Consider the following 144,179-nt stretch of genomic DNA (forward strand, 5'->3'; position numbering starts at 1 on the left):
GATCTTGGCTGTTCTAAGTAGTGCTGCAGTGAACATGAGAAGGTGTATATGTCTTCTCACATTAGTGTTTTCTTTGTTTTTTTTTTTTCAGATAAATACCTATAAGCATAATTGCTGTATCATATGGTTGTTCTATTTTAATTATTTGAGGAACCTCCATGCTATTTCCCACAGTGGCTGTAGCAGTGTACACTCCTCCCAACATTGCCTGCAAGTTCTCTTTTCTCCACATCCTCACCAACACGTGTTGTCATTTTGATACTAGCCATTCTGAGAGGTGTGAGGTGATGTCTCATTTGGGTTTCGATTTGCATCCCTGGTGGTTAGCAGTATTGAGCATCTTTTCATGTCCTGGTTGGTCATCTGCATGTCTTTTTTTTTGGAAAAATGTCTATATAAGTCTCCTTCCAGTTTTTGAATCAACCTTTTTTCTTTTGCTATTGAATTGTATGAGTTCTTTGTTTTTTCCCATTCAATAGGTTGCCTTTTTGTCTTGTTGATGGTTTCTTTTGCTGTGTAAAAACTTTTTAGTTTAATGTAGTCCCACTTATTTATGTTTTCTTTTGTTGTCCTTGCCTGAGGAGATAGATCCAAAAAATATTGCTAAGACCAATGTCAAAGAGGTTACTCCCTATGTTTTTCTCTAGGAGTTTTATTGTTTCAGGTCTTTAAGTCTTTAATCTATTTGGAGTTAGTTTTTTTGTCTCATGTAAGATACTGGTACAGTTTAATTCTTTGGCATGTGGTTGTCCAGCTTTCCAACACCATTAAAAACACCGTCCATTCCCCATTATATATTCTTAATTCTTTTGTCATAAATTGACCATATATGCATATGTGTATTTCTGAGGTCTCTATTCTGTTCCATTGACATATGGGTCTTTATGCCCCTACTTTACTATTTTGATTAATACGGCTTTGCAATATAGTTTGAAATCTGGGAGTGTGATGCCTCCAATGTTGTTGTTCTTTGTTAAGACTGCTTTAACTATTTGGGGTTTTCTGTGGTCCGATACAAATTATGGAACTGTACTAGTTCATGCAGGCGCACTAATCCATGGATTATTTTGGATAGCATGGACATTTTAACTCTTCCAACCCATGAACGTAATATTTCTTTATATTTGTGTCATCCTCTTTTATCAATTTATTATAGATTTCAAAGTACAGGTCTTTCACCTCCATGGTTAAATTTATTCTTAGCTATTTTATTCTTTTTGATACAATTGTAAATGTGATTGTTTTTTTAATTTCTCTTTTTGTTCATTATTAGTGTACAGAAATGTGACACATTACTGAATTTGTTTATCAGTTTTAATATTTTGGGGGTGGAGGCTTTAGGGTTTTCTACATACAGTATCATGCCATATGCAAATGGTGACCGTTTTACTTCTTCCCTTCCAATTTGGATGCATTTTATTCCCTTTTCTTGTTTAACTGCTGTGGCTAAGGCTTTTAATACATAAAAGTGGCAAGAATGGGCATCCTTGTGTTATTGATCTTAGAGGGAAAGCTTTCAGCTTTTCATAGGTGAGTATGATGTTTACTATGGATTTCTCACATATGGCCTTTATTTTGTTTAGGTACATTCCCTCTAAACCCATTTTGTTGAGAGTTTTTATCAAATAGATTTTGAATTTTATCAAGTTTTTCTTCTGCATCTATCGAGATAATTGTATGATTTATATTCTTCATCATATTTATGTGGTTTATCATATTGATTTCTGGATGTTGAACCATGTTTGTATCTCTGCTATAAACCCAACTTAATCATGTTGTGATCTCTTCCATGTATTGTTCAATTTGGTTTACTAGTAGTCTGTTGAGGAGTTTTTCATCTGTATTCATGAGGATATTAGCATATAGTTTTTTTTTTTTTTTGGTTTGTGTAGTATATCTGATTTAGTATCAGGGTAATGCTGTCCTCATAGAATGAGTTTGGAGGCAGTACTTTCTCTTCTCTTTTTGGGATAGAGAATGGTAGGTATTAACTTTACTTTAAATGTTTGGTGGAATTCACCTGTGAAGTTGTGTGTCCTTGACTTTTGTTTGTTGGGGATTTTTTGATTACAGATTCAACTTCATTACTAGTAACGGGTATGCTCAGATTTCTATTTCTTTCTCATTCAGTCTTAGAAGATAATACTTTTTTAGGAATTTATTTCTTCTAGGTTTTTGAATTTATCAATGCATAATTATAGTAGTTTTTATGTTCCTTTGTATTTCTCCATTATCAATTATAAGTTTTATTTCTGATTTTGAGTCTAATCTTTTTTTCCCCTACTAAGCCCTGGTAAATGTCACCAATTTTGTTTGTATTTTCAAAGAACCAACTCTTAATTAATTTTTTTAACTCTATTATTTCCTTCTTTCTACTAAGTTTGGGCTTTGTTCTTTTCTAGTACCTTTTGGTATAAGAAAATGACTGACCTTCCTCTTAAAACTGTTTTTGGATGTAAATTTTAAAAAATAAAAAATTTAAAAAATAATAAAAATAAATGCTATCAAAAAAACCTGTTTTTGCTTCACCCTCTAGATTTTGGAGCGCTGTGTTTGCATTTTCATTTGTTTCAAGGTATTTTATTTTTCCTTTTATTTCTTCATTGACCTATTGTTTGTGTAGTGGCATATTGTTTAGTCTTCATGTGTTTGTGCTTTTTCCAGTTTTATTTCTTTTCTCCTGTGTAGGATTTAATGGTTGGGGTGTTTGATGTGGAGCTTAAATCTCTCACTGCTTATGCAAAAGTTCTATACTATTGAGATCCTTTCTGACCATGGACTGCCATGCCTTGATGTGGTCTTTTTCCTTAGTGAGACCATGTGTCTGCCTCTTCTACACCTGTCTATGCTGTCCCTTATTGTGGGGGCTCTGTTCCCCAGTTTTTAGGTTCCCATTAGTGGGAATTATTCCAAATGTAGTGTAGATTGTTGTGTCTATGGAAGGTGAATTCAGGATCTTCCTACAGCAACATCTTGAAGGGCACTTCAAAACTCTATATTTTTAAAAGGTCTTAACAGTGTTAAATTGTTCAAACCAAGCAACATGAGGTTTTTTTAATTAAATTGTTTAACTCAGTTAATGTGTAATGTTAAAAACAAGATGAAAGACCCCAAAATAGAGACACTTACCAAGCCCATGTCACTAAACAGGGTCTTGATTCAATTATGTTTCAGCTGTCTCAAAATGGAACCTTAAAACAGTCCGTCATGAATTGCCTGATCAACACTAGTTAGATAACCTGCCTGATGGACCCCTACATCCAATATAGGGAAAGGTAACTTGTAATAACATCTCACTTTTTGCCTAGTATAACCTCCTTGTTCCTGCTCCCATCTGCCTATAAAAATCTTTTATTTTACATAGCTTTTCAGAGATCCTATCTTCTAGATTATATGCAACACTAATCATGAATTGTTGAATAAAGCTAGTAAGATCTTTAAAATTTAGTCAGTTGAATTTTGTCGTTTGTTTTTTGGCAGTGATAGGATCCAAAGGAGACTTCTGATGGATTTGGGAATACAATGATAAAAGGTTCAAAGGGACCAGTGCCTATGTTTGAGTATTTTGTTGTTGTTGTTGCCATTTTGAGGGCCATGGGTAAGTTCTTTTCAGATCCAGGCTCTGCTCTTCTTGTGTTGAGCTCCCAGTCTAACTGGCTTTCCAGTCTAGGGGTAATAGGTCAATCTAGACTAATGGGAGTCTTTAATAGAGCACTAGTTCTTAGCCCTTAGTTAGTCCACAGGTCCAGTCCAGGGATTACTGAGTCACCTTGAGCTGGCAGACAGGTCCCCCTAGAATGCAAGTCCTTAACCCTTGGTTAGTCTGCAATCACAATCTGTTGGAGTCTTCTGGTTAAGTCTGTAGTTCTTTGGGAACTGCTGGTGGTATGCACAAAAGGCATTCTCTTGACCAATTCATAGTACCATCTCTGGTTCCTGCTGGTGTCCATAGTTGTGTTTATGTCATGTGCACATTAGCAGGAACCCACAGCAACCAGGTAAAGGATTAATAAATCTATTCTTAACAGGAATCTCAGGAGTCAAAGCTAACAAAAACAGCAACAACAAAACTGATAGGCATGGGTCAAGCACTTAAAACCTTTTAGAGTACTCCTAATTCTCAGATACCTGTGGCACCACACAATCCCCAATCCAGTGGTACACTTCTCTTAAGTATTAATTTGACTCCTAGAGACTCAAGGCTTTGGCTAAAGAAGTAGCTAAATTTCAGAGAATAGAGTACACCACCTTCTGGCTCAAGTGCTTACTTTATATCTAAGTACTATGACCCTAGAAGCTATAAGTACCTGTGAAAATAGCAAAATATTACTAAGTCTAGAATTACAATGGTCATTATGGGGAGTGTTCCAGCGAACAAGTGCACTTGAAAGCAAGGGCTCCCAAATCAAACAAACCGAACGGAATACCTACTTTTAAAAATTTTAAGGTTTATTCATTTTTTTTTAAATTTTTTTAACGTTTATTTATTTTTGAGACAAAGAGAGACAGAGCATGAACGGGGGAGGGGCAGAGAGAGACGGAGACACAGAATCAGAAGCAGGCTCCAGGCTCTGAGCCATCAGCCCAGAGCCTGACGCGGGGCTCGAACTCACCGACTGTGAGATCGTGACCTGAGCTGAAGTCGGAGGCTTAACCGACTGAGCCACCCAGGCGCCCCAGGTTTATTCATTTTTGAGACACAGAGCATGAGTAGTGGAGGGGCAGAGAGAGAGGGAAACACAGAATCCGAAGCAGGCTCCAGGCTCCCAGCTGTCAGCACAGAGAATGACGTGGGGCTCGAACACACGAACCATGAGATCATGACCTGAGCCGAAGTTGAGTATCCAATCGACTGAGCCACCCAGGCACCCCTAGAATACCTATTTTAATTGTCAGGCAGAAATCTCCAAAAGGCTTCAAGATTCTCTACTAATCCTCTGAATTTCCTTTCTACTTTGAAGAGATTAAAAGAGTATGAACAAAAAGATGACCAAGTTCTTAAAACACCCCTATCTCTATCCTCAAAGTAGAGCCCCCATATGGACTGTCCCAAGGTTGATGGGACTCTGAGGGATTCTCCGGTAAACTTCTATCCATTATTACCTTAAAAATCCAAGTAGAAACTAAACATTAATAGGAAACCATGCAACAGGTTTGAGCCCCATTTACTCTGGAGGCTGCAGATAGGATCCTGGGAAAAATCACAGAAACCAATGAAGATGAGAATTCTTACCAGAATCATCTCTTCCAAGGAAGGTAAAATTTCATGTACATTCCTTTCCAAATCCAGATCAGTTGGTTACTTATCTTTTTCCTCCTAAGGATAACAATTGCTGTCTTTTGTTTTGTGTCCTGAGTGATCAAGTTTTGGGGTGATGGGGTAGGTGTTCATGAAGTCCAGAGCCGAAGGCCAAGAAAGAATTCTTGAAGATGTCTTTGAGCAAAAAAGGTGATTTATTAAATATGGTGACAGGACCCATGGGCAGGAAGAAATGCACTAGAGTCATGACAGGTAACTCATTACATACCCTCAGTTTGGGAGGGGGTCACGGATAGAGTAAGTCTCTGAAGGAATTTTGGAAGCAAGGCTTTCAGCACCTTGAGGGGCTAGCTGTTGCTAGGGAAATGCTATTTATTACCATTTAATACAACCTCAGTCATGAGACCCTTCCAATATACATCAGGGGCCATAAGCTTGGAGTATGATTACTAGCATATATCTTTGGGCAGTTGAGATAAAGGAAGTAGATTTAAGGATCATCAAGGTTGGGATCATGTTAAGGTAAGGTTCTCTTTTGCCCCCAGCAAAGTGTCATCCTTGAGGCAGCTGAGCTTCTAGGAGGAGGACACTCTGCTGGTCTCAAGGACTTGTCAACAGACTATAGGCAGTAGGGGAATTTAATTTTTCATTTGCTTTAGTTTCCCACATGGCCGTGGCAAGCACGTAAACCCCTTTCCTATGTTCTTGGGTAGCCAGGAGTGTCAGAGGAACATCACACATATCCCACCTAGAGGGAAGGGGTTGTGCCAGCCCATATTTTGCCATCAGCTTGCCCCATGCTCCCTCATCACTGACAACTTGGTTTGACAACTGTCAGATGTGGGAGGATCCCCCTAAAATATGGCTGAATAGAAATGTGAGTTGCACTTCTTTTGCAGGTAGGGTCCTATTGACTGTTATCAACTCTCAGGAAATTTGTCTAAGTGGCTATCTTTTGGCTATTTGGGGGGATACCTGTTGGATTCATGGGGTCATTCAATACTGCTAGAAATATTTACTATTTGTCCCAGCTGAAACCTGACAAGATATATGAAAGGACTTTTTTAAGGTAGATTTATGGTCAGAAGTTGGCCAAACTAGGAGCTGATATTCAGAGCCTGATAGCTCTTTTTCAGGCTTTTACAAAGCTAAAATGAAACTATGTACCCACAGGGGAAGAAAAACAGTCCAAATACCAGCAACTCTAAATCTGTAACATAGAAATCTTTGAGTTCCATCTTTATTGAAGATATTCTCCCTGATAAAATGGAACAAAATGAAGATAACGTAGTTGGATGTGTGGGCAAGTCCCTTAATGTCATTCAGGTTGTAACCCAATTCTTAAGGAATTAACAATAACGGCTCTTGTGTTATAAATTGAGTGTTTACAAAAACAGAAATGCATCCCTAGAAGTAATTCAAAGGCCATCTATCCTTTTTACTAATCCCCAAACCTCCCCTATTCAACTCTAAGGGGCTGTAGATGTTGTAAAAGATCTGAATTTAGGGAACAAAAACCCTTCTCTGTATAACTTGCATTCTCTTCTTTCTCTGTGCTTTTTATGTGATGTAAAGTGTGTATTAGATTTACTCTAGGAACCAAGGTAATTCTTACCAGAAAGAATAAAAAAAAACTAATTGAAAACTAGGCCTATGAAAATCTTAAAATTATTTGCCACAAATATTAGTGAAAAATTTAAGCCATTCTAGCAGGTAACCTTATCTCATCTGTCAGAAACAACGTGGATCCAGCTGTTCCTTAACAAACTAGTGAGTTTTGCATTTTAATACTAGTCTTATTGGTACAATTTTAAAATAAAAGCTGTAAGATCTGTTTATGTCTGTCCATTTGTTTATATATGTCTATGTATGTTACAGATGTGTGATTTTTTTCCACCTCTGGATAGTAATGCCACAAGTAATTTGTAAGAACCTCTATTTAACTGATCTAAAAACAAACCAGTGGTATATAAATTAAGTATACTCTCAGAAACAAAACTAACCCAAATGTTTTTAAAGTCCATTTGATCTATGATAATCTGTAGTAGATAAAAGCTAATTTAAGTTTGTTGGTTTAATTAAAACAGTCATTTCTTTAGAGCTACCATATTAGATATAATATGGGCATACAGTTTTTATTCATCCTAGGTTTACTAAAAGTCCAATAAGCTCATGTTTTCTCTCTTAAAGAATTTGTCAGCAAGAAAGATGAGATGATACCTGTTCCATGTCTCACAAAATTTTTATAAGTAATCTAAACTTAGTTGTTAAGAACAGGTAAGTAGGTGTAATATGTTAGATGTAAAAATGTAAATAGATATTATTTCATAATGATCTGTGATCCTGTTAATCAAATATTGAAATGTTTTGACATTTTTCCAAAATCAACACCTAAATAGAGCCTTTTTGACCTGAAACAAACTTTCCTATTTCCCAAAGTGCTTCAAAATCTCAAAGGATTTATCTCCCACTTGGTAAGATATGAACCTAACTGGTTTATTCCATATGTTAAATTACTTGGGAAGCATTATCAATAAAAAGTAATGCTAAATCTTTCAGGTTATATTTGTATGGATGGATTTTACTAATAGAAGTGTTTTACAGATTACATGAAAGTCATAGAAATCTGATAATGTCAAGTATAATGTTATCAGTCATAATTCATTTATCTTAGAATTTTATTTATCACAGGAATAACCAAATTTCCTTGTTAATTCCATTATAATGAACTCCCATCAGATCTGTAATCATTAGCATTTTTAAGTTTTTCTTGGCATTTACATAACATTATTTTATTCTGATGCTTTTGCAAAAGTTGGATTCATAGATGGGATCCTACCAGGTACTCTTGACCAATGACACCACTGCCAAATTACAAGGTGTCAAACCTCAGGTGCATACTTCACAACTGATGCAGTTTCTGTCTGACATCTGGTCCTGTGCAAAGATGGAGACTTCAAAATTAAATTGGCTTTGAAAAGGAGTAGCCAATGTCAAGGTATGCTGCTTTCTCAGAGAAGTCTGACCAATAGTGTTTCTTCCTGTACTTCCCTCTCCCATCATCCTCTTCTTAATTTCTATATTATGAAGGTCTTTATGATGATTTTGTCCAACTTTTGCCTTGCATTGTCCGGCAAAGATAATGCTATTGTTCACATATTTCAGGTCATTGCAAACCTGAATCCCACCTCAAAACAACTGGTAGGTTTGCCACCATGCTGGTTATCCTATACTTCTACCTATCACAAACTTTTCCCTGATTTCTAATGGCCTAGTTTCTCTGGAATTCAGCCCCCTCTCCTTTATGTCAGACCCCCTAACCCTGGGGGCCCACTTCCCTATCTTTGGTTAACTTGGCATCTAAGGGACACAAGGTAAGGGTAACCAGAATAAAACTGCTGGTGATCTACAGACCCTTAAATTGTACAGGCCTCCATGGCTGTTACTTTTCCAGCCCTAAGCCACAGACACAAATGGGAAATACAGGGATGCATTCATAATTCAAAATTAGCTACTTTGGCAAATCCCTACTTCTCTAACTATCATTGAGGCTATGATGAGAAATCTCTCCCAAATTCTTGAAGATATTGTAAAATCTGATGCTAAAGCAGTAGCTTCCCAACAACAAAATCCCTAGTCTCTCTGCCCAAAATTGTTCTGGATACTAAGGTAGCCCTTGGTTATTTTTTAATTGAGTAAGGAGGTATGTGTGCTATGGCCAACACCACTTGTGGCACTTGGATTGACCTCTCTGGGGCAGTTGAGACTCAGCTACATAAAGACCACTCAAAAAACAGCTGGATTGAAAAAGTGAGTACTTTAATGAGGCTTTCTTTGATTTACTTGATTCTGATTGGTTTGTATCTTAGAGACCATGGCTCTGAAGTACACTCCAGACACTGGGAATTACCCTACCTATAATAATCCTAGTAGCTGCACAGGTGTGCTGTATTCTTTCAAAAGCCTTAAATGCATGTTTACGGCCTTAACCACCAGCCAAAAGATCTCCTGAAAACTAGAATATCGGAAAGGGAATGAAGAAAATGACCAACTAAAAGAATTTGAACCAAACATCATAACCTGAAAATAGCTCAAAGAGATTCAGCAATAAACTGCAGGAACTCCACAGCAGTGGCTTATATTTTGATTTCATTCTGAGAGTCTGATCAAAAGTGTGGGGAGGGATTGTTAAAAACAAGACAACAGGACCCAAATCAAGTCACTTACGTGAAGCACTATGTAACCATATGAAGACTTAGTTTTGGCTCTCCAAGAAATGGAATCTTAATCAGGACCTGCCTGATCAGCATCAGTTAGGTAATCAGCCCCATAGATGCCAGCCATTCCCTGAAGGAAAGTAAGCTTGCAGTAACCAAGTGGCTTTTTTTCCTAGTGTAACTTCCTTGTTCCTGCTCCCATCTGCCTATAAAACTCATTTTGTACAGCTCCTCAGGGCTCCTTTCCATCTGCTAGATTGAGTGCTGCTTGATTTGTGAATCACTGAATAAAGTCAGTAAGATTTTTAAAATTTGCTAATAATCCATGGTGGAAAAGTACTGTTCGTTGATAAGGGGTCATGTTAGGAACACAGACCTCTGATATTCTAAGTTTAATGAAAATTTTAGAATAACTAGAAAAAATATGACTGTAAAAAGTAATCTAGTCTCCTGTAAATCATTGTGATTTGGAGAAACATCCCAACAATACTCCAAAAGTAATGACTGTTCATTATGATGCATTCAAGTAATAAAGATTATGAAAATTTGTTTGGAATTCTCTACTTTCAAAAGGAAGGACAGATATTTTTTAAGTTTCTATCAGATAGGCCCTTTTAAAATTAGATCTTTGGGGCGCCTGGGTGGCGCAGTCGGTTAAGCGTCCGACTTCAGCCAGGTCACGATCTTGCGGTCCGGGAGTTCGAGCCCCACGTCGGGCTCTGGGCTGATGGCTCAGAGCCTGGAGCCTGTTTCCGATTCTGTGTCTCCCTCTCTCTCTGCCCCTCCCCCATTCATGCTCTGTCTCTCTCTGTCCCAAAAATAAGTAAACGTTGAAAAAAAAATTTTTTTTAATTAGATCTTAAAGACAACTATTTTAAAAGTTCATTTTCTAAATTATATTACACATTATATAAAAAATACACTAGTATAATAAAGTGTTTATTATTCTCAAAAAGTTAAGGGTTTTAGGTGTATTACTTCCTTGGGGACAGACTATTCAACTTCCATAATTAAAAACAACTCCAACTCTGAGGTCTGTGTATTATAGAAAAATTGATTCATAATTATAAGTGAAATTTGTATATTAAACAATTTTTCCAAAGAAGTGACTACTGTTGTAAACTCCTTGTTTACTTAAACAATTAAATTAGCATTTAATTAGAAAAGTTGTAGGCTATTAAAGACCAAAGTTATAGACACACTGCATTCATTTTTCAGCAATTAATTGATAACTTGCTTACTATGGGTTATCTAACAATTAACTAGGGAAATATTTCTAGGAAATAGAAAGCATTAATGCAAATGTGTTCTTGATTTATTCTTTTCAAATCCATTTACCACATTATCCAGTCTGGCATAAGCAGAAAACCCCTAGGAAAGATTAATATTCAAAAACACCTCTAAGCCTTCTGGTGTTGGAAGCCCTAATTGTTTTGGCAACATAAATTGTTAAAGGAATTTTTAAAGACATTTTTCAGCCATCACAAGCATCAGAGTTAAAACAAGGAGAATAAACAGTTTTCTAGATGTTGATCTATAAGTCGTAGACTGGCAGCTTTCAGTACTTTCTCAACCTGTGTGACTGTTGATGTACTAATGCTTGTATACCCATGACAGTGGCCAGGACCCTGCATGGTTATAGGTATCATATCTAAATACCACCTCTACCACCAAGAAAGCATACTGCAAGTGACTGTGAGAGACACCATTAACCTTGACTTCTATTTCATATTTTAAAAGTCATTTATAAATTTTTAATTTGACCTTTTAATGGTGTGACCCAAAGTGGGTCACTGTACTGTATCATTACACCATGATTAGGAATTGCTAAAGTAGAACTTACCTTTGTAACTCCTTTGAGGTTGATCAACGATGTCTATACCTTCAACTAAAATTTTAAAGCTTATCCAATTGTCCAGGTGTTTTGTCATCAATATGACATTTGACTATTGTTCTACCAATAGTGGGGGGCAGGAAACATTGGCATAAATAAAATATCTATATCGGGGTTAACTTTATCAATCATTGTTATTTGGGGCAGGGTAGTTTTTTCTTGTGCAGGGCTCTCTCATGCGTTGTAGGTTATTTGGCCAGCATGGTTTCTACCCACTAGATACCAATGGCAGCCCTTGAGTATGACAACCAAAATGTCTTCAGACATTGCCAAACATCCCCTACCTGAGAAGCACTATCAGGATCATCAAACAAGTATGCACTGCTTAGATGCACTTTGTGCGATTATGTAGGCAAAGCCCTGGGAGCCAGTTTTTCACACTGACTTCCTCTTACTTAACAAATCATGTACTTATGTAATCAGTTCTGGCCATACTCAAGTTTTTCTTTGAAAGAAAAGGGAATCTTCATACATGAAAAATCACCTGAAGGAGGCATATTTTTCTCTTTCTCGGGGATAGCCAAATCAGGTATTTGACAAAGAAATTTATAGGTTGCTAAAAATTTGTAGCTCATTTTTTTAGAGGCAAATTCAATCTATTTGTCCGAATGAGGTGGCATTAATCACCAGGGAAATGTTTTTACATATGTAAGATATCCTTATTCTGGGTTTGTGAAATATACAACAGTCTCAAGTGTTCTGCAGGAAAACGAGTTTGGTGTTGACTCATAGTTCATCTGTTTATGATACTGTCTTCATCTGGGCAGACAGTAGAGAGAAATTACATGAGTTCTATTAAGGCTTAAACACTACCCATCTATCCCAATAGAACAGTCACAAAAAAAGATAATTTTTCTCAGTATCACCATTACCTCCAGTCTGTGTGAAATTATTACCTCCATCTACAGAAAACCAATGGACCATTTTAACTATTTATTCCACTCAAGTTGTCAAACTAAAACAGAGTGAAAATGCCAATAATTTACAGCTAGGCCTTAACACGCTTCTAGCATATCACAGATGGAAACCTAAACACATACTAGACAGCTTTCCTCAATAAGAGAAAAATAGCCGGACCAGGGTAGGCCAAAATCTATGTGGACAAGCCCTCACCAAAAGAAGATTTGACAATACTAATCTTTTATTTGTGCACCCTGAAGAGTCTAGCACTGGGTCTGGCACTGAAAGAGTATAGGCAACAAAATGTTAATTATAGAAATGGATCAATAATAACTAATTATGTTTTCATCAGATAAAACTGTGACTCTAATTGCACAGCAAGGTGACTTGGAAAAACACATCTTTAATTTTTTTAGTCTCAAAATTCTAAATAAATTGACATTTATCAAAATAACCATGTGCGTCATAAGGTATAAAAATGTAAGAAGAAACACAGGTGAGACAAACTAGAGAATGATTCAAAATACTTTAAAAACATACCTTAAATATCTTTTAATAAAAACAATTTAAATGTAACAGGCTTGTAAAACACTTGTAAAATACAAAAATAGATGTTAAGGAATTCTCTTCTCATAATTTCATTTCCCAGATATAATACAGTTTAATATACTAGCTTACTTTACATAGAACTTGTTGCAGTCAGATCACATAATCCAAAAAATGTATCTTACTCTTTAACAATATATTATGAACACTGCTAATGTCTTAAATGTTCACACACATTCTTTTTAAGAGTTGTTAAGATTTCACTGCAATGCTTGTACTGAGAAGGGCAGAACTCTATCCCTAGTACTGACTAGTTAGGGTGTTTCAGTATTTTATAGTTTAAAAATATAATTGTTAACTATGACCTTATTTAGAAATAAAGCCATTGCCGATGTAATAAGATGAGGTCAAACTAGAGTAGCATGGGCCCTCACACCAGTATGACTGGTGTCCTTATAAAAAGGGAGAAAACTGGATGCAGAGACACATGGAGTAAAGATCATGTAAGTAGATACAGGAAGACAGCTATCCACAAGCTAGGAAAGAAGCCTGGAACAGACTCTTCCCTCCCAGCCTCAGAAGGAATCAGCCTTACTGACCCCTTGATTTTGGACTTGTAGCCTCTTTGTGGACTCTAGAAAACTAATACCCCAACCAACACAGCAGAAAAATTCTCCCTACCCAAAATTCCCTCTCCCTAGCCAGTCCAACTATACCTTGACTAACACTTAAAACAGTTTTATCAAGACTTTTTAATCTTTTACTGCCTTTCATTTCCTGTTCAGTGTATATCCATCTCTGTTTCCTTTCTTCCAGCTCTTAGTCTTTGTAGAGGGCAATTTTTTAGCTTACATTCCAGTGTTAATGACAATTAATAACAATAGCTACTAATGGATGGTTTCTGTGTTCAGGCTTCATGCTAAATTAAACTCTTTAATTATCTCCCTTATTGCCATGTTAATGGACTCATGGACATGAAGTAGCATCTCTATCTTCCTTTTGTTTTGTTTTCTCATAGAGGTGGTGTCCTGTGCATGTTAGGCATCCATTATATGTTGACAATTTTTGCTAACCCGGCATAAACCTTGAAAAATGGTTGTGTCCCGATGCAGACTTATAACTAACTGTCCCGTAACGACTGTAGTTTTCACAAAAGCAGCTCAGAATTGGCATTTGGTTGGCATTTATTCCAGAAATTGCAATTTTCTCTGAATTGAATTCAATTGGAATTTCTCTTAAATTTTCCTAGTATTTCAATTCATTGAATAAATTCCCCCTGCCCTCTCCATGAGCTCTAAGCAGTCTAACTTAACTGTTCAGATGGTCGGAAAGCCAAATAGGATGCAAATAGAGGCAAGGATAATTATGGTGAAATGTGAGGGCAGAGCAAGAAGCAGATGTTGGGGGCTGAGGAGAGAGGCTGGTGTCTGCCAGGGTGGCAAGGAGTGGAGTATGGGGAAGGTGCCTGGGCAGTGAGTGCAGCAAATGGGGCTGGGTTGGGCAGACCTGAGGGACAGGACTGACAGAGCAGGGTCTGGGAAGAGGGGCAGTGGGGAAGAGTTTGTGGCAAGGCCAGAAAGGGAAGTTAATCAGAGGAGAACAGGCTGACAGCAGCCTTGGATTTTTGTCATTTAGGTTACAGCTGCTGGCTAATGCAGGGCTTGTTTGGGGGAGACAGCTGTCAAAGCCTGATGTTAGCAAACCTCCTGCATAAGCACTATGCAAACACAGCCAGAGTCGAGTCTGACAGGGAGCACAAAGTTGGTTTTTTCTTTCTTTTCTGTTTTGCTCATAATAATCTATTTCTTAGTATCTTGGATTTCACTCTTTGAATTCTGTAAGGGACCACCTAAGAAATGTGTGCTTTCAGATTTGTAGAGTGGGAAAGATGCAAAAGGCCTAAAGAACTCCAGTGTTTTCAATAGAGTGAAGTTCTGAAGGGGGTGGGAACAGGCATTTATTAATTCATGCCAAGGTGTTCTCCATCTAGAGTGTCTGGCCTCAGTTCAGTTTATGCTTTATAAGATTCCGCACCCAATTCTGATGCATAGTGTTATTCCCAAACCACCAATCAATTCTAAGACACTAGCTGAGTGTCCTACAATTCAACTCAAATGTGACACCATCTACCCAGAGATAGCATCGGATTCCACATGTTAAAAGCTCAGTCCCCTAAGACTGCCCCCCCTTCAGATGCCAGTCTCAAGTCCAGGTAATCACCTATACTTCTGATCAACTGGCTGTAGATCAGAGATTCCCACAACTCCCTTCTCTGGTTTGGTTAATTTGCAAGAATAGCTTACATAACTCAGGAAACTCATTTTCTCACTAGATTACTAGGTTATGACAAAGGATGCTAAAGGGTAAGAATCGACAGCTAGACAGATCTATAAGAAGTTTCCAATAAAGGAGCTTCTGTCCTCTGTGGAGTTGGGGGCCCAGCACATTGACAAGTGAAAGCATTTTGGTTCCCCAACCTGGCCACTCTCCAAACTTCCTCCTTTTGGTTTTGTATGGAATCTTCATTACTTAGGCATGATTGATTGGATCACTGGCCATTGGTGATTGATTCAACCTATAGCTCTCTCCCCTCCCTGGAAATCAAGGGATAGGACTGAAAGTTCCAACCCTTTAATGGTGGTTGGTTCACCTGAAAACCAGCCCCCCTCCTTAGTTGCTTTCAAAAATATACCTCATTGATATAACAAAAGACATTTGTGGCTCTTTTCACTTAGGAAATTCTAAGGGTTTTGGTAGGGTTGTGCCACAAATGGGGATGATGACCAAATACATATATATTTTTTAATTTTTAGAGAGAGAGGGACCCCCAGAGTGTGTGGGAGAGGAGCAGAGGGAGAGTGAGATAGAATCTTAAGCAGGCTCCATCCAGCCCCAGTGCAGAGCCCAACCCTGGGCTTGATCCCACAACCCTTGGATCATGACCTGAGCTAAAATCAGGAGTGAGACGCTCAACTAACTGAGCCACCCAGGTGCCCCTAAATATATATTTCTTAATATCATACTCTTTCAATATCATATTCTTTGAGCCCGTAACATTTAATGTTGCTCTCTGGTTTCACTTTTCCTTCTAGAATAATTACTAAGGTGTTTTTCCAAGGGTGATATGGATGTTTGATGCCTTCATAGACACCTTGTCTACTGCAAAAGGCCCAGTGTCCTGTTATGTACAGTATAAAATGCTTTTCTTCTAAATTCATGAGGCTCAGTATTGAATTTGGTTAAACTGCAGCTGACAGCAGGAGCCATAATCCTATGTGTATTTCTTCTGGGAGTGCATTAATTATATTCACAACTGTCTAGCAGTAAAAGATTATGTGCTTGCATTTCTCTAGTCTGAAGCTCACTTGTCTTATATTCTGGCACTGCTCCCTGTGCTTGCCCCTGCCACAAGGCACCTCCCCTTCCATACTCAATCAAAAACCAAACATCTGCAAAACATCAGCCAAATTTATTTACCTAGCAGATATCTGTCTTGCATCCCTTCAGTTCATTCAACAAAGATTTTCTGCTAACCTAGGTATATAGAAAAAAATATTATGAACAGCTGTTTCTGGCAGATCATTCATCTAAATCATTCTTTCAATCACAATGCACTGAAGGATTTTTTTTTTTTTTGTACCAGGTGCTCTGCTAGATGCTAGTAATATGGTAAGGAACAAAAACACTTTGAATGGCACTTACTGGGATGAGACTATCATCTAGGGATAACAGCTATAGACTTGAGGGTTCCCTCAGTAGGACAGGGAGAAAGAGGATAAAATAGGCAGAGAGGGAAAGATTAAGACCTGAGGTCCCTGGGTAGGGAAAAACACTTATTTTGGCATAATACTGGGAGTGTCTGACCACAGCAAAGCCCCTTGAGTTTAAGGTTCCTCTTAATAATGTAACAGACACCACCTACTCCCCCCCTCAGTTTCCCCTCAAGAATCTGACAAAAGACCTAACAAAATAGTAGACCATAAAAGTATGACCCACAAGGAACAGTGTGGACATAGACGACTCTTCACACACAGTGGAAATGAGCCAATCAAAAAGGAATGACTAGGCATTTAGAGTTACCTAACCAGTAAGGATAGAACCTGAGAGGAAACAGAGAGAAGGAACAGGGCTGACCAAAACCCCATAAAACAGAGTCCCTTGCCTATAGTCCATGGGCATTCATTTCTGAAGGACCCTGTCAAAAGAGCTTTCATAATATTCTTACATTCTGATCTTATACCCGAATAAACGTTTGCCTGCTGCTCATCCACCTCTTCCTTCTTCGAAGTGGCGAGACAACAACCCTGGGTATTGAGGTAAAAATAATCCTGCAACACCAGGATTTCTGTCAGTTAAACTACTACATCAACACCCCAAGGCAGGACTTCCAAAGCCACTCACGCTTTATCAACAAGTCTCTGGGGAGCCTTGTAATTTCCACTGGAAGTGCCAGCACTGGTATATCTAAAGTCTGGGGCTAGGTTTTCCCAGTCAATGTCTCGTATATGCAGTGTGATCTGCTGGTATGTTGTGTGCAATCAAATCCAGCCCCACTGAATTTCCTAATTACTCAAGAGCTATAAAATCCTTTTCCTTTAAAAAAATTGTTTTTAGTGATTATTTTTAAGAGAGTGCATGCATGTGTGTGAGAGCAGGGGAGGGGCAGAGAGAGGGAGACAGAGGATCTGAAGCAGGTTCCACACTGACAGCCGAGAGCCTGGCATGGCATGGGGCTCCAGTTCACAGCCTGAGCCAAAGTCTGAGGTTTAACCAACTGAGCCACACAGGTGCCCCTGCACAATCCTTTTCCTATCAGACAAGGAATATATTCACAAAGGCTTATTTTCCCAAAGAATGTGTATGTGATCAAGGTTGTAGTTCAAAACTTATACTTTGGTTTAACACTTGATAATTCTGTGGTCTTTGCAGGAAAGCTTGTGTGGTCTTAATACCACTGGGTATTACTGGGAAGGTGTGCTCATTTGACTGTTTAGTTCTATGTAGCTGTGGGGCTGGCTTTTCACCAGGGATTGATGAAATCCTTCTTCCTGTCAATCCCATTGGGTGTCAGAGCCAAGGGAAGAACAGGCACTCCTTCTCTCGTAGCCCTCCCTTCCTCTCACACTGGCACAGTCTCTTCTGTGTGTAAGGCACTGGGGATAGAAAACAGGGTAAGACCCAGCTTTGCCTACTCTAGTGGGAGGACCCGGAAGAATGTACCTCATTTTCACCTAACATAAAAATTCAGAAAATTACAAATAATAGCAAAGCCCTGATACTAGGACTTCAGGATGGGATGGGCTTAGTGATAGGAAAACGTGGGCAGGTAAATGTCTAGCTGTTATTTGATGATATAAAACAAATTTTTGATTTTTTTTTAATATTTATTTCTTGGGAGACAGAGAGACAGAGTGCAAGGAGGGAGGGGCAGAGAGAGAGAGAGAGAGAATCTGAAGCAGGCTCCAGGCTCTGAGCTGTCAGCACAGAGCCTGACACGGGGCTTGAACCCACGAAGTGCGAGATCGTGACCTGGGCCGAAGTCTGAAGCCTAACCGACTGAGCCACCCAGGCACCCCTAAAACACATTTTTATACTTGCTGTGAAAATAAAGCCAGATTTGAAACAGACATTAAAACAAAGAAATAAAGTGGTAGAGGGTCACGAAGGAAGTCTATTAAGGTCTAGTGTTCTGGTGAACACAAAGGAGGGAGTGATATGCTCTCAAAGAGAGACTTCTTAGAAGACACTTGAGCTGAATACTGGGAGATTAGTTGTAGACAAAAGAGTAATTTTAAGCAAAAGGGACAGCATGAAAAGAGACCAAGAGAAGGCATTTAGGAATGAGGCACCGTGATATGTTAATATAACTCCATGTTGTTTATTGACATTGATGATAGATAGAGGACAGGTTTTGGGAAAGATGATGGAGGCAGGACTGAGATCATGGAGTATTTTGTATATGATTACACACAGGAAGCTTGTGTCAAACATATACAAATAACAAATCTTATTTTCCATCAAGCCTTTACTAATAATTTAAAAAAATATAATAGTAGGAGGGCCCTTGTTGTGATGAGCACTGGGTGTTGTATGGAAGTGTTGAATCACTAAATTGTATACCTGAAATTAATATTATAGTGTATGTTAATTGGAGTTTAAATAAAAACTAAAAAACATACAATTAATCATGATTAACATGTAATAAAGAGAAGTATAAGATTGTCAACACAGCTTCTCAGACCTTTCTTGCTGAGTTAGGATGTACTCTGGTCCAGTGAAATAGATGAGGCCATTAGGTAATGTATGTGGCTACATTATTTACATGAAAAGAAGCTGTTTTATAGTCACAATTTCAATATTTTACCACATAGTTACAAAGTTTACATGATATTTTCTAGAAACCCATGTTCCATAAATCCATAGTATTCTAGGTTTACCATAAGCATTCCTAATCAGATTTGGTACATCTTGCTAAAAGCATTCCACCAGCTTCTTCCACTAGGAAATAACATTATTATACTTGCCATGGGGTCTATTATTATGTTTTCAGAAGATTTAGCCTCACTACCTTCTCTCCTTCCTGGGTAATTACCTGCCCAACCTCCCCACCCAGGAAAGGGAGAGAATGTGTCTCAGTATGCATTTACACTAAAAGCTGGTGTTGTTTATAACGGAGTCCTAAGACCATCTGAATCACCTGGGTCACCACATAAAATGCATACACCTGAGCATTGACCAGGACCTAAGGAATGAGATCTCTAAAGCTGGGACCAAGATTTACATTTTAAAGACACTCACAGAAGATTCAAGAGGCATAGAAAGATCCTGAACTAAACTCTTCCCACAGACATACTGAATCTACAAGCACATATGGAACAACATGCTCTGGGGAAAAAAAAAAGAACAAAAAAATATAAAAACACAAGTAAACCAACACAAAAACAAAAACAGCCACAAACACACAGTCAAGTGGGTAGGAGAGGCTGGGTCTCATCATAGATCACCTCCCAGCTGTGTGACCCATAAGTGGGAGGGAACTCATAATCCAAAGCCTCTTCCTATGAAGGTTTTCAGCCCCACACTGAGCATTCCAACTTTTGAGATCTGCACCTGATTCACCCCAGGGACTCACTTACCCCAAGGACCACCACAAAGGCAGCCAATTGAGAGACACTCAGATTTTATGTGAAAGAGGCTTATTTGCATATCTTAAACAGTCAATCAAAGGGCCAGGCATCTAACTTAACATCTATCTAGAGGCCTGTTGAAATACTCTCTGGGGTTGGAGGCTGGTGCGTGCCATCTTTGCATTCATTTTTCTTTTCTTTTTTCAAAGCCCTAGATCTATTTTTTTCTTCCAGCTGGGCATCATCTTTATACTCCCTCTGCTTTTCTCCTTTATTTTTCTTCTTTCCAAGGAACACTATCTTTACACTTCCCCTCTACCTTGCTCAAGCCAGCAGGCTTCCATCTGCAATGCACTCTCCCACAGCTGCAATTCAGAGCACCAGTATCTACTGGAAAGAAACTTTTGCACACATTTACTTCCTGCTTTTATGACTGGTGCCCCTTTTTTTGTAGGTGCCATCCAAGGGATGACCCTTGATCACCTGGCACTTCAGGCCAGAGTAGCTTGCATTCTGGGGCCTATGGAACCAAAACAGTTCTGAGCAGACTACCACTCCCAGGGCACTGCACAGACAGTGGACTGAAACACAAATTCAGTCTTTCAAAAGGTGTATTTGCTTGTCCAGGAGCAGTGGACTGAGGGCAGGCTTCTAGTCTGGCAGACATCTAGGGGTCTACAGAGGAGCTATCAGGGAATGGAGGCTGGTAGACAAAGTCTTTGTGCTCTTCCTCTGCCTCACCAGTATCTCCTAGAAAAGAGCTTATATCCTTGGTTGTCTGCAGGTCCAATTTTTAAACTGCCACAACAGAATACCTCCAGATCACTTGACCATATTAGCCAGTGGGAATTATGCTCACAGGTCTCGTAGTACTGTAACCAATACTTTCTTAAGCAGCTACCACCCTCAGGACACAGTAAGATGCAACAGACCCAGCGCTCAATTTTTCTGTAAAAGAAGACAATAGTTTACCATCAAAGCTATTGCCTGAGGGCAAAGCTTCTAATTATACACATCTAAGGGCTGACTATGATTCTTTCAAGGAACCTGAGAGGGTGAATTCTATCTTTGTGCTCTCCTTCTAGGACAACAGGACACCAGTATCTCTTGGAGGCAAGCTCTTATACCTATCTGGAACCCCAATTTTACTGACAGCCACCCAGGAGATACCTCCAGATTGCCTGTCTCTGAGGGCCAGCAGGAATACCCTTGTAGTCCCACAGGACTGGAGATATTTGTATACTTTAAAAATGCTGTCTGAGGTCTGGCTTCTTACACGTCTCAATGTAGGTGCTGACTGACATCCTCCCCTGTGAGACATGGACAGGTCTCAGCATACCCTCAACTATTGGGACTCACTAAAAATAAAATACATTGTTTAGAAAATCACAAGGGTGAGAGACTACCAAAAGCTAGGTCGGGCTGAATGATAAGGTTCATCTTCTACCCAAGCCCACTCCTTTTAAGATTGGGAGAGCTGGCTGCTTCATCTAGCATAGAAACTCACATAGAGAGCAAACAAAATGAAAAAATAGAGGAATGTATTCTGAATGAAATTATAAGCTAAAACATGGGGATGGGAGGAGGAAAACTATGAACAGAAGAATGATTTAACAAAGAGTTCACAGTAATACTCATAGATGATCATCAAACTGGGAAAACTTTATGAATGCTGTGATAACTTCAGCAAAGAGAAAATATAAGAGAGTACCACACATAAGTCATAGAGCTAAATAATATAGTGACTCAACTAAAAAACTAGAGGGATTCTATAGCAGACTAAATAAAGCAGAGGAAAGGAGCAGTAAATTCATAGGTAGGGCAGTGGAACTTACCCAAACAAACAAAAAGAGAATGAAAAAAAAAATGAAGATATTAGAGACTTATGAAACGACATCAAACAGAGTAATATTTACATTATAGGGGGCCCAGGGAAAGAGAAAGCAATAGAGACAGAAAATGTATTTGATCAAATAACAGCTGAAAACTTTCCTAACCTGGATGACGAAGTATGCATCTAGTTCCAGGAAGCACAGTGATTTCCAAATAGAAAGGGACCAAAAGAAGCCCACCAAGACAAATTATAATTAAAATTTTTAAAAGTTAAAGACAAAGAATATTAAAAGCAGCAAGAAAGAAAAAACAAAACATGTTACACATAAGGAAATTCCGGTAAGACTATCACCATTTTTCTTTCTTTTATTTCTTTTCTTTTTTTAGAAGAAATGTTGCAAACCAGAAGGGAGTGAGTGGTACAATATATTCAAAGTGATGAAAGAAAAATAATAAAATTCTCAAAGAGTACTCTACCTGCCAAATTTATTATTCACAATTTAAGGACACATAAGAAGTTTCCCAGGCAAATAAAAACTAAAGTAGTTTATCATAACCAGACTTACACAAAATATTAAAACGAGTTTTTTAAGATTTAAAGGTGTTAATTAGTAAAAAGAAAACATGTGAAACTACAAACTTCACGTAGGTAATAGATTAATCATGTAAAAAGCTAGTACAGGTTAAATGACAGAAATAGTAAAATTAACTGTCACTACAATAATGACTTAATGGATATACAAGCTAAAAAGATGTAAGATGTGACATCAAAAATATCAACTTAAAATAGACTGTATAAAATATAAGTTGTTAAATGTAAGACTCTTTGTAATCTTAAAGCAAAAACCTATAGTAGATATAAAAAAGGATAAAAAGAAAGGCATTTAAGTTTGCCAATAAATAAAACCATCAAACCACAGAGGATGAGACTAAGAGAAGTAGATAGGTACACAGAAGAACCACAAAACAGAAAACAATTAACAAAATGGCATTAAGTACCTAGTTATCAATAATTATTTTAAATGTAAAAGGACTAAATTCTCTAATCAAAAGACACAGAGTAGCTGAAAGGAGTTTTAAAAAAAGACTCATTCATACATTGCCTCCAAGAGTCACTTTAGTTGTAAGAACACACAGAGACTGAAAATAAACTGATAGCAGATGATATTCCATGCAAATGGAAACTAAAAGAAAGTGTGGGCATAGTTATATTGGACAAAATAGACTTCATTTTTTTTAAGTTTATTTATTTTAAGAGAGAGAGAAACAGATCACACAAGCAGGGGAAGGGTAGACAAGGAGAGAGAAAGAGAGAATCTCAAGTAGGCTCTGAGCTGTCAGCACAGAGCCTGATGTGGTGCTTGAACTCATGAACTGTCAGATCATGACCTGAGCCAAACTCAAGAGCCAGACACTTAAATGACTGAGCCACCCAGGTGCCCACGAAAAAAACAGACTCAAAACAAAGGCTATAATAATAGACATCATAAGATGATAAAGGGGTCAATCCAACAAGAGGATATATGTTTTCAAATATACATGCAGTCAGTGTAAGAACACTTAAATATATAAAGCTAATATTAACAGACCTAAAGGGAGGAATAGACAACAATCCAATAATATTAAGGGATTTTAATACCCCACTTCCATCAATGGATATTATCCATACAGAAATCAATAAGGAACATCAGCCTTAAACAATACTTTAGACCCAGTGGACTTAACAGATATATACATAACATTGATCTAAAGGCAATAGAATATATGTCCCTCTCAAATGTCCCTTCAGTATTCTCCAGGATAGATAATATGTTAGGCCACAATACAAGCCACAACAAATTAAAAGACTGAAATCATTCTAAGCATCATTTCTTACAACACTGGTATGAAATTAGAAATTAATTCTAAGAAAACTGGAAAATTCACAACTATGTGAAGATTAAACAACATGCTATTTAAAAAAGTGGGTCAAAAAATCATGACAAAAACAAAAACAAAAAACCTGAGACACATGAAAATATAAATACAACATACCAAAACTTACGGGATATGGCAAACGCAGTTCTAAGAGGAAAGTTCAGAGCAATAAATGCCTACATCAAGAAACAAGAAAATCTCAAATTAACAACTTAGCTTCACATCTCAAGGAAGTAGGAAAAAGAGGACAAATATACCCTAAAGTTAACAGAAGGAAGGAAATAATAAAGAACAGAGTGGAAATACAAAGAACTTCAGAGACAATACAAAATATCAATGAAACTAGGAGCTGGTTCTTGGAAAAGAAATAAAATTATTAAATAAATAAATTTAGAAATGAAACAAGAGTCATTACAACTGACAATACAGAAATACAAAGGACCACAAGAGACTACTGTGAACAACTATACACCAAGTAGACTACTTAGGAAACATGAATGAATTCCTAAAAATGTACAATCTACCAAGAATGAATCATTTGAAAAAATAGAAAATCTGAACGTATCGATTATTAGTAAAGATGTTGCATCAGTAATCAAAAACATACCATCAAACAAAACTCTGGGATTAGAAAGCTTCACTGGTCATTTCTGTTGAACATTCAAAGGATCCATAATAATCCTTCTCTAACTCCCTCCCACCCCCAAAAAAGGATGAGGAAACATTTCCAAACTCATTTTATGAGGTCAGAATGGCCCTGACACCAAAAACATACAAAGATGCCATAGCCAAAGAAAACTACAGGGCAATATCTCTGATGAACATAGATGCCAAAATCTTCAAGAAAATATTAGCACACCAAATTCAGCAACACATTCAAAGACTCATATGCCATCTCAAGTAAGATTTATTCCAGGGATATAATAATGGTTCAACATACGCAAATCAATAAATATGATATAACCCATTAACAAAATGAAAGATAAAAATCATATCTCAGATGCAGAAAAAGCTTGTGACAAAATTCAACATCTGTTCATGATAAAGACTCTCAACAAAGTGGGTAGAGACAGAATATATTTTAAATAACAAAGGCCAGGGGCACCTGGGTGCTTCAGTCGGTTAAGTGTCTGACTTCGGCTCAGGTCATGATCTCGTGGTTTGTGAGTTCAAGCCCCATGATGGGCTCTGTGCTAACAGCTCAGAGCCTGGACCCTGCTTCCGATTCTATGTCTCCCTCTTCCCCTCTGCTCCTGCCCCACTCACACTTTGCCCCTCTCTTTCTCTCTCAAAAATAAATAAACATTAAAAATTTTAATAATAAATAAATAGATAAGTAACAAAGGCCATAAGCTTACATCATACTCAATGATAAAAAGCTGAAAGCTTTTCCTCTAAGAAAAAAAGTAAGAATGTCCACTTTCATCAGTTTTATTCAACATACTATCAGAAGTCATAGCCAGAGGAATTAGTCAAGAAAAAGAAGTAAAATGTATCCAACTTGGAAAGGAAGAAGTAAAATTATCACAATTCACAGATGACATAATACTATATTTACAAAACTATAAAGACTGCACTAAAAATATGTTAACAAATTCAGTAAAATTGCAGACTACAAAAATCTGTTGCATTTCCATACACTAATAATAAACTATCAGAAAGAGAAATTATAAAATAATCCCATTTACAATGCACCAAAAATAATAAGATACCTAGCAACAGGTTTTTTTGTTTTTCCATTTTAGGGCTAAACTTTAATATAATGTGAAAGTTTGAACTCTTACACTTGAAAGAAACAAAACTTAAGAATTGCCAATTGATTTGAAATGGTTTTATGGAGTTTAGGAATATGTTTATCCAGAGGTAAAACACCTATACACTGAAAAGTGTAAGATGATGATTGAAGAAACCAAACAAGACACAAATAAATAGAAAGATACTCCATACTCATGGATTGGAAGAATTAATATTGTTAAAAAGCCCATACTACTCAAAGCAATCAAAGATTCAGTACAATCCCTATTAATTTTCCAATGTCATTTTTTACTGAAATAGAACAATCTTAAAATTCGTATGGAACTACAAAAGACCCCAAATATCCAAATCAATTCTGAAAAAGAACAAAGTTGGAGGTATCATGGTCCTTGACTTCAAACTATAATACAAAGCTATAGTTATCAAAACAGTATGATATTGGCATAAAAATAGACACACAAAGATCAATGGAACTGAATATAGAACCCAGAAATAAACTGACACATATATGGCCAATTAATTTATGACAAAGGAGGCAAGAATATACAATAAGAAAAGGATAAGTATCTTTTATAAATGGTGTCATGAAAATTGGATAGCCACATGCAGAAAAGTGAAACTGGATCACTATCTTAGACCATGTACAAAGAAGAACTCAAAATGGTAAAAACTTTATTGTAAAACCTGAAACCATAAAACTCCTAGAAGAAAACATAGGTGGTAAACAACTTGGCATTGGCCTTTGCAATGGTATTTTGGGTTTGACACCAAAAACAAAGGCAACAGAAGCACCTGGGTGTCTCAGTTGGTTAAGTGTCAAACTCTTGATTTCGGCTCAGGGCATGATCTCACAGATCATAAGCTGAAGCCCCATGTTGGGCTCTCTGTTGACAGTGTGGAGCATGCTTGTGATTCCCTCTCTCTCTGCCCCTCCCAGCTCATGTTTGCTTGCTCTCTCTCTCTCTCAAAATAAATAAATAAACATTAAAAAAAGTAAAGGCAACAAAAACAAAAATAAACAAGTGAGATCACCCCAAATTAAAAAGCTTCTTCACAGCAACCAAATATGAAACCAACAAAATGAAAATACAGTGTACTGAATGGGAGACAATATTTGCAAATAATATATCTAATAAGAGGTCAATATCCAAAATAGATAAAGAACTCATACAAATCATACAACAAAAAAAATTCAATCTAAAAATGGGCAAAGGATCTGAGTAGCATTTTCCCAAAGATGATATACAGATTGTCAATAGGTACATGAAAAATTGCTCAACATAGTAATTATCTGGTAAATGCAAATCAAAACAATGAGGTATCACCTCACACCTGTTGAAATGACTAGGCCAAAAAGACAAGAAATAACAAGTGTTGACAAGTATGTGGGTAAAAGGGAACACTTGACTGTTAGTGACAATGTAAATTGGTGAAGCCAGTACAGAAAAGAGTATAAAAGCACCTCAAAAAAATTGAAACAGAAATACTGTACAACAATTGTACTTCTTGGTATTTGCCTGAGGAAAACAAAAACTCTAACTTGAAAAGATCTCTGTATCCCCATATTTGATGCAGCATTATTTATAATAGCCAAGTTATGGAAACAGCCTAAGTTTCCATCAAATGATGAATAAAGAAAATGTGGTATATATGTATGTATATATACACATATACAAAATGGAATTTTATTCAGCCATAAAAAAGAATGGTACCCATGCCATTTGTGACAACATGGATGAACCTTGTGGACATTATGCTAAGTGAAGTAAGTCATACAGGAAAATAAACTATATGAATCCACATCTATGTGGAATATATATATATATATATATATATATATATATATATAAAACCAAGCTCATAGATACAGACAACAGATTGGTGGTTGCCAGAGGCAGTAGATAGGGTGTGGGTAAAAGGGTTAGAGGTGGTCAAATGGTATAAAATTCTGGTTATAAAATAAGTAAGTCATGGGAATGTAATATATAGCATGGTGATAGTAGTTACTAATACTCTATTTCATATTTTAAAGTTGGTAAGGGAATATATTTTAGAAGTTCTCATCATAAGGAAAAACTGTAACTATATATGCTGATAGATGGTAAATGAGAATTACTGAGGTGGACATTTTGCAATATATACAAATATATAATCATTATTTTATACACCTGAAACTACCCTAAGGTTATATGACAATTATAACTCAATAAAAAAATAAGCTCACAAGATGATTCTTACACAAGCTAACCATTTGATATTTTATTAATACATATTGGAGATGTTTTAAGTGAGTTTCAAGATTTTAACTGGGGGAAATTTTGAGATTTCCAGTTGGTTAAACTAAACAAAGCTAGTACTGAAAATTGAGAAACCAATCTGGGAGATAAGGGATATAATGTCTAGGGCTTGGTGTCTGCCTAAGACTACTGGAGTGAAAAGTATTTTCTTATTCTAGTCAGAGCTGCAAAAATTCCATTGGCTTTGAAGAAATTAACTTTTCAGGAATACCCATTCATTACTAGCATTCTGTCATTATTCTTCATGACTAACTGAAATGTATTGTGATATGAAACTCTATCCTTTTATCCTAATAAAACGATTGAAATATTCTAAATATATATATTGCTTTAAAGCTAAAATTCAAATGTTTTAGAGCGAATATTTAAAAAATACTCTTGTGAAATTATCTCTATATTTAGAAATAAACCCATGTTTCTTGGGTAAGAGAGTATAGAAGTGTTGCTTAAGTGAAATAGGCATTAAGCACTAATATTTAGTCCAGTGTTTTAGTATGGTAGCACTGACAGAAATTAAAACTGAAGTGATGATAAAAATAATTGCCATCTACAATGTATTCTGACAAATTCATGAACTGTATAGCTAGCCAGCCACAAATCAAATTCCAGATCTACCATATTCTCATTGTATGACATTAGGCAATTTAACCTTTCTATAACCATCAGTTTCTACCTATGTAAACTGGGATTAGTAATAAAACTTCTCTTTAAATGTTGAGAAATTAAAATGAGATCATCCATGCAATGCAGGAAAACCATAGAAGTGTTGAGCATGTAGTAAGCATTCAACAGTAGTAATTTCTCTTATTGGAGTCATTGCATATGTATGTGTAAGACATGTGATTTCAACCTACACACATTATTTTTTCTCTTCTGTAGTAGACAAAATGTTTCTTTTCTTAACCCATTGCCCCTTTCCTATTTCATGTTTTCTTGGTAGGGCTATGAATCAAGTTACCTCTTCTTTAAGTATGTGCATGACCCATACAAATTCACTTATGACCTCCCTTAGGTTGAATCTTAAGAAGAGAATATTTGGGGGCACCTGGGTGGCTCAGTCAGTTGAGCATACAACTCTTGATTTGGGCTCAGGTCATGATCCCAGGGTCATGGGATTGAGCACTGTGGCAGGCTCCACAGTTGACGTGGAGCCTGCTTAGAAGTCTTTCTCTCCCTCTGCCCCTCTCTCCCACTCATACTTTCTCTCTAAAATAAAAAAGAAAGGAAAAGAAAAAGAAAAAAATGTTTGAAAAATAAAACATTTAGGGTAATCCATGAAAAACTTTTCCATAGTTTCTCTTACCATGTTTCTTGATAGTGGCTTCATTTCTATCCTTCCTCAGATTTGATGAGCTACTCAGTTTACTTTAACACATTCATTTTCATTTTAAGTAGAACTTATTTCTGATACTTATAACCAAAAGACCCTCAATGATGTATCAATATTATTGTTTCAGATGTGTATCAGTTGACTCTATATAGTTTATAGATATTTTGTGTTTTCATTTGTGCACTTTTTCTCCCTACTCTTTCATTTAATGTTATTATATAAATTTATTCTAATAATATAAAAATATTTTGCAAGTATCATTTTTATTTGGTACCTGCTCTTCTGCCATACAGTTCTGCACTTTTTCCCTCTTTTCACATCTCAGCTATTACCAGTTTTTGCTTTTATGAATAAAATAAAGGGATGTTGGATGACTAATTTCAGAGCTACATCAACTTCACCAACTTTGAATCTTCTGTTTTGGCCAAATCAGGCCAGGGTGAATAAAACTGGAAATTCCTCAACCTCACACTAGACACTGCCATATGCCCTGAATATCAGACTTTCTCATATCCCCTTCAGCCTTCCCAGTAAGCTACCAACCACATTTTTCATTTGTTTGGGGGTCTATCTCAAGAATATAGACAGATTTTTAAAATTTTTTCAACATTTATTTTTTTGAGAGAGAGAAAAAGAGAAGAGAAAGCATAAGCAGGGGAGGGGCAGAGAGAGAGAGGGAGACACAGAATCCAAAATAGGCTCCAGGGTCTGAGCTGTCAGAAGAGAGCCCAGTGCAGGGCTTGAACCCACAAGCCATGAGATCATGACCTGAGCTGAAGTCAGACACTTAACCAAATGAGCCAACCAGGCACCCCAAGAATATAAACAGGTTTTTAAAAATCTTTTTATAATTTACAATTATATATACATTTCAATAGACAAGTGTTGAATGTTTAAATGTCCTAACACCTGTTGGAAATAATCTATACAATTTTGAAAACAATTTATACTGTGACCACCACAGAAAATATTTCAGTGGTATTCTTTGGTTGCACCAACTGTGCTTATACTTCTAAAGCTGGATTTGTACCATAGAGCCCAAATACAGAACTAAAGAAGCTGAATCAGTCTTGTGAAAAGGTTGCACTAAAATATATTTCAGTAAACAATGATGACAAACAAAAGTTATCTTGTAATCATCCTAAATAGATCTATGACTATGTCTTCCTTTTGCTTCAGAATTACCAAGTTTTTATGCTTTGGAATCCTCTGGTCCTTCTGAAACCTGAACCCACAGAAATTATTACTTTTTTTTTATAGACATTCAGGGTTCTAGGTGGTTTTCTATTCACATAAAATTACAGAAATTGTTCGAGTTCCTGTGGTATTCCATTTTTGGAAAAGGCATTTTTATGTGCAAGAAGAGAACATGATTTGATGTCAGTATTGTTTGAAGTTTTTTAATAAGTTCTAGAAATATTAATAGTACATTTTGTTAACCCAATTATAGCAGTCTCTTGGAACATAATTCTGGTAATTAGTATATTTACATTTACTGGGCATCATAAATTCATTTCAGTATTAAGTGAAATTCAAATTAACTTTGTTATTTTCCCTTTGAAAAATAGTAATAATTTTATCTTTTTGGATAGTATAACAGGATCAAGCGAATCCAATTTGATTTAGTGATTAGATTTCCCCCAAACCAGGTCTACTTTTCTTAGCATGTGTTAGCCCCCTGACTTTTCCTTTTTATAAACTGGTATTTTTCATTGTTTCTAGGAATGTCACACCATGTACATGTTTGCTTACTGTCACCAATTTCAGCATAACATCAATGACCTGATTTGTCAGTTTGTTATTTTAACACATCTCTTCAATCACTGTTACGGAGTATCGAATCCCTCATACATTTAAAAAATGTGTTCCTAAGTGTTTTGTTCACAAAACCCCTTAAGACTCCTAAAAATTGAGGACCCTAAAAAGATTTTGTTTGTTCATATGAGTTATATCTATTGATATTTACCAATTTAAAAATTAAACATGAAAAGAAATTGAATTATTTATTCCCTAATTCGTGAAACCAGTTACATCTTAACATTAATAGCATAGTTACATGAAAAATAAAACTATATTCTAAAGCAAACAACTAGTGAAAAAAGTGGCATATTTTTATATTTTTTTAATCTTAGCTGGACTCATATCTATTTCTGTCTTCAGTTTGTTTCAATATGTTGTTTTGGTTGAAGTAAATGAAGAAAATCTGGCCTCATACTACATGGGTAGTTAGACAAGGGAAAAGAGTATGCCCTTCAGAGGTAATTGTGGATAATCATTTTAGATACTACAACAAATTATGACAAATGGTAGTTTCTTGAAGATTAATTGCAATGTGGAATTTGAAATCATATCAGTGCACTGAAATCCTATCAATGCTCTATTTCATTAATATTGCCTTTGATCTTTCTTGTATTTTGCATGGATCTTTTATCCACAAATAATGTTTTTAACATCATGCATTGATCTCAGAAGATATTGGTTTAATTCTGTTAAGTATATTGTTAAAGACAAAAATATTTTGTGACTTGGTAAAATGTTAAGGTAGAATTTAATCAGGATGATTGAAGTCGGTTTCAAAACTATTACAATAGGGGAGAGAGATCAGTCTCAATTCTGAATACAGCCAAAACAGCTGCAGATTTGTAGCCAATAAGCATAGTGAGGGAGTCAATGGATGAAAAATTAGTAACAGAAGACATCAAAGGTAGGGAGGTTTCTGCTTAATCAACTTAAAAGAACTTTTGCTGAAGTCAGGTCAAGGACTTATGCATCAAAGGTGGGGATAACACTTGATTAGATGTTGAGGTCAATCAAATATCGAGGGATTCTTGATAAACTGACTCAGCATGATTTTTGCCAAACTGAACCAGGAGACTGCAACAAGAATGGGGGCCATGACTGAGGCCTAGCTGAGAAGAGGGCTAAGAGATACCCGACTAATGATGGTTAAGGAGTATTTGTCAATATACAAAATACTGACACATTTCATTATACATTTTCAGAAAATTACTATTGTTGCTATCACAACTACACTCATCAGAAAAGTCTTTAAGTATTAGAAAACTGTGAAGCTGACAGTGGTGAAATTTTCCAATATTCTAACTTGCACTTTAAAGTTGAAATTCTATAACTGGCAATGAATAGTATTATTATTTCTTTCCTTGAGGTGATAAGTTATGTTTTTAGAAAATGTCTTCCAAATACCCAATGCTGAATAATCATAGTTTTTCTGTCTGTTGTTCAAGTAAAAATGGAATTTCATGAGAAAAGTGCTAGTTCAGCTGGCAACCCAAAAAATTGTGCAAGAGCTCCATTTTTGAGACAACCATCACATCTCGGTATGCAGAAGACTTTTTGTGTATGTCCAGGGGTGTCATATAAATGTTAAAAAAAGACCTGTACTCAAGGGTCAAGATTTAACAATTCTTACTACTTCATCAGGACAATCATAAATAAAACTGGATTTTTTTAAGTTGTAAATGCATTTTGATGAAGAATACAATGAATTGGTTCCACTAGTTTGATTTATGCTAAGGTGCCAGCAGTTTCACCCACCATTGATTTTGCTCTAATTAATGCAAATGTTAGCCAGTGAAAAAAAGCAACTATTGTCTTAATATTATTAGGACAATAGTTTTGATCTTGTGGACCCCCTGAAACGATATTAGAGACTGCTAGAATCTGCAAACCATATTTTGAGAACTGCTGATTTAGATTATAAAAGTTTGTGAACTGATTTGTATCATACCACCATATGCTAATCTTTAATCTTCTAATTTACTAGGGAGTGGTTCCCTAGGTTGAGGTTTTACTGTTTTAAGCTCATTAAAATGTTTTTGAATGTGTGTGTGTGTGTGTGTGTGTGTGTGTGAGAGAGAGAGAGAGAGAGAGAGAGAGAGAGAGAGAGAGAAGAGACACTAAAATCAAGTGCAAGAGAGAGAGAGAGAGAGTAAGAGAATATTTTTTAAAAATGTGGCTAATGAAGTGGGGTCCAATTCCTTTTTGGGGGCCTCATTCAGACATGCTATTTGTGTTTTGCTAGCCTTGCTCTGGAAGAAAGTTAAGGCTGAGACAAAGGCTTTCAGGCAGGTAATTTAAGTCAGGAATATGATCATCTGGGAATATGATCCTCAGGAGAGAAGGAAAAGCCAATAATATCCATTTTTTATTTTTTTGAGATGACTCCCCACTGCTCCTTTGTAAGAGATGAGTACTCAGTCTTTCCACAACCTTCTGAAGATCTTTCAAATAATCTATCCAGGAGAAGAAAGGAGAAATTTTTATCCACTGAATCCAGTGCTTTATGGCTCAAGAATAACTATATAGGCATTTACTGTATCTCATACTACTTTGTGTTTCACATGGATAACTTCAGAGTGGTATCTACCTGAATCCCAGGTTCTAGCACTAAAAAAATCAGGGGGCAGGAAGAGAGAGGTATAAGGAGAAAGCTCAAAGCCACTTAGTGGCCAGAGTCAGACATGAAACTGACATGAAGGGGTGCAAGAGGTGTTCATTATGCTGCTTTCATTTGACTTGCATGACCACAGGTCCATAGAATCACTTATTAGGATCACTATTAGGATCACCTGATGAGGCCTCTATCCCCATATACTTGGCACACCTGTCAGAACTAGGGAGCTGAAGTGGAACCTTGGGAAATAATTAATGTGAACTACTTGGCACAGAGTAAACAGTCAATGTGAGTCATGTGGGAAGTTGCACATGCCTGACATTAGAGATACCTGAACATACAGACAAAACTACTCTGACATAAATATTATAAACTTGAAAGAGGTTTAAATTTGTTTGGCTATTTATATTGTGATTTGTGATTTTGTGATTCATATGGAACAATATGTATTTGATCTTCTCTCTGTTCCTGGTACAGAGCTCCTGGAACCCTTGAAATTTCCTGTGTGGGGGGTGGGGATCCAAGGGAAGATGGCGGCATAGGTGGGTGCTGGGCTCACCTCTTCCTAAGAAGAGGTGACCACTTAGATTCCACCCACACCTGCCTAAATAACCCAGAAAACCACCAGAAGACTAGCAGAATGGACTCTCTGGAGTCAAGTGTAGACAAGAGGCCCACAGAAGAGGGTAGGAAGGGCAGAGAGGTGGTGTGTGCTACATGGACTGGCAGGAGGGGGCCAGGGTGGTAGAGGGGCAGCCCTGGCAAGGCAGAGCCCCTGAAGTCTGGCTTACAAAAGCTGAGGGGCTGGACTCCATGAGTTCTGGAAGCCAGAAGGACTTAACATCTGGAATGTTAAAGGTCAACAGCTCTGCTCAGAGAGCTGAAGGGCGAGAGGACACCAGGAGGGAGAGTTGTTGAGCCCCAGAAGACAGAGCTCAGCTTGGCGGGGAACAAATGCACTGGCAAGTGCCATCTCCCTCTCCCATCCCCTCTCCCATCCCCCTGTGGATCCATCCCTCCAACAGATCTGCCTCCCTCCCGGTGCTGCAGGGCCCCTCCCGCAGGGGACCACCAACGGGAAAGCGAACTAAGCCTACCCCTCCAACCCCTGTGCACCTTGCAGATCCACCCCAGCTAATACACCAGATCCCATCAAAGCAGCACCACAAGCCTGGCAGTGTGCAAGTAGCCTGGACAGGGGCCACACCACTCCACAGTGAGTCCTGTCCCTGGGAGAGGGGAAGATAAGGTACACACCAGTCTGACTCTGGCTCCAGTGGTGGGCTGGGGACAGACATCTGGTCTGACTGCAGGACCCACCCACCAATGCAAGTTACTCCAGACAGCACAGGGGAAGTGCCCTACAGTTCTGCGCGACCCCAGAGACTACCCAAAATGATGACACGGAAGAACTCTGCTCAAAAGAAACTCCAGGAAGTAGCAACAGCTAACGAATTGATCAAAAATGATTTAAGCAATATAACAGAACAAGATTTAGAATAATAGTCATAAAATTAATCACTGGGCTTGAAAAAAAGTATAGAGGACAGTAGAGAATCTATTGCTACAGAGATCAAGGGACTAAGAAATAGTCATGAGGAACTAAAAAATGCTATAAATGAGGTACAGAATAAAATGGAGGTGACCACAGCTCAGACTGAAGAGGCAGAGGAGAGAATAGATGACTTAGAAGATAAAATTATGGAAAAAGAGGAAGCTAAGCAAGAGAGAGATTAAAAAATCCAGGAGTATGAGGGGATAATTAGAGAACTAAGTGATGCAATCAAACGGAACAATATCTGTATAATAGGAATTCCAGAAGATGAAGAGAGAGAGAAAGGGGCTGAAGGTGTACTTGAACAAATCATAGTTGAGAACTTCCCTGATCTGGGGAAGAACAAAGGCATTGAAATCCAAGAGGCACAGAGAACTCCCTTCAGATGTAACTTGAATCAAACTTCTGTATGACATGTCATAGTGAAACTGGCAAAATGCAAGGATAAAGAGAAAATTCTGAAAGCACCTAGAGAAAAACATGCTCTAACTTATAAAGGGAGACCCATAAGACTAGTAGCAGACCTATCTATTGAAACTTAGCAAGCCAGAAAGGAATGGCAGGAAATATTCAATGTGTGAACAGAAAAAATATGCAGCCAAGAATCCTTTATCCAGCAAGTCTGTCATTCAGAATAGAAGGAGAGATAAAGGTCTTCCCAAACAAACAAAAACTGAAGGAATGCATCACCACTAAACCAGCCCTTACAAGAGATCCTAAGAGGGATTCTGTGAGTGAAATGTTTCAAGGACCACAAAGTACCAGAGACATCACTATAATCATGAAACCTACAGATATCATTATGAATCTAAACCCATATCTTTCTATAATAACACTGAAAATGGACTAAATGCTCCAACCAAAAGACATATGGTATCAGAATGGATAAAAAAAAAACAAGACCCATCTATTTCCTGTCTACAAGAGACTCATTTTAGACCTGAGGACACCTTCAGATTGAGAGTGAGGGGATGGAGAACTATCTATCATGCTACTGGAAGTCAAAAGAAAGCTGGAGTAGCCATACTTACATCAGACAAACTAGACTTTAAATTAAAGGCTGTAACAAGAGATGAAGAAGGGCATTATATAATAATAATTACAGGTCTATCCATCACGAAGAGCTAACAATTATAAATGTCTATGTGCCGAATACAGGAGCCCCCAACCATATAAAACAATCACAAACATAAGCAATCTTATTGATAAGAATGTGGTAATTGCAGTGGACTTTAATACTCCATACAACAATGGATAGATCATCTAGACACAGAATCAATAAAGAAACAAGGGCCCTGAATGATACATTGGATCAGATGGACTTGACAGATCTAGTTAGAACTCTGCATCCCAAAGCAACAAAATATACTTTCTTCTTGAGTGCACATGGAACATTCTCCAAGACAGATCACATACTGGGTCACAAAACATGTCTTCATAAATAAAAAGAATTGAGATCATACCATGCACATTTTCAGACCACAATGCTATGAAACTTGAAATCAACCACAGGAAAAAGTCTGGAAACCTCCAAAAGCATGGAGGTTGAAGAACACCCTACTGAAGAAAGAATGGGTCAACCAGGCAAGTAGAGAAGAAATTAAAAAAATATGGAAACAAATGAAAATGAAAATACAATCCAAATGTCTTGTGATGTAGCCAAGGAAGCCCTGAGAGGAAAATACATTGCAATCCAGGCCTATCTCAAGAAACAAGAAAAATCCCAAACACAAAATCTAACAGCACACCTAAAGGAAATACAAGCAGAATAGCAAAGACACCCAAACCCAGCAGAGGAAGAGAAATAATAAAGACCAGAGCAGAAATAAACAATATAGAATCTAAAAAAAAAAACTGTAGAGCAGATTAATGAAACCATGAGTTGGTTTTTTGAAAAAATAAAATTGATAAACCTCTAGCCTGGCTTCTCAAAAAGAAAAGGGAGATGACCCAAATAGATAAAATAATGAATTAAAATGGAATTATTACAACCAGTCCCTCAGAAATACAAGCAATTATCAGGGAATATGATGAAAAACTGTAAGCCAACAAACTGAACAACCTGGAAGAAATGGACAAATTTCTAAGTACCCATACACTTCCAAAACTCAAACAAGAAGAAATAGAAAACTTGAATAGACCCATAACCAACAATGAAATTGAATCAGTTATCAAATCTCCCAACAAATAAGAGTCTGGGACAAGATGGCTTCCCTGGGGAATTCTACCAGACATTTAAAGCAGAGATAATACCTATCCTTCTCAAGCTGTTCCAAAAAATAGAAAGGGAAGGAAAACTTCCAGACTCATTCTATGAAGCCAGCATTACTTTGATTCCTAAACCAGACAGAGACCCAGCGAAAAAAACAGAACTACAGGCCAATATCCCTGATGAATATGGATGCAAAAATTTGCAACAAGATACTAGCAAGTCGAATTCAACAGCCTATAAAAAGAATTATTCACCATGGTCAAGTGGGATTCATTCCTGGGATGCAGGGCTGGTTCAACATTTGCAAATCAATCCATGTGATCCATCACATTAATAAAAGAAAAGATAAGAACGATATGATCCTGTCAATCAATGCAGAAAAAATATTTGACAAAATTCAGCATCCTTTCTTAATAAAAACCCTCGAGAAAGTTGGGATAGAAGGAACATACTTAAACATCAGAAAAGTCATTTATGAAAAGCCCACAGCTAATATCATCCTCAATGGGGAAAAACTGAGAGCTTTCCCCCTGAGATCAGGAACATGCCAGGGATGTCCACTCTCATAGCTGTTGTTTAACATATCGTTGGAAGTTCTAGCATCAGCAATCAGACAACAAAAGGACATCAAAGGCATAAAAATTGGCAAAGATGAAGTCAAGCTTTCACTTTTTGCAGATGACATGATATACAAGGAAAACCCAATATACTCCACCAAAAGTCTGCTAGAACTGATACATGAATTCAGCAAAGTCGCAGGATAAAAAATCAATGTACAGAAATCAGTTGCATTCTTATACACTAACAATGAAGCAACACAAAGACAAATAAAGAAACTGATCCCATTCACAATTGCACCAAGAAGCATAAAATACCTAGGAATAAACCTAACCAAAGATGTAAAATATCTGTATGTGAAAACTATAGAAAGCTTATGAAGGAAATTGAAGATATAAAGAAATGGAAAAACATTCCATGCTCATGGATTGGAAGAATAAATATTGTCAAAATGTCAATACTACCCAAAGCTATCTACACATTCATTACAATCCCAATCAAAATTGCACCAGCATTCCTCTTGAAGCTAGAACAAGCAATCCTAAAATTTGCATGGAACCACAAAAGACCCCAAATAGCCAAAGTAATTTTGAAGAAGACCATAGCAGGAGGCATCACAAACCCATACTTTAGGCAATACTACAAAGCTGTACTCATCAAGACAGCATGGTATTGGCACAAAAACAGACACATAGACCAATGGAATATAATAGAAACCCCAGAATTAGACCCACAAAAGTATGGCCAACTAATCTTTGACAAAGCAGGAAAGAATATCCAATGGAAAAAAGACAGTTTCTTTAACAAATGGTAGTGGGAGAGCTGGACAGCAACTTGCAGAAGAATGAAACTAGACCACTTTCTCACACCATTCACAAAATAAACTCAAAATGGATAAAGGACCTGAATGTGAGACAGGAAACCATCAAAACCTTAGAGGAGAAAGCAGGAAAAAACCTCTCTGACCTCAGCTGCAGCATTTTCTTACTTGACTCCTCCCCAAAGGCAAGGGAATTAAAAACAAAAATGGACTATTGGGACCTCATGAAGATAACAGGCTTCTGCACTGCAAAGGAAACAATCAGCAAAACTAAAAGGCAACCAATGGAATGGGAAAAGATATTCACAAATGACATTTCAGACAAAGGGCTAGTATACAGAATTTATAAATAACTCACTAAACTCTACACCAGAAAAACAAATAATCCAGTGAAGAAATGGGCAGAAAACATGAATAGATGATTCTCTAAAGAATACATCCAGATGGCCAACAGACTCATGAAAAGATGCTCAGCTTCGCTCCTCATCAGGGAAATACAAATCAAAACCACAGTCAGATTCCACCTCACTCCAGCCAGAGTGGCCAAAATGAACAAATCAGGAGACTATAGATGCTCGCGAGGATGTGGAGAAACGGGAACCCTCTTGCACCGTTGGTGGGAATGCAAACTGGTGCAGCCGCTCTGGAAAACAGTGTGGAGGTTCCTCAAAAAATTAAAAATAGATCTACCCTATGACCCAGCAATAGCACTGCTAGGAATTGACCCAAGGGATACAGGAGTGCTGATGCATAGGGGCACTTGTACCCCAATGTTTAGAGCAGCACTCTCAACAATAGCCAAATTATGGAAAGAGCCTAAATGTCCAGCCACTGATGAATGGATAAAGAAATTGTGGTTTATATACACAATGGAATACTACGTGGCAATGAGAAAGAATGAAATTTGGTCTTTGGCAACAACGTGGATGGATCTGGAGAGTGTTATGCTAAGTGAAATAAGTCATACAGAGAAAAACAGATACCATATGTTTTCACTCTTACGTGGATCCTGAGAAACTTAAGTGAAGACCATGGGGGAGGGGAAGAAAAAAAAAAGGTTAGAGAGGGAGGGGGCCAAAACATAAGAGACTCAAAAACTGAGAACAAACTGAGGGTTGATGGGAGGTTGGAGGGAGGGGAGGGTGGATTATGGGTATTGAGGAGGGTACCTGTTGGGATGAGCACTGAGTGTTGTATGGAAACCAATCTGACAATAAATTTCATATTAAAAAAAAAGAAATTTCCTGTGATGAAAAACATAAAGAGATCTTGTATTATGTTAATAAAGTGACTTTAATAAAGCACTTAAGTGGAACCAATAATGTGATTATAGGTTTGGAACTTTCACTCCCAACACCTCCTCCTGGGAGAGGAAAGGGACTAGAGATTGAGGTCAACTGTCAATGGCTAGTGATTTAATTAACATGTCTATGTAATGAAGCCTCCATAAAACCTACAAGGATGGTGTTCATAGATCTTCCAGGTTGGTGAGATTCTGGGATAATGGCACAGTTGGAAAGGGAATGAAGCTCTGCACCTCTTTCCCCATACCTTGCCCTATGCATCTCTTCCATATGACTGTTCCTGGTTATATCCTTTTATAAAAAACTGATAACACAATGAGTAAAACGTTTGAAATCTGTGAGCCCCTCTAGCAAATTATTCAAGCCAATGAAACCCTTGATTTAGAGCCAGTTGGTCAGAAGCCCAGGTGACAACCTGGATTTATGACTGGTGTCTTAAGTGTGATGGGACAGTCTTATAGGGACTGAGCTCTTAAACTGTGAGATATGGCACTGTCTCCAGGTAGACAGGATCAGAATTGAGTTAAATTGGAGAACTGCTTGGTATGGGTAAAAACAAATAAACAGAAAAAAAACAAAAACACTGGAATTGGTGTGAGAATCACACTATACAAAAATAGACAACACTACCAAAGCAATGAGCAGAAACTGTCATGCTTTCTATCATTTGGATGGGTTCATAAGGCTCTTATTTTCTAAACACAAATAGACATGGCAGCTAACACTTATGATACTTTGGGCTTGGTGTATCCACCACTGATAACTGTATGCTGCTGAGTTATCTCCAATTTACACTGATGTCACTCTTCAGCTTTAACAGCTCAACTTCCTAATTTAACATACTTAAGAATGACCATGCTCTTTGAAAGAGTCCTGGCTTAGGAGTTTAAGAAATTATTCCTAGATGAGTGTATATATTTATGTATGATGAAGAATTATTTTAATGTAACTCATAATCACAACAATTTGGAAACAACCCTAAATGCTCCAAAATATAGGACATTTTTTAGGTAATTTATGGTAAATGGTATCATGAGATAATTTGCAGACATTAAAATGTTGTTTTGGGAGATAAGGAAATCCTCATAATCTAAGTACCTTATAAAAATGAAAGATAGAAAATTTCATATTCAAGGTAGCAATTGTGTTGCTTACCTCAGACAGATAGCTTTATGGATATTTTGCTTTGAAACTATTTTTGCCAGTATTTTCCTTTTTTATTGTGAGTACATGATATATTGTCAGAAAAAAAGAAGTTGGTAACATATTGGAAGAAAAAGCTAAAAAGAGTGAACAGTTGACTAGCCAGTGTGATTGAGAGATCAAAAACAATTCAAGAGGCATTAAATATTTAGCATATCAGCCTACTTTTCATTGACTTCTGTCACCCATGTCAAGCTTAGACTTTGTTAGTAATTTTTCTTCTACCATAGCGCATTGTAGTAGAGCTAATCAAAGCCGTTTATACCCTGAATTTCTTAGAAGGCTGCCTGTCTTGGTTTCTGCCAGTTTGGGGCAGGCTACATTACCATTTCTACACTTTGAGACTCCAGTAGCTATTTCCACGCACGTAATGGTCAAGAGGAAATTCTGGAAGAATTGGCTTTATGGCAAAAGATTTCCTTGGGCCCATCTGCTGTTGCTGCTGCAGCCAAAGGTCCCAGTGGGATACAGGATATATTACATAAGGCTAAAATAAAGCTTGTAGGGGTAGTCATCAATGCCGAATTAATTTGATCTAATTTTTCCCCTATATTCATACTCTGCTCTGTGAAGTAATGCTCTGCCATCATGCTCCTTTAATAGCTACAAAGATATATGGCTCAATCCATTGCTAAAAATAACTCTTTCCAGTTATTTGTATATTCGAAATACAGAATATAGCTTAAACATTTATTTACTCTTTAAGTCTGGATTCTATCCATCACATGCCTGCCTCTGTAGGAACACCTACATATCCTTCTTGCTTGACTCCTTTTCCTCTTTCCTTTATTATCCTTTTTCCTTTAGACCTGGCTTCTTAATTCTACTTCCATCTCTTATAAATAAGCTAGAAAGCTCCATACTTGCAGTTGCCCCAATAAAATCAATTTGTTTTAGAGCTACACATATCTGGAGTGGTTCTGTAACATAAATTTTTCTCTTGCTACAATTGTTCTAGAGTATTTCTCTGGAGTATAGTGAGGAAAAATTAGTACAATCGTATACAGCACAGTTGTTTTTGAGACTTGAAAACAGCATTCCACTAAACAATCCTAAAATTCGTATGGAATGATAAAAAGACCCTAAATAGTTAAAACAATATTGAAAAAGCAGAACAAAGCTGGAGGCATTACACTCTTTGATTTTAAACTATACTACAAAGATCTAGTAATCAAAACAGAATACTGGAATAAAAACAGACACATGGATCAATGGAACAGAATAAAGCTCAGAAACAAACCCAAGCATATATGGTCAATTAATTTATAACAAAGAAGCCAAGAATATACAATGAGGAAGGGACAGTCTCCTCAATAAATGCTACTGGGAAAACTGGACAACCATATGAAAAGAATAAACCTGGACCACTGTCTTATATCATACAGAAAAATTAACTCAAAATATGTTAAAAACTTAAACCTGAGAGCTGAAATTATAAAATTCTTTAAAAAAAAAGTCAGTAATTCCCTTCACATCATTCTTGGCAATGATTTTTTTGGGGGGTGTGGGGGGGAAGGATCTGACCCGGGAAACAAAAATAACTAAGTGGGATTACATCCAACTAAAATTTTTCTGCAAAACAAAGGAAACCATCAACAAAATGGAAGGGCAATTTAATGGATGGGAGAAAGTATTTATAAACCATATATTTGATGAGGGGTTAATATTGAAGTGCATAAAGAGCTCATGCAACTCAGTAGTCAAAAAAAAAAAAAAAGAAAAAAAAAACCAACAATCTGACTTAAAAATGGCCAAATATAAGAATATACATTTCCCCCCAAAAATACATACAGGTACATGAAAAGATACTCAGTATCAGTAATAAGCAGGGAAATGTAAGTCAAAACACCTGTGAGCTATCATCTCACACCTGTTAGAACAGCTATCATCAAAAATACAAGAAATAAGTGTTGGCAAGTATGTAGAGCAAAGGGAACCCTTGTGCACTGTTGTTGAGAACATAAATTAGTGCAGCCACTGTGGAAATGAGTATGGAGTTTCCTCAAAAAACTAAAAATAGAACTACCATATAATCCGGCAAGTCCATTGCTGGGTATTTATATGAATAAAATGAAAACTCAAACTTGAAAAGATATACACACTCCCATATTCATTGCAGCATTATTTACAATAGCCAAGATACAGAAACAAGAAAGTGTCCATCAGTGGATGAATAAGATATGATATACATATACAATGGGATATTATTCAACCATAAAAAAGAATGAAATCCTGGGGTGCCTGGGTGGCTCAGTAGGTTAAGCACCTGACTTTTGATTTCAACTCAGGTCATGATCTCATGGTTCATGAATTCAAGCCCCATATGGGGCTCTGAACTCATGGTTGGGAGTCTGCTTGGGTTTATTCTCTCTCTCCCTCTCTCTCTGTCCCTCCCCTGCTCACTCCCTCTCTCTCAAAATAAATAAACTTAAAGAAGAAACAGTGAAATCTTGCCATCTGCAACAACATGGCTGGAATTTTAGGGCAGCATGCTAAGTAAAATAATTCAGAGACAAATACTATATGATCTCAATAATATGTGCTCTCTAAAAATAAATAAATAAACAAGCAAAAAGCCAAGATCATAGAAAAGAAGAACAGATTGGTGGTTTCCAGGGTTGGGGGTTAGATGAAATAGTGAAGTGTATCAAAATGTACAAACTTCTAATTATAAAATAAATAAATAATGTATGATATACAGCATGGTATACCAATGGTAAAACAGGGTATTAACAATCATTAATAATATCGTATTTCATATTCAAAAGTTGCCAAGACAGATGCTAAAGTTTCTCAAAAAACAAAAAATAATTTCACTTAATATGGCATCTTGGCTCCTACAATCCCTCACTATTTAATTAAACCATAATTAATGTTGCTTAAAAAAGCATAAGCAGAATTTCTTATTAATTTGCAATGCTGGACATTTCTCCACAAATGCTGTGGACTGTTTTTCAAAAAACAAGCTTTCTATGAAAATTTGGGGTTGAAGAAAAAAAACATACAGGCTTTTATGTATAAGTTGAGGGGCCATTTTTGAAACCAAACTTATGATGGAGATCTTATGTATACATATATTTTTTTACATTCTCCAAATGATAAAGATACAATATAAATAAAGAGAAAGCAGCAGCATCTGAAATTAGCAATAATGGTGATTTCTGTTAAAACCTTTGAATATTTTCCTCCTATGAAGGTTCAGGACATGTGGGATAATTATCCCTCAGGTATTAAAATAGTTTTAACTCATGGTGCCCAGGACAGTTTTAAGCTCCTCAAATCCAACCAGAACTTGGGGACTTTTCAAGGCAGCTGGTCAGTTTAAAGAATACTGTGTAAGGTACTTTCAAACCACATCAAAAATATGTTCATCACAGTTGTGTAATTGTACAGCTACCCAGTGGTTCTTACCATTCCCTAGCACCTAAATTGCTAAAGAAAGTAAATCAGTTCTTGGGACACTTCCTAGTTCTCCAACACTCAAACACATCCTAGGCCTTGCCAAAGACATCAACTATTATTAGAGAAACCCTTTTTTAAACCTTCACATTTGTATTCCTAGATGCAATATATTGAAGATTCCAGACAAAACAGGTAAGTTTTTATGCAGAAAGCATAAAAAATGTAATAACCAAAATGTGCTGGGATGCAAAATAGTGGATTCTCACAATAGTCTTATGAGGCAGTCTGGTACCAATTGTATTTGGTGAAGAAACTGAGACTCAGAGAAATTAAATAACTTGCCCAAATTCACTTACACTAAATCTATACCACCAGAAACTTCTGATGAGAAAAAGTAGATTTCAACTACTTCATTACTTGTCCCTAAAGGCTAATATAATTTTATAAATTCAGAAGTCAGAAGCCTATGTTTGTTGAGATATACATCTTATTGACTTCTCACAGTCTCGTTGGATACATCCCCATGATAGGATAAAGAAGATTCCATGACGGAAAAGTCATAATTACAAAGAAATGTTACAATGAGTTGAGACAAGCCGCCTTGAAATTTCTATGTAGAGCTGCGCGTTTTGCCCTTTATATATAAACAGAAAAAACTAAATCTTTCTCTTCTGTGTATCCACACATCACAATGAAAGACAATGTTCATATGTTCATAACCTGCCTCGTATCCCACTCCAGCTGAAATTTTCTGCTCTTAAAGATTCTCAGATTATGGGGGTGTTCTCAATTTGCTATCACTGGGTTTGTGTACCTCTCTATCAAACTGGAGACTTATGTGGGTATGTTAGATATTAACAAAAATGTTCTCTATTTCCAAATTGGACAAACACCACAGTTGTTTTTTTGACCAGTATAAAACAGCTGTGGTTGGTGAACTGTGGTTTCAGTTTGTCATACACAGCTAGTTATGCTTCCTGCCTTATATAACTATGGCAAATATATCAGGAAGAGTTGACTTCACTGTAACATCTCAACTATGGAAGAGATTTTTCCTTCCGTGGGGTATTATTTTCTCACTCTCTTAACATCTGAACACTGGATTAAATGTAAAACCAACTCTCACTAAAAAGGAGGCAGAATTTAAGAATGATAATTTTTGTAGAAAGTCAGACATTAAATTTAATCCTTACTTTGTTACTCAAAACTTCCATGACCTTGGAAAATTACAGAACTTCCCTGAGCTTCCGTTTCCTTATCTACTGAAAAGAGACTCGGGGGCCCAATTTGAAATGCAAAATATAACACCTAATTTATGTGGATGCTTGTGAAGATTAATTCATATGTTTGTAGATGACACAGTAGATATCTGGCTTAGTAAATTTTTAAAAACCTGATTACATTCTCCCCTAGTGAGGGAGAACTTGATGATAGGACTATATATCATTTCTCTATATGCCCCTGCTGCCTATTATCAGCACTGACACATAAGAGTATCCTCATAAGTATATTTTCCATGAATGGTACCAGGCCTTTGCCTAAGATCTCACCTTTTAGCTCTTATAAATCCTTTTTCCAAGGGAGCTGGGATGAGGGCAGAAAGATCTTGTTTACCACTCAGTACCATATGCTAAATATTCCCATTATTTAAGTCACATCTTGGAATAACAGCCTAAGAGATTATTGGAATTCATGTTCTAAATATGCATCTAGGGGCACCTGGGTGGCTCCATCAGTTAAGCGTCCAACTTTGGCTCAGTACATGACCTCACAGTTTGTGAGTTTGAGCCCCACATGGGGCTCTCTGTTGTCAGCACAGAGCCCGCTTCAGATCCTCTGTCTCCCTCTGTCTGTGCTTCTCTCTCTCTCTCTCTCTCTCAATCTCTCTCTCTCTCTCTCTCTCTCTCAAAAATAAACAAACATTAAGAAAAATAAATATGCATCTCATTCCCTGTGGTGGAGGAAGACTGGGGGAAAACTGCTTGACAAGCAGTTGAAATTCTACATCCCTTCTCTATGTGCTAAAATTACAACTGCTATTAGTGGGTGTCAAACACATGAGATGTGCTTCTCAAGAGAGCAGACCCCACGATTCCTTCAAACATCAATGGTAGTGACATGACAGATCATAAAGTTACCTTCAGTCTTTTTAAATACATGTGACAGTCACATTTATACCAAATGATTTCAACAAGATTAATGTTATTCAAGTCAGCACCTAGAAATTAATCACTTCACCATTATTTTAGTGTTAACAAGACACTTTAAAGGAATCATTTGACAAAGACTATTCACACTAACATGAGAGGAGCACAGATGTCAAAAGCTAATTAGGAGTGGACAAATTATACAAAGGAGTAAGACCTAAGTCTTAGAAACAGACTCCTTGCTTTCGGAAATCTCTCTTTAGGTTACTTTATCTGGGTTGTGGCCTCTCCTCACCTCTCTAAAACCAGCCAGAAAGTCATCCACCTTGATACTCCTGTCTTAGAAAGGTAGTTTTAGAACCCAAATAAAAATTATCATCATCATTACTGATAAAGTTTACTGAACAATTGCCACATTATCGGAATTACGCTTAAAACATTATACAGGAATAGTATTCTCCCCATTTTAAGCTAAAGAAAATAGAGAACATGACAATCAGAGAGAAAAAATAATTTTTTCAAGGCCAATTGATTTAAGCAGCAACTGGTTGTTTTTTCAAAAAAAATTTTTGTTTGTTTATTTTGAAAGAGACAGAGAGAGAGAGAGAGAGAGAAGGTAAGCAGGGGAGGGGTAGAGAGTGAGGGAGGGGAGAGAATCCCAAGCAGGCTCTGCCACTCAACACAGAGCCCAATGCAGGGCTTGATATCACAACTGTGAGATCATGACCTGAGCCAATATTAGGAGTCTGATGCTTAACCAACTGAGCCACCCAGCCACCCCAACTTGTTGTTTGTTTGTTTGTTTTGTTTTTTTACACATCAAAACTTTAACCTCAGTGCTGTTTCAGGATTATTTCTTTCCATTATGAAATGTTTCTTCTTCAGAGAAAAACTCAAGTTTCCAAGACATAGAATCTGAAGAGACACAGAATCCGAAGCAGGCTCCAGGCTCCAAGCTCTCATCACAGAGCCCAACACAGGGCTCAAACCAGCGAACAGTGAGATCATGATCTGAACCAAAGCTGGACACTTAACTGACCGAGCCACCCAGGCACCCCTCAGTTTGTTTATTCTAATCTACACTGTTTGGTGTCTGCCTTACATATATATATGGTTCAGGGGTTAGCTGGAGATTTGGGGAGGGAATCTGGGGATTCCTCTATCTTCTTTCCACGACCCCCTACCCCAACTTTCCAGAGATTATGGAGTTCACAAACTATCTCTCTCTCTGGTTCTTTAGACAAGGAACACTGGGTTCTCAGAAATTTAGATACTCTCTATGGCTCTGTGCACTACCATCATTTAAAGAGATAAAGAGAAGGAGAGGGGGAGAGAGAGTGGGGGTGGAGAGAGAGAAAGAGAGAGAGAGAGAGAGAGAGAGAGAGAGAGAGAGAGATGGGTGGAGAATTAAGGAGGGAAGGAGGGAGAGAGAAACTTACTGAGTGCTATTCCCTTTCAGGTTTTGACTCCATCCTAAAATCTGCCTATTTTTGTCTACTCTTAGTGGCTTTAGGAAAGTGTCTTTTGTATTTTGTCCAGAGTTTACAGTTGTTGTCCATGGGAGGTTTAGTTTGATAGACACTTACTTGGCTATACCAGAGGAATTTTCTTTTGAGAATATGAACAAGTTAGAAATTTTCCCTTAATAAACATAAATGATCATATGCAAACATATACACACACTCACAGATATGCAATGTACCAAGCAATTTTTGAGAGTTAATGCATCTCTGAAACCTATACCTATGGTAAATCTCAGGACAAAAATCCTTGATCCCAGTGCATGGTACTGAGATTACAAAATTGAGTCAGATTTAGGCATTACCCTTGCAGAGCCCTTGTTCTAGAGCAGGGATAAGTAAACTTTTTTCTTAAAGGGAAAAACAGTAAAAATAATAGGCTTATGGACCAGCCACATAATCTCTGTCAAAACTTCTCAACTCTGCCATTATAAAGCCAATGCAGTCACAGACAATATATGAATGATTAGTGGAGCTACTATAATTTTCCAATGGAAAAGTAAGGGACAGACCCATCGGTTGCACCTTGCTGACCTTTGTTCTAGAAGAGAGAGAGAGAGAGAATAAAGAGGAAAGTAGTAAGGGATTGGAGAATGGTTGAAGAGAAATTTCAAATAATGAAGCAGGAGAAACTATGATTGCCCGGGGAAGATGCTGACAGTGTGGCTTTGTTTAAAAAGTCAAAGAAAATAGCACAAACCTCATAAAATCGATTTCAACTCTTTACAGCAAAGATACAAACATCAAACAACAAACAACCAATCCTATCCCTGGTATGTGTGAGTCATCTCTTCATCAGTTCCACAAAACTCCAACAGCAAATCTAGCTTCCAATTAGTGGTCTCATCAGCTTATCACTGTTTTCTAGCTATTTACAGTCTTTGTTCTCTCCAGGAATGTGAATGTATGTGGTGGGGCATCGGTTATTTATTTATTTGCTTATGTGGCCCTATATTGAGTGTGATTATTATTACATAGAACTCACTAAATATAGACATCTGAACGGATAAGGTGGAAGAAATTCATTGAAATCAGTATAAAACAGAGTAACAGTAGCCTTTTAAGACAGGTGTACAAAATGCATTGGTGTTCACAGAGGTAAAAAAAAAAATACGATCATGTCTAAATGAAAAGATTAGTAAAAATTCCACAGGGGAAAGAATATATAAGTTATGTCTTGAAGGACAGACAAATTTTTTTTTAATCCAACCATTGAAAACATTGTTTTTATTGTTTTTTTTTTCTTTGTAACCTTTAAAATGATACATGTTTTCATGGGTAAGAAGACTCTTCAGCCCTCTCTCCCTAATCCAAAAATGCTTTTATTCCTTTGTTGACTTCTTCCCTCACTTCTCTTTAGGAGGAGAGAATACTAATTTGATGTACACTCATGTATTAGTAGACAGAGTCACTGTGTGGGGGCAAAATCACTCACATTTTCCTATCTAAGTAGGAGCATAGCAACCTATTTTAGCCAAACCTAAATTCCTGTTGGGCTTTTGACTCTTATATTTGCAACCATTCAGGAAGTGGTAATATTTCCAGATATTAAGATAGGCATATGACAAAGCAACAGAGTCTATTTACCACTTGTATTAAATTTAATATTCCTAATCCAGCTTTTTCTGATGCCTCTACATGGTGGCCTAAGTTTTGGTCTATGAGTCTATAAATAATAATAAATACTATCTTGTTTCCCATGTAGTTACTGTTTTTCAGGTGGAAATCTTCCCCAGTTTGTCATAATACAGACCTGCAATCAGCCAATAGCAACTGATTAGAATTAGCTTGGAGACAAAGCCTATTTTCCACACTTGATCTGTGGCCATTCTGCCTAGAAGCACATATGCTCATTACCTTTATTTGGGATAAGTGGATATATATTTGTATCATTCAACTATGGGTTTTCTACTAGATCTACTCTGAAGTTGTTAGGGGTCACCGAGAAGCACTATTAAACAAATGTGTGGGAAGATGCAGTAGGAAAATTAAAACCATAAGAAAATTGTCAGGGATCATAAAGGCTAAATTCAAACTAAAACATACTCTCAATTTACTAAAAGTTCCTTGAGAAATCACTGGTTTTATGTATGTGATTATCTTTGGAAAATATTGGCAATCACCTATTCCCTAACAGCAAATAAAGTTGTATAAAGCACAGAATCTTCTTAAAAAGTGGTCAAAGAGGTTTGGATTTTCTTGAATGCCTGGTGACTAGAGAAGTAAGTATATCAGCAAAGATGCAGAGTATTGAGAAATCAACCACTTACCTTTGGATGAGACAACTAAGATTTTCAAGGAAACTGGGGAAAACATCAGCTTGTTATGACTAAAATTCAAATATTCCTGAACTTTTAGCAGTCTTGGTATTTAGCTACTAGGTGTTTTAAGACCTTATATCACAGTTACTGAAGATCAATGTTACTTCTCTCCTCTGGTCCATAAATGGTATGTATATATGTATGTATGTATGTATATAATTTTTTTTTTCATCAGTTGCTCAAACTGCGGTCCATGAATTCTTTGCACCAGGATCATCACCTAGGATATTTGTTAAAAACACAGATATCTACTCACCATCCTAAACCTCATGAATAAAATTGCCAAAGTGGGGGCACAATGCATGAGAATCTTACATTTTTAGCAAGCTTAACAATTTAAAACTTAGTTATGCTGGGCACAGCTGTTTAGGCCTGAGTTCAAATTTAATGTCAGTTTTGTTGCCCTACATATTCTTGACAAAACACTGGAATACAGGCTACTGTATTAGACCAAAGCAAAGACTCTTGGTGCTGCAACTAATTAGAATCTTTCAAAAAATTAGCACAAGTTTCTTCTTCCTCTTGTTTTATCTTTTTAAGTGGGTTCATTTTTCAAAGTTCTTCAAAAGAAAAAAGAGTAAAGAGAAGTAAAATAAACATCTAATAAAGATCCAGAAAATTTAAGTTTTTTTCCTTTTTCTACCCAAAGTCATGTATTGTTAGAAAAAAAAAACTAAGGTTTTGTTTTGTCTAAATGTAGCATAGGTCTCTTGTATAGCATGCTTGTTTTAATGTCAATTCATAGCCAAATTGAAGCCTCAAGCAAGCAGGGACTGCAGAAACGTACAGCACAATCTGCAGGAAAATGACAGTTTAAAAAATTTAAATGTCTCACACAAAGCCATCCATCAATAACACTGTAGTGATATCATTGCTCAATGCAATGTCCATATGAATATGTTGAAGTGAATATTCTTACAGGCCTTAAACTCTCATTTGACTCTGCCTTGGCAGAATAAAATAGGATTTTACAATATCTGATATAAATGCATTTAGATTCTGATGACATATTTTTGAATATGACTGTCAAAGAATCAAATCAGGTTGCAGAAAGTGACTTTATGTTGATTATCTATAAAGGCAAATTAAAGTGAAGAGAAGTGGCAATGTTGTGAATAATTCAGGAAAGTGAGGGAAAAATATAGTTTGAGATCTGAATTATTTATTCAGGCTTTCTAGGTTGATCCAATCCATCATGGTCACTATTCAATTTTACTGTTCCTATGTAGCTGTAGGCTGTGGTGTGTCCCTTCTGGTGTGATTCTAGTACATTCACAGCAAGGGGTCTGAATGGTTTTCCCCAATCTTCTCGATTGTATGCAATGGTAATTATGGTCGTAGTAAACATTTATTGAACATTTATGTGCCAATCACAGCTCTAATTACTGATCATTTATCCTTTAAAACACCTCATAATATGAGGTAGATATTAATATTTCCATTTTATAGATGAAGGAACAAGACTCAGCTTAAATATCTTTGTACACCTGGCAAGCAGCAGATCCTGAAGCCAAAATGCCTAATTCTAATTCTTGCTTTTATCAACTATACTATACTGAGAGCTTTAAAAAACAAGTCTGATTCAAAGACCACCTTGGTGTTGCTTTTAGTTCCCCTTGTATTGCTTGGTTAATAGCAGCCAGAGTAGAAGAGGAAAAGGTAGATATGAAACACACAGGACTGGATGTGGGATCCAGCTTCCTGAGAGGCTGCAGAAGAATCAGCTTTAGCAGCCTGCAAGTATATATGAGGGATGACCACGATGCTCAATGCAAAGTGGGAAGTTGAAGGGACTACACAGGTTGATGTCCCCTCTTTTCTCTCTCCCCCACAGATTAAGATATGATTTTCTTTTCAGTCCTTCTGGAGAGGGTATGTGGCAAACATCGTCTGCTGGTTGTCCTCTTGGTCTGTTAGGAGCTTTCTGTCAAGTGTTCCCTGGCATAGAGCTCTGCATGTCATATTACTTTGCTCTTTCCTTGCCTTGCCTCTTTTTTTTTTTAACATTTATTTATTTTTGAGACAGAGAGAGACAGAGCATGAACGGGGGGAGGGCCAGAGAGAGAGGGAGACACAGAATCTGAAGCAGGCTCCAGGCTCTGAGCTGTCAGCACAGAGCCTGATGCGGGGCTCGAACTCACGGACCGTGAGATCGTGACCTGAGCGAAGTCGGACGCTCAACCGACTGAGCCACCCAGGCGCCCCGCCTTGCCTCTTTTTATTCTTACCTTCACTGTCCTGGGCTTACACCTTCCAAATAAAATGTCAGAACCTTAATGGGGTGCCTCAGTGTCTTCTTAGCAGTCCTGAGCTAAAACAACGGTTAATAAATACACGTCTTACATGTGCCAGACCCCATTCACAGTATTTCAGATATACTAATTTAATCCTGACAACAAACCAGTGAGGTATTATTATCATCCCCATTTCCATTTTACAGTTAAGAAAATTAGGATATAGAAAGGTTAAATCTTTCTAGGGAACAGAAAAACAATGTTTTCTGAATGTTTTTTGCACATGAATACATAAGTGAATAAATGGAAACTTGCTCAAGAGAATGAAATAATCAGAAAAATTCCACTTCTAAAATTCATGGGGTGCTGCCGCTTCTATTATCATGTTGTTTGGTGGAGGAAAAAAGGTTTCAGCCCTGGATGTAGCAAAACGCATTGCATAGAGTAGATACTCAACATTTACTTGTTAAAATAATGCATATTTCCTGAGTCCAGGTATTTAACAACATACATAAAGTATTTCTTTAAACATGCAAAGAACTAGAAGAGATTGAGTAACATTGCTGTTGTATGGTTCCAGGAGCTCAGATTATGAGGAAAGACAACGGTGGGGAAATGAACTTGGGAGATGCCTTGCCACACCTTTGCTTTATGTCAAATATAGCTAAATTCCTGGAATTCAAAGTTCCTTAGGGTTGCAAGACCAACAATAAAGAAATAATAAAAGATACTGCCATGAAAACCAATATGTTGTCCAGAAAAACAAACAGCCAAGAAGAAACCATCTTTTTTTGTGCCCTATGAATTTTCCTTAGCACGAGTTGATCTTTTGTCAATGATCTTTTTTTTCCTATTTGATATGACTGTGCGGTGCAGTGGCCCCTATTCAAGTATTGATGAAAGCTTTGAGAGAATTGTGGAAAGCTTAAAGATTTGATGAGGACTGGAAACAAGTGACTTGGAAATGCAAGTGATACAATATTGTCAACTATTAACCCAAAGACCTTTTATTTTTTTTTTAATTTTTTAACGTTTATTTATTTTTGAGACAGAGAGAGATAGAGCAGGAATGGGGTGGGTCAGAGAGAGAGGGAGACACAGAATCTGAAACAGGTTCCAGGCTCTGAGCTGTCAGTACAGAGCCTGACGCGGGGCTCGAACCCATGAACTGAGAGATCGTGACCTGAGCTGAAGTTGGACACTTAGCCAACTGAGCCACCCAGGCACCCCAAGACCTGAGTTTTCTAATATGGTTGGCATCTCAGATTTTCTCGGGTATTTCTGCACTTTTTCTTTTTTTCCCAGTTACTGCACATTTTTAAAGGAGCAAACTAATTTATAAATGAATCGATATTGTGTGAACAATGGAATACCACCCACAATTTAGAATGAAATTTAAATTTAGCTTTTATTTTACTATATTCTAGATGATTTCTTAAGAATTCTTTACAACCTAAACGCCAAGTTTTTAAAGCATATTATTTTCCATTGGACTGTTATCAAGCATCTAACCAACAAACCACTTCTATACTTACGTGTAAGGGAAGCTATGGGTGTGTTCATTTCACCTTTGGGGAATTCTCACATATACTGTTAGGTGCCAGGCGAATCTTACAATTGTAGAGCTAGAATATGAATGTTGACAGGAGTGATCTGTAAGTCTTTGCTTAAATAGAACAAACCTCTTCACCCTTTTTGGTACCTTTTAGAAATTCCTTTCCTACTGATGAGGTTTCAAAGCAGTTCTATCTCTCTACACTGGCTCCTACAATATTGCCCAAGGGACCAATATGAAGTTTATCTGGGTAAATGTAATGTCCCATAGCTCTGGTAACTGATATGGAACTTGGCATACACCCAAAGCCAAAAGCAATCATAGTCCTCCTTAATATTTTTCTGCTTAAGCTAACAGGAAAGGTAGATTATTTTTATAACCATTTATCCATCCTTAGATTTAGTAATTCATTATCACAAAAAAGTTCAGATCTCCCATTTGTTTGGGCCATTAATCTTACTCATATCTTTCTATGTACTTGAAAATTTTATCCAAGTTTCAAATTAATTAGCATTAAGGGACTCAAAATATTTTATCATTTTGTAATGCCTACAGTATCTGTTGTTATCTCTCCTTTTTCAATTCTAATGTCACTCAATCACACCTTCTTTCTTTTGTCTCCAGATTGATTTTGGCAGAGATTTGTTAACTTTAACTCTTTGCAAAGAACCATAGTTTGGTTTCGTTGAGAATATTGTACCATTACTTTATGTACCATTAATTTCTGCTCTTCATATTTTTAAAAAATTTCTACTTTGAGATCAACTAGTTTGTTTTTTGTAATGTTTTAAATGAATGCTTAATATATTTATATATAGGCTTTTTTGTTTTCTATAGTACTTGAAGCTACAGATTTCTCTTTAAGCACAACTTGAGCTACATGACATTAGTTTTTATATGCCATTATCATTCATTAACTTTTTTTCTAATTTCAATTATGATTGCTTATTTGACTCATTATTTAGAAGCATGCTTAATTTCTAAACATATTAAGTTTCCAAGTTTTCTTTTTATTACTGATTATATGATGGTTAGAATTATAATTGTTTTTTTTTTAGATTTGTTGATATTTGCTTTATTACTGCTATGAGACTAGGGTGTATGTGTGTGTGAGTGTGCATGGTTCTGTGTTAATGAATTGTTTAGTGTCCTATATGTATGTCAATAAAACAAGTGATTTAATTGAGTTGTTCAAATCTTCTATATCCATCATCCAGTTTTTTTTCTTCTGTTTTATTTTTAATTTTTTTTCCCTTTTTGGCTTGCTTGTACTACTAGTTACTAATAGAAATGTTAACAATCTCCCACTGTGGTGGTAGATTTATATAGTTCACTTATTAACTTTTTATCTTAAAATAATTATACATTTAGATATACAATCTAAACCAAGGAAACTGACTTTGGTGCAAAGTGTGCACATAGACTTATGTCATTTAATCACATGTGTAGATCCTGTAACATTGATTCTGTTGCAATCAAAATACAAAACAATTTTATAATAATTAAGATCTCTCTCATGGCATGGCCTTTTATAGTCACATCTATCCCTAACCTCTGCCAACCTCTAAGCCATTTTCGATCTATATAATTTTGCCATTTTGAGAATGTTATAGAACTTGAATATTATTTTTTTTTTACAGTTCCATTTTTTATTTTTATTTTTATTTTTTTTCTGAAATTTATTGACAAATTGGTTTCCATACAACACCCAGTGCTCATCCCAAAAGGTGCCCTTCTCAATACCCATCACCCACCCTCTCCTCCCTCCCACCCCCTATCAACCCTCAGTTTGTTCTCAGTTTTTAACAGTCTCTTATGCTTTGGCTCTCTCCCATTCTAACCTCTTTTTTTTTCTTTTTCCTTCCCCTCCCCCATGGGTTCCTGTTAAGTTTCTCAGGATCCACATAAGAGTGAAACCATATTAAAGTACCCAACTTTACGAGTGGCTTTTAAAACTCAACATAATGCCCTTAGACCCATCCAAATTGGGTGTATTAACAGTTTGTTGTTTTTCATTGCTGAGTAGCATTCTATGGTGTAGACACATCACATTTTGTTTAACCAAAACACCTATTCAGAAGCACGTTTCTGGGACCCCTGGGTGGCTCAGTCGGTTAAATGTCCAACTTCAGCTCAGGTCATGATCTCATGGTTTGTGGGTATGAGTGCCACATCAGGCTCTGTGCTGACAGTTGGGAGCCTGGAGCCTGCTTTCAATTCTGTGTCTTCCTCTCTCTTTCTCTGCCCCTTGCCCACTTGCGCTGTATGTCTCTATCTTCTTCTCAAAAATAAATAAATATTTTTGAAAAAGAAGCACACTTCCAAATTTGGCTGTTACAAAGAGAGATGTTATAAATATTTGTGTAGAAGTTTTTCTGTGGACATGCATTTCATTTCCTTCTGGATAAACACCCAGCAGCACAATTACTAGGTCATATGGTAAATAAATGTTTAGTTTTTAAAGAAACTCTCCAGCTATTTTCCAGAGTGGCCATGCCATTTTACACTTCATTCCACACAATGGATGACAGATCTAGTTTCTCAGCACCCTCATTAGCATTTGACACTGTCCATGTTTTTTAAGCTGTTCTAATAGGATTGAGCAAGATATTGCCTCATGGTCTTCAAGTGCATTTCCCTGATGTACAGTGATGTTGAACACCTTTTCATGTACTTATCTGCCATCTGAATATTCTCTTCTGTGAAACTTCTCTTCGTGTTTAATTGTTTGTGATCTAAATAGAGTGTATTATTTTTTACTATTGGGTTTTGAAAATTTTTTGTATATTCTAGATGAGCCATTTGTCAAATATGTGGATTACAAATATTTTCTCCCAGTCTGTAACTTCTCTTTACCTTAATAGGATCTTTCACAGAACATTATGTTTTTATTTTGATAAAATCCATTTTACTATTTTTTTAGTAGCAGTTTTTATTTTATTTTATTTATTTATTTTATTAACTTTATGGAACATATTTTTGTTCTTATATCTAAGAACTCTTCATCAAACTCTAGGTCCCAGCAATTTTATTTATTGTTTTCCTCTAAAATTTTTATAATTTTAAGTTTTATATTTATATTTTATTTATATTTTATATCTATAATCCAGCTTAATTACCTTTTACATAAAATGTGAGTTTTAGATGAAAACTCACTTTTGCCTATAGATATTCAATTTCTTGAGTACTAACTGTTGAAAAGAGTTACCTTCCTATATTTAATTGCTTTTGCATCTTTGTGAACAGTTGGCTGTACTTGTGTTGGTCTATTTCTGTGTTTTTGTTTGATAATACTATCAATTTTTTAAAATTTATCTTGAAGTTATATTGATAGTTAATACATATTTTATGTCTTCCTCTGTATGGGGAGAAGAGTTAAGGTGGCAGAGGAGAGGGGAGAACCTAAGCTTGCCTTCTCCTTCAAACACAGCTAGATAAATATCAAAACATTCTGAATAGCCAAGAAATCAATCTGAGGGCTAGGAGAACAAAACTGTCAGTCTGTAAGTAGAATCGTGGAGGGTAGGAGGTATGGAAAATTGATCTGGAAGAGATAAAAACTAGTTGCTGCAGGTGCTGCAGAGGGGAGGAAGCCCTGCTTAGGGAGACTACCACAAGGTATTAAAAGAGCAGAGTGCAAAATCTGAAGTTTTTGAAGCCTGCCACCACTAGAGTTGCCCCTGGCTTAGCAGTGCTCCTATGGTGAAGGAGGACAGAGACCCAGGAGTAGATAGTGTGGTCTGAGGATCCCCTGGGTTGCATAGGGAGAAACAGTTACCCTATTTGGAGTGCATTTAGGACTGGTGGCACGGCTTCTCTGGGGATAGAAGAAAGTGTGGTACCAGTATGTTGCACTGCTCCCAGGCACAGAAGCAGGGATTCCAGCTGAGGGTAGTGAGTCTTGGTGCTGCCTTTATGCTCTGCTTTGGCATATACTCCCAGCTTCTGCTCAGTTGTGCAACTGCTTTCCTCGGACAGCTTTGCAAAAGTGTGGTGATACTTTACCCCAGAGGATCAGGCAGGGCCATGCCCTGCCCCACTCCGCTCCAGTGCCTAAAATTTGGAATTCAGAAATCCAGCCATGCACCTGAAATAAAACAGCTAGAACACAGGGTAAAGGCAGAGATCCGACAGAAGCCAGGGGCACAAGAGGAGTGATTATTTGCTCTTTTGTGAGGTCTTCCTCAAGAGCTGGGGTGGGGGGAGTCCTCCACTTGCTCCCAGGACTCCTTGCTCCCTGCCCCCCCACCCCCGACAGCCCATCAGCACTGACTGACCGCAATGAAATTTACAGGACCACCAAGTGGAAACCAGAGCTTCTGACACCAAGCCAAGATGCCCTGCCCTCTTCAGGTGCATCTCTATCAGGGCAAGCCAGCTGGAAAATCACCACAACAGGCCCTTTCCCCAGAAGACCAGCACAAACATCTCAAACATATCAAGTCTGCTGAACACAGAGTGCGGCAAAACTTCAGCTCTAGGGGAAATAGGATCTAGCTTCCTTTGTCTTTTCTTTTTTTTTCTTCAATTTTTAATTTATTTTTTAATTGTGTGTGTGTGTATCTTTTTACTTTTATTTTTTTGGACCTAGTCACTTCTAAGAACAGACCAAAACACACCTAGGATAAAGATTTTTTTTTCTGGACAATATGACTAGATGGAGGAATTCACCCCAAAAGAAAGAACAGGAAGTAGAAGTAATGGCCAGGGATTTAATCAATACAGATAGAAGATGTCTTATCTAGAATTTAAAACAACAATTATACGGATACTAGCTGGGATTGAAAACCATATTGAAGACATGGAGAATCCCTTACTACAGAGATCAAAGACCTAAAATCTACTCCAGCCAAAATTAAAAATGGTATAACTGAGATGCAAACCTGAATGGATGTCATAACAGTGTGAATAAATGAATCAGAGAAATGAATCAGTGATATAAAAGATAAAATCATGGAAAATAACAAAGCTGAAAAGAAGAGGGAAACATGTCTAATAAGAAGTTGATGTAGCTGAGGTTATAAAGGTTGTTGCCTGATTTCTCCTCTAGGGTTTTGATGGTTACCTATGTTAACATTTAGGTCTTTCATCCTTTTTGAGTTTATCTTGGGGTACAGTGTAAGAAAGTTGTCCAGGTTCATTCTTCTGCATCTTGCTGTCCATTTTTCTCAACATCATTGCTGAACAGACTGTTTTTTTTTCCATTAGATATTCTTTCTTTCTTTGTCAAAGATTAGTTGGTCATACATTTGTGGGTCCATTTCTGGGTTCTCTATTCTGTTCCATTGATCTATGTGTCTGTTTTTGTGCCAGTACCACACTCTCTTGATGATTCCAGCTTTGTAATACAGCTTAAAGTTTGGAATTGTGATGCTTCTGACTTTGGTTTTGTTTTTCAACATCACTTTGGCTATTCGGGGTCCTTTCTGGTTCCATACAAATTTTAGGATTGTTTGTTCTAGCACTGTGAAGAATGTTGGTGTTATCTTGATGGGGACTGCATTGAATATGTAGATTGCTTTGGGTAGTATTGACATTTTAACAATATTTGTTCTTCCAACCCATGAGCATAGAATGTTTTTCCATTTCTGTGTGTTTACTTCAGTTTCTTTCACAATATATCGTCTTCAGTATATAGATCTTTTACATCTTTGGTTACATTTATTCCTAAGTAGTTTATGCTTTCAGTGCAATTGTATATGAGATCTATTTTTTGATTTTTCTTTCGGCTGCTTCATTACAGGTGTATAGAAATGCAACTGATTTCTGTATGTTGATTATTACTAGACATGTCTCTGAAGGCAAGGGAAACAAAAGGAAAAAGGAACTATTGGGACCCCATCAGAATAAAAAGCTTCTGCACAGCAAAAGAAGCAATCAACAAAACTAAAAGGCAACCTAGGGAATGGGATAAGATAGTTGCAAATGACCTATCTGATAAAGGGTTAGTATCCAAAATCTATAAATAACTTACCAAACTCAACACCCAAAAAACAAATAATCCAGTGAAGAAATGGGAAAAAGACATGAACAGACACTTTTCCAAAGAAGACATCCTGAAGGCTAACAGACACACGAAAAGATCCTCAACATCACTCATCATCAGGGAAATATAAATCAAAACCACTATGAGAAACCACCTCACACCTCTCAGAATGACTAAAATTAACAACTAAGGAAACAAAAGATGCTGGTTAAGATATAAAGAAAGGGGAACACTTTTACATTGTTGGTGGGGATGCAAACTGTTACATCCACTCTGGAGAACAAAATGTAGATTTCTCAAAAAATTAAAAATAGAGCTACCCTAAGACCCAGCAATTACACTACTAGGTACTTATCCAAAAGATCCAAATATGCTGATTTGAAGAGGCACATGCACCCCAATGTTTGTAGCAGTGCTATCAACAATAGCCAAATTATGGAAAGAGTCCAAATGGCCATTGACTGATGAATGGATAAAGAATATGTGGTGTGTACACACACACACACACACACACACACACACACACACACACACACACAGTGGAACATTACTCAGCAATCAAAAAGAAGGAAATCTTGCCATTTGCAACAACATGGATAGAACAAGAAGGTAATATGCTAAGCAAAATACATCAGTCAGAGGAAGACAAATACCCTAAGATTTCACTCATATGTGTAATTTAAGAAACAAAACAGATGAACCTAGGGGAAGGGAATGAAAAATAAGATAAAAACAGAGAGGATGGCAAACCATAAGAGACTCTTAAGTACAGAGAACAAACTAAGGGTTGCTGGAGGGGAGGTTGGTGGGAGAATGGGCTAAATGGGTTACGGATACTAAGGAGGGCACTTGTTGGGAGCAGCACTGGGTGTTATATGTAAGTAATGAGTCACTAAATTCTACTCCTGAAACCATATTACACTATATCTTAACTAACTTGGATTTAAATAAAATTTAATAAATAAGTACCTAAAGAAAGAAAGAAAGAAAGAAAGAAAGAAAGAAAGAAAGAAAGAAGTAGGAAAAAAAGTAAGAGGGAAAGAAAGGTATTAGATCACAAAGCTATACTTAGGAAATACAGTGACTTCTTGAAACCTAATAACGTATGTATCATAATAGTCCCAGAAGATGAAGAGAGAAAAAAAGGGAGAAGGTTTATCTGAGTAAATTATAGCAGAAAACTTCCCCAACCTGGGGAAGGACAAAGACATCAAAATCCAAGAACAGAGAACTCTCATTCAATGCAACAAAAGTCTGCTACCGCCTAGACATATCATAGACAAATTCACAAAAGACAAAGACAAGGAAAGAATTAGAAAAGCAGCAATGGGAAAAAAAAAGCCCTTAACCTATAAAGGAAGACAGATCAGGTTAACAGCAGATCTATTCAGAGTAACTTGGCAGACCAGAAGGAAATGGCAAAATATATTCAATGTGCTGCATGGGAAAAATATGTAGCCACAAAAACTTTATCCATCAAGCCTGTCATTCAGAATGGAAATAGAGATAAAGAATTTCCCAAACAAAAACTCAAGGAATTTATGACCACTAAACCAGCCTTGCAAGAAACTTTAAGGGGGCCTCTAAGTGGGGAAAAAAGACCAAAATCGACAAAGACTAGAAAGGAACAGAGAGCATCACCAGAAACAGGAGCTTTACAGGTAACACAAGGGCACTAAAATCATGTCTTTTAATAATCACTTTGAATGGAAATGGAATAAATGCTCCAATCAAAAAACATAGGGTATGTGAATGGATAAAACAACAACAACAAAAACAAAACAAAACAAAACCAAGACCCATATATATGCTGCTCACAAGAAACTCCTTTTAGACCTAGGACATCTGTATATTGAAAGTGAAGGGATGGAGAACCATATATAATGCTAATGGATGTCAAAAGAAATCCAGAATAGTGATACTTTATCAGAAAAACTGGATTTTAAAACAAAGGCTGTACCAAGAGATGAAGAAGGGCATTATATCATAAATAAGGGGTCTATCCATCAACAAGATCTAATAATTGTAAATATTTATGCCCCCAAATTAAGCACCCAAACATATAAACCAATAACTAACATAATGAAACTCACTGATGATAATAGGGACTTTAACACACAACTTATAGCAATGGACAGATCATCTAAGTAGAAATCAAAAGGAAACAATGGCTTTAAATGACACACTGGACAAGATGAACTTAACAGATATATTCAGAACATTTCATCCTAAAGCAACAGAATACACATTCTTTCAGAGTACACATATAACATTTTCCAGAATAGATCACATATTGGGTCACAAACCAGCCCTCAACAAATATAAAAAGACTGGAATTATTCCATGCATATTTTCCAACCACAATGCTATGAAACTTGAAGTCACCCACAAGAAAAAATACAAGGATACAAAAAAAAAGACTACAAATAGATGGAGGTTAAAGAACATCCTACTAAAGAATGAATGGGTTAACCAGAAAACTAAACAGGAAATTAAAAAAAGCACATGGAGGCAAATGAAAATGAAAACACAACAGCCCAAAATCTTTGGGATGCAAGAAAGGCAGTCCTAAGAGGTAAGAACACAGCAATACAGGCCTACTCAAGAAGTAAGAAAAGTCTCAAATATACAATCTAACCTTACACCTACAGGAGCTAGAAAAGGAACAGCAAATAAAGCCTAAAGCCAGCAGAAGAAGGGAAATAATAAATATTAGAGCAGAAATAAACAATACATAAACAAGCTAACTAACAAAAAAAAGTAGAACAAATCAACGAAAGTAAGAGCTGGTTCTTTGAAAAAATTAATACAATTGATCAATGCCTATCCAGACTATCAAAAAGACAAAGAAACCAAATAAATAAAATCATGAATGAAAGAAGATATCACAACCATCACCACAGAAACACAAATAATCATGAGAGAATATTATGAAACATATGCCAATAAATTGGGAAATTTGCAAAAAATGTACAAATTCCTAGAAACACATAAAGTACCAAAACTGAAACATGAATAAAAAGAAAACTTGAACAGACCCATAACCAACAAAGAAATTGAATCTGTTATCAAAAGTATCCCAAATAACAAAAGTCCAGGGCCAGATGGATTCCTAGAGGAATTCTAGCAGACATTTAAAGAATAGTTAATACCGATTCTACTCAAATTTTCCCCAAAAAACAGAAATGTAAGGAAAACTTTCAAACTCCTTCTACAAGGCTAGCATTAACTTGATTCCAAATCCAGACAAAGACCCCACTGAAAAGAAGAGTTACAGGCCAATATTCCTGATGAAATAGGATGCAAAAATTCTCAACAAGATACTAGCAAACTGAATCTAATAGTATATTAAAAGAATTATTCACCACGATCAAGTGGGATTTACTCCTGGGCTGCAGGGCTTGTTCAATATTTGCAAATCAACCAACATGATACATCACATTAATAAGAGAAAGTATAAAAATTGTACAGTCATCTCAATAGATGAATTTTGTCAAATGCTTTTTCTGCAACATCCATTCTTGATAAAAACCTTCAACATAGTAGGCATAGACAAAATATACCTCAACATCATCAAGGCCATACATGAAAGACCCATAGCTAATATCATCCTCAATGGGAAAAACTAAGAGCCTTTCCCCAAAAGTCAGGAATGAGACAATGATGTCCACTCACCATTACTTTTAAACATAGTACTGGAAGTCTTAGTATCAGCAATCAGAAAACAAAAAGAAATAAAAGCCATATAAATCAGCAAGAAAGAACTCAAACTTTCACTATTCACAGATGGCATGATATTCTATGTAGAAAACCTCAAAGACTCCTGCAACAAATTGCTAGCACTAATACAGGAATTCAGCAAGGTCAATGTGCAGAAATCTGTTGCGTTTCTATATACCAATAATGAAAGAACAGAAACAGAAATCAAGGCATCAGTGCCATTTGCAATGCATCAAAAACCCTAAGATACCTAGGAATAAGCCTAACCAAAGAGGCAAGAGATCTGTACTCTGAAAACTATAGGATTCTTATAAAAGAAATTGAAAAGGACACAAAGAAAAGGAAAAACATTCTATGCCACTGGATCAGAAGAAGAAACACTGTTAAAATATTTAGATGACCCAAAGAAATCTACACATTTAATGCAACCCCTATCAAAATACCACCAGCTGGGAATGAAAGCTGGTACAGCCACTCTGGAAAACAGTATGGAGGTTCCTCAAAAAACTGAAAATAGAACTACCTTACAACCCAGCAATTGCACTACTAGGAATTTATCCATGGGATACAGGTATGCTGTTTTGAAGGGACACATGCACCCCATGTTTATAGCAGCACTATCAACAATAGCCAAAGTATGGAAAGAGCCCAAATGTCCATAGATGGATGAGTGAACAAAGAAGATGTGGTATATATATATATATATATATATATATATATATATATATATACACACACACACACACACACACAATAGAGTATTACTTGGCAATCAAAAAGAATGAAATCTTGCTATTTGCAACTACATGGATGGAACTGGAGGGTATTATGCTAAGTGAAATCAGTCAGTCAGAGAAAGACAAAAATCATATGACTTCACTCACATGAGGACTTTAAGAGACAAAACAGAGGAACATAAAGGAAGGGAAAAAATAATATGAAAACAGGGAGGGGGACAAAACAGAAGAGACTCAAATATGGAGAACAAACTTAGGGTTACTGGAGGGGTTGTGGGAGGGGGGATGGGATAAATGGGTAAGGTGCATTAAGGAATCTACTCCTGAAATCATTGTTTCACTATATGCTAACTAATTTGGATGTAAATTTTTAAAAACAAAAAATAAAATTATAAAAAAATAAAATAAATAAACATTAAAGAAATTTTAAAAATCCAAATGGACTATAATTGGTTATAGAAGATACTGTGTTATGAAATAAGGTTAAAATCAAAGTAAAAAAAAGTTAGCCTTACAGAGGTCATGAGGGCTGGGCTAGGACCTGAATAATGAATGGAGTTTCATAGAGAATGGAGGATGAGGAGACCCTTGGGTGAAGGTGAAAAATGATGGGCAAAAGACTCAGGAACATGCCAGCTACTATTTTTATGAATATTCCAATGAGAAGAAAAGAACAAGATTAAAGGGCCAGAAATCCAAGAAGTGTCAGGTCTGGAACATGTGTCAGTCATATAAGAAAAATCAACCATTCTTAGTTCTGTTTCTAGGGGAAAGTATCCTATACGTGGGGTCATTATGAAGGAGGGGGCTAATTGGAAAGCCTTTTCATTGGACTTCATGGCAAGACATTTTATATCCAGCAAAACCAACACTTCTGACTCTCTTTGGAAGCTTTTGAAATGACTCAGTGACTTTTCTCAAGGCTATGTGTTTTCAGGGTATGAGAATCATACTCATAGGAAAGCATATTTTCAACTCTTTCTGAGACTCCCACAGAGGCTCAGCCTTAATCACAAGGAGAAAATGATTACCTATGCATTGTGACTTCAGAGGCAGCAGAATGGAAAGAGAACAGAACACAGAATATCTGAGCATTTAAAACTAGCACTGTGAATAAACTGCTTAAGTTTTCTGGAAAAAAAATACCACCAGAATTTTTCACAGAGCTATAAAAAACAATCCTAAAATTTGTATGGAACTACAAAAGCCCCTGAATAGCCAAAGAAATCCTGAAAAAGAGAAGAAAACTCGGAGGCATCATAATGCTAGACTTCAACCTATATTACAAAGCTGTAGTTACCCAGACAGTATCATACTGGCACAAAAACAGACACATAGATCAGTGGAAAAGAAGACAAAACCCAGAAATGGACCCATAAGTATATGGTCAGTTAATCTTTGACAAAGTAGAAAAGAATATCGAATGGAAAAAAGACAGTCTCTTTGACAAATGGTGATGGGAAATATGGACAGCAACATGAAGAAGAATGAAATTGGACCACTTTCTTATACCACACACAAAAACAAATTCAAAATGGGTGAAAGACCTAAATGTGAGACCTGTAAACCATCAAAATTGTAGAGGAGAACACAGGCAGCAACCTCTTTAACCTGGGCTGGAGCAATGTCTTACTAGATATGTCACCAAAGGCAAGGGAACAAAAACAAAAGCAACTATGAACTACTGAAACTTCATCAAGACAAAAAGCTTCATCAAGATAAAAAGGAACCAATCAACAAAATTAAAAGGCAGTCTACAAAACTGGAGAAGATATTTTAAAATGACATATACTAGTAACTAGTATACTAGTTAGCAAACTCAACCCCCAAAACACAAATAATTCAGTTAAGAAATGGTGGAAGACATTTTTTCCAAAGAAGACATGAGATGGCCAACAAATAAATGAAAAGACGCTCAACATCACTCTTCATCAGGGAAATACAAATCACAATCATGATGAGATACAACCTCACACTTCTCAGAATGGCTAAAATCAAGAACATGGCAAACAACAGATGTTGGCAAGGATGCAGAGAAAGGGGAACCCTGTTGCAGTGCTGGTGGGAATGCAAACTGTTGTAGCTACTCTGAAAACAGTATGGATGTCCCTTAAATGGTTAAAAATAGAACTACCCTATGATCCAGCAATTGCATAACTAGGTATTTACCCAAACAATACAAAAAATACAGATTCAGAGGGGTGCATGCACCCAATGTTTATAGCAGCATTATCAATAAGAGTGAAACTATGGAAAGAGCCCAAATGTCATCGAATGATGAATGGATAAAGAAGATGTTACATCTATCTATCTATCTATCTATCTATCTATCTATCTATATAAATGAAATAGTACTCAGCCACCAAAAACAATGAAATCTTGCCATTTGCAATGACGTGGATGGAGCTAGAGTACATTATGCAGAGCAAAATAAATCAGTCAGAGAAAGGCTAATACCATATGACTTCACTCATATGTGGAATTTAATAAACAAAACAGATGAACATATGGGGGAAGGAAAGAAAAAAGAAAGAAAAATCATAATAGACTCTTAGAGAAGAAAGTGAAGGTTGATGGAGGGAGGATGGTGGAGGATGGGCTAAATGGGTGATGGGTATTAGGAGGGCACTTGTTATGATGAGTGTTGTTGTATGTAAGTGATGAATCACTGAATTCTATTTCTGAAATCAATAATGCATTTTGTTTTATAACTAGAATTTAAATAAAAATTTGAAAAGAAAAATCATACATACTCTTTTCCTCTCTGATGCTTTTTTGCCTTAAAATCAATTTCCTTTTATATTGATATAGATATTTCAACTTTCAAAATTTTACATTTTTCAATAAATATTCCATTCTTTTATGTAATTTGAAACTTTCTCTTTTGTAATATTTTAGATTTCCTTCTTACAAACACAGATGGCTAGAATTTTTATTAATTCACTTTGGCAGTTTGTGCCTTTTATTTTTTTAATGTTTATTTACTTTTGAGAGAGTGTGAGCAGGAGAGGAGCGGGGAGGGGGGACAGAGGATCAGAAGTGGGCTCTATGCTGACAGCAGTGTGCTCAAGCTCCTGATGTGGAGCTTGAACCTGAGTCATAAAATCATGACTGAAGCTGAAGTCATATGCTCAATCAACTAAGCCACCCAGATGCCCTGACAACTTGTGTCTTATTAACTAAAGCACTTAATACATTTAAAACAACTAGTATTGGGGGATTTTTTTCTATCTTATTTTGTTTTTTTCAACTAGTACACTATTCTATTATTTGCATTTATTATCTATTCTTTTCTTATTTGATATTTACATGAAGTTTTTGGAAGTTAACTCTAATGTATTTTATTATATGACTCTGGCATCTTAACAACTTAACCTTAATTATGAAAACTAATCAATACCTTTGCCCTTCAAACACAAAGCTTTTTAAACACTAATCACAATAACTCTCACTCTCAATTTATACACTACTGTTGCCTATTTGTTCTTACTGTTTTCATCTTATAAAATTTTGTTATACACCATCAATGTTTGTTTAGATTGACCTGCATATTACAACATTTATTATTCATGATTATTTCTTATATTTTATACCTTTCATCTGGAATCCTTTTCCTTCCGCTCATACTATATTTTTTCTGAATACAAGTCCACTTGTGGCAAACTATGTCTGTATCCATTTCAAAAGGTCTTGATTTCACTTTTGTTTTGAAAGTTATTTTTTATTAGAAATTCTACCCATAGCAATTAGGCATGAAAAATAAATGCATCCAAATTAAAAAGTAAAAAGCAAAACTGTCACTATTTGCACATGACATAGTATTAGATACAGAAAATCCTTAAGATCCCATTAAAAAACTGTTAGAATTAATAACCAAATTAAGTAAAGTTATAGGATACAAAATTGATGCACAAAAATTAGTGGTGTTTCTGTACAATAAACTATTAGAAAGATAAATCAAGAAAACAATCCCATTTATAAATGCATCAAAATAAAATATCTAGGAATAAATTCAATCAAGGAGGTGAGAGAACAATACAGAAATTGAAGACATATATAAACAGAAAGATACTCAATGCTCATTCACTGAAAAAATTAATATTGTTATGTGTCCATACTACCCAAAGCATCCTACAGATTCCATCAAAATTCCTATGGCATATTTCACAGAAATAGAAAAATAACCCTAATATTTGTATGCAACCATAAAGACTGAATATCTAAAGCAATTTTAAGAAGAATAAAGCTGGAGGCATCACACTCCCTGATATCAAATTATACTAACAAACTAGAGGAGGAGAAGAAGGAGGAGGAGGAGGAAATAATATTAATAATAAAAGTATTGTTTTGGCATAAAGACAGACACACAGATCAAGAAACAGAATAGAGAGCCCAGAAACAAACCCATATATACATGGACAAATTAATTTATGAAAAATCAGCCAAGAATATAAAATGAGGAAGGGACAATCTATTCAATAAATGGTAATGGGGAAATTGGAGAGCCACATGTGCAACAGTAAAACTGGACCACTATCTTAACCCATACAGAAAAATTAACTCAAAATGGTTTAAAGTCATGAATGTAAAATGTGAAACATTAAAACTCCTAGAAGAAAATGTAGATGGTAATTTTTTTGATATTGGCATTAGAGATTATTATTTTTTAATTTGACTCTCAAAGCAAGAAACCACAAGCAAAAATAAACAAATGGGACTACATCATACCAAAAAGTTTCTGCAAGTCATTTGAAATCATCCGCAAAATAAAAAGGCAACCTATTGAACAGGAGGAAATATTTGTACATCATATATCTGCCAAGGAAATAAATATATAAAGACCTCATATAACTCAATAGCAAAAATATAAACAACTTAATATAAAAAATTGGTGGATATCTGAATAGACTTTTTTTTTTCAAAGATGACCAACAGGCACATGAAAAGGTATCCAATATTATTAATCCTCAGGAAATGCAAATCAAAACCACAATGAGATATCACTTCACACTGTCACAATGGCTATTATCAAAAGAATATTAAATAAGTGTTGGGGAGGATGTGGAGAAAAGGGGGCCTTTGGGTCCTGTTGGTAGGAATGTAAATTGGCATACCATTATGGAAAATAGTATGAGGTTTCCTCAAACAATTAACAAGAGTGTTCCAATTCAGGATGGCAAAGTAAGGGAATCCTGTAATCTCTTCCTCACTTGAACATACCATATCTGCAGCTACATATGGAACAATTTCCTCTAAAAAAGCCTCTAAAAAAGACAGGCTGAGTGATTCATACACATTACTTGAATGAGAGCAGGCACACATCAAAGTGATAGAAAATACTGGGACACAATCTTGCCATAATCCCCACTTCTACATGGCACGGTGCCCCAAAGTCAGGAGGGAACGCAAATGCCAGAGCTTCTCCCTGAGGAGTGAAGAGTTTGACCTGTCATGCACCTAAGAGACAAACCCCCAAAACTTCTGGCCTTGAAAACAAATGGGTCCCATGTCCATGAGACCCACAAGGCTTAAACAATCTGAGAAATAGCTCTTAAAGGGCTTTTGTGCTTGGATTCATCCAGCCTGGGGCCTAGCCCAGAAGCGGCCATCTAGATGCACTCAGATTTTGTGTGGGACAACCTAATTTGTGAGTCCTGGGGCTTTGACAAGAGGGGCATTCTTCACCATCACCCTCATCTAGGTGCACTGAAATCCTCTTCTTTGGGACACTGACAGGACTTGACATTGCCTAACTACTGGGAGTCATTAAAAATAGCATAGTATTCTTGGACAATCACAAATGTTTGAGAGAAACCCAAAAGCTAGGGCAAGCTTGAACAATAAGGTTAATCTCTATGAAAGGCTCCTCCTTCAACACCAGCAGAGGTAGCTATTTTATTTAATGTACAGAAACCAACACAGAGTCAAGCAAAATGAATAAACCAAGAAATATATTCTGAGAAGAAGAATAAAATAAAACCTCAAGAAAACACCTTAATGCAATGGAAATAAGTAATTTACCTGATGGTTATAAAGTTGCTCACCAAGCTCAGGATAAGAAAGGATGAGAGGCGCCTCGGTGGCTTGGTCGGTTAAGCATCCGACTTCAGCTCAGGTCATAATCTCACGGTCTGTGAGTTTGAGCCCCGCGTCGGGCTCTGTGCTGACAGCTCAGAGCCTGGAGCCTGTTTCAGATTCTGTGTCTCCCTCTCTCTCTGCTTCTCCCTTGTTCATGCTCTGTCTCTCTCTGCCTCAAAAATAAATAAACGTTAAAAAAAAAGAAAGGATGAACACAGTAAAAACTTCAACAAAGAGAGATAATGTAAGAGTAGAAGCTATGTAGTGGTCACATAGGTGAAGAATACAGTAACTGAATTGAAAAATACATTAGAGGGGTTCAAGAGCAGACTAAACAAAGTAGAAAAAAGGATCAGTGAATGCAAAGAAAGGGCAGTGGAATTCACTCAATTAGAGCAGAAGAAAAAAAAAGTATGATAAAGAAAGTAAAGGTGGACTAAGAGACTTATGGGATAACATCAAGTGTACTAACATTCACATTATAAGGGCCCAGAAGGAGAAGAGAGAAGAAAAGGAGCAGACTGTAACTTATTTACAGAAATAATGACTGACAAAGTCAGTTGAAAGTTTCAAATAAGTTGAATCCACAGATACCCACAGCAACATGTATTTGAAATGTCAAAAGTTAAAGGAAAAAAATCTTTAAAATAGCAACAGTAAAACAACTTGCTACATGCAAGGAAGCCTCCTTAAGGCTATCTGCAGAGTTTTCAGCAGAAACTTGGTAGGCCAGAAAGGAACGTCATGATTACTCATTCAGAACACATTCAGAATTGAACAAGAGAGAGTTTTCCAGATAAGCAAAACCTATGAGAGTTCATCAACACTAGTGACTCTACAAGAAATGTTAAAAGGACTTCTTTAAGCTGACAAAAAAGAGGTACTCACTATTAACAGGAAAACACCAAAGTATAAATCTCACTGGTAGAAGTAAACATTTAATCACTGATAAAGCTAGCATCAAAGTTAAAAGACAAAAGTAGTAAAAATAACATAACTATGAAATTAGTTAAGGGATATGCAAGATAAAAAGATGTAAAATTTGACATCAAAAACAAACTGGGGTGGGGGAGAGCAGAAATGTGAAATGTAGAGCTTTTGAATGTGTTTACACTTTTGTTGGAATTAACTTAAAACAGACTGTTATAAACATAAGATGTTAAATGTAAACCTCACAGTCATCACAAAGCATAACCTAGAGTATATACACAAAATATAAAGACAAAGGAATGTAAGTATTAAAGATGGTTGTCAAACCACAAAGAAAGACAGCAAGAAATGATGGAACAGACAGAAAATATTTAACAAAATGGCAATCAGCATATATCAATAATAACTTTAAATTTGAACGAATTAAATTTTCCCATGAAAACACATGGAGTAGTTGAGTGGATTAAAAGAAAAAGATCTGTCTATGTGGTGCCTAAAAGAGACTCACTTCAGATGTAACAAGACACACAGACAGAAAGTGAAGGGATGGAAAAAGATACTCCATGTAAATGGAACCAAAAGATGCTGAAGTAGCTATACATATAACAGAAAAAATAGACTTAAAACAAAGACTGTAATAAGAGACAAAGAAAGCCGTTATAATATGATAAAGTGCCCATCTAACAAGAGGATATAACATTTATAAATATTTATGCACCCAACTTAGGAGCAAATAAATATATATGTCAACACACCTCAAGTGAGAAATAGACAGCAATATATTAATAGTAGGGGACTTTAATATCCCACTTATGTCAATAGATAGATTATACAAACAAAAAACCAATAAGGAAACATCAGTCTTAAATTACATGTTAAACCAGATGGACTTAACACATAAATACAAAACATTCCATTCAAAAGCAACAGAAGAGACATTCTTTCAAGTATACCTGGAACATTCTACAGGATAAATCATATGTTAGGCTACAAAACAAGCCTTTTAAACTGCAGAAGACTGAAATCCTATCAGGAGTTTCTTACAGCCTCACTGGTATGAAACATCAATTACACAAAATTATGCATCAATTTAAAAAAATGTAAAAAGCACAAATATGTGGAGATTAAACAACATGCTACTAAACAAATATGTGGTGAGTAAACAACATGCTATTGAACAGCCAATAGGAAAATAATAACCAAAAGATAAAAAAATTTTGGAAATTCATGGAAAATTAACTTTGGAAAATTAATTCATGGAAAAATGGAAGTACATTCTAAAAGTTATGTGATACAATAAGAGCAGTTTTAATATAGATATTCATAGTGATAAATGCGAATCTGAAGAAACAACAAACATCTCAAGCTAACCTCACACTCAAGGAACTAGGAAAAAAAACAGCAAATAAAGCCCAACTTCAGTCATAGGGGAAAAAATAACAAAATCAAACCAGAAATAAATGAAATAGAAATTAAGAAAACAGTAGAGAAGATCAATGAAGCTAGGTCTCATTGTTTGGAAGATAAAGTTGACAAACCTTAGGTAGGCTCACCAAGAAAAAAAGCAGAGATGACTCAAAATCCAAAATGAAAGAAGAGACATTACAACTGATACCACAAAAATACAAAGAATCATTAGCCTACTTTGAACAATTATATGTCAACAAAGTTGACAACCTAGAATAAATGGATAAATTCCTAAAAATATACAACCTACCTAGAGTGAATCACGATAAACAGAAAATCTGAGCATGCCAATTGTTAGTAAGGAGGTTGAATCAATAATCAAAAAATTCATAATAGGCAAAAGTCCTGAACTTTTTTCCAGGCTTCACTGAGGAGTTCTATACCAGGCATTGAAAGAACACCATTCTTTCTCAACTCTTACAAAAGAGCGAACATTTTACAAGGCCAGCATTACCATGATACCAAAACCAAAGAAGGAGCCCTAAGAGATGAAAATTATGAGCCAATATCCCTCATGAATATAGATGTAAAAATCCCCAACATTTTTGGGGGGCCAAATTCAACAACACATTAAAAGGATCATACCCTGTGATCAAGTATTTGATCACACCCTGTGTGTGGTTCAGTACACACAATTCAGTCTACTTGATACACCATTTTCACAAAATGAGAGATAAAAATTATGATTATCCCAACAGATACAGAAAAAGCATTTGACAAAATTCAGTCCTTTTATGTTAAGAACTCTCAACACAGTGGGTGTAAAGGCAATGTACCTCAACATTATAAAGACTATGTGTGATCAGCCTACAATAAACATGACATTCAGTGACCAAGCTCAAAGTATTTTTCCCCCTAAGATCAAGAATAAGAAAAAATATGTGTACTCTTGGCACTTTTATTAAACACAGTATTTGAAGCCCCAACCAGAACAACTAGGTGGAAAACAAACAGAAAAGAAATAAAAGACATTCAAATTGGAAAGGAAGATGTTCAACTATCATTATTTGCACATGACATGATACTAAAGATTCCTTCAAATATCTGTTGGAAATAAACAAATTCAGTAAACTTACAAGATGCAAAAACAAATCTCTTGCATTTCTTTATACTAATAATGACAAAAAGAGAAGTTAGGAAAACCATCAATTTACAGTTGCATCAAAAGAGAATTTCTTGGAATAAATTTAATTAACCCAGTAAGTGAAAGACCTATAAACTGAAAACTACAAAAAATTAATGAAATAAATTGAAGACACAAATAAATGGAAGACATTCCATCCTCATAAACTAGAAGAATACTGCTAAAATATCCATACTACTCCAATTAGTCTATAGGTCCAATGTGATCCTTATCAAAATTCCAATGGCATTTTTTAAATAAAGAGAGCAAATAATCCTAAAGTTTGTACAGAGCCACAGAAAATTCCAAACAGTCAAATCAAACTTGAAAAAGAAGAGTAAACGTGGAGGCATCATGCTCTCTTATTTCAAAAAATATAAGAAAGTTGGTAATATAGAGTATGGTATTGGCTTAAAAAACATACAGATCAATAAACAGAATAGAGAGCCCATAAATACACCCACACATGTACAGTCAATTATTTATGGAAAGCATATCCAAGGATATATAATAAGGAATGGACAGTCTCTTCAATAAATGGTGTTGGAAAAATTGGACAGCCACATGCCAAAGAATGAAACTGAACCACCATACAAAAAAATTAACTCCAAGTGGTTTAAAGACGTGAATGTAAAACTTGAAACATAAAAATCTTAGAAGAAAACACAGGTGGCAAGCTCTGTAACATTGGTCATGGAGATGATTTTTTTGATCTAACCCCAAAAGCAGGGAAAACAAAATAAAAAATAAACAAGTGGGACTGTATCAAACTAAAAAGCTTCTGTACAACACATGAAACCATACATTAAGTGAAAAGACAACCTACTGGAAGGGAGGAAATATTTGCAATCATATACAATTGTCTCTGACTTATGATGGTTGCAGCTATCCAAAGGAAACAAAAACTCTAACTTAAAAAGATATCTGTACTCACATGTTCACAGTAGCATTATTTACAACAGCCAAGACATGGAAGCAACCTGTATCCACTGATGGATAATGGAGAGGACAGAATGAAATCTTGCCTTTTGCAATAACATCGGTAGACCTTTAGGGCATTATGTTAAGTGAAATAAGTCAGACAGAGAAAGGTAAATACTAAATTGTATCATATATGAATCAAAACAAATCAAAACAAATATTTAAACAAACAAAAAAGCAACCCAAGCTCATGGTTGAACAGATTGGTGTTTACTAAAGTCAGGGCTTGGAGATGGGTGAAATTAGTAAAGGCATTTAATAAGTCATAGAGATACAATGGACAGAATGGGGACTGTAGCTAATAATATTGAATTGCACATTTAAAAGTTGTTAGAGATATATTTCACTCCTGGCTTCTTCTGTTGCTTTAAGATGTCAGTTGTCAGTTCAATTGTCATTCGTTTGTAAGAAATGTCTTTCCCTTTATTTTAGGTTCTTCTCTCTGTCTTTGTGTCCTAAGTATTCAGTATGATGTGTACAGAAGTGGATTCTGTTTTTTATTATTTCTTTCACTTTTCTTATTGTGGAATCAAATTGTCTTCTATTTGTTATGAAAAGTTATTTGCTGTCATTTCTTCAAATACTGTGTTCTCAGGGTGCCTGAGTGGCTTAGTCAGTTAAATGTCCAACTCTTGATTTTGGTTCAGGCCCTGATCCCAGGGTTATGGGATCAAGCCCTGCATTGGGCTCCACACTGGGCATGGAGACTGCTTAAGATTCTCTCTTTCTGTCTCTCCCCCCAATTCATGCTCTCTCTCTGGCTCTCTAAAATGAAAAAAATATATATATTTTCTCATCATTCTACTTTTGGAACCCTGGTTAAATGTAATTGATGTATCTCTATTCCAGTTTTGGTCCTACTTTCAATTGTTATTTCTTCTATCACTGCAAGTTTTATCTGGTTCTTTTCTTTCCCTCATAACTGCTTAGTCTTTCTGAGGTCTCTTGTTCTCACATTTTTAATTTCCTTTTTCATTCAGCATGTTCATCATTTTCTTTTATAATCTACATTTTATAATGCTAATATACATTTTCTTTAGTGGTCTATTTCTGCTGGCTTTTGCTCTGGCACCACATTTTCTTCACAGTGTGTAATTTTCCTAACTTTGTGAGAATTTTGAGGCCTTATTTATTTATTTATTTATTTATTTTCCAGTATATGAAATTTATTGTCAAATTGGTTTCCATACAACACACAATGCTCATCCCAAAAGGTGCCCTCCTCAATACCCATCACCCACCCTCCCTTCCCTCCCACCCTCCATCAACCCTCAGTTTGTTCTCAGTTTTTAACAGTCTCTTATGCTTTGGCTCTCTCCCACTCTAACCTCTTTTTTTTTTTTCTCCTTCCCCTCCCCCATGGGTCTCTGTTAAGTTCCTCAGGATCCACATAAGAGTGAAAACATATGGTATCTGTCTTTCTCTGTATGGCTTATTTCACTTAGCATCACACTCTCCAGTTCCATCCACGTTGCTACAAAGGGCCATATTTCATTCTTTCTCATTGCCACATAGTACTCCATTGTGTATATAAACCACAATTTCTTTATCCATTCATCAGTTGATGGATATTTAGGCTCTTTCCATAATTTGGCTATTGTTGAGAGTGCTGCTATAAACATTGGGGTACAAGTGCCCCTATGCATCAGCACTCCTGTATCCCTTGGGTAAATTCCTAGCAGTGCTATTGCTGGGTCATAGGGTAGGTCTATTTTTAATTTTTTGAGGAAACTCCACACTGTTTTACACAGTTTGAGGCCTCATATAAAAGTGAATTCTCCCAGAAAGAATTTGCATTTATTTATCCCAGATGTGTGGGTGGCACCAGTATCCCAGGGAAACTTTAAAACAGAGTTTTAGTCTTGAGGTTTTTAGGATCAAGGAAGAGGTACAAATTGGGCTTTAAACTCACTTAAGTCTAATCTGATGGTATAAACTTTCAGAGTGGATTCTTTTTCTCCTATACTATGTACTACATTTTAATATGGGCAGTTTTCTTTGCAGACCCCCACAGAGCTATGTTTACTTTCAATTTACCCTAAAATGACTTTCAGCTCAATACAATAGGTTCCTATTAAACTCTCTTTTTCTCTGGCTACTTGCTTGGGGCTTGTTCTATCCTGTGTGACCTGAGAGGCTGGGACAACTGTAGCTCAGGTTCACCAAATTCACCAAATTCTGTCAAGTTTAAGGCCAACTTCAGTCTGCTTTTATTTAGCTTTTGGTCTTTTAGATCTTTCTTACTCTGTTTCATCTTACTCATACCTTTAAGCAGATTTATTTAAAATATTTTATTCACATACTACACAGAAACGAAACAACCCAAATATCTATCAACAGAGGAAGGGATAAATTGTATTGCATTCATGCAATATATTACACTACAGCAATAAAAAATGTATCTAGGAGGGAGGGAGCCAAGATGGTGGAACAGCATGGAAGTTTTTGTGTGTCTTGCTTCCATGAAATACAGCCAGACCAACACTAAACCATCCTGTACACCTAGAAAACTGACCTGAGCCACAGAATTCAGCAGGTATGCACACAAAGAGGTGAACTTGGGGAGAGAGAAGCTGTGGAGGTAAGGGAGCCACTTTTGCATGTGTAGAGAGGAGGGAGATGGTGGCAGATGGGAAAAGCACCCTTCCCCAAAAGCAGCTGGACAGAAAGTTGAAAATTGGAAACAGCAGCAGGGACTAAACTAAAAAAGGACAAAGGACAAAGGAGAGGGTTAAATTCCATTAAGACTGTAAACAAGGGGAGCGCAAAGTCTCCAACTCCGCAGCTTGATACCTGGCAGTGCTCTGGTGGGAACGGTGAATCCCCAGGAACAAAGTAGGGTCTGGGAGGTTCTTGGGCCACATGGCAAAAAGTGGTTCCACTGCTGGAAGGACATTTTGTAGAAACTGTGAGGCCACCTGGTCCCAGCAGACACCAGAGAATGGCCACATTCGCTGGTGCTGGAACAAGGTCATTAGGGTGAAGCCTGGTGCCACATGTGTATTGCGACTTTCCATAATCTCTGAAAAGCTGCTGCTACACTATCTTGCAAACTTTTCTGGGGCAGGATGGCACCTGGCCACAGTCTCTGGGCATCGGCAGCAGCACGGACTTGTGAAATTTCCTGGGTGCGGCCAGCATTTGGCCATTGTATGGTGAGAGCCTTCACAGAGGGATGGAATGGGTCAAAGCTGCAGTCCCTCACAAGTAAGGAGCCAGGGAAAATAGCCACATCTGAGACAAAACTTGGGAAAGAGTTACTACTTGGGGCTTGGTCACAGACAGTGTAAAAGTAGGGAGTGGATGAAAGCACAAGACAAAGGATGGGTGCGTGATTGCTGATTGTGGAGAAGAGAACCGATATTAGACACTGGGTAGCTGGGTGACACCATTTTCACTGCTCCCACACATGCACATATGCACCTACCAGCAGCCACAACAATCCACCCCAGTAGGCTAGCAATGCCATCTAGTGGAGAATGGAGCCGTTACACTAAGCCCTGTACAACTGGGCCAACCTTGCTCTTCAAGAACAGAAGTCTCACCACCTGCTTATTTTATGCACTATAAAGCGCTTCATAGTCTGACATCTAGGGGAAAACGAAGTAATTTCAGTCATATTTCAGTCTGTTAGCAGGTCCATCTAATTTTCTTTTCTTCTTTTCCTTTTTCATTTCTTTTTTTTTCTTGAATACAGAAAGAAAAAATTCAATGTTATTTTTAATTTTTGTTAAAAATATTTTTCTTTACTTTCTTTCTACTGTATTCTTTACTTTTGTGTAAATTTTTTCAAATTTTATTTTACTCCCATCATCTCATTTTAGTCTACTTCGGTGTGTTCATTTTTTCAAATTTTCAAATGATTTCTTTTTTTTCTTTTTCTTTTCTTCCCCTTTGTTTCTCTAATCTATCAAGCCACTTTCAATACCCAGACCAAAACACACCTAGGATCTAGCAGGATTTATTAGATTTTTTTGTGTGTTTTTAATTTTTTAATTTTAATAATTTTAAATTTTAATATTTTTTAATTTTAATCTTTTTCTACCTCATTAATTCATTTTCTCCCTACAAAATGACAAAACAAAGGAATTCACCACAAAAGAAAGAGCACGAAGAAACAACAGCCAGGGACTTAACCAACACAGATCCAAACAAGATGTCTGAACCAGAATTTAGAATCACAATAAGAAGAATACTAGCTGGAGTCGAAAATAGATTATAATCCCTTTCTGTAGAGATAAAAGAAGTAAAAAATAGAATGAAATTAAAATGTTATAACTGAGCTGCAATCACTGATGGATGCAGCGGCAGCAAGGATGGATGAAGCAGAACAGAGAATCAGCGATATAAAGGAAAAACTTATAGACAATAATGAAGCAGAAAAAAAGAGGGACACTAAGGCAAAAGAGCACAATTTAAAAATTAGAGAAATCAGTGACTCATTAAAAAGGAACAACATCAGAATTATAGGGGTCCCAGAAGAGGAAGAGACAGAAATAAGGGTAGAAGTGTTATGTGAGCAAATCATATCAGAAAACTTTCCTAACCTGAGGAAAGACATGGACATCAAAATCCAGGAAGCACAGAGGACCCCCATTAGATTCAACAAAAACCGACTATCAACAAGTCATATCATAGTCAAATTCACAAAATACTCAGGCAAGGAGAAAATCATGAAAGCAGCAAGGGGGAAAACGTCTCTAACCTACAAGGGAAGACAGATCAAGTCTGCAGCAGACCTATCCACAGAAACTTGGCAGGCCAGAAAGGAGTGGCAGGATATATTCAATGTGCTGAATCAGAAAAATATGCAGCCAAGAATACTTTATCCAGCAAGGCTGTCATTCAAAATAGAAGGAGATATAACAGGTTTCCCAGACAAACAAGAACCAAAGGAGTTTGTGACCACTAAACCAGCTCTGCAAGACATTTTAAGGGGGACTTTCTGAGGGGAGAAAAGATGAAAAAAAAATATATATATATATACACATACATATATATATATTGAAATTTTCATTATATATAATGAAAAAATGAACACACCGAAGTAGACTAAAATGAGATGATGGGAGTAAAATAAAATTTGAAAAACTTTACACAAAAGTAAATGCGTGTATGTGTGTGTATGTGTGTATATATATATATATATATATATATATATATATATATATATATATATATATACCAAAAGTAACAAAAGATTAGAAAGGACCAGAGGACATCACCAGAAACTCCAACTCTACAAGCATCATAATGGCATTAAGTTCCTATCTTTCAGTACTCACTCTAAACATCAATGGGCTCAATGCTCCAATCAAAAGACATAGTGTAACAGAATGGATAAGAAATCAAGATCCATCTATATGCTGTTTACAAGAGACCCACTTTAGACCTAAAGACACCTTCAGATTGAAAATAAGGGAATGGAGAACCATCTATCATGCTGATGGTCAACAAAAGAAAGCCGGAGTAACCATACTTATATCAGACAATCTAGACTTTAAAATAAAGACTGTACCAAGGGATGCAGAAGGGCATTACATCATAATCAAGGGGTCTATCCACCAAGAAGACCTAACAATTGTAAACATTTATTCACCAAATGTGGAAGAACCCAAATACATAAATCAGGTAATCACAAACATAAAGAAACACATCGATAGTAATACCTTAATAGTAGGAGACTTCAACACCCCACTCACAGCAATGGACAGATCATATAATCAAAAAATCAACAAAGAAACAATGGCTTTGAATGACACACTGGACCACATGGACTTAACAGATATATTCAGAACATTTCATCCTAAAGCAGCGGAATATACATTCTTCTCCAGTGTACATGGAACATTCTCCAGAATAGACCATATACTGGGACACAAATCAGCCCTCACCAAGTACAAAAAGATTAAGATCATACAAAGCATATTTTCAGACCACAATGCTATGAAACTCAAAATCAACCATAAGAAAAAAATTGGAAAGGTAACAAATACTTGGAGACTGAAGAACATCCTACTAAAGAAGGAATGGGCTAACCAAGAAGTTAAAGAGGCAATTTAAAAGTATATGGAAGCCAATGAAAATGAAAACACCACAACTCAAAACCTTTGGGACACAGAAAAGGCGGTCATAAGAGGAAAGTATATAGCAATCCAGGCCTTCCCAAAGAAGGAAGAAACATCTCAGATACACAACCTAACCTTATGCCTTAAAGAGCTGCAAAAAGAACAGCAAATAGAACGCAAATGCAGCAGAAGACAGGAAATAATAAAGATTAGAGCAGAAATTAATGCTATCAAAACCAAAAAAGCAGTAGAACAGAACAATGAAACCAGAAACTGCTTCTTTGCAAGTATTAACAAAATGGATAAACTACTAGCCAGTTTGATCAAAAAGAAAAAGGAAAGGACCCAAACAAATAAAATCCAGAAATAAAGTGGAGAGATCACAACCAACACAGCAGAAATAAAAACAATAATAAGAGAATATTATGAGTAATTATATGCCAATAAAATGGGAAATCTGGAAGAAATGGACAAATTCCTAGAAACATATACACCACCAAAACTGAAACAGGAAAAAACAGAAAATTTGAACAGACCCATAACCAGTAAGGAAATCAAATTAGTGATCAAAAATCTGCCAAAAAACAAAACTTTCAAACTCATTCTATGAAGCCAGCAGTACCTTGCTTCCAAACCAGAGACCCCACTAAAAAGGAGAACTATAGACCAATTTCCCTGATGAACATGGATGCAAAAATCCTCAACAAAATATTAGCCAACTGGATCCAGCAATACATTAAAAAAAAATGTTTACCATGACCAAGTGGGATTTATACCTGGGATGTGGGGCTGGTTCAATATCCACAAAACAATTAACGTGATTCATCACATCAATAAAAGAAAGGACAAGAACCATAGGATCCTCTCAATAGATGCAGAGAAAGCATTTGACAAAATACAGCATCCTTTCATGATAAAAACCCTCAAGAAGGTAGGGATAGAAGGAGCACACTTCGAGATCATAAAAGCCATATATGAACGACCCAATGCTAATATCATCTTCAATGGGGAAACTGAGAGCTCTCCCCCTAAGGTCAGGAACAAGACAGGGATGTCCACTCTCACCACTGTTATTCAACATAGCATGGGAAATCTTAGCCTCTGCAATCAGACAACGCAAAGAAATAAAAGGCATCCAAATCGGCCAGGAGGAGGTCAAACTTTCACTCTTTGCAGATGACATGATACTCTATACGGAAAACCCTAAAGATTCCACCAAAAAACTGCTAGAATTGATTCATGAATTCAACAAAGTTTCAGGATATAAAATCAACTCACAGAAATCAGTTGCATTCCTACACACCAACAATGAAGCGACAGAAAGAGAAATCAAGGAATCGATCCCATTTATAATTGCCCACAAAACCATAAAATACCTAGGAATAATCTAACCAAAGAGGTGAAGAACCTAAACATTGCAAACTGTACAAATTTTATGAAATAAATTGAAGAAGACACACACAAAAACTGGAAAAAGTTTCCATGCTCCTGGATAAGAACAAATATTGTTAAATTGTTGATACTACCCAAAGCAATCTACATATTCGATGCAATCACTATCAAAATAACACTAGCATTCTTCACAGAGATAAAACAAACAATCCTAAAATGTGTATGGAACCAGAAAAGACCCCAAATAGCCAAAGAAATCTTGAAAAAGAAAACCAAAGCAGGAGGCATCACAATCCCAGACTTCAAGCTATACTACAAAGCTGTAATCATCAAGACAGTATGGTACTGGCATAAGAACAGACACTAAGATCAATGGAACAGAATAGAGAACCCAGAAATGGACCCACAAATGAATGGCCAACTAATCTTTGACAAAGCAAGAAAGAATATCCAATGGAATAAAGACAGTCTCTTCAGCAAGTGGTGCTGGGAAAACTGGACAGCGACATACAGAAGAATGAACCTGGACCACTTTCTTACACCATACACAAAAAATGAACTCAAATTGGATGAAAGATGTCAATATAAGACAGGAAGCCATCAAAATCCTCGAGGAGAAAGCAGGCAAAATCCTCTTTGATCTTGGCCGCAGCAACTTCTTACTCAACACTTCTCCAGAGGCAAGGGAAACAAAAGCAAAAATGAACTACAGGGACCTCATCAAAATCAAAACCTTCTGCACAGAGAAGGAAACAATCAGCAAAACTAAAAGACAACCAACAGAATGGGAGAAGATATTTGCAAATGACATATCAGATAAAGGGTTAGTATCCAAAATCTATAAAGAACTTATCAAACTCAACACCCAAAAAACAAATAATCCAGTGAAGAAATGGGCAAAATACATGAATAGACACTTCTCCAAAGAAGACATCGAGATGGCCAACTGACACATGAAAAAATGCTCCACATCACTCATCATCAGGGAAATACAAATCAAAACCACAATGAGATACCACCTCACACCTGTCAGAATGGCTAACATTAACAACTCAGGCAACAACAGATGTTGGCAAGGATGTGGAGAAAGAGGATCTTTTTGCACTGTTGGTGGGAATGCAAGCTGGTGCAGCCACTCTGGAAAACAGTATGGAGGTTCCTCAAAAAACTAAAAATAGAAGTACCCTACAACCCAGCATCCGACATCAGCTCAGGTCATGATCTCATGGTTCGTGGGTTCAAGCTCCACGTCAGGCTCTGTGCTGACAGATCAGAGTGGAGCCTGCTTTGGATTCTCTCTCCCTCTCTCTACCCCTCCCTGGCTTGCACTCTGTTTCTCATTCTCAAAAATAAACAAAATTAAAAAACTAAAAAATATAAAAATATGTATCTACACACACCAACAGATTACACAATATAGATAAATCTCACATTTTGCTGAGTGAAAAAAATGGACACAAAACAATTCATGTTGCATAATTCCACTTATATGACATCCAAGAAGAGGTAAAAGCAAGCAGGGTTAGTAGAAGCCGCATTACTAGTTACTATAACTTGGTGGTTGGGGGGTGGGGTTGTTGGTTACTGATTAGGGAGGGCCATGAAGGAAATTTCTGGGGCTCTGGGAGATGTTCCAGATCCTGATCTGGTGATGGTTACAGAGGCATAAAAACTCAGCTAGCCATATACTCAGCACTAGTGCACTTTACATGCTTTAATGTATATATGTTATACCTCAATAAAGTCAAAGAAAAATTACCTCCAATTTTAGTTTGTTTGGCCACAGTACCTCCTGTGCCTTACTACTGCAAATAAAAAGCCAAGTGCTTTACAAATATAAGGGATTTATATTCATTACCTACATTGCCACTATAAAGTAGAAGATTGGACAGTTATTTAGAGAAAGTAATGAGAATATAAAATTACCACTTCTCCCTTTTTGGCAATAGAATTTTAATTTTTTTTATCATAACAACTCCACATTTCATTTTGCCTTTATACTCAGTATCTAAATGAGGGGAAACATCTCATTGAGAAAATGTATTAAAATAAACTATTAATATAATTGCAGATATAATTCCTAAAGGTAGAGTAAAGCTATCATTTTTGTAACAAAAGTCTTGAAAATGAATGTACTTTTAATTCTTTAATGAATGCTACCATGAAGACCACAGGCAGTTAGATGTGAAGGAATGTGATTAATTTTTCTAATGCTTCATTTCTAGATACCTTCTACCACTGCATAGGCATGGCACTTTTTTCATATCTAAGTGCATGCAACTCATCTATAAACTAAATCTTGTGTATAGCAGTTTATTAATAGAGAAGAAATACTTTATTAGCACAAGGAAAGGAGTAGTTAAATCTGTATATTTACTTATTTAATAGCCGTTGTTTACACATTTGCTAACAGGATCATTAATTGTTTTTGCAAATGAAGAGTATGAAGTGGGTAACAAATTGTAGATGATGCGAGATGCGTATCCTTAGTATAGTGAAGCTTGCAACTAATGTGTTACAGGTAGAATGAACCATCCATCTTATAGATCCTTATCTCCCTTGGTAGGTTTACCTGACATATAACTGGACCTCAGTAATGTTTCCCAAGTAAATAAGCAATAATGATAGCCTACCCTTCCTTTTAAATCATATATATATAGATATAAATTATGTCCCCAAACTTTAATGACTCTCAAGTAAGTTTCACAGTAGTATAATGGGAAAAGAACAATATTATAACCATTATTTTTATGGGTAAATAAAGGCATGTGATGTTACCATTTTTTCAATGTTCATTTATTTATTTTGAGAGACTGAGAGAGATCAAGAGCAGGGGAAGCGCCAAAAGAGATGGTGAGAGAGAATTCCAAGCAGGCTCTGTACTGTCAGCACAGAGCCTGATGTGGTACTTAAGCTCACAAATTCCAAGATCATGACCTCAGCAAAAATCAAGACTTGGATGCTCAACCAATTGAGCCACCCATGCACCCCTTTGTTACCATTTTTTTTTAAAGCAAAATGCCTCAAATAAAAGAAGAATACTTATGTCAATGGAAACCAGGGGTTAACCACTTGATTCCTAAGCATTAAAAATTGAAATCAACAAACATTCACTAAGCATAATTGTTATAAGGCATTCATCTGGATGTGAGGACACTTAAGATGTCACTTCAGTCTATTTGGGAGGTGGACCCCTTGCTATTAGGTGGTTTCAAACATAGTTTTGGTATGATGCTGTAAGGAGATCCTAGGACATAAAATTGGTCTCTTTGACTTAACAACTGAATGACTATGACAGTTGCCAAGGAATGCTACAAAGTTGTTAGGGTATGGGTAGTTAGTAGCTAGTATTTTTGGGTAGTATGTTTGCTATTATTTGATTCTTTCTTCACATTACTACAAGAAAGCAGGCCCATCATTTGTTAATATTCCTTTGCTCTTCTTGAAGCCAAAGATGGATATGATGCCTGCCAGTTGAAATTTACAAGCTCTACTTTGCTGTCCTATAGGGACCAATTCTGCTTGAGGAGACCACATTGAATAACCACATTGAATGACCTTTTCTAAGGCCTAATTTCTATATGCCTTGTTTTTCATCAACCTAATAAATGGGATGACATTACTGATCTCACAGAGTGGTTACCAGTTCTAATTGAACAAGATTATAGTCTATTTCAAGTGCCTTGTACTTTGCCTAGAACATAAAAAAAATGTTCACTAAACATTAGCTATCATCATTATTCAATTCTTCATTATCTTTTATATTATTAAGGAGTGGCTATGAGTCTGGACCTTTGGAGTCATACCTGAGATCTTGCCCTGGATCTTTCAGTTGAGAGATACCCAACTTTGAAAAATGACTTCCCATCTCTCATCCTCAGTTTTGCTATCTTCATATTGGGAATAAAAAACAGTGCTTGGCTCTTGGAAGATGGCGGCTGAGGAGGATGCTGGGCTCACCGCGCGTCCTGCTGATCACTTAGATTCCACCTACACCTGCCTAAATATCCCAGAAAACCACTAGAGGATTAGCAAAACGGAGTCGCCAGACCCAAGCCCAGACGAGAGGCCCACGGAGAGGGTAGGAAGGGCGGCGAGGCAGTGCGCGCTCCACGGACTGGCGGGAGGGAGCCAGGGTGGAGGGGCGGCTCGCCGGCCAAGCAGAGTCCCCGAGTCTGGCTTGCAAAAGCGGAGGGGCCTGACGGACTGCGTTCCGACAGCAAGCGCGACTTAGCATCTGGGAGGTCATAAGTGAACAGCTCTGCTCGGAAAGTGGGAAGGCTGGAGGACAAAGGGAGGGAGAGCTGCTGAGCCCCCGGATGACAGAGCTCAATTTGGTGGGGAACAAAGGCACTCGCCAGCGCCATCTACCCCGCCCATCCCCCAGCCAAAATCCCAAAGGGAACCGGTTCCTGCCAGGGAAATTGCTCGCTCCGCGCAAACACCCAACTCTGTGCCTCTGCAGAGCCAAACCTCCGGCAGTGGATCTGACTCCCTCCTGCTGCCACAGGGCCCCTCCTGAAGTGGATCACCTAAGGAGAAGCGAGCTAAGCCTGCCCCCCCGCCACCGTGCACTTTGCCTACCCACCCCAGCTAATACGCCAGTTCCCCAGCATCACAAGCCTGGCAGGGTGCAAGTAGCCCAGACGGGCCACGCCAACCCACAGTGAATCCCGCCCCTAGGAGAAGGGAAGAGAAGGCACACACCAGTCTGACTGTGGCCCCAGCGATGGGCTGGGGGCAGACATCAGGTCTGACTGCGGCCCCGCCCACCAACTCCAGTTATACACCACAGCACAGGGGAAGTGCCCTGCAGGTCCTCACCACACCAGGGACTATCCAAAATGACCAAGCGGAAGAATTCCCCTCAGAAGAATCTCCAGAAAATAACAACAGCTAATGAGCTGATCAAAAAGGATTTAAATAATATAACAGAAAGTGAATTTAGAATAATAGTCATAAAATTAATCGCTGGGCTTGAAAACAGTATAAAGGACAGCAGAGAATCTCTTGCTACAGAGATCAAGGGACTAAGGAACAGTCACGAGGAGCTGAAAAACGCTTTAAATGAAATGCAAAACAAAATGGAAACCACCACAGCTCAGATGGAAGAGGCAGAGGAGAGAATAGGTGAACTAGAAGATAAAGTTATGGAAAAAGAGGAAGCTGAGAAAAAGAGAGATTAAAAATCCAAGAGTATGAGGGGAAAATTAGAGAACTAAGTGATACACTAAAAAGAAATAATATACGCATAATTGGTATCCCAGAGGAGGAAGAGAGAGGGAAAGGTGCTGAAGGGGTACTTGAAGAAATCATAGCTGAGAACTTCCCTGAACTGGGGAAGGAAAAAGGCATTGAAATCCAAGAGGCACAGAGAACTCCCTTCAGACCTAACTTGAATCGATCTTCTGCACGACATATCATAGTGAAACTGGCAAAATACAAGGATAAAGAGAAAATTCTGAAAGCAGCAAGGGATAAACGTGCCCTCACATATAAAGGGAGACCTATAAGACTCGTGACTGATCTCTCTTTTGAAACTTGGCAGGCCAGAAAGAATTGGCACAAGATTTTCAGGGTGCTAGACAGAAAAAATATGCAGCCAAGAATCCTTTATCCAGCAAGTCTGTCATTTAGAATAGAAGGAGAGATAAAGGTCTTCCCAAACAAACAAAAACTGAAGGAATTTGTCACCACTAAACCAGCCCTACAAGAGATCCTAAGGGGGACCCTGTGAGACAAAGTACCAGAGACATCACTACAAGCATAAAACATACAGACATCACAATAACTCTAAACCCGTATCTTTCTATAATAACACTGAATGTAAATGGATTAAATGCACCAACCAAAAGACATAGGGTATCAGAATGGATAAAAAAAACAAGACCCATCTATTTGCTGTCTACAAGAGACTCATTTTAGACCTGAGGACACCTTTAGATTGAGAGTGAGGGGATGGATAACTATTTATCATGCTACTGGAAGCCAAAAGAAAGCTGGAGTAGCCATACTTATATCAGACAAACTAGACATTAAATTAAAGGCTGTAACAAGAGATGAAGAAGGACATTATATAATAGTTACAGGGTCTATCCATCAGGAAGAGCTAACAATTATAAATGTCTATGCGCCGAATACCGGAGCCCCCAAATATATAAAACAATTACTCATAAACATAAGCAACCTTATTGAGAAGAATGTGGTAATTGCAGGGGACTTTAACACCCCACTTACAGAAATGGATAGATCATCTAGACACATGGTCAATAAAGAAACAAGGGCCCTGAATGAGACATTGGACCAGATGGACTTGACAGATATATTTAGAACTCTGCATCCCAAAGCAACAGAATATACTTTCTTCTCGACTGCACATGGAACATTCTCCAAGATAGATAGATCACATACTGGGTCACAAAACAGCCCTTCATAAGTACACAAGAATTGAAATTATACCATGCATACTTTCAGACCACAATGCTATGAAGCCTGAAATCAACCACAGAAAAAAGTCTGGAAAACCTCCAAAAGCATGGAGGTTAAAGAACACCCTACTAAAGAATGAGTGGGTCAACCAGGCAATTAGAGAAGAAATTTAAAAATATATGGAAACAAACGAAAATGAAAATACAACAATCCAAACGCTTTGGGACGCAGCAAAGGCAGTCCTGAGAGGAAAATACATTGCAATCCAGGTCTATCTCAAGAAACAAGAAAAATCCCAAATACAAAATCTAACAGCACACCTAAAGGAACTAGAAGCATAATAGCAAAGGCAGCCTAAACCCAGCAGAAGAAGAGAAATAATAAAGATCAGAGCAGAAATAAACAATATAGAATCTAAAAAAAATGGTAGAGCAGATCAACGAAACCAAGAGTTGGTTTTTTGAAAAAATAAACAAAATTGACAAACCTCTAGCCAGGCTTCTCAAAAAGAAAAGGGACATTACCCAAATAGATAAAATCATGAATGAAAATGGAATTATTACAACCAATCCCTCAGAGATACAAACAATTATCAGGGAATACTATGAAAAATTATATGCCAACAAATTGGACAACCTGGAAGAAATGGACAAATTCCTGAACACCCACACTCTTCCAAAACTCAATCAGGAGGAAATAGAAAGCTTGAACAGACCCATAACCAGTGAAGAAATTGAATCGGTTATCAAAAATCTCCCAACAAATAAGAGTCCAGGACCAGATGGCTTCCCAGGGGAGTTCTACCAGACGTTTAAAGCAGAGATAATACCTATCCTTCTCAAGCTATTCCAAGAAATAGAAAGGGAAGAAAAACTTCCAGACTCATTCTATGAAGCCAGTATTACTTTGATTCCCAAACCAGACAGAGACCCAGTAAAAAAAGAGAACGACAGGCCAATATCCCTGATGAATATGGATGCAAAAATTCTCAATAAGATACTAGTAAATCGAATTCAGCAGCATATAAAAAGAATTATTCACCATGATAAGTGGGATTCATTCCTGGGATGCAGGGCTGGTTCAACATTCGCAAATCAATCAATGTGATACATCACATTAACAAAAAAAAAGAGAAGAACCATATGATCCTGTCAATTGATGCAGAAAAGGCCTTTGACAAAATTCAGCACCCTTTCTTAATAAAAACCCTTGAGAAAGTCGGGATAGAAGGAACATACTTAAAGATCATAAAAGCCATTTATGAAAAGCCCACAGCTAACATCATCCTCAACGGGGAAAAACTGAGAGCTTTTTCCCTGAGATCAGGAACACGACAGGGATGTCCACTCTCACCGCTGTTGTTTAACATAGTGCTGGAAGTTCTAGCATCAGCAATCAGACAACAAAAGGAAATCAAAGGCATCAAAATTGGCAAAGATGAAGTCAAGCTTTCGCTTTTTGCAGATGACATGATATTATACATGGAAAATCCGATAGACTCCACCAAAAGTCTGCTAGAACTGATACATGAATTCAGCAAAGTTCCAGGATACAAAATCAATGTACAGAAATCAGTTGTATTCTTATACACTAACAATGAAGCAACAGAAAGACAAATAAAGAAACTGTTCCCATTCACAATTGCACCAAGAAGCATAAAATACCTAGGAATAAATCTAACCAAAGATGTAAAGGATCGTATGCTGGGGCACCTGGGTGGCTCAGTCGGTTGAGCGTCCGACTTCGGCTCAGGTCACGATCTCGCGGTCCGTGAGTTCGAGCCCTGCGTCAGGCTCTGGGCTGATGCCTCAGAGCCTGGAGCCTGCTTTTGATTCTGTGTCTCCCTCTCTCTCTGCCCCTCCCCCATTCATGCTCTGTCTCAAAAATAAATAAATGTTAAAAAAAAAATTAAAAAAAAAAAGGATCGTATGCTGAAAACTATAGAAAGCTTATGAAGGTAATTGAAGAAGATTTAAAGAAATGGAAAGACATTCCCTGCTCATGGATTGGAAAAATAAATATTGTCAAAATGTCAATACTACCCAAAGCTATCTACACATCCAATGCAATCCCATTAAAAATTGCACCAGCATTCTTCTCGAAACTAGAACAAGCAATCCTAAAATTCATATGGAACCACAAAAGGCCCTGAATAGCCAGAGGAATTTTGAAGAAGAAGACCAAAGCAGGAGGCATCACAATTCCAGACTTTAGCCTCTACTACAAAGCTGTCATCATCAAGACAGCATGGTATTGGCACCAAAACAGACACATAGACCAATGGAATAGAATAGAAACCCCAGAACTAGACCCACAAACGTATGGCCAAGTCATCTTTGACAAAGCAGGAAAGAACATCCAATGGAAAAAAGACAGTCTCTTTAACAAATTGGGTGGGAGAACTGGACAGCAACATGCAGAAGGTTGAAACTAGACCACTTTCTCACACCATTCACAAAAATAAACTCAAAATGGATAAAGGACCTAAATGTGAGACAGGAAACCATCAAAACCTTAGAGGAGAAAGCAGGAAAAGACCTCTCTGACCTCAGCCGTAGCAATCTCTTACTCGACACATCCCCAAAGGCAAGGGAATTTAAAGCAAAAGTGAATTACTGGGACCTTATGAAGATAAAAAGCTTCTGCACAGCAAAGGAAACAACCAACAAAACTAAAAGGCAACCAACGGAATGGGAAAAGATATTTGCAAATGACATATCGGACAAAGGGCTAGTATCTAAAATCTATGAAGAGCTCACCAAACTCCACACCCGAAAAACAAATAACCCAGTGAAGAAATGGGCAGAAAACATGAATAGACACTTCTCTAAAGAAGACATCCAGATGGCCCACAGGCACATGAAAAGATGTTCAGCGTCGCTCCTTATCAGGGAAATACAAATCAAAACCACACTCAGGTATCACCTCACGCCAGTCAGAGTGGCCAAAATGAACAAATCAGGAGACTATAGATGCTGGAGAGGATGTGGAGAAACGGGAACCCTCTTGCACTGTTGGTGGGAATGCAAATTGGTGCAGCCGCTCTGGAAAGCAGTGTGGAGGTTCCTCAGAAAATTAAAAATAGACCTACCCTATGACCCAGCAATAGCACTGCTAGGAATTTATCCAAGGGATACAGGAGTACTGATGCATAGGGCCACTTGTACCCCAATGTTCATAGCAGCACTCTCAACAATAGCCAAATTATGGAAAGAGCCTAAATGTCCATCAACTGATGAATGGATAAAGAAATTGTGGTTTATATACACAATGGAATTCTACGTGGCAATGAGAAAAAATGAAATATGGCCTTTTGTAGCAACGTGGATGGAACTGGAGAGTGTGATGCTAAGTGAAATAAGCCATACAGAGAAAGACAGATACCATATGGTTTCACTCTTATGTGGATCCTGAGAAACGTAACAGGAACCCATGGGGGAGGGAAAGGAAAAAGAAAAAAAGAGGTTAGAGTGGGAGAGAGCCAAAGCATAAGAGACTGTTAGAAACTGAGAACAGGCTGAGGGTTGATGGGGGGTGGGAGGGAGGGGAGGGTGGGTGATGGGTATTGAGGAGGGCACCTTTTGGGATGAGCACTGGGTGTTGTATGGAAACCAATTTGTCAATAAATTTCATATACATAAAAAAATTTAAAAAATAAAAATAAATTAATTAATTAATTAAAAAACAGTGCTTGATGCATTTAGTTGCTATAGTAACTAACTGAGATGATACATGTCACAACTTTAGAGCAGTGCCTATATCACATAGTAAATGCTCAAGCAATGCACATGATGATGATAATGCCATCTGTCCATAAGATAGTAAATAGTTCAAAAGCAGATTTTTCATCACTATTGTATGGTTCATCTCTGAATGCACATGGTCAGGCATTGAAGAAGAGATACAGAGGAGGGATGCAATGTCAGAGAGACTTGCACGTCATGGGGGCACTTACAGATCAAGAAAACAAGGGGAGAAGAGGAGAGGAAGAAATTGATTTGATTAAAAGGAACTTGTAGGGGATAATTTACTACAACTCTTTCTAGTACAAGAAAGCCTTGCTCTGTCCTTTACAGAGGAGGTTAACCAAATCAGCCAGGCTTAGAAAACATTAATGATGGAGGGATTTAATTACAACAACTCCTTAGAAAAACACACGTATGAATCAAAACATTTATCATGTAATTTTAGGTCTACAGGTAGCCTTGGTGGAATTACCTGGATATTTGCATGGGTATCTAATTTTAAATGCCTTCATTCTTAATGATGCCACTGTGAACTGGCTAAGGTTAAGTGTTTAGAGCTACCAATATGGTGGCAATGAGGCCTCTGCCAAAAGGTAGCCAAGACCCACCAGGAAACAGTGATTTAAATTTGTGGATTAGTTTTGTTTTGTCTTCCTGCCAGTCCCAGGCTTTCATTGTCATAGTAAAGGGCAATTTACAGAACTTACTGGTTGCCCTTTTTGCTTACATTCTTAGCTTGGAAATATTTCATAACAACAAATGTCTCTGGGTCTTTGTCTTGATGACAAAAGGCTTTCTTAGGGTCTTTATCACTCTCTTGTCTCCTATTTCTCCAAATCCTCCTTAATCTTAAACTTACTCCACTTACCTCATTCAATAGCAAATGGCCTCTGGACAACTTCAAATGGTCATGACTACCGGATAACCTCTGCCTTCCATCAAAACATGCAAGAATAAACTGTATCAGATGATGAGAAACAAGAGGAGAGACTTACTGTTGGAGGGCTGAATTATCTCTTCAACAGCTTACCCTGATTTAGAGGATTCTCCCCCTCTTGCTATCACTTATATATTCTCATGTCACTAAGGCAAATCTGGAAAAAGACACACTAACTAGGGCTTCTCACTATCCTGTGTAGCTGGTGTTACTGAATAAATTAAATCACCTGGAAAATGAGTGGAGAGGGACAGTAGTCACTGTGCAACTTCTGAAAGCATTGTTCATCCTAGACATCTTGTTGTGGGGGCAAAAAGGTTACACAAATTAAAGAAGTAAAACACTTTTTTTTTTCTTTTTACTATTTGACTGCTGAATGCTTTACAGCTTTGAAATTTGCAAAGAGTGGTCCAACTCCTTTTGTGCCTGACTTTATCATGCTATATAATTACATCTGTTAAAGCCCAGCATCTATTTTGCTTTTCATGCTTGCATACAGTCCATCATCACAAGTGACATTTCTTTTAGATGTTGCTGGTTGCTTAGCACTTCCATTTTATACTTTTTCCCTTATTAGTGCCAATCACAGTAATCAGTTTTACAAGGCATCTTTTTATTGTGACTTGCCTTACTTCCATAAAGAAATGATGATTGCAAAAGATACATTATAAAGTCTGTGTACAGAGCTTTCAAACCAACTGTTTATTTTTCTTCCTTTCTTCCTGCTTCCTCCCCTCCACCCTCCCATCCTATCTGATTTCTTTTGTCTCCTAAGTGTCAGTACATTTTATACATATTAAATCTGAATTAGTGGCCCAAACATTGAAACTGGGAAGTTTCATTTGGAGTTGAGTGGAAATGGTTCTTTAGATGGGGGTGCTGGGGCAAACAGGGCCTAAGACTCCATTTTGAATAGTTCCTATCTTTCCCTACAGGCTCCCTGACATCTTGCTTGGTTAATTTATACTCCCTGCCAGAACTGTGAGGGCAGTTGGAGTCATGATCCTTATTATATCTTGAAGCGAGAGTTGCCATTCCTTCATTTTTGCTTCAAGATGAAGAACCTTCATACATGCTAGCTGTCCCCAAAGGGTTAAACCCTTCTGACAAGATTTTTCTTTCCTTAACACCCTTCAACACCTATGTTGAAACCAAGGCACTCCTGCTCTGTGACCAGGAGGGTGAATTACCCGGCACTTTTTGAAGACAATATATTATTATAGAGTTACAACCCTAACTGTGTTTGTTCTCATTGGTACAAGTACCCTACTCCTGGGAATCTAAAGCCTGATTTAAAAAACACAAACATATCAGTATAAGGTTATTTTTTGTGATGTCTATAATAGCCAGGAAAGCTTTAAAATGTTAATTAGTAAGACTGTGAAAACATGAAGAACATGTGAAGGGAAAAATGGCAAAAGCAAAACGGTACAAGAGGCTTATAAGAACTAAGCCTCGGGGCGCCTGGGTGGCGCAGTCGGTTAAGCGTCCGACTTCAGCCAGGTCACGATCTCGCGGTCCGTGAGTTCGAGCCCCGCGTCGGGCTCTGGGCTGATGGCTCAGAGCCTGGAGCCTGTTTCCGATTCTGTGTCTCCCTCTCTCTCTGCCCCTCCCCCGTTCATGCTCTGTCTCTCTCTGTCCCAAAAATAAATAAACGTTGAAAAAAAAAAAATTAAAAAAAAAAAAAAAAGAACTAAGCCTCTAGGGATATATGAAAATATAGAATGGCCTGGTTAAACTTCACGAAGTGTTGTTTGTTTTTTCTCGTTCTTCCCCTCAAGACATGTAAACTACTATGGGTAAATGAAATCACTCAATAAGTATCAAGCCTACAAATGTCTTCTCCCTTTGAACATGAAGATGCAGTTGGCTTTCATCAAGAAAAACAGGTCTGGAAATGTAAATGTAACAAATGCCCCAAGGGAATTGAAAACATCAACGATGGGAAGAAGTGAAAGCTCTCTCAATCTTAATCACCAAATCCAAACAAGCAGATTGGTGAGTGTAGGTTCTCTTACCCAGTAAGTCTTGGCCTATCTTAAGAAATTGTGTGGACTGCCATTTTTGAATTGTGAATATACTTCCTTAAGACTCCAAAAAAAGAAAAAGAAAAAATACGATTTCATATGATCATCTCAATAAAGGTAGACAAAGCATTTTACAAAACTCAACGTCCATTCATGATAGAACCTCTTATAAAATTAAGTACACAAGGAACATACCTCAACATAATAAAGTCCATATGTGACAAGTCCACAGCTAACATCATACCCAATTATGGCAGGTTGAGAAGTTTTCATCTAAGATCAGGAAAAAGACAAGGATGCCCACACTTATCATTTCTATTTAACATAATACTGGAAATCCTAGCCAGAGCAATCAGGAGAGAAGAAGTAAAAGACATCATAATTGGAAGGATGAAGTAATCTCTATTCACAGAAGACATGATTTTATATATAGAAAATCCTCAAGAGTCACCAAAAAACTCTTAGAACTACCAATTCAGTAAAGTTCAAGATACAAAATTAACATACAAAAATCAGTAGCTTTTGATATACTAACAACTAATTACCTGAAAAATAAACTTAAAAAATTAAAAAAAAAACCAATCCCATTTACAGTAGTATAAAAACCAATAAAATACTACGGCTCCTGGGTGGCTGGGTCAGTACATCTGACTCCTGATTTTCGCTCAGGTCATGATCTCACTTTCATGGGTTTAAGCCCCACATCAGGCTCTGCACTGGCAATGTGGAGCTTGTTTGGGATCCTCTCTCAACAACTGTCTCTGCCCCTACACTGCTTGCATTCATTCATTCTCTCTCTCTCTGTCTCTCTCTCAAAATAAATAAATAAACTTAAAAAAAATTTTAAACATACTTAGAAATAAATTTAGCCAATGAAGTAAAATGTCTTTACAATGAAAACTACAAAATATTGATTAAAAAATCAGAGACACAAATACAAATATATCTGTGATGATGGATTGCAAAAATTAATATTGTTAAAATGTCCATGATACAAAAAGCCACCTACAGATTCAAGACAATCCCTATTAAGATTCCAATGGCATTTTTTTTTACAGAAGTAATATGTACTTGGAACCATGAAAAAAACCTCAAACACCCTAAGCAATGCTGAGAAAGAAGAACAAAGCAGGAAGCATTACACTTCCTGATTTCAAACTCTATTATAAAGCTATGCTAATCAAAATAGTATGGTACTGGCATAAAAACAGACACATAGACCAACTGAATATAATTGGGAGCCAAAAGATAAATCCATTCATACATGATCAACTAATATTTGACAAAAGAAACAAGAATAATTAATGGAGAAAAGACAGTTTCTTCAATAAACAATGCTGGGAAAATTGTATATTCACATATAAAAGAAGGAAACTGGACCCCTATCTAACACCACTCACAAAAATTAACTCAAAAGCAATTAAAGAATTAAATCTAAGAATGGAAACCACAAAACTTCTAGAAGAAAACCTAGGAAAAATGATCCTTGGCCTGGATCTTGGCAATGACTTTTTGGATATTATACCTAAAATATGAGCAACAAAATAAATAAGTAGGGTTATATCAAACTAAAAAGCTTCTGCACAGCAAAATAAATGACAAACATAATGAAATACAATTTACAGAATGGGAAAAACATATTTGCAAATCAAAAATCTGATATGGTACTAATATCCAAAATATACAGTAAATTTACATAACTCAATAGCAAAACAACAAATAATCCAATTAAAAATGGGCAAAGTCCCTGAATGGACATTTTTTCCAAAGAATATCTACAAATGGCTAATGCATGGGATGTAAAAAGGGGCTCAAAATCACGAACATTAGGGGAATGCAAATCAAAACCACACGGAACTATTACCTTATGCCTGTTACAATGGCCGTATCAAAAAGTCAAGATATAACAAATGCTGTTGATGATATGCAGAAAAGGAAACCCTTGTGCACTGTTGGTGGGAATGTAAACTGGTGGAGCCACTGTGGAAAATGGCATGGAGTTTCTTCAGAAAATTAAAAATAGAACTACCATATGATCCAACAATTTCACTTCTGGGAATATAGCTAAAAACAATTAAAACACTATGTTTTAAGAGAGATCTTTACCCTCATGCTTACAGCACCATTATTTACAATGGCCAAGACATGGCAACAACCTATGTGTCCATCAACGGTTAAATGCATAAGGAAGTTGAAGTGTGTATGTACACACACACACACACACACACACACACATATACACACACACACACACACACACACACACACACACACAGGAATGGTACTCAGGTATTGAAAACAAAGAAATCTTGTTATTTGAGACAATATGAAAGGACCTTACCGAACTCATAGAGAAAAGAGATTAGATTTATGGTTACCAGAGGTGGGGGTGGGTAGGGTAAATTGGATGAAGATGGTCAAAAGGTACAAGCTTTCAGTTAAAAGATAAATAACTACTATAGATGTAATATACAACATGATGACTATAGTTAATACCACCATATAGTATAATTGAAGGTTGTTAAGAAACTAGATACTAGGAGTATTCATCACAAGGAATTTTTTTTTCCTTTTCTTTTTTTAAATATACATAGAGATGATGGATATTAACTAGACTTACTGTGGTAATCATTTCACAATATATTTAGGTCAAATAATTGTACTGTATACCTTAAACTCATATAGTGCTATATATCAATTATATTCCAATAAAACTGATAAAAGAAATCCAGCCCCACACAGTAGCTCATAACACACACTGCTACTCTTGGCTTTTAAGATAGTAATACAAACTTACTTTTAGCATTTTGTAGGTTTTTTTTTTTTAAGATGCTTAAACATATGTTAACTTTAGCAAGTTTCCATGAGTCCTCAGAAATGCTTACCATGCAACTATCTTGGGTTTTCTCACTGATTCTGAATTCTGGTTTTCATACATGGAGTCAAAATCTTTAAAATTATTATTGTTTAAAATTTAATTTCTATGCAATGTACCATTTTGATAATGAACTATAAACTTAAAAAGAGAGAGAATACTTGAGAAAAGTCAGATCTCAAAAAGAAAAAAAGTGTCATGTTGGTTTATAAGTAAGCAGTAGGTATCTATATTCTTTTTCAGTAGAACTGAATTTAAATATGAACTGAAATTATCACAAGGAGATTACTTGGCCTATATATAGAAAAGTATTTAAAATTAAAGTCAGTTTAATGAAACAAATACAATATAATTATTAAGTGTGTGCTATACCTTGGAAGTCCAAGAATATTTGTCTACAAAAACATATTAACTAAGACATTTTTTTTTCTTGGTTCTCTAGTAGGGGAAGAAGAAACCAAACTACCAAAAACCCACTCTCCCTGATTCTGTTGCCATTTTCTTTTGTGAAACTATTATCCATTATTAATCTATCTGAGGTAATGGGAATATTGCAATGGCTTTGCCCATCACAAAGTCCCAACCTCCTGACAACCATGAAATGGCCCAAATGTACTAGAACAGAGGAATTCCAGGAATTTGTTGGGCTTTAAAGAAAATAAGGGAGTTCTTCCCACTGGGATAACAGAATTTTGTAGAAATGCTACTATGGATATAAGAACTTTGACATGGAAGATTATATAGAAGAAACATGAGTCCAGAGATGAGAAGAGAGCCCTTAGTTTCAGCCAGGCCTAAAACAAACCAACCTTGTATATTTTAGCTCATTTCGCCTTCTGACTTGATCCAGTTTGAGCTCGATTTTTTATTTTGCCAGAAAAAGGCCTGATTTATATAGTATTTCATGTAACTATCAAACTAAAGGGAAGCTCAGAAACAGACCCTGTTAATCTACTTTTTCTGTTCAGAGAATTTAAATCTAATTATGCTTATTAAATAAAGGAGGGAACATTATTTTCCAATAGAAAACAAATGATAATACATGCACCTTCTTTTTTGGTAATGTTTTAATTACCAAGTATGAAATAAACTGAAGAGCATTGAGTAATTTTCAAGACACTTAGATGTATCTGCAAATCCCTTGGTCTCAAAAGGGTCTCATCTAAATGTTTCTTTTAAAATCAGGTACCATTTATAGGTAATATTTTATATCTACTCATTACTGGGAATGGTTTTAATTTCCCAAGACCAAAATGCACTATGGGAAGAGGAGGAGTTCTTCCCATATAACCAAAATAAATTATTTTTCCTGATTCTCTTGTAGAAACCTCTCTTAAACAAAACAGGTGGAATCTTGTTTGTTAAGTCCTGGGTAGCAAGTGGGAAGAAGCTTCAAATCTCAACATTTGATGCTTATGTGGATAGTGAAAATTGATAGTGTGAAAAGGAAAAGGGCAAACAAAAATGAGAATAGTTTACAAATTATCTTTGCTAGCTTCCTGAAATTTAGTAAGTTTCTGGGGGAAAAAAGAGCTTTATAATTTATTTTTATGTTGGTATCTAGAAGTATTAAGAGATGGTCTAAGTCTACTGAGATAATACGAAGTATAGCATTGAGAGTTATTCAGATGATTAATTCCAAAAGAAATTGATTATGGAAAAGGAATATAAATTTTGGAGAGAATTAAGCTAGCAATGCAAATTTATTAAGTCATCTGTATAACTTAGTCATTTCTTTACCACTTTGCCAGAAAGAGCTCCTGGTTTGTAAATCTTCCAACAGAGCCCATTACAGTACAGACTTAATAACTGGTGGCCATTGTCATTATTACTATTGTTGATATGTCAAGCAGGTGAGAAGAAAAGCTATATCCCCTTTATATTTATCATATATAGCATATATCATATGTAGGTAGCATATATTATATATATATAACATATATAACATAATATCATATATATATGATTTCCAGAGGATATACATAACATATATATATTATTTATGTACATATATATTACATATTTTATTTTTATATACTGTGCATATATACATATAATATGTATGTCCATATTATACACAAATATGTGTATATTATATATATGCATTATAATTCCCAGGTTAGATTTACATAGTTATATTTCACAGGTTAATGCATATGGCAGTAAAAACTGGAGAAGTTGGTAGTTGGGGGCAGAGGGTTCAAGCAGAGATGAAAATGTCTGGAGCAACTATCATGGAATGTTTGCTATTTGGGTATGTATGTACCAGCCTGTGTCAGCTACATCTCTTGGTGATGTGCATGGAGTCTCTGCCCAGAGATCTTTCTCCTGTGTCCAGGGTCCATTACTTGGTGCTAACCAATCTCCAAGGAAAACAATCATTTATCCTTTTTGCATTTATTTATCCTTCACACCCCAATAAGTTAGTGTCATATTACCCCATCCCCTTTTAGGGCACTTCTGTAGATTCCCTCCCTCAGGCTTACATATCTGGTTCATTGTCAAAGAACACTTCTGTTATCTGGTCAACAGTAATCCTCATTTAAGAGGCCTGCAATAAGGGCTGCAGATGTTTCTGCATCTTTAGGGTATTCTTATTTATATAATAGTTTCAAGGATACGTCATTTTTTTTCTTTATTTGCCTATTTTTTGTTTTTTCGTACTTCATTGGTTATTTTCTCTCTGTCTCATTTGCTGATTTTCTGATCAACTTAGGGTTGGACTCTTCCTAAGTAAAGTCATCATGTCACAGGGCTATAATGCCATCATAGGCCAACTCCCTATTTTATTACTCTAGTCTTGACTGCTCTCCATCTCAGGGCTCAACTGTCCAACTGACATTGGCACTTCATTAATATGCATCATATATATGTATGTGTGTGTATGTCATACATATATGTGTGTATGTTTGTGTGTGTATTATATGTATATCGTATATATAAAGTAGAGCTGATTCCCATGATCCCTAATCCCCTATTTCTTCTTCAGAATTCTTTGTCTTAGAAAACAACACCACCTGTCAAAACACAAGGTGTTTTGATTCTTTTATTTAACCCTTTCATCCTTTTAAATTCATTCAGTGAATTTCATCCTTTTAAATTCACTGATTCAATTTCTAAAATATATTCCAAACACAGTGCTTCCCTTCATTTATACTGTTAGCATTCTAACTAGAGCCATTAGCACTTAATGAAAAGCTTGAATGAAAGTACCTCCTAACTGGTCTTACTTTCTGACTCATGCCCTTGATACAATGTTCTGAGTAATCAACAGCTTCTTAAAATGTTCATAAGATCAAATAATTCTCCTATATAAAACCTTCCATTGACGTTCTATCACTACTAGAATGAAACAATGACTCCTTCTATTTCCAGTAAACAAGTCATCTAGCTCAACCTTCAACTACAGCCTCCCTTATTTCCATTCTCTATTTCTAGTGGCTCTACCTTCTTTCTCTGCCTCAATCATAACACCTTTACTCCTATGTCAGGGCCTTTGCACTTGGAAATAACTCCTGCAATGATCTACACTTCTTCCCATTTCTGTGTTCTCCTGTTTGAGATCTTGATTAATCGTTAGAGAGGCTTTCTCTGTGATTCCACCTAAGGTACAAACAGTGAAGTTCTATCCACATTACCCTATTTTGTTTTGATTAATTTCATTAATATCAGTTTAACTGCAGGAAGTAACTTTTCTGTGGTTGTTTAGAAATGATTTGCTAATTATTCAGCCTAATACTATTGAATATATTCTCATTTGTTAAGAGCAGAGACCTTGTTTGTCATACATCGTGTTCCCAATGCCACAATCTATGCCCAATACGTAGGAATTCAAAAAATATATTCCCTGAAATGAATAATGAATGAATGAGTAAATGAATGAAAGTTTACACACTTTTATAAATCAACAGTTGGGGGATTTGGCCCAGTCAGAAAAGTCAGGAGGGCTTCCAAGTTGAAGTGACATTTTAGTAGATGTTTGATGACACTGTAAACCTGATAGTTTTGTTTCTGATAGCACTGGGAGGATCAGGAAGTTGGGAAGTTGAACATTTCTGGCAAGAGTGATGGCATATGCAAAGATTCAGTGGTAAGAGGAAGTGTGGTGTACTGGAGGAACAAACAAAACATGTGGGCATGAAGCTAAGTGGGCAAGGCAACTGGTGGTATGGTGCAAACTTTGTTAGAAGCAAAACTGTATGTGGAGTTCTAATACATTCCCAAAGCTCACCAACATTTCATGTCCCTTTTGTTCTTTAAGGACAAAAGGGGACATATATATATTTCACCAATTAAAAATTGACAATTTGGGAAGATATAAATTCCCAGCAGAGAAGACTGACTTCCTGTGATTTGCTTATTGGACTACACTCTTCTGGAAGGAGCTTCCTACTTCCTGTACAAAGCCAAGCCCAGGCCTGACATACTAGGAATTTGGTACTAGAATGTTCTTGGGGAGCTATGGCGGCAGCCCTTGGTTGTGTGTTGAAATACATGGACTTTCATCCCAGGATTGCTGTGTAAAATCAAGATCCTTATGCTTCAATGTTAAAGCATGCTGCTACCCATTGGTCTCATCTATTTCTGTGGCTCATGCGTACCCTACCTTTCAGAGTTCCAACTTTCGGTGTGGGGGGCGGGAGGGGAGAGGGGATTAAGGGGCAGGGAAGGCAGAATATAGAGCCCGTATTTAATTCCAGAGGAAGAAAAACCAGAAATTGAATCCTAGCTCTGTCAGTTATTACCAAAATGACCATGAGTGAAGTATCTCATCTCTCCGGTGTTTCAGAATTAAATAAAATAATGTATTCCCAGTCCTGAAAAAGTGATTGATAAACAGTGATAGCATAAGTGAAATGAATGATATTAATCATTGTTGTGGTTATTAATCTTACCCTTCTGTAAAATTTTTTCTAATTAAGACTTAATTCTGTGACCACTCTGTAACAGTGATTCTCGACTGGGGACAATTTTGTTGCCCAGAGCACATTCGGCAAAGTCTATGGACATTTTTTTTGTTATAACTCGGTGGGTACTACCGGCATGTAGTTGGTAGAGATCATAGATGTTGCAAGAAATTATAATGAACAGGATAGTCTCTTGCCTCACCCCACAACACAGAAGTATCTGACACAAAATGTCAATCGTGCTGCAAATGAGACACCCTACCCTATAATATCAGTCACTGTAACTCTCCCAGGGGAGCAGAAAGCTTGGGAAATGTTCTTCCTTTCCAAGTTTACTTACCTTCCCTAGCTCCCACTGACTCAAGCAATCACATTTTGCCCAAACACAGTAGGAAGTAAATAACATTTTGATTAATTGAATGCAGAAAAAGGAGTGATCTGTCTCCCCCTACCCAACTCAGTTAATTTTTGAAAGAAATATTTGGTAAACTGAGAGTACATCTGTAGTTAGAATTCAGATTACAAGGTTTCATAATTTAATTAAATTGGCCTTTCAGTCTCTATCCCTTAATTTACTAAGTGTTTAGAAGCAGGAGTAAATTTTAATAACTGCAAGCCTCTTAGGCAAAAATTTATCTCTAGAGCATGCCATCAATTTAGCTACAGGGTTAAATTGTTTTACTTTATTTGTTCTGTTCAGATCCCTGCAAGACAGACACACTTGGAAGAGACTTTCTGCTTGAAAGACTGTTGCAAAAGTGGCCTGTCATACTCTTTCTTGAAAGGGAGGATGCTGACTTAAGGGAAATGACAATTTCATGTACCCTATCTAAGGTTTAAGAAACTCACCTAAAGTCAAAAGAGAAGCCTATTTTCAAGAGGCAGAAAGGAGCACTTAGGATAAAATGGACTGAAGTTTGTGCTTCTCAACGCTGGCTGCATATAAGAATCACCTGGGAAGATTAAAAGCATACAAATGCCTAGGCCACCACCACCCCCACTCCCACCTGCATGATTTTAAGCAAAATCTCTAAATGGAGCCTAGGTAGCAAAAGGTTACGAATCTCCCCATCTGCTTTGTATATACTGCCAGGGTTGAGAACCCCTGGCTTAAGTGAAGAAATAAATGTCTATTACATTAACATTTGAACGATTTTGGAGAGCTATACTAGGCAATATTGCTGGGTTGTTTTTAATTTACAACAATAATAGATGTCTTGCTATACAGGGAACCAACAAATCTTACACATCATTAGTAATATTGCCTTACATTTCTATTTTCATTGTCAATTTTAAAAGACACATGCATACTTAATTATCAAAGAGTAATTGGAAAACACATTTCATTTTTTTTAGATGGAAAAAAAATGAGCTCAGAAAGCCCACTGGACTTACCCAAAATTCAAGTTGTTGGTTCCTTCTTTCCTCCATTCATTTATTTCTTCAATAACATATATTGAGTGTCTGTGTGATGGAGACTTATGAGTTAATACTTCAGGACTTACAGTAGCAGGACCCTGAATTTCAGGCGAGAGAAGGCTCCAGAGCAAAAGGAATGTGGTATCATAAAGCAAATGAAAATAGGTTTCCTGTGAAAAGTTTTCTGTCATAGTGTGCTGTGGCAGAGATCTTACAATTTTTAATCCATTGGAATTGGTATTGCCTTCTCTTCACATCTCAGCTCCTTTTCTTCAGCATTTATGATCTCTTCTCTCCAATCCAGGAACTTAATCTCAGTTTTCAACACAAAGTCCTCTTTGTCAGACTTTTCTCATCCCATTGTGGTGCTGAATATCCTCCACATGTTCCTCTGCTCCAACGGTCAGTGTTCTCTCACCTCCCACCCACTATATTGACCATGTGACCGAGGGCTGGCCAATCAGGTTTCTCTGTTCATGGTGATTGGTCTAAATGTGAGTATGTGTTTCCAGCGTGGCCAATCATAGCTCTTCACTTGAGGATACAAGGAGACAATATATCTAATTTGTGGCTCTTGAGCTGCGAGATGCCTTGTCCGTTTTGTCTCTTGAAGAGATAGTTGTCTGTGGCATGAGACACTAAGGTCAGCTAAAAGAGGAGGCATGACAAGCAGAATCAGGTGATGGAGAGAGTGGGAACTCGAACTATATGGGGCTGTGCCCTGGATCCACCTGTGCCTTTGACTTCCCAATTATATAAGCTAATAAATTTCTCTTGAAGTATCAAGGGAGAATGAGTTGTATTTGTCAGTCTTGTAACAAAATAACCTGATTATTATACCCAGTGTCTTAAAGACTTGGGGCATTTGAATATAGTTTTGCTTAACCAGTTTCAGCTCATAATGGTGCTGTCATACATAATTGAAAATCTTAAGGACAATCCTCCAATTATAGCCTTTGGCCTTGGCTACAAAGGATATTCCTCTAAGGATCATGGAGTATGAAGCTTTTTAGTGCAGTCATTCTCCAAGTGCTGTACTGGACCAGCAGCATCAGCCTCACATTTGTTGTTGTTGTTGTTGTTGTTGTTGTTGTCGTTGTTAGAAAAGCAAATTCTCAGGCCCCTCCCAGGATTTACTGAATTGGAAACTCTAGGTGGAGCTCAGCAATCTGTGGTTTAAGAACCTCTCCAAGTGATCTTAATGCATGCTAAAAGTAAAGAAGTAATATTGTAAAATCAAAACATGCCCACTCCCTTTTTATGAGAGGTATTTAAAGCACATTTTGGATGAAAATATTTAAAATGCTTGTCACACACACACACACACACACACACACACACACACACACACACACCTTATTTGTCTAGATAGTTTTCCAGACCTAGACAACCTGGAAATGTCTTAAATTACTTTCAATAATGACAACAAATAGTAAAAGTCATAGCTCAACTTCACTGAATGCCTATTACATACCGGGGATCACACCACTTCCTTTACATGTATTACTTCCTTTTTGAAAGTTGGGACAGTGGAATTTTTTTGGATTCACTGTCTCGCTGAAATGAGTTCTCAATACCTTGGCAATAATCCCTGGATTAATGACTCCATAGGTACATTTCTTCTATGTATGGGATGCATTTTTGAGGCCCCTCTTATTTTCTCAGAAGAGATACCATCATTTGAAAGAACCAATGAAAAATTCTTGATGTGAATTGGAGAAGCTTTTGCGAGGAAACTAAGATTGGAAATTTCTTGCAAATAATTCAGTATTTTCCTGTTATTACATAAGCATGTGTGACCCAGGTGGAATCATGGCACAATTTACAAGCCATCTGTTAGAAATATGGTAACTTGAAGCTAATAATAATAATATGATACTGTGGAGAGGGAATTATACCTTATGTATCTGGCTGTTGTCATTTTCAATACTGATCCATACCAGCCAACTGAGCATCTTAATAATTACCTAACGGCTAGTGGAAGGTATACTTTTCTGACTCTGAATCAGATGATCTAAGTGGAGCCCAGGAATCCATACTATATGAAAAGGGACCAGGGACATTCAGTTAGACCAGAACCTTTCTAAATGAAGATTATTGGTTTATAGACTGTTCACTGATTGTTTGGGGGAATCATCATAAAGGCTATGGGAAGTCTGTAAATGACTGCCACTTTAATCTGTTTTCTATTCTGAATTCTGGCGTGAAGTTTTATTTAAAGAAAGAGGTACTGCAATTATTTTTTAAATCACTATTTTGGTTTATCCTTTTGTTTAGGTTTATAGGTTTGGGACTGGAAAACAGGACTTCTGACTCCTGTTACAGTGTTCTGCCTGCACCAGAGAGCCAATAAGGATCAAATACCATTGTGGGAAAGAGTTTTCTTGGCATTTTCTAGCTTTCCAACTATAAGGCGGGTTTAGAGATATGATAATTTGGTCAGGTTCTGTGTGACTTCTAACTTGGGATATCATTTAAAGTCTTAACCTTTCTGAACTTTGCTTGTTCATTCACAGAAATCTACTGAGAGGTTATACAGCTGCTGTGTGCACACACCCATGCCTTTTCGGTGATAGCTGGAGGAAAAATAAAGGTGTATTAAGTTTAGGGTTTAGAAGCAGAGAAACTTGCACTTTTCTTTCTTCCTTTTTCTGAGGTCTCCTCTTTGATTGAAAGTACATTTTCTTGAGGAGATATACTAGAACACAGTTTTAAGATTCCTATCCCAGGGTGGGGGGGGGGGAGAAAGAAACCTTATTTTATAAAACTTTGAAACGGCCAGTTTCTGATTATGAGATCTCGACCTGGTTTTGGAGAAGACTGAAAATTAGTCACTGACAGACATAGGTATAAAGATATTTAAGGCAGAGTTTTATAAAATAGGGTCCATGGAAAATCAGGGAAGAGATTTGTACATATAATCTGTGTAGGACCCTCATCCTCCTAAACCATCCCCCCACACACATATATTCTGTCTCAGAGAGGATGTTTCTAAGTTTCCTTTGTAAAAATGAGACAAGCAACAGAAAAGTAATCATTATGGCCCCTCTTACTAACTGGGATACCTTCTGTTGGTGGCTACATATGTCCATCTAGTAATCCACAAAAGGCTGGTTTTGTGCTCAACAGATGACTACAGGGCTGTATGAAATTCCTTTCCGTATAGAGCATTGCTAGTTTTATTTTTTGTTTGTTTTTCTTTAGTGAAAAGAAAATATATGTTAACTTGAAGTAAAAAAATAATTTTACCAAAGGAATGTCCAAGTCAGGGTGTTAAAATCTGTGCCTCTTGTTTAGGTAACATGTCCCATTGTTTTATCCAAATGAAAGGGGTAATAACTCAGAATTCTTCAGAGAAACAGAATCAATGGGATGTGCATACACAGAAAGAGATTTATTACAAGAAATTGGCTTACATGTGTATGGAGGTGGGCAAGTTCCAAGATCTGCAGGGTGAGTTGGCAAGTTGGAGACTATGGAGAGTCAGTGGTGTAGCTCCTGTGAAATCCAGATGCCTGAAAGAGAGAAGAATGTGGGTCTTTTATGCTCATTCAGCTACATAGAAAAATGATCAGAACATCACATGTGGGCAGACTCAAAGGTTAAGTGAAATTGTTGAAAGTGTTCTAAATTATACTGTGTTTCTTCAAATCCTATTGTTAGGAAATTAAAGTCGCAATAGTATTTAAACTATTTTCTGTGTACTTTAACCATTGGCATTCATAAGTTTGCCCTTAAGTAGTTTCACACAACTTTTCAAATAACTTTATGGAATCAAAAGAAATCGCGTTCGCCTGTAAATTATCCCAGAGCAAAGAGAGATGATGATGGAGGGGACTTGTTTTCATCATAGTACAGTAATTTAATTTTACTTAGACCTGTAATATATTGTTCCCCTAATGGCCTCCCAGCCCCAACTCCCAGTATGGAGCCCAGTATGTAGTTGGGATGCCTATGACTGAAGAAATTCTCTGTTGGCCCAGGAGATTATTTCTAAACACCTTTATTCTTTTGTTCCTGTTCCATAAATCCTTATACCAGCACACTTTGAATGTGGTGTAAGTATCAACCCCCAAATAAGAAAGTAGATTCTGACAGAGCTATATAATCAAAAGTAATTTTCCTTTTGCGACTATTCCACAAAGAAAAAAAGAACACTTGAAGTTATTCAGCTACTTCCATTGTCTTACATTAGTATTCTTTTTTGAGAGTTGTCAGATAAAGCTAGGGCAAAGCTGAAATAATAATATCCTGTATCATTTTATTTTTTATTTTTGTATTTCTCCTCTAACTTACTGCCTGTCTCTTTTCAGTGTTTCCTACCATCCTTTTATATTGCCTGCTGGGCCAATTTTTTCTCAAATCAAACAGTTGAATTTTCTTATTATGTTTCAAATATCTTAAAGATGCTCCTGTGTTTCCAGGACTCCTTGCAGCTAGGCAACAGTCCTATGAGCTCTAGCTCACATGGGGAGAAAAGAGGGTGTGTAGCTTGGAAGGCTTGGAAAAGGAAGCAAAGGCTTGAGTGCTAGGATCCTCTATGTGCTGATTTTACTTTGGAGGTGAATGAGCACAAGGTTAAGATAAAGGCAGGTCACAGTAGAGGCATCTGGAGTTTTTCAGAGACTATGGTGCAAATTTGTCTTCCAATAAAAACAAATGAAAAAAAGAAACATAAATCCTCAGAGAGGAAATTTCTCACCCCAAATCAGGGCACAGCAAATTCTAAGCTCAGAGATACAGATGCAAGTGTGATACTGTTTAAAGTTGGTGGAGAGAGGTGATAAACCAGGGTAGCACTGACAGTCAGGGATTCACCTCGCTCAGAATGTGGGCGCCATTACCACTGGAAAGTTGAGGAGGAAAGCCTAGGACATATTTCATGCACTGAGAGTCCAAAAGGCCACTGAGGAAGAGGGATTTACCTTATGACCTAGATCATATATTCTTTATACTGCTGCCAAAACTCCTTGACTTGGGAATTATGTGGCTGTAAGTATAGATGCAATCTGCCTTCATGACTTTGGAAATAGCTGATGGAAAGAGCTCCCTTGTGCTATTCACCTTCCAACATAACTAGAAATAATAATAACAAAAGACAACCTACATTGCACATTTAATATTTGTCAGGCACATTGATAAGTGCTTTGCATACATGATCTCACTGAATCTTCCCAGCAATACAATGAGCTATCACTATTACCACTTCAAACATGAGGAGATGAAGTTGAACAATACGAAGTACATTGTCCATTCAGCTAGAGAGTGCAGGAAAAGGAATATGATTCCAGCAGCACAAGATACATAATTTGCAGGATCCTTTGTTAGAAAATATTTTTATCTTTACATTTAAAGCAGCTTTGTTGAGGTATAATTGATAATAAAAACTGCATATACCCAATGTACACAATTTGATGTGTTTGGAAATATGCATACACTGTGAAATTGTCACCAGTCAAGGTAATAGATATATACATCACCACCAGAAGTTCCTTGTGTCTCTTGGTTTTCTTTTGTTTGTTATTTTGTTTGTGGGTGTGTGTATTTGTATATGTTTGTGGTAAGAACACTTAATATGGGATCTACCCTCTTAACAAATTTTTAAGTGATCAATGCAGTATGGATACAGATATTGATAGTGATAGTAATATAGGTACTGTTGTACAACAGATCTATAGAACTTATTCATCTTGCATAACTAAAACTTCATATTCATTGAACAACAACTCATTTTTCTTTCTCCTCCCAGCTACTGGAAACCATTCTCTTTTCTCTTCTATGAGTCTGCCTATTTTAGCTACTTCCTAATTGGAATCATGAAATAGACGTTCTTCTATGACTGACTTATTTCACTTAATATAATGTCCTTCAGGTCACTATATGATATCACAAATGGCAGGATTGTTTTCTTTGTTGAAGCTGGGTAGTATTCTGTTGTGTGATTATACATTATTTTCTTTATCCGTTCAACTGTTAATGGACATTTGGATTGTTTCCCTATTTTGGCTAATGTGAATAATGCTGGTGCAGATATCTCTTTGGTGGTGGTGCAGATATCTCTTTGACGTAATAATTTCAATTATTTTGGATATATCCCTAGAAGTGGGATTTCTGGATCATATGGAGTTATAATTTTAATCTTTTGAGGAATCTCCATACTGTTTCCCAATAGCAGCTTGCAACATTTTACTTTCCCATACGGTAGTATACAAGGGTTCCAATTTCTCTACATCCTCACCATTGTTTTTTATCTTTTAGATTTTTTTGTTTTGATAATAGCTAATATAACAGGTGAAGTCATATATCACTGTGGTTTTGATTCGTATTTCCATGATGATTAGTTAAATTGAGCAATTTTTCATATACCAGTTGGCAATTTTTATGTCTTCTTTGGAGAAGTGTCTATTCAAGTCCTTTGCCTATTTTTAACTAATTAATTTATTAATTGCTCTTGAGTTGTAGGAATTGCTTGTATATTTTGGATATCAGACCCTTATTATATATATAGTGTGCAATTTTTTCTCCTATTTTTTAGGTTGCCTTTTCATTTTGTTGTTTTCTTTACTGTGCAGAAGCTTTTTAGTTTGATGTTATCCCACTTGTCTATTTTTGCTTTTGTTGCCTGTGTTACTGGTATCATATGCAAGAAATCATTGCTAAGACCGAAGTTTAGATTTCTCCCTATTTTTTCATCTAAGAGCTTTACAATTTTAGTTCTTACATTTAAGTGTTTCATCCATTTTGAGTTTAATTATTTTCTACGATGTAAGATAGGGGTCCAACTTCATTCTTTTGTATATCACTATCCAATTTTTCCAATACCATTTATTGAAGAAACTATCCTCTCCCCATTGTGTGTTCTTGGCATCTTTGTGGAAGATCAATTGACCATATATGTGTAGATTTATATGGGGGCTCTCTTTCTATTCTATTGGTCTATATGTCTGCCTTTATGCCATTGCATATTGTTTTCATTACTGTAGCTTTATAATATTTTTTTCAAATCAAGAAGTTGGTGGCCCCACCTCTGTATTTGTTTCTCAGGGTTACTTTGTCTATTTGGAGTCTTTGTGGTTCTATATGATATTTAGGATTTTTTTCTATTTCTGTGAATAATGCCATTGAAATTTTGATTGGGATAACATTGCATCTTTCGGTCACTTTGATAGCACAGATATTTTAATAATAATTTATTCAATTCATGAACATGGAGTGTCTTCTCATTTTGTGTTTTAATTTCTTTCATCAATTTTTTATCATTTTCAGTGTACATATCTTTCATCTTCTTGGTTAAATTTGTTCCTAAGTATTTTTTTATTTTAGATGCTACTATAAATTAAGCATTTTCTTAATTGCCTTTTTGGATAGTTTATTCTTAGCATATAGACATGAAACTGATTTTTATATGTTGATTTTGTAACCTGCAAATTTACTGGTTTATTTTAATAATTTTTTTATTTGTTGTTGTGGAGACCTTTTTCTTGCCTAATTACACTGGCTAGGAATTCCAGGACTATGTTGAAAAGAATTAACAAGCATGGGAATCAAGATTTTGTTTCAGATCTTAGAGAAAAATATTTGAGTGGTTTACCATTGATTGTAATGTTAGTTGTGGGTTTTTCTTATATGGTCTTTATTATGTGGAGGTAAATTCCACCTAAACATAGTCTGTTGAGTGTTTGTATGATAAAACTGTGTTCGATTTTGTTGAATGCTTTTTCTGCATCTATTGAGGTGACTATATGATTTTTATCCTTTGTTATGTTAGTATGTTAAATCACACTTATTAATTTGCATATGTCAAACCATCCTTGCATCCTAAAAATAAATCCCACTTGATCATGGTGTCTGATTCTTTTAATGTGCTGTTGAATTTGGTGCACTAGTATTTTACTGAGGATTTTTCTGTCCATCAAGGATTTTGGTCTGTAATGTTATTTTCTTATAGTGTCTTTATCTCGCTTTGAAATGAGGATAATGCTGACTTAGTAAAATGACTTTGGGAGTATACCTTCCTCTTCAATTTTTAAAGAAGATTTTGAGAAGTATTATTATTAATTCTTCTTTAATTATTTGATAGAATTCACCAGGGAGACCATCTGGTCCTACTATTTTTTGATGCTGTTGGAAGGCTTTTATTACTGTTTCATTGTTCATACTTGTTATTGATATGTTCAGATTTTCTATTTAAAAAAATTTTTTTGATGTTTATTCATTTTTTGAGAGACAGAGAGAGACAGAGCATGGGTGGGGAAGGGGCTGAGAGAGAGGGAGACAGAGAATATGAAGCAGGCCCCAGGGTCTGAGCTGTCAGCACAGAGCCCAATGTAGGGCTAGAACCCATGAACCCATGACCTAAGCCAAGGTCAGATGTTTAACTGACTGAGCCACCCAGGCACCCCAGATTTTCTCTTTCTTCATGATTCACTCTTGATAGGTTGAATATCACCAGGAATGTATTGATTTCTTCTAGGTTATCACCTTTTTTGGTCTCTTATAATCCTTTCTATTTCTGTGGCATCAGTTGTAATGTCTTTTTTTAATTTATTATTTCTTTTATTATAGTTTTCTTTTTTCTTAATGTAACAAAGATTTGTTAATTGTATTTAACTTTTAAAAACAACTTTTTGTTTCCTTGATTTTTTTGTTTTGCTTTTATAGTCTGCATTTCACTTATTTCTTCTTTGATCTTTACTGTTTCCTTCCTCTACTAAGTTAAGATTTAGTCTGTTCTTCTTTTTCTAGTTCCTTGTGGTGTAAAGTTAGGTTGTTAATTTGAGAGCTTTCTTATTTTTAAATGTAAATAAAGTGCATTCTTCAAGTTGAAACTAAGGTACACCAAACAGCCACATGAAAGCATGTAAAAGTATAAAACTCATTGGTGGGGTGCCTGGGTGGCTCAGTTGGTTGTGTCCAACTCTTGATTTCAGCTTAGGTCATGATCTCACATTTCATGAGTTTAAGCCCTGCACTGGGTTCTGAACTGACAATGTGGAGTCTGCTTGGGTTTCTCTCCCTCTCTTTCTTCCCCTCCCTCCTCTCAAAATAAACTTTAAAAAGTAATGGACACCTGTGAAACTTTTCTAGTTTTATCCTATTCTTCCTTCCTTTAAGAAGGAAACCTACCTAACAAAAAGGCTTAGAAAAAGACTTTTTTGATGCCAGTTTCTCAAGGGAATCTTGTGTCCTCAAATCTGCCATGATTTAAAATTTCTTTAATTAAAAAAATTTAATGTTTACTTAGTTTTGAGAGAGAGAGAGAGACAGAGAGAGAGAGAAAGGGGGATGGAGGGCAGAGAGAGAGGGAGACATAGAACCTGAAACAGCCTCCTGTCTCTAAACTGTTAGCAGAGCCCAAAGCAGGGCTCAAACTCACAAACCATGAGATCATGACCTGAAATGAAGTTAGTCACTTAACCAACTGAGCCACCCAGGTGCTCCAATCTGCCATTATTTTAAACCTTTAAAATAGACCATGCCATATTCTGGAACTCCCTGTGTCCAAATACTAAAATTAAAGGTTACTAGTACTTTCTGTACAAGTCCTGTCTTTTCTAACTACACTCTCAGGAATAGAGGTCTGTAACTGGCCCCAAACACAATATAGCACTTCTCAGGACACAATAAGAAGTAAGACTTGGAACTATCTGGTCATTCACAGCTATTCCTCATTATGGAGATAATAATAACAGGGCTATTAGAAAATAAAATCATGGTGGATTTGGAAACTATTTAGCTTTCTAAATTCACTCCAATGTAACTAATTAATTGTCTACAACATATCCTTTCATTCTTCTCTGACTTTTCCCTTCTGTTTATGCCTAACCCAACAGTCTCTTCTCTCTTGCCTATCTACTCTTTACTTCTATATGTCAACCTCATCTCTTATAAAGTCCATTATTGTCCTCTCTTTTTCTCCCCCTCCTTCCTCTGAGTGATTTCTTCTTCCTCTACCAGTCTGTAGTCCTGGAAATTGATTTACCACCCTCCAAGCCTCTGAGAAGATAGTCACTTCCAATGAGATATCAGTGTTTTACATTTGGGGCATTTTATTCTGGCAATGATGTAACTTTCCAGTGTAAACATGGTAAGATCCAACAAGATATATTAAAGTGCACATGCCCTCTGAGGCACTGTGTAAATCGAATCAAGTATTTCCATTATCACAACTTAAGTAGCAGCAACCAGCAGTAGTCTGCCCTTGAAGTGTTTATTCTCATCTAGGCCTGATCATGCATTTATGGGTTAATATTTAAATACTCTAAGACTTGTTTTTTAGTATATTTTAAAGTAGTAATGTGATGGCGATTTTATCTATTTCTATTACAGGGGACCACAGGTGGTATCTGCCGTGGCTATGACATGCATATTACTGCAAAATGTCTGCTATTTTTATAGCTGTGGCTTGGAGCTCTCATACATTGCCGATGAGATGAAGTGCTATGCTCTTGGTTTCTGTAGTGATTTTCTTATCAGTTGTGGGGTTTAAAATACCTCCAGGAAGACCTCAGAGAACAGTTGTTCCAAGCAGCTTAGTCTTTTTTCCTCTCCTTTCATTTTCCTTCATTTTTTATTTATTAATTTACTTATTTTGAGTCTCTACGGGTAAAAATATCTTATTGGGGCTAGTTTTGCTCCAGAAAGGTAAGACTATTGAAAAGAACTATAGCCATCAAATTTCACGGAGGGAAGGGGGAAAAGAAGAGGAAGGTTACAATGAAAAGGACCCTGATTTTTACATAAATAGACAACAGATAAAAAAGATTTCAGAAAATACAAGGGATATATCAATCAGTTTTCTCTCTCTTTGAAAAGCATAGCAATATGATTTTATGTCTGTCAAATAGATTCTAAAAGGGTATCTTCTAAGTTAAAATTTTGAACCGTATATTTTTACTCATATGTGGATACTGAGAAACTTAACAGAAGACCATGGGGGAGGGGAAGAGGAAAAAAAAAGTTACAGAGAGGGAAGAAGGCAAACCATAAGAGACTCTTAAATACTGAGAACAAACTGATAGTTGGGGGTAGGGGAGAGGGGAAAGTGGGTGATGGGCATTGAGGAGGGCACCTGTTGGGATGAGCACTGGGTGTTGTATGGAAACCAATTTGATAATAAATTATATTTAATATAAAAAAAGAGAACCACTCAAAAATAAATAACTAGGGGCGCCTGGGTGGCGCAGTCGGTTAAGCGTCCGACTTCAGCCAGGTCACGATCTCGCGGTCCGTGAGTTCGAGCCCCGCGTCGGGCTCTGGGCTGATGGCTCAGAGCCTGGAGCCTGTTTCCGATTCTGTGACTCCCTCTCTCTCTGCCCCTCCCCCGTTCATGCTCTGTCTCTCTCTGTCCCAAAAATAAATAAACGTTGAAAAAAAAATTAAAAAAAATAAATAAATAACTAAAATAAAAAATTAATTAAAAATTTGAAAAAAAGAGAGAGAGAGAGAGAAAGAAACAAACTTTTGCATTAAGTACACCTGAGCAATGAAGTAACTCTGGGTGGGAAGAAAGGGGCAGAGGAGCAGATTTTTAAAAAGTAATAATCTTAGTTTTGTTTTATAGTTGAACCATGAGTCAACATTTTCAATTTGGTCACTAGTTGTTGTTGGTTTTTTTTTTTTTAAGATTTTTGAAAGTGAAAGGAATCTATTACTGCCTTTACTACCATGATCAAATATTCTAGGCATTCTTATGCCTGAAATTTCAATTTTACACAAGGCACTTTCAGCTGCAGCTGCTGGAAGATACTAGTTTATGAGATGTGAGCGAATTCAATTTGAAAAAAATTTTGTAGAGCTTTTAGTCTGTGTATAGCACTGAACATCATGGAGTGTACGAAAGAAGACATCATGATGTAGCATATGACCAGCAATGTGGAAAAATTCCAGGGCGATATGAAACAGCTGGTGGTGGGGCTCAAATGTGGCAACACTGTAATTACTTGGAGGGAGCCAAGGAGGGAGGGATTGTGTCAGGTAGAGTGAGGCTTGAAGAAATGTCTAAAAGGGGGGTGCCCTGGGTGGCTGATTCGGTTAAGGATCTGTTAAAAGTTCAGGTCATGATCTCACGGTTTGAGTTCCGCCCAGCGTCAGGCTCTGTGTTGACACTGCAGAGCCTGGAGCCTGCTTCAGATTCTCTGTCTCCCTCTCTCTCTGCCCCTCCCCTCTTCGTGCTCTCTCTCTCTCTCTCAAAAATAAACATTAAAAAATGTTTTTAAAGAAATGTTAAAAAGGTTTCCAGGCACCTAGGTGGCTCAGTTGGTTAAGCATCTGACTGGATTTTGGTTTAGGTCATGATATCATGGTTCATAAGATGGAGCCCTACGTCAAGCTCTGCACTGGTGGCATGGAGACTGCTTGAGATTCTCATTCTCTCTCTCTCTCTCTCTCTCTCTCTCTCTCTCTCTCTCTCCCCCCTCCCACTGTGCTCTCTTTCTCTCTCAACAATAAATAAAATAAACTCCATTATAAAAAGAATATGAAGGTTTCAACTTGGTAAAGAAAGAGCCCTAGAGATGTGGGAAACAGCTTCGAACCAGCCTGGAGGTGGGTAAACTCCACCTGTAAAGCATGGTAAGAGCTGCTGCCTCATGTCTCAGATGCTATGAGGAAGTGAGTTCACGTCAATAATCACAAAATTCTTATAATATATACAGTAATAGAGGTTTTAACATCTCCTAGTGGCAATAGGAAAGGGGATCATCTAGGTGGTGATTGCTAGAAATAAGTATTGTTTCTTTTTCATTATAGTGTTCAGATCAGAAAAACTGGATTCAGCTACTTTTGTATGGATGTTATGGGCACGACCGTAAATAGCAAAGATTGATTTGTTCTTCCTACACATCGTGTTCTAGTGTGTTCTGACTCAAAAGCAATGGTCCTTTCATCTGGTCCACTCAGCCTTAGCATTGCTGCTGACAGTTGGGGGGGGGGGGGTTTGATAAACTTAGGAAGGAAAAAAAAAGAGACCTGGAATCAAAGAATGTTTTCGACTCTTAGGATGCATTTATAATAGCACACACCCTCTTAGAGCAACATAAGCTCTGCAGACTCAGACTTCTGTAGTTTGAAAGCCAATTGGATTGTTTCAGGGAATGTGGTTTCTGCTGATAATTGGAAGAAGGACAAGAAGGTTATAACAAACAATAAGCTGAAAAGTAAACAACATTTAGAGAACAATTTTATTTGGTATCTCTATTTCTTATAATTAACTCTCAGCTTGGTAATTTGTTTGGAACTCAATTTCCAATAATTTTTTGCAAGTCATAGGATGCTAGGTCTATGGATACACTAACTGTGTTAAGCTAACTACTGAAGTTAAGATTGAAGAAATGAAAGGTGGTGAAGTTTTAACAATTGCACACTATCTATATTGGGCAATTGTCACATGGAGAGGAGGGAAATAGGTCATTGTATTTGTTGGCATTACCAAAAGATCAGCATTCATTCATTCATTCATTCACTCACTCATTCATTTATTCAAACATTCTCTAATATTTATTATCTTTCATTAGCCAGGCATTGTGTGAGTCTTTTGTTAAGATTTTAGGATCAGGCAAGTTTTGTCCTTGAAATCCAGTTACACAATTCGCAATAGTGTATTGTAGTAATGATAATGCTCACTAACATTTATTGTACATTTACTATGTGCCAGCCACTTTTCTTAGTATCAACTCATTTAATAATAGTACACATTTTATGAGCTATTATTATTATCATCTGTTTATAATTGAGGCAACTGAAACTGAGGAGGAGAAAGAAACTTCCCAAGGCCACACAGCCAGACAGTATTCCAATCCAGGCAAACTGACTTCAGAATCTGGGCTTTTAAAAACCTTGATAAATGGAGTCCACATCTTTTTCATCAACCAACAAGAGTATACTGAATTTATCCACTTTGTGAATCTTTCAAGATCAGAGACCATTTCTATATTATCCCATTATGCTTAGCACCTAGTATAGAGACCCATAATAGATATCTAATAAGTGTTATTGAATAAATAATTCAAAAAATACTCAAAATATAGAAGATAAGATTTCTATTTGAAGCTATTTATAGCCTAATTACCACTGTAGCTATACCTTATATTTGTTAAGGGAAAACTTTTGCAGCTTAGATATAAAGCAAAATTATTTATAATATGTCCACTGAAAGTCATGCTACTGCACTGTTTGATAGACCCATCCAAGAACTATTAATAATAATTATATTAATTATTTACCAATTCATCAGACCTAGACACTATAAACATAAATGTTTACTTGTGGATTTCTGTATGGTAGAAAAGATAAATCAAAATGTTACACTTTTATTGCCCTCTAGGGCAGTAACCAGTTTTCCTAGCAATCTAACATTGATTTTTTTAACACTTATAAATAAATACTCAGTTCCTTACATGATCTTAGGCTCAGATTTACCATCTTACTGATTCCTTCATAAATAAATCACTATCATATAATCATTCTATATTTGTAACGAAGTAATGTCTTGTAAGTTTTAGATTTATATTTTGATCCCTTCTTCATCAGGATTTAATGCAAAATATAGATGATATCATCTAAACATTTGTTTATACAGTGATAATAATCATAGCTGACAATTATTAAGGCACTATTCTAAATGAATTCTATGGATTATCTAATTAAATCCTTAAAACAATCTTGTGAAAAAAGTTCTATTTTTAACCCCCTTTTGATGTTGGGGAAGAAAGAAAGTGTCCCGCTTAACTGATACTGTTCTAGTCTGGAGGGATTTGAAGTCAAACAGCCTAATTGCAAGACTATCCTATAAACCACTATGCAAAACCTTTATGAACATTTGATCCCTAACATCCTATTACATTAATTACATTAAAGGTCATTAATAAATGAGCATACAAAGGGCTAAATAGTGAGTGATAACTATCTCTTGTTGAATGTTTACCATGTTCAACAATGTGCCAGGGATTTACATATAATAACATTTAATCCTCACAGAATATTCTGATGTAACTATTATTCTCATTCCAATTTGACCAAAGACAAAACTAGAGAAATTAGAAATCTAACCTAAGTCCACACTGCAGGTGTTCTGATATTCTGATCTTTAGGATGGTCTTCATCTTCTTAAACCCTTTTTTTTTGATTCTCAGGACATTATATACAGCTTAAATATCTTTTAAAATCCCTCATATTGTTACAGCTGGTTCCAGCAGGAGAGGCCATTCAGGTAAACCTTCTTCACATTAGCAGAGCATGAGTTAGAGCCATTAAAGTTGTTCACATTCTTACCTAAGCTTATCACATAATCTAGATAAATGAGAATACCAATAGTTATTGTCAAACTAGAATTTTAGCCATTCAATATACAAGAGAAACAAACATTTGGAAATGTGTTTGTGTGCGTGTGTGTGTGTGTGTGTGTGTGTGTATGCAAACATTTGGAAATCATTCACAAACAATGACAAAGATACTAGAAACAAGAATCATTTTTATGTAATAAACAAGGATATTTTATAAGTTAGGGCCAGAAAATTGAAGATAAACATGCATTGTGTAAAAGACACTGGACGCTTAAGCTGTATGATTTATCTCAGTCACAGAGAATCTGTTTGTCTGGCCCTGCCACACACACACACACACACACACACACACACAGACACACTCACTCCTGGAAGAACTTACATTGTCTAATCACTACATTGTTTTCCTCTCTACTTCTTGTAATCCCCTGGAATATCTTTGTAACCTCCATTGTACCTTCCACTTATCGAAATCCTACTCACTAGTCCAGACTTGACTAAAAAGCCGTATGTTCCATGCAGACTTCCCTGGAAACTCCAGTCTTCAATCATGCCGACTCCTTCACATTCCTATGGCAGAGATTCTCAAATTGTTTAAAAACCCTTCTGGGCGTTTATTAAAATTCAGACGGCTCGGCTCTTCCCCCAGAGTTTTTAATCAATAGGACTGAGGTGGGATTTCAAACCAAGAAATCTGAGAATCTGTAATTTTAACTGGCCCTTCAGGTAATATTTATCTAGGTATCTGAAAACCAGGTTTTTGAAAAATACTGTTCTGAGCTTTTAAGATTCAGAGATGAGGTGGAAATGCATTTATCTGATCAAAGTGTGAGCATCTCCAGAATTTCTTTTCTTGCTCTCTTCTGTATTTGCCTGCCCATTTTCCTGATTTTTTTTTTTATTAAACTGAATAGGAGACTAGGGAGATAGAGAAATGAGATTAGAAGGGCAAGAGAAAAAGACAAGTTTCTCTGCCTAAAGCTCAAAGAAAACCAGAGAAAGGTAAGAAATAGGAAGGATACCAAAGCAATTACAGAAATAGAAATAGAGGAAAAGATGGGAGAGAGAAAGGCTGGAAAGAGAGAATATAGAGAAAGGGACAAATTAGGAGGGAAGTGTTTTTGGCACTAGAGCAGGGGTGAGATGTTAGATCCTTGGAATGAAAGGAGAGAGACTTGGAGAAGGCTTGCTGTGGCTTATGAACAGGCCCCCTTGGATGGTCTTGGGAAGACACAACAAAGAATGAGATTTCTTTTCATCTATTTTTTTTGCTCTTAGACTATTAAGACTTTCTCAAATGCATTTCTGTACAAGACTGAGCCACGTGAGAACTGTAAAATTTATTAAAGTTATAGAAAAAAAAGTAGACTATTCTCAAGATACTCACTGGTTGTGGACATAAGACATGACTGCAAGTCCCAAAGAATACAAACACACTAATTTGAAGGGATACATGCACCCTTAAGTTCATTGCAGCATTATTTATAATAGTCAAATTATGGAAGCCGCCCAAGTGTATATCAATAGGTGAATGGATAAAGAAGATGTGACACACACACAATGAAATATTATTTAGCCATAAAAAAGAATGAAATCTTAACATTTGCAACAACATAGATCATGAATGGACCTAGAGGGTATAATGCTAAGTGAAATAAGTCAGTCAGAGAAAGACAAATACCATATTATTTCATTCATAGGTAGAATTTAAGAAACAAAATAAACAAAGTAAAAAGAAGACAAACCAAGAAACAGACTAGTAAGTATTGAAAACAAACATATGGTACCAGAGGGATGATGGGTGGAGGCATGGGTGAAATAGGTGATGGGGATTAAGGGTACATTTATCTTGATGAGCACCGAATAATATTTGGAATTGTTGAATCACTATATTGTGCACCTGAAATAAATATACCTCTGTGTGCTAACTACACTGGTATTTAAAAAAAAAAGAAACTTGAAAAAAGACGAGTCCAAGTGTACCCAAAGTATGGGAACTGGCCTCACAGCTTGGCCCTGGTGTACAAGCTGGGAAGTAAGGAAAAACAAGTCTTCACAAGGTTACTAGTCTCATGTTCTTTGACCTCCATAGCTCTTGCCAGGGGATTGTGGTCAGATTTATCAAGCTGTACTACACTTGCTTTTGAGCATAGGGACCATGTCTTACTCATCTTTGTATCCCTATGGCCCAAGAGTGCCTCCATGTCTACATTTCCAGGAAATGATTTCCCAATCATTATCCCAATCAAGGCTAAGTTGAGTTTCCTGTTAACCCATTCACCCTTGTTTTGCTCTTCTCACAAAACAGAAGAAAACATGGAACTGTTTTTATATAGTGACTGTAAGCTTTCTAATGTCATAAAGAATTAGAGGTACTTCTATTATATGTTAAAATAGCCTAGGATGCATGAAAAGGCAGAAGGAAAGATTATACTGAGTGGAATCCAGACCCCATAACTGTACCCTTGAAAGTGATATTTCTCTGTTTCATATTTTTTTGACAAATAAAATGAACATCACCGACACTGTGTAAGTTTAATGACACCTTCATCATTGCAATTAAGAAAGAAAATTCTTAAAGAAGCATGAGACAGAGAGAGAGAGAGAGAGAGAGAGAGAGGAGAATATTAAGAGATAAAAACATTCCCCAGGATTAATTCTTATCCAGGGCACATAGTATATGCAGCCTCTGAATCGCCTTAATTCATCTCTGTCTGTTACTCTGATTCAGATGATAGAGTGGCTCGGTTAAATTGAAATTGAGTTAACTTGACAGCAAAAGAGTGGCATTGTTACTGGCTGAAAATCATTAATTTTGATGTGATAAATTCCTTTCTAATGGGGGCATTTTTATTATCTGGTGTTTTTGTTTTGGTGACTTTTTCCAATAATGTCAATATTTCAAGTAAGCCAGAGGAAAAACAAAACAGTCTTCCACTTCTTTCTCCATTATTATTATACTTTAAAAACTACTTGCTGCTCTAGACTGCTTAAAGTGAAATGAAAAATTAACAGGATCAAGAACACAACAAAATTGTCATTGTAATGTACTGATTAATTCTGAGGTTTTATCAGCATATAAACATGGAAGCAAATGTGAGATATTCTACATCTGGAGATGGGTTGAAAGATTAAACCAACTGGGAATAAAACCCAGTCATCTGGCAATGCCTTAATCAGCAAATGTCCTGCTTTGGGAGCCTGCTGTATAATTAGTGTCTTTGTGCACAGAAATCTGAGGATGCATTACTTATTTAGGTACAAGGGGCCACAACCTTGGCTGCATACATTGTCTCCAGAACTTTAAAAAAACATGTTGCTTCCTAGTGATTTATATTTAATTGGTCTGTGATACAGTTGGGCAACAGGATTTTTTAAAGATCCCCATGTGATTTTCTAAGAAGACCAATACACTAAATGAATGGGGACTTGTCTTTAGTGATTCAGTTGTCACCTCAAAGTTTAGGCTCAAAAGCTTTAATTGAGAAATTCTTCACACCAACCTGATGGAAAGTAGATCTCTTCTTGCATAGTAGCTTGGTAGATTAGTAATGGCTACCTGGAGTACCATATTGAAAAGAGAATTAAAGCCACACATGGCTTCAAAAAGACATGGTACTAGGGAAGAGAAGAATGAGTGGTGCTGTAAATACCACATTTTGCCCACTCCTGAATTTTCAAATATATGAATGTTTAAATTACATTTAATTTAGGTGGAATTTACACTTAAGACATGATCTTAATTGACCAAGGAATCAGCACAGTCTTAACCCAGGTTTTCTACGGCAAAAATTCTCTCTGTCCTGATTCCTTTTTGCTTCCTCTTTCTCTATTTCTCAATTGCAGCTTTGAGTAGAAAAAGCTTTGATAGAAAATATTGATTAAAGGGGTCATAATACTCCCTTTGCACTATGAGCTTCTGGAAGTAAGGAACTGTGTTTTATAATCTTTGTATCCCCAACACCTAAAACAAGGTTTGGCCTGTGGATGCTAATATAATTAGTACATTCAAGTGACTTCCCTTAAGCCCACTTTCTGAAGTACAGGTCTTCCTACCTTTAATAACCACTTTTGCTTTTTAAACTAGCCTTCTATCTTTTTCCCTTTGTGTTTGCTGGCATTGTCCTGGCATTGCTGGATAGGAAGTTACTTTGGTTAGGAAAACCTTTATTTTTAATCTGGTGATCCCCCTATACTGTTCTCGTTTCTCATGTGTCCTACTGCCCTGTTTTCTGGTGATTGCTTGACGGTGAGGCAGGGTTGTCTTTGCGGAAGATGGCGGCCATATTGTCTCCCACTTCTCATGTTCCTCTGCAGTGTGGCCTGGCCACTCCTCTTCCAGGAGGAATCTAGGCAGCTTCTGTTACTTCTTTGACTTATAAATATGGGGGAAGTGATGCTATGGCTGTTTTGAACATAGCCCTGAGCTATCCTGGAAGTTTCATATGTCTCCTCCTTGGAAGCCAGCAATCTTATAAGAATTGTGTCTGTCCTGAGATGCCCATGCTATGAGAGCCATAAACTAGTGTGGAAATGCAATGTAGTGTGTGAGAGAGAGAGGGAGAGGCCAAAAGAATGCCAGGGTGCCAGATATGTGCATAGAGATACCTTCACAGTGAGTCCTCCACCCCAGCCAGAAGATGATGCCACATGGTTCAAATTCAAACTGCCTAAGTGAGTCCTTCCTGAATTTCTTGCCCACAAGATTCTGAGCAAAATAAAAATTAAATTATTTTTTGAGTCACTAAGTGTTAGGGTAGTTTGTTATGTAGTAATAGCTAGCAGGGACAGATTCTAATCAATTCTTGTCATGTGTTCTCTCCACAACACTGTGCTTTCTGCCTAAAGATCTCTACTTGAGGACATTTCAGATCACCATTGAGGACTGCATGGTCAAAATATTCTCGAGCCACAGAGATCTCTTTGACTCCCAGGAGTACTTTATACTAGGCGTGTGACTTTGGCATCATTTTCCTTTCCTGAAACCCAATCTTCTTGTTTTGTAAAATGCAGTGAATGATAAATGATAATCATATTGAGGTTTAAGTAATGTACTGCATATGAAGCTCTAATCACAGTCCTTAGCTCATTTTAAGTGCCTAGTAAATAGGAATTATTAAAAACTGCAAAATGATTGCAGTTTTCTACTTGTTTGTTATTGTTGTTGTTCTGCTGATTATTGGCCAAATGGAGCAGCTGTGCCTCATGTATTGTCATAACTTCATCCTAGTTACCCTGGGCCACTCACATTCTCAAAATTTGGAAATCTCATGTTCTCTTTGGAACTTTAGCCTGTGATAGTTCCTTCATGCCCACTCAGCATGGATTCCTGTCCCCATCCTTTCAAGGTAATAAGGAAGAGCTTCCGAAGTAAGTTGCTTTTGGGTAAGTGTTCCCTAAATAAGCAGCAGATTCTCTCCTCTATGATTTCTCTTCTTATTCCATAGAATGTCCCTTTCTCTCACCGACGTGGGATAAGAGAGGAAATGGTTGTGTTTAATATGCAAAAATTATGGCTGGCACGTAAGTTTATAATTACCGTTGTGTATAGAAGCCATAGGGACAAAACAACGGCATTCAAAGACAACTGTTTGCTGAACTCTTTATCCTGTATTGTTGGCTGTTATATTAAGCATCTTATTTCCTTAACAGCCTGTGAGCTCCATAAACTCAAAGACAATACTGTTTACTTGTGTCTATAGATGGCATTTTCACAATTCAAAGTACATTAAGCATTTATTTGAATAAAAGATATACTCAAATGAATAGAGCAGAAATGCCTAGTGACAGCCAATTTTGTCTTAAGCCTTCACATGTTATCTTATTTAAAGTACAGACTCTAAAGTACCATCTTAATTAAGACAGGCAGGACTACTATAATAAGTAGATGCTGAGTCTATAATTGTTCATTCTAAAGCAGTGTTTCTGGTTGGTGGGTGGTGAATGAAATACTCAGGCTCTTTCCACTTTGTGGATCCATCAATTTTAAGGTTTTGTCTATATAGGCAGCATAGCAGAAGATCCACCCACCTACTTTCTTAAAATTGCTAACCAATAAGCAGCACATTTCACTTCTCACTTTCTGCTGCGTAGAACTTAGTCATATAATCTCATCTAAATCCAAAGAGCAACATTCAAGGAGGCAAATGGGTGTGGATAGTTCTTTATGTAGTGGGTTTCCTGTAGGATATTTAGCATCATACTTGGCTTCTACCCACTGATGCCAGTGGCAGCCTCTTCTCTTGTTTCTCTTCCTTACACCACCCTCAACACCATCACATAGTTGTGACTCCAGAAAACATCCCCAGATGTTGCCAAATCTGGTTGAAAACCTCTAGATATGTTTCATGTGCTGTGGTGGAAGAGTGATAAGATGGTCACACAAAAACACTCCCATTTAAAAAGAGAAGGATGCATGAAAGTCATTAGTCTGATCCATTGGCAGATGGGATCCTGGGAACAGGAATTATGAAGTCCCCTGGCAGTGAAGGAAGTTCCTTGATTGAAGTCATCAGACCATCCCTCTGATCTCCAGGAGAAACACCCACTGGGTTGCTCTATCTTGTTTATTTCTCCTCTGGCCACATCTCAGATGCACATAATTGCCCATTTGGAGCTTTTGTAGCCTGCTTGCTACTGATGCAAGTTTTGAGCCCTTGGGATGTTTTATGACTTGAACAGTTAAAAGCTTCTTTAGGCCCAGCTTGTGTTTTTGCATTGGCAATAAAACTCTCTTAAAAACTTAGTGGACTTTAGATCTATTTACTTCTAGGGTGTTCTAGGTAGCAGGAACCACATCTTAAGTTTTTGCCTGGATGTATCCTCCACATTTCTTTTCTCCCTTGTCCCACACCTCTTTTTCTCAAATTAATGGCACTTTCCCTGAGGCTCTCTGAAACAAAAGGCTTGGGTAGAAATATAACAACTTTAATCTATCTTTGCCACAAGGCTGAGTTTTTGTTTTTTTGTTTAACTGAGAAGTCTTAATGGGACTTTTTTTAGATTGTCTCCTATTCTTTGCAATCTGTAAGAAATTGGCTTCTTCAACCCTGCAAATTCTTTAATTTCAACTTGCAAACCTTTGCTTGTAATTACTTACTGTAAGCAGCAAAAAAAAAAACCCCATCAATACGCAAATGATATTCTTTTTTTTTTTTTTTTAATTTTTTTAATGTTTCTTTATTTTTTTTTTTTTTTTAATTTTTATTTTTTTTTCTGAAATTTATTGACAAATTGGTTTCCATACAACACCCAGTGCTCATCCCAAAACCACACTCAGGTATCACCTCACGCCAGTCAGAGTGGCCAAAATGAACAAATCAGGAGACTATAGATGCTGGAGAGGATGTGGAGAAACGGGAACCCTCTTGCACTGTTGGTGGGAATGCAAATTGGTGCAGCCGCTCTGGAAAGCAGTGTGGAGGTTCCTCAGAAAATTAAAAATAGACCTACCCTATGACCCAGCAATAGCACTGCTAGGAATTTATCCAAGGGATACAGGAGCACTGATGCATAGGGCCACTTGTACCCCAATGTTCATAGCAGCACTCTCAACAATAGCCAAATTATGGAAAGAGCCTAAATGTCCATCAACTGATGAATGGATAAAGAAATTGTGGTTTATATACACAATGGAATATTACATGGCAATGAGAAAAAATGAAATATGGCCTTTTGTAGCAACGTGGATGGAACTGGAGAGTGTGATGCTAAGTGAAATAAGCCATACAGAGAAAGACAGATACCATATGGTCTCACTCTTATGTGGATCCTGAGAAACTTAACAGGAACCCATGGGGGAGGGGAAGGAAAAAAAAAAAAAGAGGTTAGAAAGGGAGAGAGCCAAAGCATAAGAGACTGTTAAAAACTGAGAGCAAATGATATTCTAACACATTCCATCTGTGCCTTTCAGAGCAACAGGCTTAGTGTGCACATGATCTCCTTTTTAAGTGATTGTAGGTGACAGTTTCACCACACTTGTCCCCATCTTTCTAGACTGTTAACTCTATTTCTGCACCACCTGTTGAGGTCCAACAAGTTCATCACTACAAATTTTATCAGTTTCTGTTAGAGCAGTACTTCACTTAAAGATACTAATTCCTGTATTAGATGGGATAGATTGAATTGCCTTAACACACAGGTAGTATGTATTAAATATTTTGATATCTATATTAAAAGCTAACACCACTTCATTATATATATTACATAATATATACTATATGTGTATATATAATATATATTATATATATAATTTATATAATACATATTTATATATAAAATAGTTCAAATGCATGAGGAACTTATTTCTTGGCCACATAACTATTCAAGGAAGGCAATTTATAAGTGGCTTTATATATTTATATTAATATTTATTAGGGGCGCCTGGGTGGCTCAGTCGGTTAAACGTCTGACTTCGGCTCAGGTCATGATCTAGTGGTTCCTGAGTTCAAGCCCCGCATGTTGCTCTGTGCTGACAGCTTGGAGACTGGAGTCTGCTTTGGATTCTGTGTCTCTCTCTTTCTCTGTCCCTCCCCACTCTCTCAAAAATAAATAAACATTTTTTTAAAAATTTAGAAAAATACAAATGTATTAATATATCTAAATATATATTTATTTATTTATATATACCTAAAATATAAAATGGCTCAAACACAAAGAAGTTTATTTCTTGATCCCATAACTGTTCAAAGTGGGCATAACTTGTAGGTGCCTTTGCTCCTTAGAGTGATTATAAGACACTGGTTCATGCTATTGTATGGTACATTATGTCTGGAGCCTCTGGAAGGGGAAGGAAGCAGACTACACAGACTAGACCTTAGTCATAGGATTATTATCTGGCTCAAAGGCTGGCTGGAATATGTAGTCTAGCTGTGTGGACAGGCATAGAAAGTGACAAGGATCTGGACCCAGACAGCTGCTCCTCCATGCCCTCTATATTCAGGTAAGCCCTGAGACTACCCTGAGTAGCTGATTTCTACACATGGATGTTTCACATTCAACTTAAAAGTAGCAGAATATGCCAGCTCAAAATATAACTATAGGAATTCAAGAAATGCCACCTCAACATATGCCACTTCGATATATTGTTTATTTTGAGGCACTTGCAAAATAACAAATGCACGGAGGGGTTTTCTCTGAACTTCCCCATCTGCCTAAAGATAGATCTTCCAAAAGGAACTCAGTTGTTATGTATTCCCTCTCCAAGAGTTTTGTCAATAGAGAGGATTGACCCATCACAGCAGAGGAGACTAAGTCAACACCACATACCCAGACAGACTTTGTCACAGATTGGTATACTTGCGATCTATTCTTCTAAGGGCACATTTATCTTTCCTAAAAATTAATCACTCTCCCCTTAAGAGGGCTACATTCCCTTTCCCTATTAAGATGGTACTTAATCCTGAAGTCTAAGCCCCCTGGGCAGTTACTCATTTTCCCCTGGGTATCTCTCAAGTATACAAGAGGTGTACATGTTAGTAAATTTCTGTTTGTTTTCTCTTGTGAATCTATCTTTTATCACAGTGTTCTCAGTTAAAACATCAGAAGGGCAGAGAGAATTTTTTTTTCCTCCTCAACAAACTCAAAACAAAATCATGTCTTTTTCACCTCAGCAAATGGCATGATCATCAGCTTACTTGCTCAAGCCAAAAACCTTATAATCCTTCCCCTCACTTTACCATCCAGTCCATTTACAATTCCTGTCTTTTATTCGTTCATTTTAAACACAGCTAAGCAGAATGAGATTAATCATAATCCTCAATTTATGACACTCTCTGTGACTTTCCCTATTCTGTGCCCCTACAACCCCATCTGAAGTAACCACTATCTCTAATCTTTTCTTTGTTTTTTCTTATGATATTTCATAATATACATATGCATTCCTAAAAGCATATTGTTTAGTTTATTTTAACATTTACAAAAAAAAAAAAAGAAAGGCTGCTTGTAATCCACTGGGACTTTACTTTCTGCTCATCATTGCAATGTTAATATTTCTCCATATTTTTGCATGTACCTAAAGCTTAAAAAAATATTGACTGTTGCATAATACTCTAAATATATCACTCTTTATTTATACTCATCTCATTGGGTATTTGGGTAGCTGTTAAAAACATTATAATTTTGTATAATTGTGTATAATTGTATGTATAAGAGACTCTCCTGAGTATGTACCTTGAGAATTCCTTGATTGTAGGATAGGAAAATGTTCAACATTACATAATTATTCTAAATTGTCTTCAAAGCAGTCATTTCAATTTACACTCTTACCAGAAAAATTTAAGAAATCTCGATGAATCCTCAAAAAATTAAAATCCTAAATACCATATACTCCAATACTCTACTTCAGAGAAAATGGAAACACTAACTTAAAAGATATATGTACGTCTATGTTTATTGCAGCATTATTTACAATAGCCAAGATATGGAAGCAACATAAGAGTCCCTCGATGAATGAATGGATAAAATGGGTAAAGAAGATGTGGTATATATAATGAATTACTACTCAGCCATTACAAAGAATGAGATCTTGCCATTTGTGACAGCATGGATGGACCTAAAGGGTGCTAAGTTAAATAAGTCAGAGAAAGACAAATACCATAGGATTTCATTTATATGTGGAATCTAAAAAAACAAAACAAATAATAAAAAAAGAAGAAACAGACCCATAGACACAGAGAATAAACTGGTGATTGTCAGAAGGGAGGGGAATAGGAGGTATAGAGCTTCAGTTATGAATAAGTCATGGGGATGAAAGGTACAGCATAGAGAATACAGTCAATTGTATTGTAATAGTGTTGTATGGTGACAGACAGTAGCTACACTTGTAGTGAGCATGGCATAACATATAGAGCTCTTGAGCCACTATGTTGTACATCTAAAACTAATGTAACATTGTATCTCAACAATACTTAAATTAAAAAAAATCTTGATCATTTATAGTCTTTCCAATATTTCCAATATTGTTAGACTTCTGAATTTTTACTCATGGAATTTGTATAAAATGATTCCTTACTATAGTTTGGTTTGCATTCCCCAATTACTATTTAGTTGAACATCTACTCATATGTCTGTTTTTCTGTGGAATCTTTATGGAGATTCTTTGGTTTTTCCATGAAGACTAATATATCACATGCAAATAGTAAAAGAATTACTTCTTCTTTTCTAATTCCTATAACTGAAATGCCTTTTTCCTGTTTTGTTTTGCTGGCTAGGATATCCAGGACAAAGCTGAATTGAATAGTATGAATTCCTTTTTAAGTTACAATTTTAAATAAAGTGCTTCAAATATTTTCTTGTTTAGGATGCTATTTGTTATTGCATTGTTAAAAATAAATAAACCCTTTATCAGGTTAGGGTACTTTATTCTTTTTTAAATGTAATAGGATTTTTTAAATCATAAAGTTTCTGAATGTTATCAAGTGATATTTCTGCATATTTTAGATAACATTATAGATCCAAAAATGTATAATATACATTTTAGGCCATCAGAGAAATTGGAGTTAACTGGAGGAAGAAAATACACAAAAGCACATGTTAATGTGCATACACAATATTCTTGTAAAACAAATGAATTTAGTAATTATTCATCTTTCAAAAAATTTTCCTCTGAGAAAGTATCTGGTAGAAAGTGGATTTTGAGATGTCTTTTTTTTACATTTACTTATTTATTTTGAGAGAGAGACGGAGGGTCAGAGAAAAGGAGAGAGAGAATCCTAAGCAGGCTCTGCACTGCCAGCCCAGAGCCCAATGCAGGGCTTGAACTCATGAACCATGAGATCATGACCCAAGCTGAAATTAAGAGTCAGACACGTAACCAACTGAGCCACCTGGGTGCCCCTAATATGGGTTTTGAAGGATGGATAAATTTTGAAAGATAGTTATGGGACACGATGAAGAGAAAGAAGGAAGATATACTGATATTGGTTGAAAGGTCTCTTAAAAGCTATGGTGTGGGGAAAACAAAGGATGTTAATTAACTATTTGATTTAATCAACGTATGTAAAGGAAATATTATCAGATAAACCTGTTGGTATTATATTTTGAAAAACAATACATTTCAGAATGATAATTCTAGAAGTTAGCTTTACTGAAACTGCAATTTAGAAGGTAAATATTTTAGGTAGATAAATCTAGCAACATTCTTCTCTGTGTTCCAAAAGGCACTGGTCCTCTCATAAAGGGATTCCATTATCAATAGTTTGGCAAACACTGCATCTTCTATCCCACAATCTACATTATGATATTAAAAGCTCCTTGGGAACGCAAGCGGGTACAGTATGAAGGAAAACAGTATGGAGGTCCCTCAAAAAACTAAAAATAGAACTACCCTACGACCCAGCAATTGCAGTACTAGGTATTTATCCAAGGGATACAGGTGTGCTGTTTTGAAGGGACACATGCACCCCAATGTTTATAGCAGCACTATCAACAATAGCCAAATTATGGAAAGAGGCCAAATGTCCATCGATGGATGAATGGATAAAGATGTGGTATATATATATATATATATACAATGGAGTATTACTCGGCAATCAAAAAGAAGGAAATCTTGTCATTTGCAACTACATGGATGGAACTAGAGGGTATTATGCTAAGTGAAATTAGTCAGTCAGAGAGAGACAAAAATCATATGACTTCACTCATATGAGGACTTTAAGAGACAAACAGATGAACATAAGGGAAGGGAAACAAAAAATAATATAAAAACAGGGAGGGGGACAAAACATAAGAGACTGATAAATATGGAGAACAGAGAGGTACTGGAGGGGGGGTGGGCTAAATGGGTAGGGCTCATTAAGGGATCTACTCCTGAAATCATTGTTGCAGTATATGCTAACTCATTTGGATGTACACTTAAAAAAAATAAAATTAAAAAAAACCTCAAAGAATTTCTGAATTATCGTGTTAAGTCTACATTTGTCAAACACTACCTGATATTGAAAATCTTTTATCATGTAACACATATTAACATACATGGAAAAGACTTGGATTAGAGCAAGGAGAGGTTGAATGTGGGGAGGTAGACTAAAAAGCACATTTAAAAAACCCTGGGAAATGTATTGAAGGACTTGCTTTTGAAAATAAGTAGTACTGGGCAGCAAATTTGTTTATTAGGGAAGAAAGAAAAACAGGGAGGGAAGGAATATTCAGAGATGAGATTAGGTTTTAGAATGTGATAAATGGAAAACTGGAGCCATGAAGCAAAAATAGGAAAGAAGGTGAAGTTTAATTCAGTTGCAGCTGCTCCACATTTGAGGTGCTTGTGAGAATTTAGTTGATTTCCAGAATCAGCAGTTATATATGTATGTCTGTACCTGAGAAATAGAATAGAGATTTGTGAATCGCTCATATAAACCTAATTGATGAAATGAAAGTGAGTATAAATTACCAATGAGAGGGGTGCCTGAGTGGCTCAGTCGGTTGAGTGTCCGACTTCGACTCAGGTCATGATATCACACTCATGGGTTTGAGCCTCGTGTGGAGCTCTGTGCTGACAGCCCAGAGCCTGGAGCCTTGCTTTGGATTCTGTGTATCCCTCTCCCTCTGCCCCTCCCCCACTTGCACTCTGTCTCTGTCACAATAAATAAACATAATAATAAAAAAATTTTTAATAAAAATAAAAATAAATAAATAAATTACCAATGAGAAAATGAGAAATCAAACTTCCAGTTCAAAAAAAGGTTCCTGAAGAAGAGCCATATGTACAGGGAGAGAAGAAGAAAAGTAGTGAGTAAAGTAGAAAAACAAAATAAAACAAACAACAACAAACAAACAAACAAACAAACAGAAAACTTAGCCAGCCAAGGAGGAAAATCTATAGTTCAGCCTCGGGAAAAGCTCAAGGAAGGTGATAGGAAATGTGGAGAAATAGTTGAGAATGATGAATACTGTCTTTATCACTTAAAAAAAAAGAATTCCATTTTCATTTTCTTTTGAAAAGCTGTACTTTTCTCTTCAGAACACTCTGTTCTTGTTGGGTTTGGGTTTTGAACTACACTTTATTCTAAAGACCTCTGTCACATTGTGGATTATGAGTTAACTCAGGGCAATCAATGGTGCCGATAGCTTATCTGCTTCTGTGACCCAACTGTGTAAAATATGGAGGGGGATGAAGTGTACATTTACAGATGGAAGCTCTTCAATTTATTGTCACAGGGGAGTTCTGCACCATCTTGATACACATGCAGCTAAGCCCCAGGACATAATTTGGATTGGAGGGTTGAACAGTAATGATCTCTTCTAGCTCAGAGAGCATGAAAAGCATTAGTTTATCATCATCCACACCATGTCTCACAGCTTCCCAAATGAGAGGAGGAATCATGGATGCATCCCAGGTGCAAAGAATACGTTTTATGAATAACTGTTGGTCAGGGCAGCCCAGTAAACAGTTGAATAATTGAAATTGAACTCATCACTGCCCAATAAACTCTCCATTCTCATTAGTGATACATCTCATGAATTTCTTGCTGGCATCCAATTTGGAGCTCGCAACCTCACTGCAACTTACATGGACCACAGAAGTGCTATGGTGAGCATTGACAAAGTCAGCCAATGAGGGACTCTCTAGGATATTGTCAACACCACAGGCTGTGTCAAATGATCCATTGGGACCAATTTTATGAGAACAGCCCCCAAATTCAAGCATCAGCAGCAGAGCAAGTAATGCATTGTCAAAACCTTCCAACTCCCCAGGATCTAGGTGATTTATCTCCTGGGAAACTTTTATAAATGGACCATATTTTTCCCATACAATGAAGAAAAATGAAAGGCACCCTTATGCTGACAACTATATCTTCAGAGGAAAAATAATGATGGAGGGGCTTACTTATGAGGAAAGATTAAAAGAGCTTAGGGACAAATACGGGGGGAAATAATGATAGCCTGTGAATATTTGAAAGAAATAAAAACAGATGAGAGTGGAATTACAGTATTTAGAATGGCCCAATAGGGGATAACTAGAAGTAATGGGATGAAAATAATGGAAACATTTAGGCTTACTCTCAGCAACATCTTGCTGGCAGTGTTGGATGATAGACTCATCTCCTGAGGCAAATGACAGAACAGCTGTCACCTGGGGAATTTGAATCTGGAGTGGAAAAATACATAGATTTGGTGGCAGACAGCAACTCTGCAGTAGCAGAGACATGGGGTCAGGCTCATTTGTTCTCGATTTTGATTTTTTTCTATCTTGATATGTTGTGATTCTTGAAGACAAAGTATGCTCAATGATTGTCCTTGATCATCTCAGCATCTGTGTGTGATCATTTATAAAGCTTCATGTGTTTCCTCAGAGAATGATTTCACTGATTTATGCTCTTGTATAGGATCATTTTTTCTATGAGCAACACGTCTTCATTCTGGTTATTGGTCCTTTGAGTCATTCTGACGTATGAATCTCATGCTTTTGATTGTAACGTGAATCCTCAGATATGTGGAAATGTACTTGAAAGTGACACCACCTAAATGATGGGGAGGGAGTGACAGAGTCCACATTGAGAGGCAGAATGCCACTAGTTTCAAAGACATGTAGTACACAGAAGGGATTGCCATCTGGTGCCATTGGGTAAACTTCATAGGTCCCATGAATCCCCTCAAGCAGTGTGAAATATTTTGTATGAGTACAGGCTCTTTTTCCTTGGGAAAGTGTCTGTAGTGTTCTTTAGCTTCTAAAGAGGGTAATGCACCCACAAATGTAAGTAACAAAAAAGTGAAGCTGAATATTTGAAGCTGATAGTTATTGAAATTCCATTTCTGTACGTTTTGATGATGATGTGAGAAAATATGCAAATATCTTGACTTTGTTTATTTAAAGAGCTAAAGACTTTTTGTATTATTATCTAATTCTCCTTGGAATAATCTCTGATTGCAACTGTAGAAAAAGGAAATGAGATATTTGTATGCCTTATGTCAGGATTTGGACAACACACTACCTGATTAAATTTTTTAAAATAAATTTATTATTTTTGTGAAACTGGTACATGCTCTCATTAAGGAATTAAAGGAATGTAGAAATCCACATGCAGAGAATTTAAAAATCAGCAAAAACCAATCCTACTCTCCAGAAGTAGCTCCTACTACCATTAGGTGAGTGCAATTCCAAACATCTGTGTATATATGAAGAGAGATATATCATTACAAAACCAGAAAAACTCTGTAAAAATGATATCATTACATAAGTACTAATTAACACAATTTTTAATTTAATTTCATGTAAATGTTGACTTTGACATAAAAATAAATTTAAAAAACTCAAATAGAAGGAATTGAATATCAAAAAATTTTTACTATACAAAGTGTTGTTTTTCTCAGTAATCCCTCTACAGTTAAAAAAAACAGTACTTTGAAAACATTGAGAAATTAGTATTGATATTGTTTTAAAATAGTATTGCAATTTTATGTCTTAACTTCCTTATTAAAAATATTAGAAAACTAGCATTCTTATACTTTCTCCAACCACCACTCCCCAATTTTGTAATATAGTTTTATTCCTAAATTTGTTTTAGCTCTGAAGCTTTTTATTTCTTCCTCTTTTTTTTTTTTTAAATATTTTGTCTTGGAGCTCTTGTTTTATTTTAGTTAGTTAATAAAGATCTTCTCTAGTTCAAAACATTTGTGGGATGTTTTCTTCTGATTCTTTGGTTATTTTTTATTCTAGATTGGCTTCATCAGCTATTATTACTACATCTCTCTATTGGAGAATGTTATCAGTCTACTTGTTGTGCTGTTTATTTTGACCTTGATTATGTGTAGTGTGGGCTGCTCTGTTTAGAATTTGCACCTACTCTGTTGTAGTGTGGGGTAACTTCTCCTTGATTTGCTTCCTAATGTGTCTGAGGCTATTACCCAGCATGAGCTATATATGAGGTCTATATATTCATGTTTTAGGTACTTTTCTTTAGCCCAACGGTATGAAATACAATGGGAAGAACAGAGCTGAAGCTTTGTGTAGTTTTTGTTGGGATATTACGCCTTTTCTCTTTTATTATATAGTTAAATCTTCAGTACCAGTGTTTACTTAACTCAGTACAAGAGTGTGCAGCTGGCATCTGAGTCTGCAATGTTAGCAATCAGATTTAGGAACAGAATCCACTCTGGCCTTCAGTCTTCCTCATTGCCTTCTCGTGAGGAAGACTCTCTGGATCCTTCCACAGCACAGCTACTCAGTTCATTTGTTTCTATTTTGCAAATAACCTTCCATTTTGAAATTCTCTTCTCAATTTTATTACTTCGATTTACCTGCAATTTTCAATTTCTTGCTGGATTATATTACCTTGCTATTTACATACTTTTTTGTTTCTGCATTTTTCCCTCCTGTTTCACTTCCAGTGGATTTTTCTCTATCTGTAATACAAACCATCATAAGAGAAGATCTGATTGATGTAATTGACCATTACTATTCTTAACGGAGAAGATGCTCTCCAGCCAGATTCTCATTTGTCACTTACCATTCTGCTTTTTGTTCTTGTAGTTCAAACAGTCGTGTTCAGGGGTTGGGATTACAGGATCAAAATTATGATCCTTTTTGCTCAAGGGAGTCTCTAGGAACATTTTCCCCTAAATATACCATAGATGGGTACTGTTAGAATGGGGTAATTGGTATGCTCTGCATATTGTCAAGTATCATTGCCCTTGATAAGATGCAGAAAAGAGTTAAAATATTTAATTAGCATAAATTTTTGTTTTTGAAAGAAAGACCTTGTTTTGCAACTGACATGACATGCTCTATACCATTCACAATGTGATTTACAAAATATCTGGTTAATTGAATTCAGACCAAATAACCAGGTTTCTGTTCATTTAAAAATAAAATGATTAATTATATTCAACTTTTAAGACATCTAAATAATTTAAACATAGAGAAATAATAACTCATTGTGATCTAAAAAATCAGGGGCAACTGGGTGGCTCAATTAGTTAAATATCTGACTCTTGATTTCAGCTCAAGTCATGATCTCACGGTTTGTGATATTGAGTCCCCACAAGACTCTGTGCTGACAGTGCAGAGCCTGCTTTGGATTCTCTCTCTCTCACTCTCTCTCTCTCTCCCCTCTCTCTGCCCCTATCCAGGTGTGTTCTCTCTCTCTCTCTCAAAATAAGTTTATAAAAACTTTAAAAAAAGAAATGAACATTTTTAACTTTATTGAGGAATAATTGACAGACATAATTGTATATATTTAAAGTGTAAAATGTGATGATTTGATATACATACACATACACATATACATAATGGACATTTTGATTAATAAAAGGTGCTGTTGACTGCTTGAGACAAAGTTTTTTTCATCCTTTAGTTACACCAGCATAAAGTGTATTTTCATTTTTCATCATTAGGGTATCGAATTCATTACACAGGAAACTATTCAAACTTCCACTTCTACCTCACTCACCTACACAGAGAGCATGAGAAATGCACAAGATGATAATTAGCAGCCAACTGAATGAAATCTACCCAAAAACTTGGTCTTCCAATCTGAAAGGAGCCATGAAACCTCAGAGCTTCAGCCTGGAAACCAGTTTACACAAGTCTTTATTACTCCAATGAGGACACAGAGACTCAAAGAAGAAAGGAATTTGCAGAACCTGGCTCTTTTTGCTCCTGATCTAGAATGTTTTCCACTTTGCCACACAGCTTGCAGCTCAGCTCAATGTTTTCTCTAATACAGGACACCCAAGAGGCTTTTGGACCCTTGTAGGGGAAATGAGTTTGTGAATGGGTGATTTATAGCTGCAATAATGCTTAGCCTCAAAGTGCCCAAGGAAAGATAACGGACTGTGGTAGGTACTGCATGAATGAAACCCAAGGCCTATTTATACCTACACATTGTGGCTCCTTCATCAGAATTGAGAGGACAGGACTGAAGAATAATTTAGAAAATATGTAAGAGATTACTGAGAGCATTTTAAAATATTGGTATTGCAAATTTTTATTGTTTGGTAGAAATAGAAAACAAAAGAAACTCTCAGCCAGCCTAGAAAGGCATTGATTTTAGGCATGACTGGGAGCAAATAGGTGGAACAATTTTTCTAGCAGGTTGAATATATTTAAATCAACTTAAAACTTTGTGGTTAAAAAGTAATCTATCTATGTTAAGGAATAATACATAGTAAAAAATGAATAATCATAAGATATAGATGTTGAAAGTTTTGTAATACATAGTACTTGATGGAAAGAACCAAGATGCAGAATAGTATGTATATATGATGCCATTTATATTTAAAACTCCATATATAAATCTCTCTTTATTTCAATATATGCAGGAAGTGTTATATATTAATCATGGTAAAAAGTCTCAAATGATATACCCTAGATAATAGTACAAAACCAGAACCCATATTGCCCTCCAGGGGACATTTGGCAATGTCTAGGGACATTTTTGGTTGTCACAGCTTAGGGGAGGAAATGTGCTGTTGTTGTAGAGGAGAGAAGCCAGGGGTGATAGTAATCATCCTTCAGTCCAGCCTCATGACAAAGAATTGTCTTATCCTCAATGTCGATAGTGCTGACATTCAGAAACCCTGCTCTAAACTGATAACGATGGTTTTGTCTGGTGGGTCAAGTAGAACCTGAGTTTGGAGAGCCAAAGCAGAACCGTGACTTTATTCGCAGTATTTGTACTTGCACTAATGAGAATGTATCACTAGACTACTAATACTTTTTAATGAAGTCTAAAATATAACAGATGCCCAAATTTGGATAAATACAATAGATGCCCAAATTTGGATTTCTCCTTAAGTCCATTTACATGAGAAACATGAACAATTTGGTGATAATTGGTATTTCATGGCACAGTCTGGTGTGCTGAGAGCAATACAAGCAAAATTCTGCTTCTCTGGGGTAAGTGGCAATTTATAGAATGTAACTGGGAAAACCTTCTAATTTCATTCATATGCTACAGTTTCATTTTGTGAAGGAGGCTGACTATACAAAGTAAATCAGGGGAAATTCTGATTTCTATTTGTAGGATCTGTTGGTTGGGAAAGACTTTCCAAATCCTGCTGACACTTTTGCAGTCTGTAATATAGAGGGTCTCTTTAGAGTCTCTATACTTGATAAATAAGACCTTTTCATATCACCACTCTTAAGTGTGAATGTGTGTATTTAAAAACATTCTTTAGGGGCGCCTGGGTGGCGCAGTCGGTTAAGCGTCCGACTTCAGCCAGGTCACGATCTCGCGGTCCGGGAGTTCCAGCCCTACATCAGGCTCTGGGCTGATGACTCAGAGCCTGGAGCCTGTTTCGATTCTGTGTCTCCCTCTCTCTCTGCCCCTCCCCCGTTCATGCTCTGTCTCTCTCTGTCCCAAAAATAAATAAACATTGAAAAAAAAAATTTTTTTTAAATAAAAACATTCTTTATTTTTTATTTAAAAACATTTTTAATGCCTATTTATTTTTTGAAAGAGAGAGCGAGCAGAGACAGGGCAGAGAGAGAGAGAGAGAGAGAGAGAGAGACAGAATTCTAAGCAGGCTCCAGACTCAGCTGTCAGCACAGAGACTGATGCAGGGCTCAGTCTCGTGAACCATGAGATCATGACCTGACCCCAATTCCGACAATCAAACAACCAAGCCACTGAGGCACTCCTGTGTGTGTGTATTTTTTTAAGTGTACACTTGAGTATTTTTAGTGATGAAACATCTCACAAGCCAGCTTCTTATATTTTTACTATGAAATATTGCCAGCAGATGGAAGGTTCAAGAAAATACTAGAATAAACATCTATGGAGATACTTGCTAGGAAGAAGAAATGCTAATAATTTGCCATAATGGATTCAGATTGCACTTCCTTTCTCAACTGTTCTTTCTCTGTTTAGAAAATGCAGCATTACAGCTAAAGTAAAGACCCATTTATTCTTTCACCTTCCAGACCCAGAAGTAATCCGTGTTCTGAATTTCATGTATAGTCCTTCCCATGTATGTGTTTATTTTTCTACAGATACATTTATGTATCTGATACACATGCTTAAATTTGCTTTGCTTTAGAAGTTTAGGTGAATTATGTCCTTCTGCATTTTTTCTTTCATTAAGTAATTATATCAATCCATGTGGACACAAAAAGTTCTAGTTGATTCATTTGAAATGCTACATGAATCATATTCCCTCATGTGAACATATCATAGTTTATTTATCCATCAGCCATTTATTTTCCTTCCTTTAAAAAAAACTATTATAAATAATGTTGCAATGAATATCACTGTTCATGCTTCCATGGTTATATGAAGGGAAGTTCCTCCAGGCAAATATTTCCGGAAATGAAATTGCTGAATCATAAGATGTGAACGTCTTCAATGTTACTAGATAGCAGATAAATATTCTGCTCTGCAGAGTGTTTCAATTTACTTATAGTCTCACCAAAAGGGACTATAAAAATCCTGTGTCTCCATATACTTGCAAACACCCAGTTCATTAAGATTTTTGACAAAAATGGCTCTGAAAGCTATAAAATAGTATTTCACTTTTATTTTTAATTTTTCTGATTATTATTGATTAAACAACTTGAACTTTTTTAGCCATGGTGTATATTCTGGCTGCTAATCTTTCGTCTATGATATGTGTATAAATTCATTGATTTTTCTTTCTATGAATTTTGCCTTTATTGTCAAGTCTAAAAATTCTTTGCTCAGTCTTAGATACCAAATATTTTCTAAAAGTTTTAGAATTTTGGGCTTTACATTTAAGTTAGTGATCCATTTTTTTGTTAATTATTATATAACATGTGAGACTGAAGTAAAAGGCTCATTAAGGGAAAAAAAAAGAAAAAAACTGGCCACTCAGTTTTGCCAGAACCACTTATTATCTCTTGTTTTCTGTGGTTTTTTTTTTTTTGGTTTTGTTTTATTTTGTTTGAATTTGAGAGAGAGAGAGCACAAGCAGGGGAGAAGGGCACAGAGAGACAGAGAATCTTAAGCAGGCTCCACACTCAGCACAAAGCCCAACATGGGTTTGATCCCACAACATGACCTGAGCCAAAATCAAGAGTTGGAAGCTCAACCAACTGAACCATCCAGGCACCCCTCTTGTCCTGTTTTATAATAATCATTCTAACAGTTTGTCAATTTGTTTTTTATTTTTTCAAAAAACAATTCTTAGTTTTAATTATTTTTATATTGTTTTTTTCTATTGTCTATTTGATTTTCTATGTTGATATATATTTGTGGGCACTTGAAAATAATATGTATTCTGCTATTGTTTGCTGGAGCATTCTATAAAAGTTGATCAGATCCTATTGGTTTATCACACTGTTGACTTCTCCTCCACTGATTTTCTTTCTAGTTTTCCTATCCATTTTTTAGAGAGGCATATTTAAATTTTCATAAACATTTGTGGATATGTATTTCTCCTTTCAGTTTTATCCATTTTTGCTTTCTATATTTTCATTTTTGTCATTTGGTACATAAACATTTAGATTATTATATCTTCTTGGTGGATTGATCTTTTATTGCTATATAATTCCCTCACTGCATGACATTTTATTGCCCTATAATATACATTATCTGATATTAATGCAGTCATTCCTGTTTTTTAATTAATTTACATTATGTATTTTTCCATCTTTTTACTGACAAGCTGTTTATGCTATTATATTTGAAATGAGTTTCTTATAGACAGTATAGAGTGGAGTCATGTGTTTTTTTTTAAGTAATTGTGTCAGGCTTAGTCTTTATATTAGTGTATTTAGACCTTTTATATTTAATGTAATTATCAATATGTTAAGTGTCAAATCTGTCATTTTTGTTTTTGTTATCTCTGTGCTTTCTCTTATTTATTTTTTCTGCTTTTCTTTAGATTATTTTATGATACCATTTTGATATATCTATGGTGTACTGATGTATCTATATTGTCTTTCTACAGATTTGGGTGTTCGCTTAATATATTATATTATATAAACACACCTTATCACAGACTATTGGTGTCTTCATTTGACAACTGGAGTGCAGTATTCAAACCTTTCCTATTTTTTGTTCCCTTACCCTTCCTTGTGTATAACTTAATTGCATTAAATATTTCCTGTATACACTTTAGAACCATATCAGTGTTAATTTTTTCTTTTGCTCCTACTGTCAAACATAATTTAGAAATTCTGGAAGAGAAAGAAAGTCTACTATATTTGCCAATTTCTAACTGCATTAAAATTTTTTTTTCCTGATGTTCCAAGGTTCTTTCTTTTATCCTTTTCTTTCTGTTTAAGGAATTTTCTTAAATTATTCTTTTACAATAGGTCTACTACTGAGAAACTCTTAATTTGCCTTCATCTGAGAATTTTTTTGAATTTTAAATCTTAGTTCTCAAGAGGATTAACCTGTAATTTGCCTTGTGTGTAATAAATTTCCTTATTGGCCTGTGGAATGGTTAATGTTGGCCTCATAAAACAAGTTAAGAATAGAACGCTTCTACTTTTTTCTGGAATATTTTGTTCATATTGAGATTTTTTTTTTTAGATTTTTGAGGAGAGTTACTAATGAAGCCCTCAGTACCACGAATGTTCTTATGGATTCAATCTCTTTCATACTTATGGAATTATTCAGAGGTTTTTTTTTTTTTCTGTATTGGTTTTGGTAGGTTGTGCTTTTCTCCCCCAATTTCTTCCATATTTTAACTTTTTAATTTACTTTTATTTATGTTTATTTGCATAAGCTTATCAATAATAACCTCTCATATCCTTGTAATTCCTGTATGATCAGAGTAATCTCTCTTCAGTTTTCTTTTGATAATTTATAATTTCTTTTTATTCTTGATTGGTTCATTATATTATTTTCTCAAA

Source organism: Prionailurus viverrinus, chromosome A2, assembly GCF_022837055.1.
Source record: "Prionailurus viverrinus isolate Anna chromosome A2, UM_Priviv_1.0, whole genome shotgun sequence".
NCBI classification, from domain to species: Eukaryota; Metazoa; Chordata; class Mammalia; order Carnivora; family Felidae; genus Prionailurus; species Prionailurus viverrinus.